Source organism: Triticum aestivum, chromosome 6A (genome assembly GCF_018294505.1).
Source record: "Triticum aestivum cultivar Chinese Spring chromosome 6A, IWGSC CS RefSeq v2.1, whole genome shotgun sequence".
Lineage (NCBI taxonomy): Eukaryota > Viridiplantae > Streptophyta > Magnoliopsida > Poales > Poaceae > Triticum > Triticum aestivum.
This window is the reverse complement of record NC_057809.1, coordinates 267,807,196-267,951,374: the sequence shown is the minus strand read 5'-3', so window position 1 is coordinate 267,951,374 and position 144,179 is coordinate 267,807,196.

The following is a 144,179-nucleotide window of genomic DNA, read 5'->3' as shown; positions in this document are numbered from 1 at the left end:
AGTTCATAGACAAGTAAATGGAAACTACTAAAAATCTCAAGATAAGTGTGAGTGCCGAGGATGGCTCTTCCGTAGGAAGACGGAGGTGGATCCTCGGTAGTGTATTGAGTGGAGAGTAGTGGACTCGTGTACGCAAAACCATTTCAAGTTGGAGTCTCGTAGGTTAGCCTAGCCAAGAGTCAAAGCTGGCTTGCTGCAATAACCCCACCAACCCTTCTTGATAATATGCATGTATGTAGGTTCTGATGTAAGTCTTGCTGAGTACCTTTGTTCTCATGTTGCTATAATTTACATTTTACAGAAGAGGCTGCAACCCCTTCTGATGGGTTCTACGTAGACGTTGACATCAACGAGTAGGCTAAAGGCCCAGGTGGTGATCCTGAGCTTGTGAAGGACCACGTAGTATAGCTAGGCTTTCCAAGCCTCTTTTATTTTACTAGTTGTCTGTACTCAGACAAGTTACTTCCGCTGCTGGTTTGTATGACTGTATGACTTGAATGCTGGGTCGTGTGACCCGTACCTTTGTGTATGTTATGTATGGCTCTCTGAGCCTTAAATAAAGTACTTGTGTCATAGAGTCATGTTGTGATGCCTTGTTGTATTTGCACATATCGAGCATATTGTGTGTATGATTGAAATGCTTGGCATGTGTGGGATCTGACTATCTAGTTGTTTATCTTTAGTAGCCTCTCTTACCGGGAAATGTCTCCTAGTGTTACCGCTGAGCCATGGTAGCTTGCTACTGCTCTGGAACACTTAGGCTGGCCGGCATGTGTCCTTCTTCGTTCCGGTGTCTGTCCCTTCGGGGAAATGTCACGCATTGAGTACCGGAGTCCTGTTGGCCCGCTACAGCCCGGTTTACCGGAGTCCTGCTAGCCCAGTGCTACAGCCCGGACCCACTTGCTGATGACCGACACGTTCGAAGCTGGGTCATGGATGCCTGTCCCTGTAAGTCTGTGCCACTTTGGGTTTACGACTAGTCATGTCAGCCCGGGCTCCTTATCATATGGATGCTAGCGACACTATCATATACGTGAGCCAAAAGGCGCAAACGGTCCCGGGCAAAGGTAAGGCGACACCCGTGGGGATACCATGCGTGAGGCCGCAAAGTGATATGAGGTGTTACCGGCTAGATCGATGTGACATCGAGTCGGGGTCCTGACAGCGTTGGCATCAGAGCCGGACTGCCTGTAGGTTCTCCAAGCCAAACTGGTCGATGTTGAGTCTAGAAATTCTTTAGTTATATGTAGGGGAATTGTTTGTGGGATGGAACGTAAGGCTCCTTTTACTTCTTTATCTTATGACATTCTGATCTGAGTCAGTCTATTCTTCCACCGGGGGTTAAGGAATTAGGATCTATTCTCTCTATCAGGATCACGTGTTACTAATCAGTAGTACCTTATAGGTTTGATAAATACAAGCCTAGTTCAATTCTACTACCACATTATGTTGCTAGGATGGACTCAGAACTTGATATGATGATGTTGAGTGTGTATGAAATCCTTTGTCAAATGTCTCAAAATCCTTCTTGAGCATTTACAGCTGTTATGCTGCCGAAATTTTGCTAGAAATTCTAATGCCTTTGCATTATGATTGTGCTTTCAGATGGCCACTCGCGACCTCAATCAAGTGGTTCGCCTGACTCGATGCCTAGATGTACCCGGTCATACCGCCATGTTGGTCAGGGTAATGACTGAGGCTGGATACCGTTGGTATCCTGAGTACACGGTTGAAGAGCAATTCCGAGACTTTAATCAAAGCCAGTATCTCTGCACTGTCAGGATATTTCCATCTTATCCTGGATCCACCGAGCCCCTTCACTGCTCTTATGGACTCGGGGTTACTATTGAGATGGCTGTGCAGGACGCCGCCTACTCTATGATGACCATCATGCGAGTCAGGTCTGGTCTATTTCGGGACTCTGATTTCCGGTATATGCCAGGATCACTTCCGGGAGCACAAGGGTATCTCCAGGCTATCTATGCTGACCCCACCCAGGAGGATTCACGGACCCGCACTACTGCTGAGATGCTCGAGGATAAGGACCGTGAAAATCGGGCCTTGAGGTTAGAGCTCTTCAATACCCGTGCTGACCATTGGGCCACATTGACTCGGTTTGCACCGGCGGTGCAAGCTAGATATTCGGATATGCGCGATCTCTATCCTGTGAGATCTGCTCTGCCAGACGTGATGGGTTGGCGTGATGTAGGAGGCATCACCCCACCTCGCGGTCCCCGCAGGCCACCGTCTGTTGGTCCAAGACCTCATCCTAGTCCCTATGGTCCACAAGCTCCGCGAGATCGTCTGTTTCCGGATGATCATGTTGAGCTTCCAGGCTATGGAGGTGATTTCTACGAGGACTACTACGGATCGGTCTGAGTTAGTGGTAGTATCACTAGTTCGCACTATCTGTGTCGTCTATCGTCCCGCGTGACTCGTGGGATATGACCTAGTTGTACTCTTTCCGGAGGTGTAGAAAAATAATGTATAGGAGCTTGGAATGCCTCCGATGAGATGTAATCCTCTTTTCACCGTAATAGTACTTTGTTTGGTCTTGTACTAAACCCTGTATGGTGTGTATGACGATGGAATAAAGAAGCAGTTTCTGTATCTACCATGTCATACGGATGATCATCTTGCATTCCGAGTTATTCCTTACATTCTGTATCCTATGTCGGAATTTTATCATCCTGACTAAATCATTGTCTTGTTCACCTAGGATGGTCAACACGCGCACTAACCCTGCTCTTCAAGAGCAGGCCGAAGGCAGTGAAGTCAGGAATGCAAATCTGCCTCATCCTCCTTCCCTAGCCGAGGTTATGATGGAAGCCGAAAGAAACAAGCGGGAGACCAACCGTTTGTTGGAGCGTATTGAACAGAACACAGCACACCATCAGAGGACTAACGTGGTGTCACTCAGTGATTTTATCAAATTACATCCACCCACGTTCCACCACTCCGTTGAGCCTCTCGACGCTGATGACTGGCTTCGCAGTATTTCTCACAAACTGCGTTCCGCGTTAGTAGCTGAGGCTGACAAGGTCACCTTTGCGGCATATCATCTTGAAGGCCCCGCCAGTCTATGGTGGGAGAATTATGGAGCTATGCGCCCAGCGGGCCATGTCACTACTTGGGCTGAATTCAGCGAGGCTTTCCGTGAACATCACATTCCGGAGGGTCTCATGGACCGTAAACGTGAGGAATTTTGCAGTTTCACTCAGGGCCGACTCTCTGTGGATGCTTACAGCAGGGAGTTTGGTAACCTCGCACGTTATGCAACTGAGGAAGTTTCTACTGATGCTAAGAAGCAAGCGAGGTTCCGTAAGGGACTTAGTCCTGAGCTTCGCCGCGACCTCCGTCTGCATGAGTGCACATCTTTTCAGAAACTTGTTAACAAGGCCATCAGTGCTGAAACTGGTCAGACTGATTATGACGCAACACGCAAGCATGGCCGTGACATGGGTTCCTCATCCGGTGCTGGTCCTCAGAAGCGCCGCGTGTGGGTGCCCAACACCGCCCTGCCACCCAGGTTCACACCGAGGCCATCTTTCCAGGCGCCTCGCCCTGTTCAACAGTCTGCACCAGCCAAGCCCTATGGGGGTCCAACCAACAATGCTCCTCCACGTACCAGTTCCGTGACTTGCTTCAAGTGTGGGGAATCTGGTCACTATATGCGTGAGTGTCCCCAGACCAACCCCAACCAGTCTGCTAAAGCTGTTGGTCGTGGCAAGCCGACAGGGAAAGTGTTCCACGCCAAGCTGGCCACCGCTACACGTGGCCATGTCAACTGTATCTCTGCCGAGGAAGCTCAAGAGGATCCCAATGTTGTTCTTGGTACGCTTCTTGTTAATTGCCACCCGGCATCTGTTCTTTTCGATACAGGAGCCTCTCATTCCTTTATATCCGAAAATTATGCTCGTTTGCATAACATCGCATTCTGTGACATGCCAACCTCTATGGTAATTCAAACTCCGGGATCCAAATGGCAAACTTCTAGAGTAAGCCATGGAAATGAAATCCAAGTCGACAGACTTGTTTTCCTCGCATCTTTGATAGCCCTTAAATCTTCAGATATTAATATCATTCTGGGTATGGACTGGATGTCAGTTCATCATGCCCAAATTGATTGCTTCTCTAGGACTGTTCAACTTACCCATCCTTCGGGGAAGATAGTCAATGTCTTGACCCGATTAGCCAAGCGACAATTATATTCTCTTAACGCCAGCCCTTTGCCAGACCTTGAGGACGTTCCGGTAGTCCGTGACTTTCCGGATGTCTTCCCAGAGGAATTGCCAGGTGTTCCACCTAACAGGGATGTTGAGTTCGTAATAGACCTCATTCCAGGAACCGTTCCGATTGCTAGAAGACCCTATAAGATGGCACCACTAGAACTAGCTGACCTTAAGAAACAACTCGATGAGTCCTTGAAAAAGGGTTTCATCCGACCTAGCTCATCTCCGTGGGCTTGCCCCGTCCTATTCGTCAAGAAGAAGGATGGTACGGACCGGATGGTTGTAGATTATCGACCTGTCAATTTGGTCACAATCAAGAACAAATATCCGCTCCCCAGGATCAACGATCTGTATGATCAGCTCGCTGGATCCTCAGTCTTCTCCAAGATGGATTTGAGGTTGGGCTACCATCAAATCAAAATCAGAAACGGGGACATTCCTAAAACGGCCTTTGTTACTCGTTATGGCCAATACGAGTACACCGTCATGTCCTTCGGCTTAACCAACGCTCCAGCCACCTTTTCTCGGTTAATGAACTCAATCTTCATGGAGTATTTGGATAAATTTGTCGTAGTTTATCTCGATGATATACTCATCTACTCCAAGAACGAGGAAGAACATGCCGAACATTTAAGGCTAGTGTTGAAGAAACTTCGAGAGCACCGCCTTTATGCCAAGTTTTCCAAATGTGAATTTTGGTTGTCAGAAGTGACCTATCTGGGTCATGTAATATCTGGTAAAGGTATTGATGTTAACCCCGAGCGAGTTCAAGCCGTCCTTAATTGGACTCCACCTGAATCGGTCAAGCAAGTTCGGAGTTTTCTGGGCTTAGCGAGCTATTGTCGTCGCTTTGTCGAAAACTTCTCCAAAGTTGCTAAACCTCTAACCGAACTCCTCAAGAAAGATAAAAAGTTCGAATGGACTCCACAATGTGAGCATAGCTTTCAGGAACTGAAAAGACGCCTGACTTCTGCTCCCGTTCTGGTACCGCCAGACTTCTCTAAGGACTTTGTTATCTACTGCGATGCCTCGCGACAAGGACTGGGTTGCATTCTCATGCAAGATCGACACGTAATTGCTTACGCTTCACGGCAATTGCACCCACATGAGGAGAATTATCCTACTCATGATCTAGAGCTTGCAGCCGTAGTCTATGCACTTAAAACCTGGCGACATTACCTCCTCGGTAACCGTTGCGAAATATTCACTGATCACCAAAGTCTGAAGTACATTTTCACCCAACCGGATTTGAATCTCAGGCAAAGACGTTGGGTTGAGTTGATCACAGATTTCGACTTAGGAATAACTTACACCCCAGGGAAAGCCAACGTCATGGCTGATGCACTAAGTCGTAAATCTTATTGTAACAACCTGATGTTACAACAAAGTCAACCGCTTCTCCATGAGGAATTTCGGAAGCTTAACCTTCACATTGTTCCTCAAGGATTTCTTTCTACCTTGGTAGCGAAACCTACTCTTACGGATCAAATCATCGCTGCCCAAAAGCGAGATAAAGGAATATCTAAAATCAAGGAGAACATTGCTAGCGGAGGTGCTAGTTGTTTCTCCACAAATAATCATGGTGTTGTGTACTTTGAGAACCGTCTAGTGGTTCCCAAGAACCAGCATCTACGGCAGTTGATCCTTAAGGAGGCTCATGAATCTCCTCTCACCATTCATCCCGGTAGTACTAAGATGTATCAGGACCTATGCCAGAGGTTCTGGTGGACTAGGATGAAGAGAGAAATTGCTCAGTATATTGCTAACTGCGACGTCTGTCATCGTGTAAAAGCAGAGCATCAACGTCCTGCTGGCACCCTTCAGCCCCTAGCTATTACTGAATGGAAATGGGATAAAATTGGTATGGATTTCATTACCGGTTTTCCCAGGACCAAGAGAGGGAATAATGCTATCTTTGTCGTTGTCGATCGTCTTTCCAAAGTAGCCCATTTCCTACCTGTTCGTGAGAGTATAACTGCTAGTCAATTGGCAGATTTATACATCTCCCGGATAGTGTCTCTCCATGGTGTTCCTTTGGAAATTAACTCGGATCGAGGAAGTCTTTTCACCTCTCGATTTTGGGAAAGTTTCCAAAACGCTATGGGAACCCGCCTTTCCTTTAGCACCGCTTTTCACCCTCAATCGAGTGGTCAAGTAGAACGCGTCAACCAGATTCTAGAAGACATGCTTCGAGCCTCTGTCATCTCATTCGGAATGGATTGGGAGAAATGCCTTCCATTTGCCGAATTTGCTTACAACAACAGCTATCAATCTAGCTTGGGTAAAGCCCCTTTTGAAGTTCTCTATGGACGACGGTGTCGAACACCCATTAACTGGTCAGAGACCGGGGAAAGACAATTCTTTGGCCCGGATATGATTCATGAAGCAGAAGAGCAAGTTCGCATCGTTCGTGAAAAGTTGAAAACAGCCCAATCTCGTCAAAAGAGTCAATATGACCGAAAACATAAGGCTATGACTTTCGAGGTTGACGAGAAGGCTTACCTTCGGGTTACCCCTCTGAAGGGAACCCATCGTTTCGGTATCAAAGGCAAATTGGCTCCTCGTTACATTGGACCTTTTCGCATTCTCGCCAAACGAGGAGAAGTTGCCTACCAGTTGGAACTACCTCCGCACCTCTCCAGAGTCCACGATGTCTTCCACGTTTCTCAACTCAGGCGTTGCTTCTCGGATCCTATCCGTGGAGTGGACTACGAAACGCTTGATCTCCAAGATAATCTTACATATCGAGAGTACCCCATTCGTATCCTCGATCAGGCCGAGCGTACCACTCGACGTCATAATATCAAGTTTCTCAAAGTTCAATGGTCGCACCATTCTGAGGATGAAGCAACTTGGGAAAGGGAGGATCGTCTTCGACTCGAGTATCCCGCCTTCTTCCCGGAGGAACCCAAATCTCGGGACGAGATTCTTTTGAGTGGGGGTGAGTTGTCACATCCTAGCTAGTCATGCATTAGAGTGTTGCATCATGTTTATTCTTTCACCAGAAACCTGAAATGGGGATGACAGAACCCCCAGTCCCCTCTGAATCCAATTAGGGTTTACTAAAAACTTTTTCAATGAACCTGAAATGCCCTTCTAAAATGCCCATCATTTTTGTCTTGGTTCAGAACCTCTGCCAAAAGTGATGCACATTTTCCTAGGCCAGCTTAGGGTTTTTGATTTAAATCATAAATATTTGAATTTGGGCATTTAAAATTATATAAAATATTTAAATGCTCAAATATCTCCAAAACTAAAATGTTTCCTGTTGGAAATAATCCAACTATGGACCAGGAGTAGTTTGGTGATTTTAGGAGAAGCCTAAGTATTTTATTTAATTCAACAAAGTTGCAGAAGTATTAAAAAAACAGAAAACAGAAAAAAAATGGAAAAGCTTACCTGGCGCCCAGCACCCGGCCCACCTGCCGGCCCAGCCCAGCACCGCGCCAGCGAGCTGCTTGCCGGCCAGGCAGGCAGGCAGGTGCTCGACGGCGAGCACCGCATGGGTGCCACGCACCTGCTCGCCGCCTCGCCGCCTCCCTCGCCCGGCTAACGCCGTGAATCGGCCTCTCTCTCTCTCCCGAACCTCCCAGACAACCCTCACCTCTCCAGCTCCTCTCCCTCGCTCTCCCACGCCATGGCCGATGCCATCGCCGCCACCCCCTCGCCGTAGCCACGCCCTCCGTCAACCCCACGCCGTGCCGCCGTGTCCAGGAGCTCCGTCGCCGTCCACTTCATCGAGCTAGCCGAGCCCCGTGTGCTCGTGCGGCCCGAGACCACCGCACCGACCTCGCCTGAGCTCGCCGTCGCCGGAGATCCCCTTCAACGCCGTCGTCGCTCCGGTCCATCTCCGGCCACACCAAGGGCTTCGTCGCACTCACTGTGAGCTTAGCCATCTTCCCCTCCCTTCCGTTCTTGCTCCCGAGCCGTGTAGCGACCTCCCGGAGCTCAACCGCACCCACCGCCGTGGAGCTCGTCGCCGACGTGCTCCCGGTCATCCTCCGGCCACTCCACGGTGTCCGTCATGCTCACCGTGTCACTTAGCACCTAGCTAGCCACTCCCCGAGCCTCACCGACCCCTCTAGCGTCAAGTTCGTCTTCGGCCGAACCCCGGTGGCTGCCAAGGTCGTCGCCGGCGCCAACTCCGGCCACCCCGACCCCAACGGACTCCACCAGGAGCTGCGGTTCGTCCTCAGCTCCACTCCGGTGGTCTCCGTGACCCATTTGGTGGCCGAAACGGCCAAAACCACTCCCGCCGCCGCGTCGGGCTCGCCGGCGGCTAAACGCCGGCGCCGCTGGCATTGACTTTGACCACGGGTGGGCCCTGGTTGACTCCCCTGAGTCAATGACAGGTGGGGCCCAGCCCTGTTAATTAAACAGGTTTAGTTTTAACTAAACTTTAATTAATTTAATCACCCTGACATGCGGCACCCACTGTCAGGATTGACCCGGACGTGTTCCGTTGACCTGCTGACGTCACACTGACGTCAGGCTGACGCAATAATTGATTTTCTGGAATTAATCTAATATAGGAAATTCCAGAATATAATTTAAACTTCAAAAATTCATAACTTTTATTCTGTAACTCCAAATCAGACAAATTATATATGAAAAATGATCAGAAAAATCCAATCTATCCATCTGTACTATTTCCATGCATGACTAAACAAGTTAACTTGATGTTTAATGCAGAACAAGGAAAATCACTTTAAAAGGCCATGTTTGAGTTTGAAATTTGAATCTTTGATTCAAATTGGTTCAAACCCTTCTGATCTTAGTTGCATTAGCCCAACACACTCATATTGCTATGTTTCATGCATGCATCATACTGTTGCACATTGTTTGGTGATGGTTGTGTATCGGTGTCCTTTGTGACAGGTTCTGCCTCCGAGGAGTATCGTGATTACCCTAACGAAGAACCGTATCAGTGCATCGAACCATCAGGCAAGCAACCAACCATTTGATCATATCGATACAATCCCATGTTCTCGCTCCTGCTCTCTTTTACTGCATTAAGACAACGCGTTTCAAACTGCTGTGTGCTATGGTAGTTGAACCCATTTCCTCTGCATGACCTGTCATTGCCACAGTAACTAGATGAAACCCACTAGCATGTGTAGGAGTTGATTGAGCCATATGTATGTGTTGTTCCTACCTTGCTATGCCTGCTATGCTTAGAGTCGTGTCAGGTCTGGTTCATCTGGGTGATGGATAGAGTGAAATGATTATGTCGGTAATGAGAGTGGTGTGGTGAACACGATTTGGTAAAGGTATCGATGAGAGGCCATGTAGGAGTACATGGTGGGTTGTTTCATTGAAGCCGACCTTAAGCACTGAGATCTGTATGTGTGATTTAAGATACAGCTACTACCATGCATTGGGCCCTGAAATAAAGTACTTGTGTCATAGAGTCATGTTGTGATGCCTTGTTGTATTTGCACATATCGAGCATATTGTGTGTATGATTGAAATGCTTGGTATGTGTGGGATCTGACTATCTAGTTGTTTATCTTTAGTAGCCTCTCTTACCGGGAAATGTCTCCTAGTGTTACCGCTGAGCCATGGTAGCTTGCTACTGCTCTGGAACACTTAGGCTGGCCGGCATGTGTCCTTCTTCGTTCCGGTGTCTGTCCCTTCGGGGAAATGCCATGCATTGAGTACCGGAGTCCTGTTGGCCCGCTACAGCCCGATTTACCGGAGTCCTGCTAGCCCAGTGCTACAGCCCGGACCCACTTGCTGATGACCGACACGTTCGAAGCTGGGTCATGGATGCATGTCCCTGTAAGTCTGTGCCACTTTGGGTTTACGACTAGTCATGTCAGCCCGGGCTCCTTATCATATGGATGCTAGCGACACTATCATATACGTGAGCCAAAAGGCGCAAACGGTCCCGGGCAAAGGTAAGGCGACACCCGTGGGGATACCGTGCGTGAGGCCGCAAAGTGATATGAGGTGTTACCGGCTAGATCGATGTGACATCGAGTCGGGGTCCTGACATTCATGCCCGGTGTTTTGAGGAAGGTGACCTTGTTCTTAGGCACGTTCAGTCCGCCAAGGGTCCACACAAGCTATCACCGAAGTGGGAAGGCCGTTACCGGGTGGTACGAGTCACCAGACCTAGCGCAGTCTGTCTGGAGACTGGGGATGGCACATAGTTGCAAAACTATGGAATATTGAGCATCTCCGTAAGTACTACCCATAATGTGCGAGGCTGCCGGGCACTGCCCAGCAGCCACCCTTTTGTACAGGCCTTACCTCAGTTGCATGTAACCCCTTGTGCAAAGCTGGGGCGATGACCCCGTGCAAGATAAAATAAAGAAGCGCTGTGGGGGGGGGCTGATCGAGATCGCATGCATGCACGAGCACACCTAGATCACCGCATAAGCATTTCATCAGCATTTTCATATGCATATAGATAGGATTACATCCTGCATTCATTCTCATCTACATGGAGTTGCAGGTTCTTGACGTGAACTTGACTCCGCCAAGAGACGAGAAAATTGCACGACACAGTGATCCCCGGCAAGCCAAATAGATAAGTTTACCTCTTGTCCATTAGTATTCTATAAGTTATAACTTGTGCATAGAGAAACCTCGCCGCTCTGTTGGAACTAGGATGCTCCCATCCTTGGCTCGGACGCTGCTTTGGCCTGGATGGTCGCAATGGCCCTTGGTGCAAAGGGAGTGGGCAGGGGGCTGGTGCCTTAGTCTGTTCCCTGGCAGACATGGTTCTCCGGCAGACGAAAAGGGTGCTGGCAGGATATCCTGCCAGGGAAAACTCGTTTAATTACAGTGAAGAGCCACTCCACCTCTGCATGGACATATACATGCATGGGTTCCCGACAAGGTTTATCTCTTTCATTGACATGCAGATACAAGTACAAGCATTAAATAACACAGAGATGGAATCGAAGGATTACATTATTTGAATTAAAATTTGGCAAATGCCAGCTGATTTAAGATTGAAAAAGGATAAAAACACAATAACCCCTTGTTTACTTCCTATGCTCCTCTTCCTAGGATACTAAAGCAAGAGGTAGAGGAGAATAAACGGAGCATTTGGGAGAGGGCAGCGATGAAGGGACCGGCGGAGCGGTCATCCACCGTGGTCCACAGGTGGCATGCCCCCAGGAGCTGTGCAAGATGACAAGCAAGGCCCGTAGCCCCTCCCCAAACAAAAAGTAGAAAGGGAAAAAGGGGAAGGGACAAAGACAGTAGCGGCACCACCCACAACAGGCATGCAATGCTACCATTGCCTCGGCAGGCCGGAAGGAGTGCCCCTCATCGACGACAGCTCCAAGATCTCCGAGAGGGGAAGTGCTAGGATTACCAATGATCTCCAACCCTCCTCCCGGACGAGCATCGAAGATGCCAAAAGATTCGCCACAGCAAGGACCAGGCACACTCCCCAAGCGTCAGCACCGGCATGAGGAGACGCATGCCCTGAGCCAGGGACCGGGGGCTGGCCCCAGGCTTCCTTCTCAAGCATGACCATGGAGATGGATGACTTCACCCTCGTCCTAATAGAGGCGAAGGTGTCCCGATGTTTCGATGAGATAGATATCATTTTCTGTGGGAGTCGACTTTGACGATCCAACTATGATCGTGCGAAGACGTCGCGCCTTAGCAATCGCTAAACCAACTTCCAAGGGTTATTGACCACGCCGGAGCACGATCAACCTGGCCACGAGGTTCTATTTCCTGCGAGCAAACGAAGAACAAGCAAGAAACTGAGATTGCAATCTGGATATCGCGAATAATAGAGGAAAGCTTTATTAATGAAGGTGGGGTTCTATGACGTCTTGGTCTGGTCGTTGGACACAAACGAAGTACGCGAAGTTGCAGCTATGGTGAACTTTTAATCTAAACAAAACCCAAAGTCTAAACGATGCCCTAAGGTCTGTATATATGGAGGAAGAGGGGGAATTTCGTGGCCCTTGGAGGAGGGGTCCAAAACCAACCCTAACTCTTGTTTCCCCACACATACAGACTCTAAAAACAACCTATACTTAAGTATTTCGAAAATACATGGGCCTGACCTAATAATAAGGTGACGCAGCAACTAGAATAGCCTCTGGACGAAATTTAGGAAGTGGCATCTTGTATATTTAGTCCAAGCCTTCATGCACTCCTTATTGTGGCTTCAAAGTCCTGAAATCATCACTTGTAACTTAGTTCTTGATCCCCTTGCGCATGCCATCATCTCCATGCTTGGTGTTGCTCCAGTGTTCATCCCTCTTATCCATGCCAGGCCCTTCATTTGTAAGCAAAACAAATGTATCCAATTTAGGCAACATCATATTCTCATGAACATTAGAATCATTACCAAGAATCAAAAGTACCTGATAATTCAATTGGCGTGCGAGAGCTCTAGTAATTGGTCCAGTATGTATAGCACTAGGGGCTGTGGGTGTAACAATGGTATTGATGTCCTCATCATCCTCCCCTTCTTGAAATGAAGTCGTCCTCGACGAAACTCATCTACCTCACCCAAATAAGGCTTCAAATCTGCAATGTTAAAAGTGGGACTAACCCCAAAATATGCAGGCAGCTCAAGTTTATATGCATTATCAATTATTTTCTCTAACACCTAAAAAGGACCAGCAGCACATGGCATTAGCTTTGATTTGCGCAAAATTAGGAAATCTATCCTTACGCAAATGTAACCAAACAAGATCTCCAGGTGCAAACACAACATGTTTTCTACCCTTATCTCCAGCAAGTTTATATTTAGCATTCATACACTCAATGTTTTCCTTAGTTAACTCATGCATTTTTAAAATCAATTCAGCACGTTCTTTAGTTTCAAAATTAACCTTCTCCGAAGATGGAAAAGGCAACAAATCAATAGGTGCACGAGGTAGGAAACCATACACAATTTCAAAAGGACACATGCAATGAACAATTATAAGCAAATTCAATATGAGGCAAGCATTCGTCCCACATTTTCTTATTATGCTTCAAAACATCCCTAAGCATAGTAGACAATGTTCTATTGACTACTTCAGTTTGTCCATTAGTTTGAGGGTGACAAGTAGTACTAAAAAGCAGTTTAGTGCCCAACTTAGTGATGAGGACATCAATACCATTGTTACACCCACAGCCTGATGCGAAGCATGCTACGGACATCACCATGTCAAAAGTCCAGTTGGCAAGTGACACGTGCGACATCTACTTCACACACATAAAGGTGAATCATCTCCTTTACACGTGCTCACTTGACCCTCTCGAGGATGGTATACTACTTGCCACTCCTTCCGTGTGCATGCATAGGTATTGTCGGAACATCACGGATGTTGAGGAGGAGTGCGAGCGCAAGTATACATTTACACCATCCGCAAGAGAAGCATGGAAGAGAAGACGGAAGAAAGGAGAAGAAGAAGATGGAGCAGCTGCTGGAGTCAGGCCGGACGTCCGTACCTCCGTCCGGACCATCCGGGCTCAGCCGGATCATCCGGGTCCCCCTCCGGATCATTCGGATAACTCGCAACAGAAGACACTCGAAGGCCTCATGTGAAGCCGGATCATCCGGGCCCCCTCTCGGATCATCCGGACGATGGCCGGATCATCCGAAACCCCATTCGGATCATCCGGGCCTTGCATGCGTGCAACGTTTCAGGCTCAGGCCCATGTACCCTTTCCGCCCCCTCACTTACCCCTTCGTGGCTTAGACTATAAATAAACCTCCTCCATCTCTTTCTAGGGTTAGCGTTGGTTTAGCTCATTTGAGAGATAGAGCTACACTCATCCATATCGGATATCCTCTATGCGAGAGACCGCGGCCTCTTCGGAGAAGATCCATTTGGATTCAAGCCCCCTTTTCTAAGGGAAGATCCCCCTGTGGATTCAAGACCTCCTCACGGAGAAGATCGGCTACCCTTGTATTGTCCTCAGTTGTCCGTGGATCGTGTATCTTCTCATATGTATTCGAGGATCTTGCACGTGGGTGACTTATTCTTGTTGGTTGAGTGATTCTCTCATGTTTCCTCTTGTGTTTAACCTCGTTTTCCCCTCATGTTCTTCGTGTTCTTGGACGGGATCCGCTCCTTTCATGAAAGATTGGGCCATTAGAGTTCTACCCTACATCACAGCCCCCGTTGCTATACATACTGGACCAATTACTAGAGCTCGCGCACGCCAATTGAATTATCAGGTACTTTCGTATCTTGGTAACGATTCTAATGTTCATGAGAATATGATGCTACCTAAATTGGATACATTTGTTTTGCTTACAAATGAAGGGCCTAGTTTGGACAAGAAAGATGAAACTTGGAGACGGTTCAAGCATGGAGATGATGGCATGCGCAAGGGGATCAAGAACGGAGTTACAAGTGATGATTTCAGGACTTTGAATCCACCATAAGGAGTGCATGAAGCCTTGGACGAAATATACAAGATGCAACTTCATGAATTTCGTCCAGAGGCTATTCTAGGTGTTGCGTCACCTTATTATCGGGCCAGGCCCATGTATTTTTGAAATACTTAAGTATAGGCTGTTTCTAGAGTCCGTATGTGTGGGGAAACAAGAGTTAGGGTTTGTTTCGGACCCCTCCTCCAAGGCCCACGAAATTCCCCCCTCTTCCTCCATATATACAGCCCTTAGGGCGTCGTTTAGACTTTGGGTTTTGTTTAGATTAAAGTTCGCCATAGCTGCAACTTCGCGTACTTCGTTTGTGTTCAACGACCAGACAAAGGCGTCACAGAACCCCACCTTGATCAATAAAGCTTTCATCTTATATTCGCAATATCCAGATTGAAATCTTAGTTTCTTGCTTGTTCTTTGTTTGCCTGCAGGAAATAGACCTTTGTGGTCAGGTTGATCGTGCTCCGGTGTGGTCAATAACCTCTCGGAGTTGGTTTAGCGATTGCTAAGGCGCGATGTCCTCGCACGTTCGTAGTCGGATCGTCAAAGTCGACTTCCTCCAAAACGATAGCCACCATCTCATCGAAAGACGAGACACCTTTGCCTCTATCAAGTGGTATCTGATTTCCAGGTTGCTTGGTGAGATTTTACATTTTTCCGAAGTTTAGATCGAGTCTATTCTTCATACCTATAGTCCACGAAAAAGCCAAAAAAAATCAGGGTTAGTTCATCCTATCTGAGCCTTTGCATAATCTTTTCTGTATTTGCTTTGTTGAATTTGAGGTTGCATCGTTGTGACAAGTTGCTGTTCTTAGAGTCTAGTCTTTTAGAGTTTCGAGTTCTGGTCATAAGTTGTCACGCCGCCGCCGCACCATCATCATCGCCCCTGCCATCTACAACCACCGCTTATCCGCCACCGATTCTTCTCCATATACCATCACCAATCCGTATCCATATACCACGACCAATCCATATCCATATATCACCACCAATATGTATCCATATACAACCGCCGCTTCCATATCCTACCACCAATCCGAGTTCCTTTCATATTAGGTTTGTTTTCGAGATCCATCTAATATCCGTTTCATGTTTCCTTGCCTGAGTAGGTTTCGAAAAAAAGAGTCTGGAGACCCCCGGGCAGTTATTAGGCCAAAATTTTCATAGGCAAAAATATTTTTCGCTATCCTATTTTTAGGCTTTTCTGAGTCTTTTGAGCCACGTGCCATCATAGTGATTTTTTGTCGCACTTTTTCGTCGTCGCTGCTCTGATTTCTGAAAAAAGTCAAAACAAATTTCGTGCCCATCCTATCAGTTTGACGAGGGAAGAGTTTTGAGACACTCGCCATTATAGTGATTTTTCGCAAAAAAAGCGGATCGCAAAAAAAAGAGGAGCGCAAAAAAAAAACAGAGCGAAAAAAAGTTCCAGAGTGTGCTTTTCTCTTGTTTACGTGCAGCGTCGTGATTTTGTTAGTGTTCTAGGCTCGCGTCTCTAGCACGGTCTAGCTTAGGACTAGCACAATACCGTCGTTGAGCATTTATTCAACTTTGCATATCTGAATTGATTATTGCTGACCCTTTTTGCTACCATATTATAAGCCTTCCCAGCTCCACATACATCTACGTCGTGTGTTTGACTCTCCCTGGTAATCTCTCGATCCAAGCTTTAAGAGTTTTGACTACAACGGTTGTTGATCACCACCTACTGCTTGGTAAGAATTGGTAAGAATTTGAGATTCGCTTGACGGATTTGTGACTGTCCACCACACCATCACCACCACTTCCTTGTAGTCTGTAGGATCATATTCTTGAGTGTTTCTATTGCTGATAACCATGGCAGGATCACAAGCCGATGAGACTGACTGGGAGAATATGACAAACAAAGAGTTACATGATAAGTTTCAGCAAATGATGAGTGGACAGGTGGAAGATGTGCTAAATAGATTTGAAGAGGCCATGGAGAAGGTAGATGGCATTGAGAAGGCGTTCGAAACAAAGATCGATAGCAAGTTTAATGAATTGCTCACGCGTCTTCCACCGCCCGCTACACCTGTCGCACCTCTACAACAATAACAACAACATCGTCTTCCAAATCAAGTGGGACGAGCACAGCGCGTTCCCATTGAGCCTGGTCAAACTTCTGGTGCTGTTGTACCAACTATTGATGCTTCTATAGCTCCTGCTGCTACAGCAGAGGTGGAGGACCATTACGGGGATGAGGCTGATCAAAATTAGAAGTACGTGCAACCACCAGCACCACCACTAGGTCGTCCTCATGCATATCATCGCAACGGTAGGGCTGCACCACCACCTGAGGTACGAGATCATGACCATCTTCCTAAACTGAAATTGAATATTACACCATTTGAGGGTAGATATGTTCCTGATATATATCTTACGGATCCAACGGACGTCCGGAGGAGACCGGATGACCGGACGCTCATGAGACATCGGACGACCGGTCCCCAACGGATGTCCGATACCTGGCTGTGTCCAGTCTCGGGCCCGAGGCCCATGTACCCCTACTTTCGCCCCATTTGCATTTAGACTATATATAGACCCCCTATTCCTTCTAGCTAGGGTTAGCGTTGGTTTAGCTCATTTCAGAGATCGAGCTACACTCATCCACATCGGATCTACTCTTCGAGAGAGAACACGGCCTCTTCGGAGAAGATTCCTTTGGATTCAAGACCTCCTTGCGGAGAAGACATCAAGACCCCCTCTTGGGCGGCCCCGTCAAGACCTCATCACAGAGAATATCATGCTACTTGTATCGTCCTTAGTTGATTGTCGATCGTGTGAACCCTTATGTATCCAAGGATCTAGCACATGTGTGACTTGTTCTTGTTAGTTTGAGTGATCCTCTCGTTTTTCCCCTTGTGTTCTTCGTGTTCTTCGCGGGATCCGCTCCTTTCGTGAAAGATCAGCCCCTAGGGTTCCTACCCTACATCATATTGGTATCAGAGCCACATTGATCATGATTTCGGAGCCTCCCCGTTGTGTTTCTAGCCTTGTTTTTGTTGTTTTTCGTCCTATTTCGAAAATTCCCCACAAAAATAGCCTAATTTTTTTTGTGATTTGTTGGTGTGTTGAGATTTTGTTGGTTTGGATCCGTGGATTTGCTTTGTGTTGAGTCAATCTAGCTTTTCTCTCTTGTCTCCACCCTTTCCATGCATGAAATCGCCCGCAATCGACGAATTTCACATCACTGACCTCGCCCACGTGCAGTTCTTCCCGTTCCCGAACAATGCCCAGGCATCGGACGTCCGATTGCCACCGGACGTCCGGAGTTCCCTGACGAAACTGATTTTTTTCATCTTAGTCACCACCACCCCACATTTTTGCATACGCACTCCTACCACCAATACACCATCCCCACTTCCGCATACCACCACCATTGCTTACCCATTTTTCTCTCCAACACCTTTGCTACTTCGATCTTTGAGAATTTGAGTTGCGGTACCATATCCTTTTGTGTTTCGGCTATCGAGGTATGGTTCGACATCGACATCACCGCCGCTCATCTTCGCCACGTACGCGTCATAAACAACGACCACCTTGACTACATATTTGTATATTGGTCAACCATTTTGATACCATATCGGAAGCAAGACCGGTAACCTCATCTTGGTATTGGACATATCACTCTTGCCATTACATTGATAGACATCATAGCCTTACTCCTTTGCGTTGCTTACCCATCGAGACTAGCCATTGAGTATTGTCGGCAACGAGACTTGTGCACATTAGTGATCATACTTCCCATAGCATACATACATCATTGTTGCATATATTGGTATCATCTCTTGTGTCACAAAGTTTTCATCACATACACACTTGCTATCTTGGTTCGTCAAGCATTGCATGAGAAATGAGCTCAAACATCAAAGAGCCAACCAAGCTTTTAAGCAAAGAGGAAAGATAAGCAAAGAGATTTTAAGCAAGAACCATAGCATCATACAATATTAAGATTGTCATACTAGATCATCTTGGATCATATCATAGAAACAACTTGCATAGAGCATACTTGGGATAGAAGTCATTGCATTTTTGCTAAGTAGGTTGTGCACAAGTTCTTGTATCCGCCTATTGTGCAAAAGTTTTAGCAAATGATGAGTGGACATGTGGAAGATGTGCTAAATAGATTTGAAGAGGCCATGGGGAAGATAGATGGCATTGAGAAGGCATTCGAAACAAAGCTCGATAGCAAGTTTAATGAATTGCTCGTGCGTCTTCAATCGCTCGCTGCACCTATCGCACCTCTACAACAATAACAACAACATCGTCTTCCAAATCAAGTGGGACGAGCACATCGCGTTCCCATTGATCCTAGTCAAACTTCTGGTGCTGCTGTACCTACTATTGATGCTTCTATAGCTCCTGCTGCTATAGGAGAGGTTGAGGACCATTACGGGGATGAGGTTGATCAAAATCAGAACTACGTGCAACCACCAGCACCACCACTAGGTCGTCCTCATGCATATCATCGCAACGGTAGGGCTGCACCACCACCTGAGGTACAAGATCATGACCATCTCCCTAAACTGAAATTGAATATTACACCATTTGAGGGTAGATATGTTCCTGATATATATCTTACTTGGGAGTTATAAACTGAACAACGATTTACATGTTTACAATATCCCGAGGAGAGACGTGTTCCTGCTGCTGTTTGTGCATTCACTAGTTTTGCACGTGTTTGGTGGTCTGAGCATTGTAGATTATATCCTATTCCAGCTACTTGGGCTGCTTTGAAAACTGCTATGCGTACTCGTTGGGTTCCACCATATTATCAACGTGAATTACTTCAAAAATTGCAGCGTTTAAGACAAGGAAAAAAATTATGTAGAAGAATATTATCAGGAATTACAAACTGGCATGATTAGATGTGGTATTGTTGAGGAGAATGAAGCTATGCTTTCATGTTTTATGGGTGGATTAAATAGAGAGATTCAGACCATTCTAGAGTATAAGGAGTACACTAATATCAATCGCTTATTCCATCTTGCTTGTAAAGCTGAACGTGAAGTGCAGGATCGACAGACATTAGCGCGAACTAACTTTTGTGCAAGTCGATCTTCATCATGGACACCACGTGCATCCTCTACTTCCACTACACCAGCACCTCCATCAGGTGCCACCTCCAGCCGTGATACAAGAAAGCAGGCACAACCACCACTATCTTCCAAGAGCACACCTCCCGAGCTTGCGCAGAGTTCTTCTTCTTCCATGGCATCAACAGGGCACACAAGTGATATTATTTGTCGTCGTTGTAAGGGAAGAGGACATTTTGCGAGAGAATGCAAATCTCAGCATGTGACGATTGCTACTGAGGATAGTGGGTGAGGGAGTCCTGGATTAGGGGGTCTCCGGACAGCTGGATTATATCCTTTGGCCAGACTGTTGGACTATGAAGATACAAGATTGAAGACTTCGTCTCGTGTCCGGATGGGACTCTACTTGGCGTGGAAGGCAAGCTAGGTAGTACGGATATGGATATATCCTCCTTTGTAACCGACCTTGTGTAACCCTAACCCTCTCCGGTGTCTATATAAACCGGAGGGTTTTAGTCCGTAGGACAGAACAATAACATACAATCATACCATAGGCTAGCTTCTAGGGTTTAGCCTCTCTGATCTCATGGTAGATCTACCCTTGTACTACCCATATCATCAATATTAATCAAGCAGGACGTAGGGTTTACCTCCATCAAGAGGGCCCGAACCTGGGTAAAACATCGTGTTCCCTGCCTCCTGTTACCATCCGCCTTAAATGCACAGTTCGGGACCCCCTACCCAAGATCCGCCAGTTTTGACACCGACATTGGTGCTTTCATTGAGAGTTCCTCTGTGTCGTTGCCGTTAGGCTTGATGGCTCCTACTATCATCGATAGCGATGCAGTCCAAGGTGAGACTTTCCTCCCCGGACAGATCTTTGCACTGCGGGCCAATTCGCTTGGCCATCTGGAGCAAATTGAAAGCTACGCCCCTGGCAACCAGGTCAGATTTGGAAGCTTAAACTACACGGCTGATGTCCGTGGAGACTTGATCTTCGACAGATTCGAGCCTCTGCCTTGTGCGTCACGCATCCACGATTAGTACGATTTAGCTCTACCATCGGACAGTGTTCAGGAGATCGCACCGGCAGCCGCTCCGACCCTCAATTCGGAGCCAGTTGCGCCGTCCATGGACGGGTGGATGGACCCCGCCACGGAGGCCTTACCCTTAGTAGCGATCGAGCCGAACATCGACCTTACCTTGCACGAGAGCCGTATTGTTAAACTGACGTATCTTTCTCCGGCCACGGACTCTGAACCGCCTGCGCCCGTTCCTATCGAATCCGATTGGGCGTCGATCATGGAGTTTACCTCCGCAGATATCTTTCAGCACTCGTCCTTCGGCGACATACTGAACTCATTAAGGTCTCTCTCCCTGTCAGGAGGATCCTGGCCAAACTATGTCCGGCAAGACTAGGATGCGGACGACGAAGAAATTCACGGCCCAGCCACCACCCACTTAGTAGCCACTGTCGATGACTTAACCGACATGCTCGACTTCGACTCCGAAGACATCAACGGTATGGACGACGATGCGAGAGACGAAGAGGAACCACTGCCCACAGGGCACTGGACAACCACCTCATCATACGATATATACATGGTGGATACACCCAAAGAAGGCAATGGCGACTAGACAACAGAGGATGACCCCTCCAAGAAGCAACCCAAACGCCGACGTCAGCGACGCTGCTCTAAGTCCCGCTAAAGCAAAAGTGGTGATACCGGCACAGGAGATAATAACACTCCGGATAGTGCCGAAGACAACAATAACCCCCTCGAGCAAGAGTTAGAGCAGGAGGATGGAAGAGCCAACCCTCCTGAGAGAGCGGCAGATGGAGAAGCGGAGGATGATAATTACATGCCCCCTCCGAAGACGAGGCAAGCCTTGGTGATGATGAATTCGCCGTGCCAGAGGATCCCGTCGAACAAGAGCGCTTCAAGCGTCGGCTTATGGCCACAACAAATAGCCTTAAGAAAAAGCAGCAGCAGCTTCAAGCTGATCAAGATCTGCTAGCTGACAGATGGACTGAAGTCCTCGCGGCCGAGGAATATAAACTCGAGCGCCCCTCCATGAGTTACCCAAAATGCAGGTTGCTACCTCGACTGGAGGAAGAAGCGTATGATGCGGCTGATCAGCAACCTCGTGGCCGTGATAGAGAGGCATTCCAGCTAAAAGCTCAGCCGGCACCCCGACGCCATTCAAATAAAAAAGCATGGGAAACATACCAGACCTGCAAGACATATTGGAGGACAAAGCAAAACATGCAAGATCGATCTATGGATCACGAGGGCACGCCACTATGCGAGACGATAAACGTCACACCGGATATAGTAAAAGTAAATCCGACCAGGCCGAACACAGCGGGCAAGACCCATTCGAGCTGCGTCGCGATATAGCCCAATACAGAGGCGCCGCACACCCCTTATGCTTCACAGACGAAGTAATGGATCATCAAATCCCAGAAGGTTTCAAACCTATAAATATTGAATCATATGACGTCACAACAGATCCTGCGGTATGGATCGAGGATTACCTCCTCCACATCCACATGGCCCGCGGTGATGACTTACATGCCATCAAATACCTCTCACTAAAGCTCAAAGGACCAGCGCGGCATTGGCTTAACAGCCTGCCAGCAGAGTCCATTAGCTGTTGGGAAGATCTGGAAGCCGCATTCCTCGGCAACTTTCAAGGCACTTATGTGCGACCACCAGATGCCGATGACTTGAGCCACATAATTCAGCAGCCAGAAGAATCGGCCAGGCAATTCTGGACTCGGTTCCTAACAAAGAAAAATCAAATCGTCGACTATCTGGATGCAGAGGCCTTAGCAGCTTGCAAACACAACATTCGCGACGAGTGGCTAGCCCGGTACCTTGGTCAGGAAAAGCCGAAATCTATGGCAGCCCTCACGACACTCATGACCCGCTTTTGTGCGGGAAAAGACAGTTGGCTGGCTCGCAGTAATAATATGTCAAAGAACCATGGTACTTCGGATACCAAGGACGGCAATAGCAGGTCACGTCGCAACAAACATAAGCGCCGCATTAACAGCGATAATATTGAAGATACGTCAGTCAATGCCGGATTCAAAGGCTCTAAACCCGGTCAGCGGAAAAATCCATTCAAAAGAAGCACTCCGGGCCCGTCCAGTTTGGACCGTATACTCGATCGCTCGTGTCAAATACACGGCACCCCCGACAAGCCAGCCAACCACACCAACAGGGATTGTTGGGTGTTCAAGCAGGCCAGCAAGTTAATTGCCGAAGACAAAGATAAGGGGCCACATAGCGATGACGAGGAAGAGCCCCAGCAGCCGAACACTGGAGGATAGAAGAGGTTCTCCCCACAAGTGTGGACGGTGAACATGATATACGCAACCCACAGCCCCAAGAGGGAGCGGAAGCATGCTCTCAGGGACGTATATGCGTTGGAGCCAGTCGCCCCAAAGTTCAACCCATGGTCCTCCTGTCTGATCACCTTCGATCGCAGGGACCACCCCACTAGTATCTGTCATGGCGGATTCGCCACGCTGGTCCTAGACCCAATCATTGACGGATTTCACCTCACTTGAGTCCTTATAGATGGCGGCAGCAGCCTGAACCTGCTTTATCAGGACACAGTGCGCAAAATGGGTATAGACCCCTCAAGGATCAAACCCACAAAAACGACCTTTAAAGGCGTCATTCCAGGTGTAGAGGCCCATTGCACAGGCTCAATTACACTGGAAGTGGTCTTCGGATCCTCGGATAACTTCCGAAGCAAAGAATTAATCTTCGATATAGTCCCGTTCCGTAGTGGTTATCATGCACTGCTCGGGCGAACCGCATTTGTGAGATTTAATGCGGTACCACATTATGCATACCTCAAGCTCAAGATGTCAGGACCTCGTGGGGTTATTACAGTTAATGGAAACAAAGAGCGCTCTCTCCGAACGGAGGAGCACACTACGGCCCTCGCAGCAGAAGCGAAAAGCAGCCTCTCAAGGCAATCCACCAGTTTGGCGTCTCAAGACCCGGACACCTTCAAGCACGCTCGGAGTAATCAGCAACTAGACCGCCTGGCACGATCTGAGCTCGCGTAGCAATGCGCCCCCCACCCCAGTCCCAGCCAAGCGGCAAAATCCGTGCCACGCGTACATAATTACGCATTACAAATAACATGGGCACAGGTGGGGAGGGGGGCACAACTATGGCATGCTCCAAGAGGCGGCCTAAACCGCACTAGGGGCTTCCCGCTTTGTTATTTTTCTCTTTCAGGACTTTAATCTCTGGAAACCTTGTCCGGCAGCATGATTGCCGAACACATGATGTAGCAACCAAGAGAGGCAGAAAGCTACGTCACACCACGGAAATCCCAGGTGGATTACGATAATGAGTGAAATATTTGCTTTAATACTATTCCTCAGCTTGCCCTTGGAAGGGACATAGTCCTACTTTTTGCTTATCGCACTCTCTGTATCATTATGCTTTAACTCACCTCTTTGAATAAACAACGCATAACATTACGACTATTATTGCATTCATGTTTTATATATGTGTGTTCGTTAATGAGACCTTGCAACCATACACTTTGGTACGGCCAACACACTAGGGGCTTAAGTACCCCACAATATGGTGTGAGAAGTCCGAACACTTTCACAAGTGCGGCACCCCGAACTTATAGCATTATATGCATCAGCTCCAAATCATGTCTTTGGTCAAATGTTGGGTTTGCCTGGCTCCTATGTTTTGGTACCTTATGTTCCGCTCTATCGGCTAAGGTAGTGCTAGGAGAACTACTACGATTATGCCCCAGTTCTGCTGGGCTAAACACCTCAGTAGAGAAAGCTAAAATTGACTGTCATGATAAGGCGAGAGACTGGTCGCTGTTCGGCGAGGTTTCAAGTCCAAAAAGACTTATGCCACTTAGAGCGAGGAGCCGGTCCTAACCGGCTTAAAGGTGTGTATCACGCCCCGAATTCGGCCTTCCGAATACCAAGGGCTTCGCCGATATTTAAAATTATAGAATTCTATGGCTAAGTGAGAGTGATAAAGCATTATTAGTCCGGTTGCCTTGTTCGCTAGGCTGAGCACCTCCCTCGAAGGACCCAAACATGGGAACAAGAGTGCTCAGGTTTATCCCGAACACCCCAGCACTCGCGGCATGAGGGCAGAAGCCGAGGACTAGCGATCTCTCAGATTTGATAAACAGCCAAACAGAAGGTAATATTTTAAATTCAAACAAGCATTGCATAGCGCATATGAAACAAGTTTTCATCATACAGGATCACACGAGCAAGTTTACTCAAATATTACATCCTTTGAAAATTAGTCCGCTACAAGACGGGCACCCTTCAGGACACCCTCATAATAAATTTTGGGGGTGCGATGCTCCTTGCCCTGCGGTGCTCCCTCCTTGATCAGCTTCACGGCGTCTAGCTTGGCCCATTGCACCTTCACGCGGGCGAAAGCCCGGTGTGCACCTTCGAAGCAGACATACCGCTTGACGACCTCCAGCCGTGGGCAGGCATCCACAAGCCGCCTCACCAGGCCAAAGTAGTTGTTCGGAAGGGCGTCGCCAGGCCACAACCGGACTATAAAGCCCTTCATGGCCTATTCGGCCGCCTTGTGCAGCTCGACCAGCTGCTTTAGCTGGTCGCTCATAGGCACCGGGTGTTCGGTCCTAGTATATTGGGCCCAGAACAACTTCTCCGTTGAGCTTCCCTCCTCGGCCTGGTAAAAAGTTGCGGCATCCAACATGCTGCGGGGCAAATCTGTGAATGCTCCTGGAGAGCTCCAGATTCTGGTAAGTAACAGGTAATTTACTTTCACATGCTTGATTTGCATATAGAATGCCTTACCCGCCACTATCTTCCTCATCGCATCAATCTCCTGGAGGGCCTTCTGTGCTTCGGCCTTGGCACTCTTTGCACTTTCACGGGCGGCGGCAAGCTCGGACTCTCGCGTCTTCGAGTCACGCTCCAACGCCTCATGCTTCGACATGAGAGCTTCGAGCTCTTGCTGCACCTCGCCCACCCGTTCTTCTTGCCTTTCCCACTCGGTCCACTCCATGGCCGCTTTGTCTTCGGCCTCGGTTAGCGCTTGCTTCAGGATCACCTCCTCGGTCGTGGCCCCTGGCAAATATACGATGATCCTGTCATTTTGCAATCGCGTCTTCTTTTATATATACATAGACCGGGTATTACTTACCATTGTTCTCCTCGAGCCGCCTCTTGGAAAGGCCGAGCTCTTTCTTGGAAACCTCGAGGTCCTGCTTCAGTGTGGCGACCTCCACAGTTAGTGTGGCTGAGGCCAGCAGCGAAGCCTGCATACGCATATAGACATAATTATGTTAGACTCCTGCGGTATTATTTGATCCTCTATTCGGCTTTTCTTTTTGAACACCGAACAAAGCATCAGGGGCTACTATCTATGCAGTAATATTTTTCCTATATTTCGAACACGTACCTCAAAGCCTATTAGAAGGCTGGCACATGCTTCAGTCAATCCGCTCTTGGCGGACTGAACCTTCTGGACCACAGCACTCATAATAGTACGGTGCTCCTCGTCGATGGAAGCGCTGCGAAGCGCTCCCAGCAGATTGTCCGGCGCCTCTGGATGGACAGAGGTCACCGGCACAGGCGTCTTGCCCCTCTTGGAAGGAAGCCGCCTGCTCGAGTCCGGAACCACTGGAGGTTCCGACGCGGTGTTCGGCTGAGGGCCGAACTCGGAGCCCTCAGGGGCCTTGTTCCCTCTGCTCCTAGAGTCTGTAAGGTCGCGTTGAGGCGCCTCCGGGACTGTCTCCCCTCGACTCGGTGCCTCTTGAGACAATACCTCGGCGTCGTCCGCAGGGCAAGGGGAGGTGGCGGTCGGAAGTGGATCGCTATCCATATCCGATGAGCCCAGGGAGCCGTTCGACGATACATCGATACTGGCTCGTGGTGGCCTGCATAATCATATTCGGCGTTAGGGGAAGCAGTGCGACAAAGGAATGCTATGAGTTACTCTGGTATCCTAATACTTACGGCTTCGCCAGGGGCTTGGCCCTGAGCAGCCACTCGTCTCCGCCTTCGGCGGCGGTGGTGGAACTGTCCAGAAGGAGAGTCCTTCCCTTCTTGGACCCTTCGGCCTCCCCAGTTGGGGCGGCCTTCCTTTTCTTGTCTCCCCCAACTGGAGGGGGAGCACCTTCTTCTTCCTCCTCGTCTTCGGCGGAGGATTGTGTCGCAGAGTTATCGGACGATGAGTCCGATGACACCTGGTGTCGGGAACTCTTTTGGGTTCCCTTGGCCTTCTTGGTCTTCTCCGGCACCTTGTAAGGGGCCGGAGTTAGCATCTTTGTCAGGAGAGCGTCCGCTGGGCCTTCGGGCAAAGGAGCCGGACAGTCGATCTGTCTGGCCGTCTCCTGCCAGTCCTATCAAAGGTACGGGAGTTTAGATCCCGCATAGAGTCAAACTATGAAAAACAAGTATCCTATGACAGGTAAAACAGCTTACCGCGCTGGCTTGGCGCTTTGCGTAGAATCCGCGATCCTCGGTAGTGGGAGGGGGAACCTCGGCACCCTTGAATAGCACCTTCCAGGCATCCTCGTGAGTTTTGTTGAAGAGCCTGTTCAGAGTTTGGTGTTGGGCCGGCTCGAACTCCCACAAGTTGAAAGCCCGTTGTTGGCACGGGAGGATCCGGCGGATGAGCATGACCTGGACTACGTTGACGAGTTTGAGCTTCTTGTTCACCATGTTTTCATTACATGTTTCGAGTCCGGTCAGCTCTCCCGAAGTACCCCAGGACAGGCCCTTCTCTTTCCAGGAGGTGAGCCGCGTGGGGATGCCAGATCAGAACTTGGGGGTCGCTGCCCATTTAGGGTCACGCGTCTTGGTGATGTAGAACCACCCCGATTGCCACCCGTTTACGTTCTCCACAAAGGATCCCTCGAGCCATGTGACGTTGGGCATCTTGCCCACCATGGTGCCTCCGCACTCCGCCTGGCGGCCGCTCACTACCTTCGGCTTGACATTGAAGGTCTTCAGCCATAAGTCGAAGTGGGGCTTGATGCGGAGGAAGGCCTCGCACATGACGATAAACACCGAGATGTTGAGGATGAAGTTTGATGCCAGATCGTGGAAATCCAGGCCGTAGTAGAACATGAGCCCCCGGACGAATGGGTGGAGAGGGAATCCCAGTCCAGGGAGGAAATGGGTAATTAAGGAACACTACCCTCTCATGGGGCCTGGGGGTGGGGATGAGCTGCCCCTCATCTGGGAGCCGGTGCGCGATGTCGTCGGGCAGGTATCCAGCTCTCCTCAGCTTCTTGATGTGTCCCGCCGTGACGGAGGAGACCATCGACCTGCCTCCCGCTCCGGACATGGTTGGAGAAGGTCGAGGTGGGAAATGCGGACTTGGGCGCTGGAGCTCGAGTGTGCAAAAATGGATGAGCAAGGGAGGAAGAAGGCGTGGATGAAAAGGTGAATCCTTATCCCTTTATATGGGCGGACTAAACTATGTGTCCCCACTAGCCTGGTAAAACTCGCTTATCCCCCAAGCGATGTAATCGATGGCGCGGTTGGGTTACCCATGCCCGTATTGATGAGAATCCCGTGATAAGGGGACACGATCTCTGCTTTGACAAGACGTGTCAAAAAACTGCCTCGCATTATGTGCGGGACTAGTTAAAGGAAACGGTTCGAATAATCACTGGGCCATGACATAATGTCGTGCTGCCAAAACAAGTCAGCAAATTAGATTTGTGGAAATATTATTCTCTCTACGGTGGTATGTGGAACTTATTTTGCAGGGTCGGACACTATCCTTGTATTCAAATTCTTCCATGGTGTATTCAGAGGAGGAACCCGCCTTGTAATGCCGAAGACAATACTGCGCACCGGACTCATCGTCATTGAAGCCTGGTTCAGGGGCTACTGAGGGAGTCCTAGATTAGGGGGTCTCCGGACAGTCGGATTATATCCTTTGGCCGGACTGTTGGACTATGAAGATACAAGATTGAAGACTTTGTCTCATGTCCGGATGGGACTCTAGTTGGCGTGGAAGGCAAGCTAGGCAGTACAGATATGGATATATCCTCCTTTGTAACCGACCTTGTGTAACCCTAACCCTCTCCGGTGTCTATATAAACTAGAGTGTTTTAGTCCGTAGGACAGAACAATAACATACAATCATACCATAGGCTAGCTTCTAGGGTTTAGCCTCTCTGATCTCGTGGTAGATCTACTCTTGTACTACCCATATCATCAATATTAATCAAGCAGGACGTAGGGTGTACCTCCATCAAGAGGGCCCGAACCTGGGTAAAACATCGTGTTCCCTGCCTCCTATTACCATCCGCCTTAGACGCACAGTTCGGGACCCCCTACCCGAGATCCGTCAGTTTTGATACCGACAGTGGGTATGAGTCCGCTAGTGACTATGATGAGGAGACTTTGGCTCTTATTACACGTGAAGAACATGGTGGAGATGATTCTGATCATGAGACGTAATACATGGCTCCTGAAGATGCTGACAGGTATGAATGTTTAGTTGCTCAATGTGTTTTGAGTGTGCAGGTCACACAAGCTGAGCAAAATCAGAGGCATAATTTGCTCCATACAAAGGGAGTTGTGAAGGAATGTTCTGTTCATGTCATCATAGATGGAGGGAGCTGCAACAACTTGGCTAGCATGGAGATGGCGGAGAAGCTATCTCTCACCACAAGACCACATCCACATCCTTACTACATCCAATGGTTCAACAACAGCGGCAAGGTTAAGGTAACACGTACTGTTCGTGTGCATTTTAGTATCTCTACATATGTTAGCCCTTGTGTTCTTCCTATCATTTTAGTGCCTCCACACAAACTGCTCGACAAAGGTTATATACGTGAATCCCTTAGACCTTGTGTTGTTCCTATCATTTTAGTGCCGAAAAAGGATGGTACGTCGCGTATGTGCGTTGATCGTAGAGGCATTAATAATATTACTATTCGTTATCATCATCCTACTCCTAGGCTAGATGCTATGCTTGATGAATTGAGTGGCTCTACAATATTCTCCAAAGCTGATTTGCATAGTGGATACCATCAAATTCGTATGAAATTGGGAGATGAATGGAAAACAACATTTAAAACTAAGTTGGGATTATATGATTGGTTAGTCATGCCTTTTGGGTAGACTAATGCACCTAGTACTTTCATGAGGTTAATGAATGAAGTTTTATGTGCTTTCATTGGACGATTTGTCGTAGTTTACTTTGATGACATATTGATTTATAGTAAATCTTTGGAGGAACATTTGGAACATTTACGTGTTGTTTTTATTGCTCTACGTGATGCACGTTTGTTTGGTAACCTTGGAAAGTGCACCTTTTGCACCGACCGAGTATCTTTTCTTGGCTATGTTGTCAGTCCACAGGGAATTGAAGTTGATAAAGCCAAGATTGAAGCTATTGAGAGTTGGCCGCAGCCCAAAACGTCACACAAGTGAGGAGTTTCCTTGACCTCGCTGGTTTCTATAGGCGTTTTGTGAGAGATTTCAGCACCATTGCTGCACCTCTCAACGAGCTTACAAAGAAGGATGTGCCTTTTGTTTGGGGTACCGCACAGGAAGAAGCCTTCACAGTATTGAAAGATAAGTTGACAGATGCTCCTTTACTCCAACTTCCTGATCTTAATAAGACTTTTGAGCTTGAATGTGATGCTAGTGGAATTAGATTAGGAGGTGTGTTGTTACAAGATGGCAAACCTGTTGCATACTTTTCTGAAAAATTGAGTGGGCCTAGGCTGAACTATTCAACTTATGATAAAGAATTATGTGCTCTTGTTCAGTCCTTAGAAACATGGCAACATTATTTATGGCCCAAGGAATTTGTTATACATTCTAATCATGAATCTTTCAAACACATTAAAAGTCAAGAAAAACCGAACCGTAGACATGCTAGATGGGTTGAATTCATTGAGACTTTCCCTTATGTCATTAAACACAAGAAGCGTAAAGAAAATGTTATTGCTGATGCATTGTCTCGTCGTTATACTATGCTTTCACAACTTGACTTTAAAATATTTGGTTTGGAGACCATCAAAGATCAATATGTGCATGATGCTGAATTTAAAGATGTATTGCAAAATTGTAAGGAAGGGAGAACTTGGAACAGGTTCTTTCTTAACGCTGGATTTTTGTTTCGTGCTAACAAGCTATGCATTCCAACTAGCTCCGTTCGTCTTTTGTTGTTGCAGGAGGCGCATGGAGGAGGATTAATGGGACACTTTGCCATCAAGAAGACGGAGGATATACTTGCTACACATTTCTTTTGGCCAAAGATGAGATGGGATGTTGAGCGTTTTGTTGCTGGCTGCACTACATGTCAAAAAGTTAAGTCACGACTCAATCCTCATGGCTTATATATGTCTTTGCCTGTACCTAGTGTTCCTTGAGAGGATATATCTATGCACTTTGTTTTAGGTTTACCTCGAACAAAGAAGGGGAGGGATAGCATATTTGTTGTCGTGGATAGGTTCTCGAAAATGGCACACTTTATACCATGTCATAAAAGCGATAATGCTGTTAATGTTGCTGATTTGTTCTTTCGTGAAATTATTCGCTTGCATGGTGTGCCAAATAGTATTGTTTCAGATCATGATACTAAATTTCCTAGCCACTTTTGGAGATGTTTTTGGGCTAAGTTGGGGAGTAAACTGCTTTTTAGTACTACTTGTCACCCCCAAACTGATGGACAAACTGAAGTAGTCAATAGAACATTGTCTACTATGCTTGGGGCTGTTTTGAAGAATAATAAGAAAATGTGGGAAGAATGCTTGCCTCATATTGAATTTTCTTATAATCGTTCATTTTATTCTACTACTAAGATGTGCCCTTTTGAAATTGTGTATGGTTTCCTACCTCGTGCACCTATTTATTTGTTGCCTCTTCCATCTTCGGACAAGGTTAATTTTGATGCTAAAGAACATGCTGAATTGATTTTAAAAATGCATTAGTTAACTAAGGAAAACATTGAGCGTATGAATGCTAAATATAAACTTGCTAGAGATAAGGGTAGAAAACTTGTTGTGTTTGCACCTGAAGATCTTGTTTGGTTAAATTTGCATAAGGATAGATTTCCTAATTTGCGCAAATCAAAGCTAATGCCACGTGTTGATGGTCCTTTTAAGGTGTTAGAGAAAATAAATGATAATGCATATAAACTTCAGCTACGTGCAGATTTTGGGGTTAGTCCCACTTTTAACATTGCAGATTTGAAGCCTTATTTGGGTGAGGAGGATGAGCTTTCGTCGAGGACGACTTCATTTCATGAAGGGGAGGATGATGAGGACATCAATACCATTGGTACACCCACAACCCCCGTTGCTATACATACTGGACCAATTTCTAGAGCGCGCGCATGCCAATTGAATTATTAGGTACTTTAGTTTCTTAGTAATGATTCTAATGTTCATGAGAATATGATGCTGCCTAAATTGGATACATTTGTTTTGCTTACAAATGAAGGGCCTAGTTTGGACAAGAAAGATGAACCTTGGAGCAAGTTCAAGCATGGAGATGATCCCGTGCGCAAGGGGATCTAGAACGGAGTTACAAGTGATGATTTCGGGACTTTGAAGCCACCATAAGGAGTGCATGAAGCCTTGGACGAAATATACAAGATGCCACTTCATGAATTTCCTCCAGAGGCTATTCTAGGTGTTGCGTCACCTTATTATTGGGCCAGGCCCATGTATTTTCGAAATACTTAAGTATAGGTTGTTTTTAGAGTCCGTATGTGTGGGGAAACAAGAGTTAGGGTTGGTTTCAGACCCCTCCTCCAAGGGCCACGAAATTTCCCCTCTCTCCTCCATATATACAGCCCTTAGGGCATCGTTTAGACTTTGGGTTTTGTTTAGACTAAAAGTTCGCCATAGCTGCAACTTTGCGTACTTCGTTTGTGTCGAACGACCAGACCAAGACGTCACAGAACCCCTCCTTGATCAATAAAGCTTTCATCTTATATTCGCAATATCCAGATTGCAATCTCAGTTTCTTGCTTATTCTTCGTTTGCTCGCAGGAAACAAACCCTTGTGGTCAGGTTGATCGTGCTCCGGTGTGGTCAATAACCCTCGGAAGTTGGTTTAGTGATTGCTAAGGCGTGACGTCTCGCACGTTCGTAGTCGGATCGTCAAGGTCGACTCCCACAGAAAACGATAGCTACCTTCTCGTCGAAACATCGGGACACCTTTGCCTCTATCATGTTGATTGTGATGTGGTAGCTATGCAAGCATGTTCCTTATTACTTGGTAGACCATGGCAATTTGATAAAAATTCTGTACACCATGGTAGAAACAATCAGTATACTCTTGTTCATAAGGATAAAAATATTACTTTGCTTCCGATGACTCCTGATTCCATTTTTAAAGATGATATTAATAGAGCTAATAAAGCAAAACGGAAGAAAAATAAGAGTGAAAATCAGATTGTGGCAAAAGAATTTGAGAAACAAATGAAGCCTAATAATAAAACATCTAGTGTTGTTTCTGAAATTAAATTGAAAAGTGCATGTTTACTTGCCACCAAATCTGATATTGATGAACTAGATTTTAGCAAATCTGTTTGCTATCCTTTTGTGTGCAAAGAGGCATTATTTTCATTCAAGGACGTGCCTTCCTCTTTGCCTCCTGCTATCACTAACATTTTGCAGGAGTTTGCTGACGTCTTTCCACAAGACGTGCCACCGAGATTACCACCTATTCCAGGGATTGAGCATCAAATTGACTTAATTCCCAGCGCATCATTACCCAACCGTGCACCATGCCATACCAATCCAGAGGAGATGAAGGAGAATATGTGTCAAGTACAAGAACTGCTCGACAAAGGTTATATACGTGAATCCCTTAGTCCTTGTGTTGTTCCTATCATTTTAGTGCCGAAAAAGGATGGTACATCGCGTATGTGCGTTGATTGTAGAGGCATTAATAATATTACTATTTGTTATCGTCATCCTATTCCTAGGCTAGATGATATACTTGATGAATTGAGTGGCTCTACAATATTCTCCAAAGTTGATTTGCGTAGTGGATACCATAAAATTCGTATGAAATTGGGAGATGAATGGAAAACAACATTTAAAACTATGTTTGGATTATATGATTGGTTAGTCATGCCTTTTGGGTTACCTAATGCACCTAGTACTTTCATGAGATTAATGAACGAAGTTTTATGTGCTTTCATTGGACGATTTGTGGTAGTTTACTTTGATGACATATTGATTTATAGCAAATCTTTGGAGGAACATCTGGAACATTTACGTGCTGTTTTTGTTGCTCTGCGTGATGCACGTTTGTTTGGTAACCTTGGAAAGTGCACCTTTTGCATCGACCGAGTATCTTTTCTGGGATATGTTGTCAGTCCATAGGGAATTGAAGTTGATAAAGCCAAGATTGAAGCTATTGAGAGTTGGCCGCAGCCCAAAACGGTCACACAAGTGAGGAGTTTCCTTGGCCTCGCTGGTTTCTATAGGCGTTTTGTGAGAGATTTCAGCACCATTGCTGCACCTCTCAACGAGCTTACTAAGAAGGATGTGCCTTTTGTTTGGTGTACCGCACAGGAAGAAGCCTTCACAGTATTGAAAGATAAGTTGACAGATGCTCCTTTACTCCAACTTCCTGATTTTAATAAGACTTTTGAGCTTGAATGTGATGCTAGTGGAATTGGATTAGGAGGTGTGTTATTACAAGATGGCAAACCTGTTGCATACTTTCTTGAAAAATTGAGTGGGCCTAGTCTGAACTATTCTACTTATGATAAAGAATTATATGCTCTTGTTCGGACCTTCGAAACATGGCAACATTATTTATGGCCCAAGGAATTTGTTATACATTCTGATCATGAATCTTTCAAACACATTAAATGTCAAGCAAAACTGAACCGTAGACATGCTAGATGGTTTGAATTCACTGAGACTTTCCCTTATGTCATTAAACACAAGAAGGGTAAAGGAAATGTTATTGCTAATGCATTATCTCGTCGTTATACTATGCTTTCACAACTTGACTTTAAAATATTTGGTTTGGAGACCATCAAAGATCAATATGTGCATGATGCTGAATTTAAAGATGTATTGCAAAATTGTAAGGAAGGGAGAACTTGGAACAGGTTCTTTCTTAACGATGGATTTTTGTTTCGTGCTAACAAGCTATGCATTCCAACTAGCTCCGTTCATCTTTTGTTGTTGCAGGAGGCGCATGGAGGAGGATTAATGGGACACTTTGCCATCAAGAAGACAGAGGATATACTTGCTACACATTTCTTTTGGCCAAAGATGAGATGGGATGTTGAGCGTTTTGTTGCTCACTGCACTACATGTCAAAAAGCTAAGTCACGACTCAATCCTCATGGCTTATATATGCCTTTGCCTGTACCTAGTGTTCCTTGGGAGGATATATCTATGCACTTTGTTTTAGGTTTACCTCGAACAAAGAAGGGGAGGGATATCATATTTGTTGTCGTGGATAGGTTCTCGAAAATGGCACACTTTATACCATGTCATAAAAGCAATAATGGTGTTAATGTTGCTGATTTGTTCTTTCGTGAAATTATTCGCTTGCATGGTGTGCCAAATAGTATTGTTTCAGATCGTGATACTAAATTTCGTAGCCACTTTTGGAGATGTTTATGGGCTAAGTTGGGGACTAAACTGCTTTTTAGTACTACTTGTCACCCCCAAACCGATGGACAAACTGAAGTAGTCAATAGAACATTGTATACTATGCTTGGGGCTGTTTTGAAGAATAATAAGAAAATGTGGGAAGAATGCTTGCCTCATATTGAATTTGCTTATAATCGTTCATTGTATTCTACTACTAAGATGTGCCCTTTTGAAATTGTGTATGGTTTCCTACCTCGTGCACCTATTGATTTGTTGCCTCTTCCATCTTTGGACAAGGTTAATTTTGATGCTAAAGAACATGGTGAATTGATTTTAAAAATGCATGAGTTAACTAAGGAAAACATTGAGCATATGAATTCTAAATATAAACTTGCTGGAGATAAGGGTAGAAAACTTGTTGTGTTTGCACCTGGAGATCTTGTTTGGTTACATTTGCGTAAGGATAGATTTCCTAATTTGTGCAAATAAAAGCTAATGCCACGTGCTGATGGTCCTTTTAAGGTGTTAGAGAAAATAAATGATAATGCATATAAACTTCAGCTACGTGCAGATTTTGGGGTTAGTCCCACTTTTAACATTGCAGATTTGAAGCCTTATTTGGGTGAGGAGGATGAGCTTTCGTCGAGGATGACTTCATTTCATGAAGGGGAGGATGATGAGGACATCAATACCATTGGTACACCCACAGCCCCCGTTGCTATACATACTGGAGCAATTTCTAGAGCTCGCGCATGCCAATTGAATTATTAGGTACTTTAGTTTCTTAGTAACGATTCTAATGTTCATGAGAATATGATGTTGCCTAAATTGCATACATTTGTTTTGCTTACAAATGAAGGGCCTAGTTTGGACAAGAAAGATGAACCTTGGAGCAAGTTCAAGCATGGAGATGATGCCATGCGCAAGGGGATCTAGAACGGAGTTACAAGTGATGATTTCGGGACTTTGAAGCCACCATAAGGAGTGCATGAAGCCTTGGACGAAATATACAAGATGCCACTTCATGAATTTCGTCCAGAGGCTATTCTAGGTGCCGCGTCACCTTATTATTGGGCCAGGCCCATGTATTTTCGAAATACTGAAGTATAGGCTGTTTTTAGAGTCCGTATGTGTGGGGAAACAAGAGTTAGGGTTGGTTTTGGACCCCTCCTCCAAGGGCCACGAAATCCCCCCCCTCTTCCTCCATATATACAGCCCTTAGGGCGTCGTTTAGACTTTGGGTTTTGTTTAGATTAAAGTTCGCCATAGCTGCAACTACGCGTACTTCATTTCTGTTCAACGACCAGACAAAGGCGTCACAAAACCCCACCTTGATCAATAAAGCTTTCATCTTATATGCGTAATATCCAGATTGCAATCTTAGCTTCTTGCTTGTTCTTCTTTTGCCTGCAGGAAATAGAACTTCGTGGTCAGGTTGATCGTGCTTCGGCGTGGTCAATAACCTCTCGGAGTTCATTTAGCGATTGCTAAGGCGCAACGTCCTCGCACGTTCGTAGTCGGATCGTCAAAGTCGACTTCCTCCAAAACGATAGCCACCATCTCATCGAAAGATGGGACACCTTTGCCTCTATCACTTAGCCCATAAACATCTCCAAAAGTGGCTAAGAAATTTAGTATCTCGATCTGAAACAATAGTATTTGGCACACCAGGCAAGCGAATAATTTCACGAAAGAACAAATCAGCAACATTAACAACATCATCGCTTTTATGACATGGTATAAAGTGTGCCATTTTCGAGAACCTATCCACGACAACAAATATGCTATCCCTCCCCTTCTTTGTTCGAGATAAACCTAAAACAAAGTCCATAGATATATCTTCCCAAGGAACACTAGGTACCGGCAAAGGCATATATAAACCATGAGGATTGAGTCGTGACTTAGCTTTTTGACATGTAGTGCAGCGAGCAACAAAACACTCAACATCCTGTCTCATCTTTGGCCAAAAGAAATGTGTAGCAAGTATATCCTTCATCTTCTTGACGCCAAAGTGTCCCATTAATCCTCCTCCATGTACCTCCTACAACAACAAAAGACGAAAGGAGCTAGCTGGAATGCATAGCTTGTTAGCACGAAACACAAATCCATCGTTAAGAACGAACTTGTTCCATGTTCTCCCTTCCTTACAATTATACAATACATCTTTAAATTCAGCATCACGCACATATTGATCTTTAATGGTCTCCAAACCAAAAAATTTAAAGTCAACTTGTGAAAGCATAGTATAACGACGAGACAATGCATCCGCAATAATATTTTCTTTACCCTTCTTGTGTTTAATGACATAAGGGAAAGTCTCAATGAATTCAACCCATTTAGCATGTCTACGGTTTAGTTTTGCTTGACCTTTAATGTGTTTCAAAGATTCATGGTCAAAATATATAACAAATTCCTTGGGCCATAAATATTGTTGCCATGTTTCTAAGGTCCAAACAAGAGCATATAATTCTTTATCATAAGTAGAATAGTTCAGACTAGGACCACTCAATTTTTCAGAAAAGTATGCAACATGTTTGCCATCTTGTAATAACACACCTCCTAATCCAATTCCACTAGCATCACATTCAAGCTCAAAAGTCTTATTAAAATCAGGAAGTTGGAGTAAAGGAGCATCTGTCAACTTATCTTTCAATACCGTGAAGGCTTCTTCCTGTGCGGTACCCCAAACAAAAGGCACATCTTTCTTTGTTAGCTCGTTGAGAGGTGCAGCAATGGTGCTGAAATCTCTCACAAATTGCCTATAGAAACCAGCGAGGCCAAGGAAACTCCTCACTTGTGTGACAATTTTGGGCTGCGGCCAACTCTCAATAGCTTCAATCTTGGCTTTATCAACTTCAATTCCCTGTGGAGTAACAACATAACCAAGAAAAGATACTCGGTCTGATGTAGGGTGGAACCCTAATCGGCCGATCTTTCACAAAAGGAGCGGATCCCGCGAAGAACACGAGGAACACGAGAAGGAAAAGTGGGAGAACACAAGGGAAACACAAGAGAAACACTAAACCAACAAGAATGATCACACAAGTGCTAGATCCTCGAATACATAAGATATCACACGGTACACAATCAACTAGGGATGATACAAAGGTAGCCTATCTTCTCCGTGAGGAGGTCTTGAGTTCTTCCCTAAAAGGGGTCTTGAATCCGCTTGGGGGATCTTCTCCAGGGGAGGCTCGAATCTCCGAGGAGAACGTAACCAAGTGGATGAGCAAAGCTCTCACACGAAATATGAACTAATCCTTTGCTAACCCTAGAAAGGATGAGGGGAAGGTCTATTTATAGTCTAAGCCACGAAGGGGTAAGTGAGAAAGAGATACAAGGCCAAAGGCCCGGCTGCGCACAGGCAGGGTCGGACATCCGGTTGGCGTCAGACATCTGGTCGCTCGTGGGGGTCCGGTCATCCAGAGGGCATCGGGCGCCCGTCGTTTTGCTTCGGGATGGGTTGCACCAGATTTCCGGTGAGCGTCGGACGTCCGATGTTCGTCGGTCGTCCGGCGGCTGTAGAGGGTCGGACGTCCGGCAGCTTCTGGTTGTCCGGTTGTTGTAGACTTTGCAACTCCTTCTTCTGTCTTCTCTTCCTGGCTTCCCTCGCAGATGGTGTAGTTGTACACTTGCGCTCTCACTCCTCCTCGTCGTCTGTACCATTCCGACAATACCTATGCATGCACACGAGTGGAGTGTCACGTAGTATACCATCCTCGAAGGGTCAAGTGAGCATGTGTAAAGGAGGTGATTCACCTTTGTGTATGTGAAGTAGATGTCACACGTGTCACTTGCCGAATGGACTCTTGACATGGTGATGTCCGTAGGATGCTCCACATCATCTCCCCTCCCTTGGGAAAGATCCGACCTCGGATCGAAATCCAAATCACCATGGGAAAGAGATGGCGTCGTCGTGTAGGAGTGGTCGATCACCAAATTCTCATCATCTTGAAGCTCGAAATGGGCACTCTCCAATGTCGCACCATCTTGGGATTCCTTCAAAAGGACCAAAGACAACAAACACTTGGAAAAAAAAATGTGGTTAGCATTAGTGCAAAACCAAGCATTCAAGAGGTGATTCACCAAACAAGTGTCATCATCGTGCAAAGCATATGGTGTGACAAAGGATTGTGACATGGCATGTAAGCATATCAATCGAGCACAAGCAAAGAAATCATGGGGACTGGCATGTGAATGTGATGTAGTGATGCAAATATGTGTGACAAGAGAAGAAGCATATACCTCAAGTTCATAGCAAACATGGGCAAAACACTCAATGAAAGGTCTATGATAGGCATAGGAATGATTCACAACACCAAAAGAAATGAAGTGTCTAAACACATGTGTCAAGTGCAAGACAATCCAAGCATAACGTGCATAGGGTGTAGTGAAGATAGTGTGGCACTCAACACAATAGAAAGAGCAATTGTTCATCATGTGTGAGGCAATCAAGGGAAGCATGTAGAAATCAATGGGACATGGCATATGTGAAGTGATGACATTATTGCAACCAAACATATGAGAGGAGCAAGTAATCCAAGAATTGGATGCAACACACAAGGCATATATATCATGATGCATGTAATGGTGAAAATGACAAGTCAAAGCAAGATCTCTAACAAGTGTGCAATCAAGTGGTCCAAGCCTCATGGTTTGGGGGTTCTCAAAAGAGAAGGATATCACCTTGAAAGCATGTCCTTGTGCGTCCTTCACAATGTCGAAGTACAAGAAAGTGCGATCTAGAATCGTCGTGGTAGGAGGTGGTTCGCTCTCAAGAGCTCAAATGGTCAACTCACATGACGTGGAAGTTGACACGAGGTCCAAGTTAAACACATCATCCATCATGATGGTTCTCTTCTTTTGCACATAACCATTAGAAGTACAAGTTCATGAATAATATGATGCAACAATGGCTATATTCATGACACTAGGTATATGCTGCAAAGAGGCAAGACAAGCATGCTTCACAAGAAGAATGTCAAAATCTCCAAATATATGCGAGAATGCTATGGGGGCAAACTCATTATCAAGACTAAAGGCATAATTGCACTCAATACATGGCAAATCATCTAGCATGAGATAGGCAACATATGGAGATATATGATGGCAAGCAATGACAATCATGTGCAAAGTATGTAGATGGTTGTCATCAACCGCATGAAGCAAGCAAGTTTGAGTCATCGGTGATGCAACAAGGCAAGAAAACATAGTAATCAAGTCGTGTAAGCTACTAGTGCGAAGATGCAACATACTAGAGTAAATCATGGAAATCATTCATGAGAGAAAATAATAGGCATAGGCAATGCACATGACATATCGCAAGCGCGAACACAAAGCAAGATGAAAGTATCATCATAGGAATGGGGCACGGAGAAAACATGGCAATAACAAGCAATGTCTCCACCAAGCTTGCAAATACACATACAAGTATGAGAATCAATCATCATGTGTAATGCAAAGCGTGGGTCACGAATGCATGACAAAAGCATAGTAATGTGCATATCATGCAAAGTGAACATGGCAAGATGGGCATAGAATATGTAATGGTCAATAACCCATAGCCAAGTGAGGGTCATGTAGAAGAAATGCGCTAAGTCTTTGCGCGAAGAGAGCGGTGAGAAATACAATCCATGCGATCCCAAGTCATCATTGCTCTCTAGAGCTCGTTTTGTCAACTCGTGGGATTGCGAGGTTGACAAGTATTCATGGGTACCTACACAAAAGAGACACAAACCAAAGAAATTGTGCGTGTGCTAAATGTACACATGATCCATCATGATGTGTATTTGCACATGGAAGTTAGCACAAGATAAGCATCACTCACAGAAATTTGATGCATTGTATAAGAACATGTCATCCATCATGAAAGAATAGTTATTGTGTATAACACGATGGGGATGCAAATTGAGCGTACAAGTATAAGGATCATGCAATGGATGGGAGTGATCACAATCTCCTAAAATGTATGAGGAAACTATGGGGGTCTCCTCATGTGCAATATTTGAAACATCATACGGAGAAAATGGACAACATCCAAAACAATGCATATCCGAAGCTAGGTGGTTGTGGCATGTCATATGAGATAAATGATGCAAAGGTAGCATGTTAATATCATCACAAGAGAAACAAATGCCAATAACCATAGGCTTGTCATCTATGCCATATATGCAAATTGGGTTTATTTTAATAGCATATGGATAGTCACTATGAAGAGATTGCAAATATGACATACAATTGATCTCATGCATAGCATATGACAAGTCGAGCGGATTGGCAAACATGATGTGACCGAGAGAACTATCACAAGAAATCCTATGGAACATGGCATCACAACTAATAGACTCCACATGGCAATCATCATACTCATCATAAATGGGTAAATCATCGCATGGGTAAGTCACACTAGCATGAAGCATGTAAATAGGTTGATCAACATCATGCAAGCAATCAATGTCAAGAATGTACACTAGTGGGACTAGAGCATCACCTTCACCTATGTTACCTTTGTCATTCCACTCATGTGGTGTAGGTGAGGTGGGAAAGACCAAATGGTAGTCATCTTCATCTTGGTGGAACCATGTGGGGGTGCATCATATTCCACCATGGCCATCGTCTTGTCCAAAGGGAGGACGTAGTCGTCGTGAATCGGCGCGTCATCATATATGGGACCTAGAACCAAATGAGAAGACACAATAGAGGTAGATGTCAAGTTGTTAGAAATGCAAATGGACTCACATGCCCTATCAACTATCACACTCTCTCTATGTGGTGGTTCACTCACTCCCTCAAGGTAGGTGCACTCAATCTCACGTATGGTCGAGTCAGTCATCTCACTCAAGTGGTTGGGGTTGTGGCTCTCGTTACATGGGAATTGGGGTAACACATCATATATGGGGCTAGTGGTGAAGTCACTCTCACTCTCAATGTGGTGGAAAAAGTCAATCAAGTCATTATATGTCATCATGGTCGAAGGGAAAATCCCATGCTGAACCATCTCATCGTCGTTGTCATGGATGAAAGCGGAAGATGGCACATCATCACTCTCGCCTCCTAAGATGGAACCATCATCCTTGATCGCCACCTTGTCACTCGCCTCCAAAGCTTGGTCCCTCAGGTTCTCCGTAGTCGTACTCGTCGCCGTACCGTCTTAAAAAAGAGTCATGGAGGACACGGCATCATCAATGCCACAAAGAGGGATGGTGGTGAAGTCGAACTTGGGAGCATCGTCTTGGAGCTCCTCGGGCTTAGACATCGTGGTGGTACTAGCCTCATGCTCGTTCTCATGGAGCCTGGTCGTCGCGAAGTGAGCTTAGGGTGGAGAAGCTTTGGCCTTCATGAGTTCTTGTGCCGCCTTGAGAGCACCAATGTAGTTGTCATCGAGGGACTTGTAGTTCTCGATGAAGATCGTCTTGGAGATGTCATTGTGCAATCCCATCATGAAGTGGAACTTCATCGAAATGGGGTCGTCCACGCCGGCTCGTCGCAGGGCAATCTTCATATCCTTGAAGTACTCGTCGATGGAGTTGGATCCTTGGATGGTGTTCTCCAATTGGCGTTGAAGTTGTTCCGTGTAGGTTGGAGGCACGAACTCTCACCGCAAAGCTCTCTTTGTCTTGCGCTAACTCATGTCGTAGGTCTCTGAAGGTGCGTGAAGCCACCACGTGGACGTGTAGTCATGGAAGTTCCTTGTGGCGCACTTCACTTGATCTTCGGGAGGAACTTGATGTTGCTTGAGGTAGTCGTCCATCAAACGCTCCCACTCGAGATACTCCTCAGGTTCTTGAGTCCCATAGAAAGGAATCAAGTGGTCGATGTCGAGGTCGTAGTAGCTCGTGGAAGTCACGGACTTGACCTTGGGGAGCTTCTCTTGAGGTTCTTGTGGGCTAAGATGCCGTATATCCTAAGGCGAAGATGCCTTGAAGTAAATGGCGAAGATGCCAATGAGGATGGTGAAGTCGTGGAGCGGTTGTTGGTGTTGAGCTCTTGACCTTCATGTTCATGGTGGTGATGGTGTCGATGCCGATGTGACCTTTCCGGAGATGGTAGCTCGAAGGCATGTGCTCTTGAGCGTCTTCTCAAATATGAGGAAGACCGCTTGTAGGACTTGACGAGGGCTTTGATCTCCTCCATTTGAGCTTGCATCTTGGCGTCGTTGGAGTTGTTCGTGGCATCGAACTCGTCGTTGTTGTTGTATACCGAAGATGAAATGCCTTGCCTATCCATCACTCTAAGAGAAAAATGTGTGGTAGAAAGAGAAGAACGAATACCAAATGTACCTTGACCGAAGTTGAAAGTGGATCAATGATCACTCCAATGTGGACAAGGAAATAGCACAATTGGTACCAAATCTTGTCGGTTTCTCACACCTACACAAGTAAGGCTTATGGTGGAGCTCGATGAGGATAGTGGCACAAATATTTAATGCAAAATGTTAGCAGAGTCAATAATGTTGAAAGAGATTCACAAATTCTCAAGTGTAACAAGTAGACCAATAGCAATATAGGTGGCACACGGAAACGCACAGACGGATAGATAAATGGGGTCATGCAACCAAGGAATGAGCACAAAATGTGGAATCCACGGAAAACACTTGTGTTGCACACTGAAGAGAGACGCTAGCATGATTGCTCAAAAGGCGGATATGACACTTGTGCACAACCTATATGAGACAAAAATGCAACGACTTCTATCCCAAGTATGCTATGTATATGATATTCCGGTGGTATGATCCAAGATGATCGGATATGACAATCTTATGAAATGTGGTATGATGCTATAGCACTTGCTTACAAGCTCTTTGTTCACTCTTTTGCTTAAAAGCTTTATTCCTTTTTTTGTATATGGCCACATTGCGAAATGCACAAACCAAGATAGTAATTGTGTATATGCGGAAACAAACTTGAGGCACAAGAGATGATATGATGATACCAATATGATATGGTATGTATGGAATGGAAGGTGTAGCTCGATGATCACTAATGTGCACAAGTAACGTTGCCGGCAATACTCAAATGGCTCGTCTCGATAGGCAAGTGACGCAAAATGGGCTAGGGGTTATCAATGCAATGGCAAGGGAATATACAATGGAGGGATACCACGATACCAAGATGATATGGAGGTTACCGTCTTTGTCGATGATGAGTGGCGGTGATCTTGATGGAGATACCAAGATGATGTAGACTCGTCCCTAAGTAGCTGAAACACCTTAGGACATGGAAAAACTGCAAACTCAAAATCTCAAATGTCAAATGGTTGTAGTGGGAATGCGGTGGTGGTTGCGGAAACTCATTGGGATTGCGGAAATGCAATGATGGGTTGTGGAGTATGCAATGCGGAAATGGAGGGTAAGTTGGTGGACTATACACGGTGTCGGAGTTGGAAGCACGGTCCCTAAGTAGCCAAAACACCTTAGGAGACACAACTCACAACACAAACAAGGTTAAGTTGGGGTGGCGGAAGTATATGGTGGGTAAGCCTATGTGGAAGTTATGGTGGTGGTGGTTGATGAAGAAGCAACTGTCCCTAAGTAGCCTAGACACCTTAGAAGACTCAAATCACTCCTCAAGCAACCACTAATGCGATGGGGAACAAAATTGGTTAGGTTGCGGAAGTCGTTGGTAGAGTAGCGGATGATGTGGTGGAAGCCCTAGGCAAAGATGCCAAAATTCACAAAATTTGATGGAGTCAAAAGATGTTGGTGGTATTTTTATGGGAAGGGGGATGTTAAGAGCTTCAAAACGAGCTAAAGAACGCGAAAATCGGACTCCGGATGAATTAGATATGGACAAAACAAAATTCAGCCGAATGTGATATCTACAGGTTACGGGCGTCCGAAGATGGTCGGGCGACCGGTGGCCGGACGTCCGGGCGGGCTCGGAAATCCGTAAATTTGGCTCGGGTTAGGGGTTCCGGTTGTCCGGAAAAGGTCGGACGTCCGGTTGGTCGAGGGGCTCCGGACGTCCGGTCGGTCCAGGGAATTTCGGGACGCGATTTTGGGCGGAATTTGGGGATTTTTGGGGTAGAAAATGAGGAGATTTCGTGGATGAAAGATGGGGAAACTTGGGGAGATGCTAGATCCACTTGAAACCAAGCAAATCTATGGATCAATTCCAACAAAACTTCGTCAAACCAACAAATCACAAAAAATATTGGGGCAATTTTTGGTGGGGATTTCGAAATTGGGGAAGAATCCAATAAAATTAGGTTAGGAAACGAAGAGGGAAGGCTCCGAAATCATGATTAACGTGGCTCATGATACCAAGAGGATGTAGGGTGGAACCTTAATCGGCCGATATTTCACGAAAGGAGCGGATCCCGCAAAGAACACGAGGAACACGAGAGGGAAAAGTGGAAGAACACAAGGGGAAACACAAGAGAAACACTAAACCAACAAGAATGATCACACAAGTGCTAGATCCTCGAATACATAAGAGATCACACAGTACACAATCAACTAGGGATGATACAAAGGTAGCCAGTCTTCTCCGGTAGGAGGTCTTGAGTTCTTCCCTAAAAGGGGTCTTGAATCCGCTTGGGGGATCTTCTCCGGGGGAGGCTCGAATCTCCGAGGAGAAGATAACCAAGTGGATGAGCAAAGCTCTCACACGAAATATGAGATAATCCTTTGCTAACCCTAGAAAGGATGAGGGGAAGGTCTATTTATAGTCTAAGACACGAAGGGGTAAGTGGGTGTGAGATACAAGGCCAAAGGCCCGGCTACGCACAGGCAGGGTTGGACGTTCGGTTGGCGTCGGATGTCCGGGCGCTCGCGGGGGTCCGGTAGTCCGGAAGGCGTCGGACGTCCGTCATTTTGCTTCGGGATGGGTGGCACCGGATTTCCGGTGAGCGTCGGACGTCCAGTGCCTGGGACTTGTTGGACGTCCGGTGTTCGTTGGTCGTCCGGTGGCTATAGAGGGTCGGACGCCCGGCGGCTTCCGGTCGTCCGGTCGCTGTAGACTTTGTAGCTCCTTCTTCTGTCTTCTCTTCCAGGCTTCCCTCGCGGATGGTGTAGTTGTACACTTGCGCTCGCACTCCTCCTTGTCGTCCGTACCATTCCGACAATACCTATGCATGCACATGAGTGGAGTGTCACGTAGTATACCATCCTCGAAGGGGTCAAGTGAGGACGTGTAAAGGAGATGATTCACCTTTGTGTATGTGAAGTAGATGTCGCACGTGTCACTTGCCGAATGGACTCTTCACATGGTGATGTCCGTAGGATGCTCCGCATCATGGTCGATGCAAAAGGTGCACTTTCCAAGGTTACTAAACAAACATGCATCACGTAGAGCAATAAAAATAGCATGTAAATGTTCCAAATGTTCCTCCAAAGATTTGCTATAAATCAATATGTGATCAAAGTAAACTACCATAAATCGTCCAATGAAAACACGTAAAACATCATTCATTAATCTCATGAAAGTACTAGGTGCATTAGTTAACCCAAAAGGCATGACTAACCACTGATATAATCAAAACTTAGTTTTCAATGTTGTTTTCCATTCATCTCCCAATTTCATACGAATTTGATGGTATCCACTACGCAAATCAACTTTGGAGAATATTGTAGAGCCACTCAATTCATCAAGCATATCATCTAGCCTAGGAATAGGATGACGATAACAAATAGTAATATTATTAATGCTTCTACAATCAATGCACATACGCGACGTACCATCCTTTCTCGGCACTAAAATGATAGGAACAACACAAGGACTAAGGGATTCGCGTATATAACCTTTGTCGAGCAGTTCTTGTACTTGACGCATAATCTCCTTCATCTCCTCTGGATTGGTATGGTATGGTGCACGGTTGGGTAATGATGCACCGGGAATTAAGTCAATTTGATGCTCAATCCCTCGAATAGGTGGTAATCCCGGTGGCACGTCTTGTAGAAAGACGTCAGCGAACTCCTGCAAAATGTTAGTGACAGCATGAGGCAAAGAGGAAGGAACATCCTTGGATGAAAATAATGCCTCTTTGCACACAAAAGCATAACAAACAGATTTGGTAACATCTAGATCATCAATATTAGATTTGGTGGCAGGTAAACATGCACTTTTCAATTTAATTTCGGAAGCAACACTAGATGGTTTATTATTAGGCTTCATTTGTTCCTCAAATTCTTTTGCCACAATCTGATTTTCACTCTTATTTTTCTCCTGTTTTGCTTTATTAGCTCGATTAATATCATCTTTCAAAATGGAATCAGGAGTCATAGGAATCAAAGTAATATTTTTATCCTCATGAACAAGAGTATACTGATTGTTTCTACCATGGTGTACAGAATTTTTATCAAATTGCCATGGTCTACCAAATAATAAGGAACATGCTTGCATAGGTACCACATCACAATCAACATATTCAGCATATGTAGAGATACTAAAATGCACACGAACAGTACGTGTTACCTTAACCTTGCCGCTGTTGTTGAACCATTGGGTGTAGTAAGGATGTGGATGTGGTCTTGTGGTGAGAGATAGCTTATCCACCATCTCCATGCTAGCCAAGTTATTGCAGCTCCCTCCATCTATGATGACCCGAACAGAACGTTCCTTCACAAGATCAACGATGCCATATCTTTCATACCAAGACCGGCATCAATGGAAGGTCCGTCAAGGTCATCATCGATGGAGGGAGTTGTCATAACCTCGCAAGTGAAGAACTTTGCTCCAAGCTACAATTTCCCAAGATGAAGCATCCACATCCCTACAAAGTTCAATGGCTTAGCGACTCCGACACTATCCAAGTCGAGCATCAAGTACAAGTCTCCTTCATAATTGGCGCCTACGAAGACACTTTGGAGTGTGAAATCGTGCCAATGGCCGTTTGCCACCTTCTTATTGGACGCCCATGGCAATTTGATATAGGTGTCATCCACAACAGCCGAACGAACCACTACATCTTCAAGATGAACGGAAAGAAGTACGTACTTCGCCCCATGTCTCCAAATTAAGTGATCGCCGACAAGCAAGCCACCCATCATGGAGAGAATAGTAAGAGAGTGAGCCACCAAAAAGAGAGTGAGCGCCACAAGCCCAAATTGAGTGCCTCCACAATGAGCAAAAAGAAAAACTTAATCCTATTTGCCACCAAAAGTGAGAAAAGAGGAGTGTGTGAGAACCCATCTAGTGTACTACACTATGTCCTTTTGTGCAAGGACAATGCACCAAATGCTAACACCTCTCATGCTCTACCTTTTGCGTGGTCTTCTCTTTTGCAAGAATTTCAAGATGTCTTCCCCGACGAGCTACCTCTGGGACTACCTCCACTATGAGGCATCGAGCACCGCATCGACCTCATCCCCGGAGCACATCTTCCGAAAAAAGCTCCCTACCGTGTCAACCCCGAAGAAACCAAAGAAATACAAAGGCAAGTAAAGCATCTCATAGACTATGGACATGTGCGTGAAAGTTTGAGCCCTTGTGCCATCCCGGTCATTCTTGTGACAAAACGAGACGGTACCTTTCGCATGTGCTCCGATTGTAGACCTATCAATGCTATCACCGTTCACTATAGGTATCCCATTCCACGCCTTGATGATATGCTTGATGAACTTAGTGGTGCCACTATATTTTCCAAAATTGATCTTAAAAGTGGTTACTATCAAATCCGCATACAAGAGGGTGATGAATGGAAAACCGCTTTCAATACCAAGTTTGGGTTGTATGAGTGGTTAGTGATGCCTATGGGTCTATCGGAAGCACCGTGTACTTTTATGCGTCTTATGAATCATTTCTTCCGCCCTTACATTAGTGTGTTTGTTGTGGTCTACTTCCATGCTATCTTGTTTATAGCAAATCTCTCAAAGATCATGTCACCCATGCTTGAACCGTTTTGCATACTCTTCGAAAAGAGCGTCTCTATGCTAACATGGAAAAGTGCCTTTTTGGCATTGATAAGCTCGTTTTCTTGGGTTTTGTTCATGTAGATGAGTCCAAGATCAATGCTATTAATACTTGGCCCCAACCAACCAACTTGCAACAAGTGCGAAGTTTTCTTGGCCTTGCGGGTTTCTATCGTCACTTTGTGAAAGATTTTAGCACCATTGCTTCGCCTTTGCATGCTTTGAGCAAAAAAATGCGCCTTTTGTTTGGGGACCATCCCAAGATACCACTTTCAATGAGCTTAAGAATTTTCTTACTCATGCTCCTGTGCTTGCGTTACTCAAATTTGACAAGCCCTTTGATATTGATTGCGATGCTAGTGATAATGGCACAGGAGGTGTGTTAACACAAGAGAAGCGCCCCATAGCTTACTTTAGTGCGAAACTTTCCGGAGTGCAACTCAATTACCCCATCTATGACAAAGACCTATATACTTTACTCCGCGTTTGGCATGAATGGGAACACTATCTTTGCCCTCATGGATTCATCATTCATACCGATCATGAAACACTCAAGTACCTTAAGGGCCGAACCAAGTTGAACAAGCGTCATGCTAAATGGAGTGAATTTATTGAGTCTTTTCCTTATGTCATCAAGTACATTAAAGGTGAGGAAAATATTGTGGTGGATGCCCTTTCCCGCATATGCATGCTTGTTACTCAACTTTAATTGGATGTCATTGGCTTTGAGCACATAAAAGACTTGTATGAGCATGATCCTACTTTTGCTACTCCTTATGCTCAATGCTTGACGCATACCTCTTGGGAACGCTATTACATCAAAGATTGATATCTTATGAGAGCTAGCAAGCTTTGCATCCCCGAGTCTTCTCTTCGTTTGTTGCTTTTGCTAAAATCTCATGGCGGACGACTAATGGGACATTTTGGGCGCGACAAGACTTTCGCTACGCTCTCCAAGAACTACTATTGGCTCAAGATGTTTCGGGACGTCAACCGCTTCACCAACCGATGCTCTACATGTCGCAAAGCTAAGTCAAAAGCTCAATCCCATGGCCTTTACATGCCTCTACCAATTCCATATCAGTCATGAGAAGATATTAGCATGGATTTTGTACATGGATTTCCTAGGACTAGAAATGGAAAGGATTCGGTATTTATCGTTGTGGACCGATTTTCTAAGATGGCACATTTCATTCCTTGCAACAAGATAGACAATGCTTCACATGTTGCTAATCTCTTTTGTAGGGAAATATTGTGTCTACATGGAGTACCAAAGACGCTCGTCTCGGACCGCAACGTCAAGTTCCGAAGCTACTTTTGGAAGACCCTATGTGACAAGCTCGGAATCAAGCTACTCTTCTCCACGGCATATCATCTGCAAACCGACGGCCAAAGGGAGGTGACCAACCGCACACTCTCCGCTCTACTTCGAGTACTCATCAAGAAGAACATCAAGGAGTGGGAGGAGTGTCTACCTATCGCCGAGTTTTCCTACAATGGAGCAAAACACTCAACAACCGGCAAGTCCCCCTTCGAGGTTGTCTACGGATTCAACCCATTATCCCCATTGGAAATTCTTCCTCTACCACTCCAAGAGCGCATCAATTTGGACGCAAGTGCATGTGTGAATCATCTCAAGAAGGTGCATGAAGATATAATGCATACCATCGAGCGCCAAGTAAAACAACTTGCGACCAAGCTCAACATCAACAAGCACCCTATTGTATTCAACATTGGAGATCTTGTGTGGCTACACCTTCGCAAGGACCGCTTTCCCCAAGAACGCAAGTCCAAACTTTGACCACGAGTGGATGGACCCTTTAAGGTGCTTGTAGGCTACAACAACAACGCATACAAGAACGACATTCCACGCGAACAGTACTCCGTGAGCGACATCTTCAACGTCAAAGATCTCTCTCCCTACCTTGGTGGTGAAGAATTTGATCCGAGGACGGATCTTCCCCAAGGGAGGGGAGATGATGCGGAGCATCCCAAGGTCATCCTCATGGACCTACCATCGTCTCACCAAGTGCCTAACAGACCCATGACACGAGCACGTGTAAGAGCTCTCGAAACCGAGGTGACATCTCTCCTCCCACAATTCCACGTTGATGCACATGAGACATGGCTACTACCTCAAACGGAGACATTGTGCATACTTAGGTATCAAGGAGTCATCCATGGAGATGCTAAGGAGCAAGGAGAATCCGAGGAGGAAGATGGATGTGAAGACGGAGAAAAAGAAGGGCTTAGTCGGCCGAAGCCCGGACGATCTGGACCACCGTCCGGACGATCCGGACCACGGCCCAGACGATCTAGCTAACCCACTAGAGAGCACCCGAAGCGTCACCCTGAAGCCGGATCATCCGGACCCAGTCCCGGATCATCCGGACATACCCAGACGTCCGAACCAGGACCCGGACACCCGGACCTCCCGCAGCCCCCTCGACACAGCCGGACAATCCGGACGCCGACTCGGATCATCTGGACCCCCGAAGCCTAGATCATCCGGACCAACATCCAGATCATCCGGACAGTGCATGCATGCATGATGTTGGGCCGAGGCCCATGTACCCCTCCCCCCCTTTGCCTATATAAACGACTCCCCCACTACTTTTCTAGGGTTAGCATTGGTTTAGCTCATTTTAGAGATAGAGCTTTGCTCATCCACATCGGATCTACTCCGCGAGAAAGACCGTGGACCCTCTTCGGAGAAGATCCCTTTGGATTCAAGACCTCCTTGCGGACAAGAACATCAAGACCTCCTCACGGAGAAGACCGGCTACCCTTGTATCGTCCCTAGTTGACCGTGGATCGTGTGATCTCTTATGTACTTGAGGATCTAGCATATGTGTGACCATATCTTGTTGGTTTAGTGATTCTCTCGTGTTTTCCCTTGTTTTTCCCCTCGTTTTCCCCCCGTGTTCTTCGTGTTCATCACGGGATCTGCTCCTCTCATGAAAGATTGGCCGATTAGGGTTCTACCCTACATCAATACCCAGTTGGCCTTGAAGGGCCTTGCGAGAGCCCTGTCTTCGTGGCCCCTGCCTGTCGTGAGCGCGTTGCCCGCACCAGGAGCGGGCGCAGGGGAGGTTACTGTCGAGCGATGGCGGCGCTGCTGTTGAGGAACCGGCACCAGTCGGGACACCTGAGGTGCCATCCCCTAGGACCCTGGAGAGCCGTCCTGAGGAAGCGGCCTGGGGGACGAAGCAGTCCGATGCTCCTGAGGCCGGAGCCCCCGAGGCCCCGGTGAACTGCCACGAGGCAAGTACCGAGGTCTCCGCGCGGTCCAGCACCCCTAAGGTCGCCTCCTCGGGAGTCACACCATCCTCGCCCAGCCTTGGTGACTGCGCCCAGGGCTTCGGCCGGCTCCGACCGAACTTCGCGGTGCTCCGCAAGAGGAAGGGGTCTCCAAGCTGCAGTGGTGACGCCATCTGGCCATTGAAGCAGAGGAAGTATGTTGCTATTGACGAGTGAGTACCTTATCTTCGTAAATTCTCGAACGCCGTTTCTCCTCCTGACCATAGTTCTTCATGACCCCTTCCGCCAGGGCGATGGAGTCTCTCGAGAAGCAACCTTCGCCTGTTTCGGGCTCTCTGCTGACCCTGGGTGCCTCCAGTCGACCCACCATGCGTAGCGCAAGGCCTGCTGGGAAGACGGACACGCCTGCCTGGCGTCTTGTCCCTGCGCTCCTATCGTCCTTCCTATGCAGTTCGGCCTGGGGTGCGGGGAGTGTGCCGAGGGCCCCATCAATGGTCCTCGCCCGCGGCTGCACGGCCTCAGCTCTGGCCTTACCTCCAAGCGATGAGGCCCCGCCCTACCGGGCCTCCGCCGAGGTCCGAAGAGTGACTGGAAAGGTGCCGGCCCCCTGTCGAGAGCGGGCGAGCCGCTTCGAGCTTCTCCAACACATCCTGGCGCGGATGGCGGACCCTGCCATGCATTCGAGCTTGCGCGCGAGCGCGGAGCAGTACGCCACGATCTCTTCCGTGAGGCGATGGGCACACTAAGCCGGCTCAGGGAAGAGCTTGTGGATGTTAATGCCCACCTCGATACTGAAGGCCTTCGGCTGGCGGACGAATGGCATCAGCTGAAGGTGGCCATCAACTTCGGGCGTCTCTAGCGCGAGCGCGCCAACACAAAGGCCGAGGCATCCCTTGCCACCTCGTGTGAGGTCTGCACCCGAGCCTTGGAGCAGGCCAGGGAGGCTGACCACCGCCGTGCGGCAGTTGAGGAATGCGAAGGGGAGCTTCGGGCTCTAAACGCCTCCTTGGAGCAGCAAGTCGAGGTGTGCAGGGCTACTTTGGCATCGATGAAGGGGGTGCCCTTCGAAGAAGGGGAGATCTTGAGGCGCGAGGAGGCACTGATGCTGGAGGCCACAGAGCGATGCCTCGAGCTTGAACGGCTAGAGACAAGGGAGCGCCAGGTTGCCCAAGCATAGGATGCTGCCAGTGCACGCGTAAGTCGGGATCCAGGAGGAAATTGATCATAGGGTGGCGGAGGCTCGGGCGGATCTTGCCAGCAGATACGACCTCAAGCTGAAGCTTGTGGAAGCTGAAGCTGAGGGCGGAACCACCGCCCTCTGGTCAAGGTTGGATGAAGCAGAACTATGTGAGAAGGCCGCTGCGGGTTGCTCATGCTGAGTCCCTCGCGTAGCAAAGCAGGGAGGAAGCGCTCCACTGGCAGACATTACTGCGCGAGCATGCTCCCATGCTCTGGGCCCTCAGGGTGAGGGCCAACCAGGCGTTGGGTGCCATCTGTGATGAACGTGCCCCTCACCCCCACGTAGAGGACTATGTCGGCCATCTTCGTTTCTTCACCGACATTGTGACGCGCCTGGAGGACCGGGCCAAGATGGCTCACGAGCTTGTGGACGGAAAGAGCCGAGGCCTCCTTGGACGCGCGTTCTCCAGCGTCTTCAGCCATCATCAGAATGCCGACCCCAACTTCAACTTCGACGACGCCATCGCCCAGTGCCCGGAGCTATCTAGGACAACCTGGCGCGCTGGGTGGATGATAACGTGGACGCTCTGGTCAGAGCTTTCACTTCTGACGACGACGTAGTGGTGGTCATGGTAGATCAAGGCGACGTGGTCGATGATGGTGAAAACGACGCTGGCGACGACGCCAGTAGCATGTCTGGGAGCGATTCAGAAGATGCTGCGAGCGACATGTCTGATTGAGCCTGCGCTCCTTGTTCTGAACCTTCGCGCAAAAGCTTGGGCATGGCCCCCAAAGATTTAACTATTTTTTGGGGAGGGGGAGCCCCTCATGTAATCAGACTATTGTTTTATTGCCTGAGCCAGACTTAAGGCATGCTTTTTTGAGTTCTCAAGTTCCTCCGTGAGCTTGCTGCAGTAACTTACCTCAGTCTAGGAGGGCCTCAGACTGGCCTTGTAGTTGTCGATGTGTAGTTCTCCCGAGGGGAGTCCTCCGCAGGCTCACGAGGTTTGGGGCTTCTGAGGAGCCCGCTGGTCCGCCCGAGAGGGCCTTGCAAGAGATGAGCGTCAGATCACGGTTAGATGTGCGCGAATACCATGCCCGCCCCCCACTCGTGAGGCGCTCGTAAACGAGGGGCAGTAGGCGATGGCCTCGAAACAAGGAACAGAGCCAGAAAACTCAAGAAATCAACATGAACGAGAAAAGATGCCCCCCATGCTTTGACAATGAAAATACGACTGCAAGTTCAAATCCATAAGGTGGCAAATCAAGCTACAGAAAAGGGGTTGAAAGCAAATGGCCGCGTCCGGCACCTAGCTAGTCTTCTTGTCTTCTCACCAGCATGGAGCCTAGTGCTTTCATTGGCCGTGAGCATAGTCATTGGGGGACAGTGTCGATAGCCAGCGCTAAGCATGGTGCTTCCACTAGGACGTGGGAGGGAGCCCCCGAGGCCGGAGAGCGGCTCTCTGGAGACTCCGGTGCATGTACAACCACACTCATTATTACGTGAGAGTGTCACGGGCGGAGACCTTCACACGTACGAGCCTTGCTTCATATCGTCAGATGAGGGCCCCACCTTGCGCCATCCTCGACCACCGTTGGGGCATCCGGAAACCAGGATGACGCCAAGGGGCAAAGGGGACGCTAGTGGCATCCTCGGCGACCACGGGCCCTCTGCCGGTGGAGTGCTCGCCGGCGCCTCTCCGGCAGAGGACCTACCTCCAGGCGACGCCTTGCCCCGCGTGACATGATGGAGGGCCTTGCTCTGGACACCTTCCGTGCAGCCCCCAGTGCGTCGCACCTGACTGCAGTGGGGCTGCCATGCTAGGGTTGCCCTCTACCACTGCGGCCTAGTCCACCTGCGACCCATGGTTAGCATAAGCCTGCTCCTGAGATATCAGTGGTACCCCACGGTGGTTGTCGTTGGCGGGGTCGGCGAGGCTCCTGGGTGGCTCATGGAAGGCCTCGGCTTCTAGCATCTCTTCTTGCCAGCCCGACTCGAGGAATGTGCAGGGGTCGTCCTCTGGCGTGTACTCGTGATCCACCATGCGGGGCACATAGGCTTCCTGAGCCACCTCTCCGGAACCTCCGCCGAGGCGCCCTGTGCCCCACGCCGCCGAGCCCGGTGCGCCTCCCTGGTGGCTGTAGGGTGGCGCTCGATTGGGACCGTGAGGAGCAACGCCCGCACCTACGAAGCTTAAATAAGAAGCAGCAACAGCTCCATGCCGAACATGATACCCTCAATGTCGGATGGATCCAAGTCCTAGTTGCCGAAGAATACGGCCTCGAGCGCCCAACAAAGAGTTATCCGAAGTGTCGGCTACTACCACAATTAGACGACAAGGCCCTTGAGCCAATACCGTCGAGATATGACCGCACTGATGAACCAGATCGACCACCACGTGGGCGAGATAAACCGGCTACTTACGCCAAACACCAGCCCTACCACCTCGCTATCGAGACAAAGAGGTAGCAGCTCTGGGCTATACCAACGACTTACGCCAGGACCTGGACAATAGAGCCGGCCAGGCCAGATAAATCTATGGATCAAGGGGGCGTGCCCCAATGCAAGATGACGACCATCAAGCCTGGCACGATAGGCATAACCTCACCCGGGCCGAGAACCAAATACGGATGTCATCCAAACTCCGTCACGACGTTGCCCAATACAAAGGCGCCGCACACCCCTTATGCTTTACCGATGAGGTAATGCAGCACCAGTTCCCAGAAGGGTTTAAACCCATAAACATTGAAGCATATGACGGAATGACCAATCCCGCGGTATGGATTGAAGACTTTCTTCTCCATATTCACATGGCTCGCGGCAACGATCTCCACGCCATCAAATACCTTCCCTTAAAGCTGAAAGGACCATCACAACACTGGTTAAACAACCTCCCAGAGAAGTCCATTGGTAGCTGGGAAGATCTGGGGAATGCCTTTAGAGACAACTTCCAAGGCACCTATGTCTGACCTCCGGACGCCGATGACCTTAGTCTTATAGTCCAGCAACCCGGAGAGTCAGTCCCAAACTCTGGACTAGGTTCTTAATTAAAAATAACCAAATCGTCGACTGTCCGGACGCCGAAGCCCTCATGGCCTTCAAACATAGCGTCCGTGACGAATGGCTAGCCCGACACCTCATCCAAGAAAAGCCGAGGTCCATGGCATACCTTACCGCACTTATGACCCGCTTCTGCACGGCAGTAGACAACTGGTTAGCTCGTAGAAGCAACTGTACTAGCGACCCCGGCACCTCCGAAGCCAGAGATGGCAACGGCAGCCCACGACGCAACAAACACAACCGTTGAAGCAACAATGACGATACTGAAGACACGACGGTTAACGCTGGATTCAGTGGCGCTAAATCCGGTCAGCGGAAGAGGCCATTCAAAGGAAATAAATATGGTCCATCCAATTTGGACAAAATACTCGATCGGCCTTGCCAGATTCATGGCACCCCTGATAAGCCTGCCAACCACTCCAACAGAATTTTTGGGTATTTAAACAGGCCGGTAAGTTAAACACCGAACATAAGGTGAAAGGACCGCCAAGCAAGGATGATGAAGAGCCCTGCCCACCTAACACAGGGGGGCAAATAGTGAACATGATCTACCTCACGCATATCTCCAAGAGTGTGCGCAAACACGCGCTAAGGGACGTCTACGCCATAGAGCCTGTCGCCCCTAAATTCAACCCGTGGTCGGCTTGTCCGATCACCTTCGAACGCAGGGACCACCCGACCAGTATCCGTCATGGGGGTTCGATAGCTCTGGTCCTCGATCCAATCATTGGCGGATACCATCTCACTCAGGTCCTTATGGACGGTGGAAGCAGTCTTAACTTGATCTATCAAGACACCGTCTGTAAAATGGGCATTGACCCATCATGAATCAAGCCTACTAGCACCACTTTAAAGGAGTCATACCTGGCATAGAAGCCCGCTGCACGGGCTTAAAGTAGTCTTCGGTTCGCCTGATAACTTCCGAGTCAAAGACTTGATATTTGACATCGTCCCCTTCCGCAGTGGTTATCATGCACTGCTCGGACGAACCGCCTCCACCCGCTTCAATGCGGTCCCGCATTATGCGTACTTAAAGCTCAAAATGCCCGGACCCCGTGGCGTACAGTCAATGGAAACACGAAGCGCTCCCTCCGTACAAAGGAGCACACTGCGGCCCTCGCGGCTGAAGTGAAGAGCGGCCTCCCTAGGCCGAACACCTCATCGTCCATCAAGACCCCGAACACTGTTAAACGTGTCCGGTCTACCCTGCATGATGACAACTCGGTGACTCTAGAGCTAGACTACCAGTTTTGCCTCTGTCGATCTCCACACACATCCGCAACATATGTACCGCGCGTGCATAATTACGCACTCAAAATACTATTGTCAATGATGGATGCACAATATGGATAGGTCTATAGTGCAGCTCAATCCTATGTGACCTTGACCTTTTTCCTTTGATCTTTTCTTTTCCCATACCGCAGGTGCATTAAAATCTAGCTACTCCACGGCTGGGCAAGGACTCTTTCCGGGACCGTTTTCGCATAAACAACCATGGACCGCTCCTCTTAAGGAATCTTTTTCACAATGGCGAAAGCGGTGCAGATGCGCGGTAGGGCATCAATGAGATCTTCAAGACCATTTTTCCTTTTTTAAAGGCCCTATATACAACATTCCCTTGTGTACAAGCTTCAGCATGTAAAATAGCCTTGGCATTATCTGTAATAGCACGTCTTGATGTATCAAACAGATTATAATGAAAACAGTTCTTTAACCAACCCTCGTTCGGTCTTGGTTCATTTCACAATCTGCATTCCTCTTTTTGTGCTAAGATTGCCACATATACATCCTGGTACAGCTTCCATACCAGGGGCTCTATTTGGCCACACATATTTTCAAAAAAAAAAGAAGTCCGAACACTTTTAGAGTATACTTCGGCGTCCCGAATATTGCATTATATGCATCAGCTCCGAATCTTATCTTTAGTCAATAATAATTGGGTTGCCCGGCTCCTGTGATTACTACCTTACGTTCCGCTCGTTCGGCTAGGGTAGTGAAGGGAGAACTACTGCAATTGTGTTTCTGGTTCATCTGATCAAACAGCTCAGTAGGGAAAGCCAAAAACTGATTGTCATGATACAGCGAGAGCTGGTCAGCGATTTAGCGACTTTTTAAAAATATTTTCCGATTTTTTTTCCAAAGGACTGGCCCTCGCTCAGTCCCACGTCCCAGACACACCAGTTCGAATAGCCGCATACGGACCAGGGGCTAGTACTTATCCCCATTGTCAAACTCCTATGGCTAAGTGAAAGTGCTAAAGCCACATAGTCTGATTGCCTAGTTCGTTGCGCACACACCTCCTTTACAGACCAAGAAGTTGGGTCAAGTGTGGTTGTGTGCTATTCCGAACACCCCCGTAGCATCTACATGGGGGCTGAAGCCGACGACTGGCAAACTCTCAAAAATAAAAATGGTGGCACAGGAGGAAAATAATTTTAGATAGAGGCATAAATATATTACAAAGCCTTGGTTCATGAGACAACATCTGGGCAACCCAGATACCTTCATTCAAACATGACATCCTTCGAGCATTGACCCTCTATTAAACAGGCACCCTCTAGGACTTCATCAAAATACCGCTCCGGCTTGCAGTGGTCCTTGCCTTTGGGTGGGCCCTCGATCGCCACGACGGCAGCCTTCATCTTCGCCCAGTGCATCTTAACACGGGCAAAGGCCATCCGTGCACCCTTTATGCATGTCGAGCACTTCATAGCTTCAACTCGGGGCAGGGCATCGCTGAGCCGCTTGACCAGGTCGAAGTAGCTGCTAGGAATGGGTTTGCCTGGCCACATCCGGACTATGAGGTCCTTCATGGCCAACCGGGACATCCTATGCAGCTCCGCCAACTGTATCATCTGGTTGTTCAATAGAGCTAGACGCTCCGGCACTAGGTACTGTGACCAGAAGAGCTTCTCCATCCTGTTCCCATCTTGGGCCCGGAAATAATGTGTGGCGTCGGCAGCGCTCCTCAGAAGATCCGCAAAGGTGTCTGCCGAACTCCATAGTCGAGTGAGCAAGGCATATTTCTGACTGCCAAATTTACTCTACAAAAGAAAGGGCTTACAAGTCGCTATCTATTCGGCTTGGATCTCCTCGCGAGCCACCTGGGACTCGGTTCGCGCATCCTTGGCCTCCTGGAGAGCCTTGGTGAGCTCTCCCGCTTGGGCCTTATTCTCCTCCTCCAAGGCCTCGCACTTGCCGGCGGCATCCTTGAGCTCTTGCTCCACTTCGGTCACCCGCTCTTCATACTGGTGGTGGGTGACTTGCTTGGCCTTTAAATCCGCAGCCACTTTGTTAGCAGACGCTTTGTTCACCCGTGCCTGCTCCTTGGCTTGGGTGAGGGCGCTTTTCAAGGTCTCGACCTCGGCCGCACTACCTGCAATAATGATCAGGGCAAAACACGAGCTTAGACTCTGCATCGACATATTACTTAAGGTGTGTTAATAATTCCCCAAACATACCTTGCGCCTCATTGAACCGCTTGTTAATGCAGACGATATCATGATCGTCTAGCTGCAGCTTCTGCTTGAGTTTGGAAACCTCAGCGGCCTGGGCGGTCGCCACTAACAAGGAAACTTGTCTACCAATAGATCAGTACGTTACCTCCTGCGATTATTATTTGATCCTCTGTTTGTTTTTTCCGAAATCGAACAGAGTTTTAGGGGCTACTATCTATACACAGGCATATTTTTCATATGAAAAGTAACTAAGAACATTACATCGCATACCTCGAAGCCTGTTAGCAGGCTAGAGAAGGCTTCCCTCAGCCCGCGGCGGACTGAACCTTCTCAACCACCACACCCATCAGGGTGTGGTGCTCCTCCATGAAGGAAGCACGTCGCAATGCCTCCATCAAAGTGTTCGGCGCCTTCGGATTAATGGAGGTTGCCGCTAGAGTTGGCACTCCCACCTCCTTTGAAGGGGGTTGCTCACTCAATTTCGGAGCCACATGGGTCTCTGGAATGGTGTTCGGCTGGGGGCCGGACTGATCAGGGCCCCCGTCGTCAGTCTCCATGGGGGTTGTGCCCCCCAGGTTCTCGGCAGCCGAGGTATTACCCTCTGGCACCGTCTTGGCGGCCTCCCGCACCTCTCCGTGGCCTGGAGAGGTCCTTTGGGATAGCACCCCAGTGTCATTCGCGGCAGCTGGCGAAGAGGTTTGTGGAGGTGTCTCGCTCTCCACCATCTTTGGCGCCAGAGAATTCCCCGAAGATGATGATAGTTGGGGGAGATCATCGGCCGGACTGAAACACACAATATCATATTTTATCCTACAATCATAAAAGACCGGATATGTATAAAGCATCCCTGAATACTTACGATTCAGCCAAGGCCTTCACCCTGGGGCGCCGCTCAGGAATGGCTTCGACATCCAAATTTGAGCCGTCCAAGAGGGATATTTTCCCTCTCTTGGACGCCTCCGCCTCCGGGTCTATGGAGGCCGCCCTTTTCTTCTTCCTCCACTTCAGGGGAGAATCGCTTTCTGCCTCCTCCTCCTCTTCGTCTTCATCTCCCTTGTGGGAGGAAGGAGCTTCGGTCTCTCCGAACACAGCGTCCGAAGTACCTTTACGGCAGAGGCCACCTTTGGCCTCCTTGCTCTTCTTCTTGGACTTCTTCTCCGGTGCCTGATACGGCGTTGGGACCAGCATCCTCGTTAGGAGAGGAATGGCTGGGTCTTTGGGTAGCGGAGCCGGACACTTGATCCGCTCCGCCTTCTTTGTCTAGCCCTGATTGAAGGATGGAAGGCTCAGTATACCCTTTGATTTATGAACTGATGTTATGTTCAGAAACTGCAAGCTTACCGGGGTGGCCGGATGCACGCTGCCAAGGCCGATGTCATTGGCCGTCTCTGGCCACATCTTATGGGCCTTGAAGGGCAGCTTCTAGATCTCTTCATGCGTTGCGGAAGAATCGCTGCAGGGATCGCGTCCCTTCCGGATTGAACTCCCACATTTGGAGAGGTCGGCACTGGCAGGGGAGGATCCGGCGGAAAAGCATCACCAGAATCACGTCGGTGAGGCTGGTGTTCTTCTCTATCATATTTTTGATGCGCTTTTGCAGCATCATCACTTCATGGGATGACGCCCAGTCCAGACCCTTGTTGGTCCACGACGCGAGCCGCATTAGAAGTCCGGATCTAAACTCAGGAGTGGCTGCCCATGTGGCGCCGCAGGGTTTGGTGATGTAGAACCACTCCTACTTCCATATCTTGACAGTCTCCACGAAGGCCCCATTGGGCCAGGTGACGTTGGGGAACTTGCTCACCATGGTGCCGCCGCAGTTCGCGTGTTGCCCGTCGACCACCTTCGGCTTCACGTTTAAGACCTTGAGCCATAGGCCGAAGTGGGGGGGGGGGATGCGGAGGAGCGCCTCGCACATGACGATAAATGCCGAGATTTGGAGGAAGGAATTTGGGGCTAGGTCATGAAAATCCAGTACGTAATTGAACATGAGGCTGCGAACAAAAGGTTGGAGAGGAAATCGTAGTCCATGGAAGAAGTGGGGGATAAATACCACTCTCTCGCCGGGCTCCGGAGTGGCGATGATTTGCTTTTTTGGCTGGGAGGCTGTGCACGACATTCGCAGCCAGGTACCCCACTTCCCAAAGTTCCTTGACATCCTTCTCCGTAACGGAGCAGGTCATCCACTTGCCCTGAGAGCCGGATCCCGACATGGCTGGAGAAGTTGGAGGCGGTGGGAATGATCGAAACTTGGGTACAGGAGCTCAAGGATGGGAAAGCAGGGGAAGGAGGAAGGTGTGGGGTAAAAAGATGGATCCTTATCCGCTTATATAGGCAGTGAATATCAAGCGTCCCCCACGAGCCTTAAAACTCGCCTCTTCCCAAGGGTTCGTGCGAATGGCACGGCTGGATTACCCAAACCTGTATTGACGAGAATCCCGCAATAAGGGGACACGATCTCTGCTTTGACAATACGCGTCAATAGAGGCTGCGCCTCGAAACGCGAAGTGGGAGGCCAAAAAATAGTTTGAAATATAAAGAGGTCAGCCGTAATGTTTCACCAAACAGTTGTCGGTAGACAGGCCTTATTTTGATTAAAGTGTTGTTCCTTTGTGGTTGAGGGTTGTGACTGCTATACAGAGCCGGATATAGTTCTCTACTGCAGAAGACTACTTTGAAGTATTCGGAGGAGGAACCCGCCTTGCAATCCCGAAGACAATCAATGTACGGAACACATCATCATCGGAAGACTGTGATGCGGAGCATCCCACTTTCATCCCCATGTACAGTTCGACTATTCTCCAAGCCCCAAGGATACATAAGATGAGACCTTGACTATACACCACTAGACACAAGGTGAACTCGCTCCTCTTCGAACCAACACTTTCCGTATGTGAGACATGGCTACTACCTCAAATATATGTGCTATGCATGACGAGGAACAAAGAGGAAGACCATGGAAAAGACGGCGAGGACACCAAGTACAAGGAACTGCCACAGAAGCTCCCGCGAGCGGACGTCCGGCCTTCACCGGAGGACCAGCCAGCGAGCGGACCTCGAGCCTCCACCGGACGATCGGCGTGTGAAGCACAGCCAACGCCAGCTACAACACCTACCAGCGAGCTGACGTCCGGCCCCTACCGGACGACCGGTAATATTAACGGAAGTCTGAAGAGACCAGACGTCCGATGCCTCTTCACAGAACGTCTTCGGCGGACATCCGGTGACTAGTGGACGGCCGGTCCCTCCTAAGCCACCGGATGACTAGTACCTGCCTGTGCGGAGCCGGGCCTTTGGCCTTGTATCCTTCTCCCACTTACCCCTTCGTGGCTCTAGACTATATATACTTCTCCACCCCCACCATTTGAGGGTTAGCGTTGTGTTAGCTCATATGTGAGATAGAGCTTCGCTCATTCATCCGGATCTACTCCATTGCGAGGGACCGTAACCTCTTCGGAGAAGATTCACCTTGGATTCAAAACCCCTTCATGGGAAGACCCCCTCAAGACCTCCTCATGGAGAAGAATCGGTTACCTTTGTATCGTCCTTTGTTGATCGTGGATCTTGTATCTCCTTTTGTGTTTCAAGGATCTAGCACATGTGTGATTGTTTTTTGTTGATTGGAGTGATTCCTCTCTTTCCCCTCGTGTTTCCCCCCTCGTGATCTTCGTAGGATCCGCTCCAATCGTGAAAGATCGGCCCCTAGGGTTTCCACCCTACATCATATTGGTATCATGAGCCACGTTGATCACGATTTCGGAGCCTCCCCTTGTTGTTTTCTAGCCTAATTTTGTTGTGTTCTTTCCCAATTTCGAAAATCCCCACCAAAAATAGCCCCAATTTTTTTTGTGATTTGTTGGTGTGATGAAGTTTTGTTGGATTTGATCCATGTATTTGCTTAGTTTCAAGTGGGTCTAGCATTTCCCCAAGTTTCCCCATCTTTCATCCACGAAATCTCATCAATTTTGACCATAAAATCCCCATTTTTCGCTCAAAATTGCGTCCCGGAACTCGCATCTCGCGTTGACCCAGATCCACCGGACGACCGTCACTTTACCGGACGTCCGGAGCCCCAGGAAGCACCGGACGTCCGACCTTATCGGACGACCGGAACCTCTAACCCAAGCTGATATTAGCGGATTTCCAACCCGATCGGATGTCCGACGACCGGACATCCGTCCATTTCCAGACGTCCGCTACGTGTAGATATCAACTTTGGCTGATTTTTGTTTCGGCCATAACTAATTCATCCGAACTCCGATTTTGACGTTCTTTAGCTCGTTTTGAAGCTCTTGACATCCCCCTTCCCACAAAAATACTTCCAACACCGTTTGACTCCATCAAAGTTTTGGAACTTTGGCATCTTTGCCTAGGGCTTCCACCATATCTTCCGCATAACCACCACCGACTTCGGCAACCTAAACCCATTGTGATACATATAGCATTAGTGGTTGCTTGAGTAGTGATTCGAGACTCCTAAGGTGTTTCGGCTACTTACAGACAGTTGCTTCTTCATTAACCACCACCACCCCTACCGCATAGGCTTACCCACCATACACTTTTGCCATCCCAACTTAACCCAATTTTGTTTGAGTTGTGAGTTGTGTCTCCTAAGGTGTTTCGGCTACTTAGGGACGGTGACCTTGAACTCCGACTCACATAACCCCATAACCACCACTTCCGCATTGCCTACTCGCATAACCCATCATTGCATTTCCGCAATCCCATTGAGCTTCCACAACACCACCACTGCATTCCCTACCACCATTTGACATTTGTCATTTGAGACTTTGAGTTTGCAATTTTTCCGTTTCCTACGGTGTTTCGGATACTTAGGGACGAGTCTCCATCATCTTGGTATCTACATCAAGAACACCACCACTCATCATCGCCACGAGGTCATCGACCACTTCACCATCATCTGTCCGTGGCTTACAAACGAGAAACCCTCGACGGTAACCTCCATATCATCTTGGTATCGTGGTATCCCTCAATTGTATATTCCCTTGCCATTGCATTAATAACCCCTAGCCTATTTTGCGTCACTTTCCTATCGAGACTAGCCATTTGAGTATTGCTAGCAACGTTATTTGTGCACATTAGTGATCATTGATCTACACCATTCATTGCATACATACCACATCATATTGTTATCATATCATCTTGTGTGCCACAAGTTTGTTCCCGCATATACACAATTGCTATCTTGGTTTGTCCATTGTGCAAAAGTGGCCATACACAAAAAAAGAATAAGCCCTTTAACAAAAGAGAAAGAGCAAAGAAGCTTCTAAGCAAGAGCCATAGCATCATACCACATTGCATATAAGATTGTCATATCCGATCATCGTGGATCATAGCACCGGAACATACATACATAGCATACTTGGGATAGAAAGTTCATACATTTTGCATCTTATAGGTTGTGCACAAGTGTCGTATCTGCCTATTGAGCAATCGTGCTAGTGTCTCTCTTGAGTTGTGCAACACGAGCGTTTTCTGTGGATTCCACATTTTGTGCTCATTCCTTGGTTGCACGACCCCATTTATCTATTCGTGCGTGTGTTTCCGTGTGCCACCCATATTTCTATTGGTCTACTTATTATATTTGTGAATTTGTGAATCTTTTTCAACATTATTGACCCTTGCTAACATTTTTGCATCAAATTTTTGTGCCACTATCCTCACCGAGCTCCACCATAAGCGTTATTTGTGTAGGTGTGAGAAACCGACAAGAATTGGTACCAAGTGTGCTATTTCCTTGTACATCATTGAGTGATCATTGATCCATCTTCAACATCGGTCAAGGTACATTTGGTATAGTTATTCTCCTTTCTCCACTCTTATTTGCTCGACTATTGTGATGGATAGGCAAGGCATTTCATCTCCGGTCTTCGACAACAACGACGGCGTGAACAAATACATCACCAAAGCGTCAATCTTCGATCTACAACGACAAATGCAAGGTGCACAATCAAGATTGCGAGAGCGCATTGAGATCCTCCATTGACATTCGCCACTCTGAAGAAAGGAAAAGGGACAACATCGACAACAAGCTTTCCGTAGAAAAGGAGGAGCAAGATGCAAGGATGGAGGAGATTTGGACCTTGTTGAGCAACCGTTCTTCCCCTTCATCATCCTCAAGGCGACGACATTCAAGTCACAAGTCTTCGGAGCCCAAAAAAGATGCAAGCGCAAGTCGTCCACGTCCACATCTCCATGGCGACCACCATCACGTTCATGATCCACAATGTCATGAACATCAAGTCACCTCCAAGCATCACGTGCATGATGACGATGAACACCATCGAGCTCAAGCACGACAACGACACCATCATCATGAAGATGCCCGCCAAGCGCAAATGCACAAGTCCCAACATGCCCTACTTCACGCCAAGGCCAACCTTCATGAGCATTAGAGAAGACCGCGAGACGAGCACAACCAAGACGGAGCTACGGCTACAACAACCACTTCGGCATGTTCGCCAAGTGCTATCAAGGCATCTTCGCCTTCGGACGTATGGCATCTTCGCCTACTTCCCATGAGTTCGCCTACATCGACATCTTCACCAATGAGGTGACCACCTATAAGCGAGGGTGACACTTCCATCTTCGGAAGCCCCTCAAGGAAGATGGCCGAGCATGGGAATTTCCCTTCGGTCAGGGAGATGAGCTACGAGGTGCCACATAATATGGGCCTCCAACAACAAGACAGTGATAAGAAAGTCGAGCAAGGGCAATCCCCTTCGACCATGACGACGAGCATGAACCTCTTCAACTACATGAAGACGGCGCCCCAAAAGGACTCATTCTCCGAGTCAAGCTACGAGACTGCACATGAGACCATACCTTTGGTCTTAGAGGAGAGTGATGATGTGCCATCTTCGGCCTTCATCCACGGCTACGACTACAACATGATTGAGCATGGAGACATTTGCACCTACATCTCTCCAACACCCACATATGACGAGATGCTCAATTGCCATGTGAGGAGAGCCGCCACCCCACGAGTGACATGAGTGACTCCACCATATATGACATTGAGTGCATTTCCTATGAGAGGATGAGTGTGACCACCACTAGCACCACACTTGAGAGCATGCCACAAATCCCATGTGAGGTTGAGAGCCATTTGAGTGGCTCCACTAACCATACGAGTGAGAGCATCTTTGAGGGAGTGAGTGAGCCACAACAATTAGTGAGTGAGGTAGTTGACATGGCATGTGAGGCCACAATGATTTCTAATGACTTACCCGCTACTCAAAGTGTATTTTATTCTTTGGTGCTAGGTCTCCTACATGACGATATGCCTTCCCTCAACGAGTCCATACCTCCAATGGAGACGACGATGGCCATGGTGGACGATGATGCACCCCCCACATGGGTCCATCAAGATGAAGATGACCACGACTCGGTTTTCGACACTTCACCTACAACACATGAGCGATGCTCCAAAGGTAACATAGGTGATGGTGCTTCTCTTATCCCACTAGTGGACTATCTCACCAACGATTGTTGCATGATGTTGATCCACTTATTCCCATGCTTCATGCTAGTGCGAATTCTTCATGTCATGACTTACCAATTTATGATGAATATGATGATGAGCATGTTCATTTGCCTTGTTGTGATGCTATGCTCCATAGGATATCATGTGAAAATTCTATTGGTCACATCATGTTTGACAATCCTTTAAACTTGTCATATGCTATGAGTGAGATCTCCCATATTGCATCATTTCAATCTCAACATAGTGGCTATGCATGCCCCATTAAAATAAACCACATTTGCACTTATGGCATAGATGACGAGATGATGGTCATTGTCTTTTGTTTTTCATGTGATGATATTGACATGCTTCCTTTACAGGATTGGCGCAATTCATCTAATACCATGCCACGATCACAAGGTTCCAAATATGCACTATTTTGGATGTTGTCAATATTCTCCGTGTGATGTTTCCACTAATGATCATGAGGAGACCCTCATAGTTTCCTCATACATATTAGGAGATTTTGATGCATTCCATACTTTGCATGGTTCTCTTAATTGCTTGCACCATATGCATTTCACGCATAACAATGCTCTAGATATTTCCCATGATGCATTACATAATTTGAGTCTCCATTATGCTATACATAACAACAAACCTATCAGGATGGATGACATGTTTCTATATCACGCATCTCATTTATTTGAGCATTGGATATTTTGTGCTAACCAAGAGAAACACGTGCGCATCATGATGGATGATGTGTACATATACCATGCAGACACAATTTTCCCTTTTCTTTTCTTTTGTGTAGGTACTCATGAACAACCGTCAACCTCGCAATCCCATGAGTTGACGAAATGATCTCTTGAGAGCAACGATGATTTGGGATCACGTGGATTATCATTCCCACCATTCCCTTCGCGCAAGGACTACGCACATATCTTTTACTTGGCTCTCACACGAGTTTGGGCTATATATCATTTGTTACTTTATGTCCATTGTATCTTGTTCACATTGCATGTTATTCCTGTTTACTTGATTTTGCCATGCAATTGTGACCCTTGCTTGCATCTACAAATGATTCACTATTATGCTACTCCTATGTGTATTTGCATGCTTGGTGGAGATCCTTGTTGCTATTGCCATGTTTATCATGTGCCTCATGCTATTGTTGCTTGTTGTGTTGGGAGAGTCATGATGTCCCATTACTATTCACATATGGCCTCTCGCCAATACATCGATGATATTTTGCTCATATCTTGCCTTCATGCTTGTGATATGTCTTGTGCATTTTACATACCCACTATTTGCACACATGACATGATTGCCATGATTCCCTCTAGCACGTTGCATCTTTGCACTACTAGCTTGCACCACTCGATCGCTATGATTGCTTGCTTTGTCACATCACCCGTGTTCCATTCTTACTTGCTTTCTTGGGTTGATGACATATATGTTCATGCCTCTCACTTGATTTGTCTTGATCATTGTCTCTTGTCTCCATTAGTGCCATCTCTCATATACCCTTGCATTGAGTGCCAACTTGCTATGCTTATTGATCGTGGAGACTTGTACATATTACTTCTGATGCATGCTTGTTTGATTGGGCCTATTGTATTTGGTTGTTCTCGCATCATATGTCTCCATAATATGAAATTCTCCCTTGTCCTTTATTATGATGAGCATGCTGGATACACTTGTTGGGTATCTTACCACACGAATGATATGTTTTGCACTTCCACTAACCTCATTTGTTTTTCCGAGTGTCTGTCTTGTTCTTTCGTTTTGAAGGATTGACAAGGTGGTACCATAACGAGACATATTGGTTATGTGAAGGCATACAAGATGCGCAACTCCAACATCCTTGAGACATTTCTAAAGGTGAACTCCTTCCATTTGAGCCATCCTCAAATATGCATATTGGACGGGTCACTCTTTCATTATTGTCTCCTTCTTGTTGTCTACATGATACATCTCGCGAACGGAGGAGCGACATTGGAGATTGGCTCTATGGACCTTGAAAATGAGGAGCGCTCAGACTTATTGGATGCACCTTCGAACATCCACTCATGCCACGACATCGAGCTTTGGTACACCAACACCTCCATATTTATTGATTGTGCTCACACATGTCATGCTCGATGGACATATCATACACATGACAAATTTGCATCTTATGCATGGATTGACTCACATTATGATTGCCTTGTTGCATCTTGTATTCCCATGTCATCCATGATATATGAGCTTGTGCATTTCCTTAGCTAATTTGTTGTGATCTTCCTTGATGGCATATTCTTACATCATGATCATATTGCCCACCATCAATTGCATGATCACATAGTCACATTGAGCACCAATTACCATGTTCATACTTTTGATAAACCGTCCCATTATGACATCATTTCGCATAATGGTTGCATCGATCACATTCACAATACATTTGTGTGCACAATGAATGCTTTTGCTCCCATGAATGCTTTACATCTCATTCCACATCATCTTTCTAAGCTTCATGTGCTTTGTCCCGAACAATCTTGCCTCACGGACTCATTCTTACATGATGGACACTTTGTGTGCGCAAACCATTGTATTTCCGAGTGTCGTTTGTGTTTGCTCTTTTTGCATGTATATTCCTCTAGCGACACCTTGGAGTACTTGGATTGCTCCAGGACTTCCACTTCGTCCAACCACAAGTCCGTCCAGGACAACTGTTTCCATGGTGATGAGGATCACGATCCAAGGTCGGATCTTTCCCAAGGGGGGGGGGGGGATGATGCGGAGCATCCCACATTCATCCCCATGTACACTCTGACTACTCTCCAAGCCCCAAGGATACATAAGATGAGACGTCGACTATACACCATTGGACACAAGGTGAAATCGCTCCTCTTCGAACCATCACTTTCCATATGTGATACATGGCTACTACATCAAATACATGTGCTATGCATGACCAGGAACAAAGAGGAAGACCATGGACAAGACAGCGAGGACACCAAGTACAACGAACTACCAAAGAAGCTCCAGCAAGCGGACGTCTGGCCTCCACCGGACGACCGGCGCCTGAAGCACAGCCAATGCCAGCTACAAAACCTCCCAGCGAGCGGACGGCCGACCCCCACCGGACGACCGGTAATATTAACGGAAGTCCGAATAGATCGGACGTCCGGTGCCTCTTCACAGAACGTCTTCAGTGGACGTCCGGTGACTAGTGGACGACTGGTCCCTCCTAAGCCACCGGATGACCAGTACCTTCTTGTGCACAGCCGGGCCTTTGGCTCTAGACTATATATACTTCTCCACCCCCACCATTTGAGGGTTAGCGTTGTGTTAGCTCATATGTGAGATAGAGCTTCGCTCATTCATCCGGATAGGACTCTCCTTTGCGTGGATGGCAAGTTTGGCGTCCGGATGTATGATTTCCTTTCTTTGTAAATCGACTCTGTACAACCCTAGGCCCCTCCGATGTCTATATAAACCGGAGCGTTTAGTCCGTAGAGGCTATCAGAACTCATATAGGCTAGACAGCTAGGGTTTGGCCATTACGATCTCGAGGTAGATCGACTCTTGTAACCCCTATACTCATCAAAGTCAATCAAACAAGAAGTAGGGTATTGTCGGTGTCCTGGGAACGGGGGTACCCATACTTGCCTGCCTGTGGCTCAGGGTAGGTACGACCCATCTTCATTAACAAACACTGAAGACCCTTGCGAGGGGCCAAGCCTCGCGAGGGGGGGCGACACGAGACCTCCTCAGGGGCAGCCTCACTGGGCTGGCTCCCGAGGAGTGGAGAGATCAAGGCGGGGGGCACATCGTGAGTTTTCCGTGACATGAGCCATGACGACCAAGGCCAGGCGGGCGGCAGGCAAGCGCCAGCGCGCAGAGTACTGGTTGCCTCTTTGGTGCTAAAGAGGGAGGAACAGGCGAGGAGTCCTGAGGCATCAGGCAAAGGTTTCCATAGTGGTGCAACGAGACCACGACCAGCAGGATGGCCGGACGGAGGTCATCACAGAGCCCACGACGGCGTCACCACCACAGCCTTTGGCAGGCGAAGACCACCTTTTGTCAGGATAACTTGTACCAGTTGTTCTCCTTCCGATTGACTGTTCTTCGCGCCTAAACATTTGGGAAGAGGACCGGAGCCTCTATAAATAGGGCTAGCCACCACCGTAGTCAGGGATAAGCTCATCTGGAGACGGAGCATTGATGCGGAGCATCCTACGGTCATCCCCATGGACCTACCATCGTCTCACGAAGTGCCAAGAGGACCTATGACTCGAGCTAGAGCTAGAACTCTCGAGACCGAGGTGACTTCTCTCCTTAGTGATATTACATATGATTCTCTCGAGGCATGGCTACTACCTAGATCCGAGATGTTGTGCATGATTAGGTACCAAGAGGACCCTCCCGAAGATGCACGTGAAGACGGACAAGCCCCCAAGTTAATGGATGAAGAGAACCGACGAAAGGAGTCAAGAACAACTCCCAGGCCCCGGACATCCGACCATGACCCCGGACATCTGTCCCCTGCAGGTGTCACCTGCAGCAACGTACTAGCGGCCAATTGTATAGGGCCCGGACATCAGGCGACCAGCCCAGACATCCGGCCCCGACCCAGAAATCCGGCCTCCCGCCCGGATATCCGAACACCACCGATCCAGAAGGCAGCAAGGCCAACCTCTCCATCCCGGACATTCGGCCACTCCAGCCCGGACATCCGGCACTCCACGAACGCCCGGACATCCGGCCCGTAGCCCGGACGCCCGACCTCCCCTGTCTGCGCACAGTGTAAGGGCCCGAGGCCCGTGTACCCCTTCACCCACCTAGACTATGTATACTCTTCTCCTACCTACGTTTTAGGGTTAGCAAAGTAGTAGCTCATTTAGAGATAGAGCTTTGCTCATCCACGTCGGATCTACTCCTTGAGAGAGACCGCGGCCCCTCTTCGGAGAAGATCCCTTTGAATTCAAGACCTCCTTGTGGAGAAGACCCCCATCAAGACCTCCTCACGGAGAAGACTGGTTACCATTTGTATCGTCCTTTGTTGATCATGCATCTAGTATCTCCTCTCGTGGTTCGAGGATCTAGAACATGTGTGACTTAATCTTGTTGGTTTGAGTGTTTCTCTTTGTTCCCCTTTGTGATTTCCCCTCGTGTTCTTAGTGTTCATCGTGGGATCCGCTCCTTTCATGAAAGATCAGCCACCTAGGGTTCCACCCTACATCATCTTGGTATCAGAGCCAAGTTGATCACGATTCCGGAGCCTCCCCGTTGTGTTTTCTAGCTTGTTTTGTTGATCTTGTCCCTAATTCAAAAATTCCCCACAAAAATAGCCCCCCAATTTGTTTTTGTGATTTTGTTTGTGTGATGAAGTTTTGTTGGATTTGATCCACAAATTTCATGTGTTGTAGGTAGATCTAGCTTTCCATCCACTTTTTCCCAATTTACACCCACAAATTTCTCTGAATTTTGCCTGGATTTCACCTCTCCACACAAAGTTCATCGATTTCGTCCACGGATCCACAACCCAGACATCCGCCCCGACAGCGTGGACATCCGGCCACCCAGACATCCGGCCATCAAGCCTGGACATCCAGCCCATGGCAGCATCACTTCCTTTCCACCGCCTGTTTTCCGTCCATATTTCGCCAACTTTTGTTCCGGTGCCCACATACACTTCTGCATAGCACCACCATATACCACATACACCACCATCGGTTTCCACTACCAACTCTGGCAATTTTGTCACGTTTTGATTTGAGAATTTGAGTTGCGGTTCCGTGTCCTATTGTGTTTCGGCTATTGAGGTACGGTTCGACATCGACATCACCGCCGCTCATCTTCGCCACGGACGCGTCATCAACAATGACCACTTCACCATTTTTGACACCATTAACCGTTTCATGCTTACAAACAACCAACGAACGGTAACCTCATCTTGGTATAGTGATACATCATTCTTGCAATTACATTGATAGCCATCATCGCCTTACTCCATTGCGTCGCTTACCCATCGAGACTAGCCTTTGAGCATTGCCGGCAATGTGGCTTGTGCACATTAGTGATCATACTTCCCATAGCATACATATATCATTGGTGCATATCTTGGTATCATCTTTGTGTCACAAGGTTGTCATCGCATACACAATTGCTATCTTGGTTTGTCAAGCATTGCATGAGAAAAGAGCTTAGACAACAAAGAACCAAACAAGCTTGTAAGCAAAAGGGAAAGATAAGCAAAGAGCTTTTAAGCAAGAACCATAGCATCATGCAACATTAAGATTGTCATACTAGATCATCTTGGATTATATCATGGAAACACCGTACATAGAGCATAATTGGGATAGAAGTTGTTGCATTTTTACTTAGTAGGTTGTGAACAAGTCTTCGTATCCACCTATTGTGCAATCATGCTAGCGTCTCTCTAGTGCTGTGCAACAAGAGCATTTTCATAGATTCCACATTTTGGCTCATCCTTGGTTTCACGACCCCACTTATCTCTTTGTGTGTGTGTGTGTGTTTCCATGTACCTTATTTTGCTTGGTCTACTTGTTGCATTGCAAAGTTGCGAATCTTTTTAAACATTATTGAAGCTCACTAACAATTGCATCAAATTTTGTGCCACCATCCTAACCAAGCTCCACCATAAGCTTTTACTTGTGTAGGTGTGAGAAACCGACAAGAATTCATACCAATTGTGTTATTTCCTTGTTCCTCATTGGAGTGATCTTTGATCCATCTTCAACATCGGTCAAGGTACATTTCATATAAGTTTTTCTCCTTCTCCCACTAACATATTTATCTCGGAATGATGGACAATGACACAAACTCCTATGTAACAAAGAGCCACCTCTTTGGTACACAACGTGCTTTGCATCAAGAGCAACAAGCAATGAGTGAACGCATCGACAACCTCGCCATCGACTTGCAACTTTCCGAGGAATGCACAAGAGACTACTTCGACCATAAGCTCGACGACCACAAGCAAGAGAACGATGCAAGAATGGATGAGATTCGTGCTTTTTTGCTCAACCGCTCTTCTTCCACTTCGTCCTCATCAAGACGGAGCCGCTCAAGTCGACACTCCGACTACACCATTTCCGGATCAAGTACACCGACATCAAACACTCTTCGTCATGCCGTGCGCCAACATCGTCAAGCCAACCGCAACCCTCTACACGACAAAAACTCTCAAGAAAAACGACATCGTCAAAACCAAGCTACCTTTGTGCAAGCACGAGAATGGCAACGACAATGCCAACACGAAGAGGAAGAGCGAGCGCGTCTACACCAAGAAGCACAAGATGCTGAGGCACAATGTCAAGAGAAGCAATTGCGAGATGATCAAGAACTTGAGGCGCAACAAGCCCTCCGAGAATCAAGTCGAGTTGTAGCCAACCGAGGCCGACAAGCTCGTGAACATGAAGAAGCACTTCGCAAAGAAGTTCACGAATGCATATATCAAGCTCGCGTGCAACGTCAAGCTCGACAAGTTCCTCCACAAACTCGCCAAGAACATCAAGTTCAACAAGAGCAAGAAGACAATGGAAATCCTCCACGGCAAGGGCAAGTCGTGAGAGACGATCCTCCTCGTCAAGGACGTCATCATCCCGGACCCGAACACAATGAAGAGCAACGCTATGGCAAGCTAAAGTCCACCATGCCTAAGTTCAATGTAAGCAATGATCCCGAAGAGTATCTTTCATGGGCATTGAAGGTCGACAAAATCTCTCTCTTACTATGAAGAAGAGAAGAAGATCGCGATGGCATCCCTTGAGTTCCAAGACTATGTCCTCATTTGGTGGGAACAAGTCATTGAGCGTCGAGAGGCCAAAGGTGAACCACCCATCATTACTTGGGCGCAAATGAAGGATGTCATGAGAGCACGCTTCATGCCTACCTACTACAACCGCGGCCTCTTCAAGAAACTCCAACTACTCAAGCAAGGAACCAAGAGCATTGAAGAGTACTACAAGGAAATGGAGATTGCAATGATACGAGCCAATGTCACGAAAGATGATGAGCAAACTATGGCACATTTGTTGAATGGACTCAATCATCCCACCAAGAAGATCAATGACTTCCAACCATACTTGAACCTCATCGAGCTAGTGCATCAAGCTACCAAAGCGGAACATCAAGTGCAAGATGACTTCAAGTATGCAAAGTTCTCATCCAAGTCCTATGGTTTCTCCAACACCCAAGCTTCAACGACTCCAACACCTTCTACATCAACCAAGCCTTCTACAAGCAACAATGACAAGTCGAGTTACAAGAAATCTTCGACAACCTCAAGTCATCGTCCTACAACGAGCAACTTCAAACCGAGAGCTTCATCATCATCTACCCCAATCGATGAGACCATCAAGACAAGTTCCTTCAAATGCTTCACATGCGGTGGCCGAGGCCAGAAGTCCTTTGAGTGTACCAACAAGCGGACAATGATCCTCAACGACGATGGTACATATGACTCCATGAGTGAAGGAGAAACAAAAGCACTTGAGCAAGTCTCCATGCACCGGCAAGTGAACGATGAAGAGGAACAAGTCTTTTGTGATGAAGATTCAAGTCCCGCTCTTGTTGTCTCCAAGGTCTTGACACTTCAACATCACCAAGAAGAAGACCAAAGATGCCACATATTCCATACCAAGGCCGGCATCAATGGAAGGCCTGTCAAGGTCATCATCGATGGAGGGAGTTGTCATAACCTAGCAAGTGAAGAACTTTGCTCCAAGCTCCAATTGCCTAAGACGAAGCACCCACATCCTACAAAGTTTAATGGCTAAGCGAATCCGGCACTATTCAAGTCGAGCATAGAGTGCAAGTCTCCTTCAAAATCAGAGCTTATGAAGACACTTTGGAGTGTGATGTCATTCCAATGACCGTCTGCTACCTTCTTCTTGGTCGACCATGGCAATTTGATAGAGGTGTCATCCACAATGGCCGAATGAACCACTACATCTTCAATATGAAAGGAAAGGAGTACGTACTTCGCCCTATGTCTCCAAGCCAAGTGATCGCCGACAAGCAAGCCAACCATCATGGACAGAATAGTGAGAGAGCGAACAAACAAAAAGAGAGTGAGCGCCACAAGCCCAAATTGAGTGCCTCCACGATGAGAGACAAGAAGAACTTAGTTCTATTTGCCACCAAAAGTGAGATGAGAGGAGTGTGTGAGAACACATCTAGTGTCCTACACTATGTACTTTTGTGCAAGGACAAGGCAACAAAAGCTAACACCTCTCACACTCTACCTTTAGTGTTGTTTTCTCTTTTGCAGGAATTCCAAGATGTTTTCCCCGACGAGCTACCTCTGGGACTACCTCCACTACGAGGCATCGAGCACCGCATTGACCTCATCCCTGGAGCACCACTTCCGAACAAAGCTCCCTACCGCGTCAACCCTGAAGAAACCAAAGAAATACAAAGGCAAGTAAAGCATCTCATACACCATGGACAAGTGCGCGAAAGTTTGAGTCCTTGTGCCGTTTCGGTCATTCTTGTTCCAAAATGAGATGGTAGTTTTCACATGTGTTCCGATTGTAGACCTATCAATGCTATTACCGTTCGCTATAGGTATCCCATTCCACGCCTTGATGATATGTTTGATGAACTTAGTGGTGCCACTATCTTTTAAAAAATTGATCTTAAAAGTGGTTACTATCAAATCCTCATACAAGAGGGTGATGAATGGAAAACTGCTTTCAAAACAATGTTTGGTTTGTATGATTGATTAGTCATGCCTATGGGGTTATCAGAAGCACCCGTACTTTTATGCGTCTTATGAATCATGTCTTTCGCCATTACATTGGTGAGTTTTTTGGTCTACGTCGATGATATCCTTGTTTATAGCAAATCTCTTCAAGGTCATGTCACCCATGTTCGAACCGTTTTGCAAACTCTTCGAAAAGAGCATCTCTATACTAACATGGAAAAGTGCCTTTTTGGCCTTGATAAGCTCGTTTTCTTGGGTTTTGTAGTTCCCTCTAAGGGTGTTCATGTTGATGACTCTAAGATCAATGCTATTAAAACTTGGCCACAACCAACCAACTTGCATCAAATGCGTAGCTTCCTTGGTTTAGCCGGTTTCTACCGTAGATTTGTCAAGGACTTTAGCACCATTGCTTCACTTCTGCATGCTTTGAGCAAGAAAAATGTGCCTTTTGTTTGGGGACCATCCCAAGACACCGCTTTCAATGAGCTTAAGAATTTGCTTACTCATGCTCCCGTACTTGCATTACCCAACTTTGCTAAACCCTTTGAAATTCATTGTGATGCTAGTTGTAATGGAATAGGAGGTGTGTTAACGCAAGAGAAGCGCCCCATAGCTTACTTTAGTGATAAACTTTCCAGAGCGCAACTCAATTACCCCATCTATGACAAAGAGTTATGTGCTTTAGTGCGAGTTTTGTATGAATGGGAACATTATCTTCGCCCTCATGAATTTATCATTCATACCGATCATGAAATGCTTAAATACATTAAGGGTCAAACTAAATTGACCAAGCGTCATGCTAAATGGAGTAAATTCATTGAGTCTTGTCCTTATGTCATCAAGTACATCAAAGGTAAGTAAAATGTTATGGCAGACGCTCTTTCCCGCATATGCATGCTTCTTACTCAACTTCAATTGGATGTCATTGGCTTTGAGCACATAAAATACTTGTATGCGCATGATCCCACTTTTGCTACTCCTTATGCCAAATGTTTGACACATACATCTTGGGAACACTATTACATCACAGATGGATATCTTATGAGAGCTAACAAGCTTTGCATCCCAGAGTCTTCTCTTCGTTTGTTGCTTTTGCAGGAATCTCATGGAGGAGGACTAATGGGACATTTTGGACGCGACAAGACTTTTGCTATGCTCTCCAAGAACTATTATTGGCCCAAGATGTTTCGCGAAGTCAACCGCTTCACCAACCGATGCTCTACATGTCGCAAAGCTAAGTCTAAAGCTCAATCCCATGGACTTTATATGCCTCTCCCAATTCCATATCAACCACGGGAAGAAATTAGCATGGATTTTGTACTTGGATTGCCTAGAACTAGAAATGGAAAGGATTCGGCATTCGTTGTTGTGGATCGATTCTCTAAGATGGCACATTTCGTTCCTTGCAACAAGATAGACGATGCTTCACATGCTGCCAATATCTTTTGTAGGGAAATCTTACGACTACATGGAGTGCCAAAGACGAATGTCTCAGACCACGACGTCAAGTTCTTGAGTTACTTTTGGAAGACCCTATGCGCCAACCTCGGAATCAAGCTACTCTTCTCCATGGCTTACCATCCTCAAACCGACAGCCAAACGGAGGTGACCAACCGCACACTCTCCGCTATACTTCGATTGCTAATCAATAAGAACATCAAGGAGTGGGAGGAGTGTCTACCTATCACCGAGTTCGCCTACAATCGCACAAGACACTCAACTACCGACAAGTACCCCTTCGAGGTCGTCTACGGATAAAACACATTGTCCCTTTTGGACATCCTCCCTCTACCACTACAAGAGCGCATCAATATGGACGCAAGTGCACATGTGAACCATCTCAAGAAGGTGCATGAAGATACAAGGCACACCATCGAGCGCCAAGTACAATGACTTGCGACGAAGCGCAACATCAACAAGCACCCCATGATGTTCAACATTGGGGATCTTGTGTGGCTACACCTTCGCAAGGACCGCTTCCCCCACGAACGCATGTCCAAACTTCAACCACGAGCGGATGGACCTTTCAAGGTGCTTGAACGCTACAACAACAACGCCTACAAGATCGACATTCCACGCGACAAGTACTCCATGAGCGACATCTTCAATGTCAATGATCTCTTTACCTACCATGGTGATGAAGATTTCGATCCGAGGTCGGATCTTCCCCGAGGGAGGGGAGATGATGCGGAGCACCCTACGGTCATCCCCATGGACCTACCATCGTCTCATGAAGTGCCAAGAGTACCTATGACTCGAGCTAGAGCTAGAGCTCTCGAGACCGAGGTGACTTCTCTCCTTAGTGATATTACATATGATCCTTTCGAGAGATGGAAACTACCTAAATCCGAGATGTTGTGCATGATCAGGTACCAAGAGGACCCTCCCGAAGATGCACGTGAAGACGAACAAGCCCCCAAGTTCATGGATGAAGAGAACCGACGGAAGGAGTCAAGAACACTCCCAGGCCCCAAAAATCCGGCATGACCCTGGACATCCGGCCTGAAGGAAATATGCCCTAGAGGAAAAAATAATATTATTATTTATTTCCTTATTTCATGATAAATGTTTATTATTCATGCTAGAATTGTATTAACCGGAAACATAATACATGTGTGAATGCATAGACAAACAGAGTGTCACTAGTATGCCTCTACTTGACTAGCTCGTTGATTAAAGATGGTTATGTTTCCTTACCATAGACATGAGTTGTCATTTGATAAACGGGATCACATCATTAGGAGAATGATGTGTTTGAATTGACCCATTCTGTTAGCTTAGCACTTGATAATTTTAGTTTACTATTATTGCTTTCTTCATGACTTATACATGTTACTATGACTACGAGATTATGCAACTCCCGATTACCGGAGGAACACTTTGTGTGCTACCAAACATCATAACATAACTGGTGATTATAAAGGTTCTCTACAGGTGTCTCTAATGGTACTTGTTGAGTTGGCATAGATCGAGATTTGGATTTGTCACTCCGATTGTCGGAGAGGTATCTCTGGGCCCTCTCGGTAGTGCACATCACTATAAGCCTTGCAAGCAATGCAACTAATGTGTTAGTTGCGGGATGATGCATTACATAAATGAGTAAAGGGACATGCCGGTAACGACATTGAACTAGGTATTGAGATACCGACGATCGAATCTCGGGCAAGTAACATACTGATGACAAAGGGGACAACGTATGTTGTTATGCGGATTGACCGATAAAGATCTAAATAGAATATGTAGGAGCCAATATGAACATCCAGGTTCCGCTGTTGGTTATTGACCGGAGACGTGTCTCGGTCATGTCTACATAGTTCTCGAACATGTAGGGTCCGCACGCTTCACGTTCGCTGACGATCGGTATTATGAGTTTATGTGATTTGATGTACCGAAGGTAGTTCAGAGTCCCGGATGAGATCGGGGACATGACGAGGAGTCTCGAAATGGTCGAGACGTAAAGATGGATATATTGGACGACTATATTCGGACATCGGAAAGGTTCCGAGTGATTCGGGTATTTTTCGTAGTACCGAGGAGTTACGGGAATACGAGGAAAAAGTATTGGGCCTCATGGGACAAGTGGTGGAAGAGAGGAGGCAGGGCGCACGACCCCCCTAGCCCAAACCGAATTGGACTAGGGGGCCGGGCCCCCTTTCCTCCTTTCCACCCTCTCCTTCCTTCTCCCCTCCCCCCTTCCTTTCCTCCTCCTAGTAGGAGTAGGAAAGGGGAGTTCTACTCCTACTAGGAGGAGGAGGACTCCTCCTGGTGCGCCCTACAGGGGCTGGCCGGCCACCCCCTTGCTCCTTTATATGGGCAGGGGGCACTCTAGAACACAAAAGTTGATCATTGATCCCTTAGCCGTGTGCGTTGCCCCCTCCACCATAATCCACCTCGACCATATCGTAAAGGTGCTTTGGCGAAGTCCTGCATCGGTAGCAACATAATCACCGCCATCACGCCGTTGTGCTGACAGAACTCTTCTATGAAGCTCTACTGGATCGGAGTTCGTGGGACGTCATTGTACTAAACATGTGCTGAACTTGAAGGTGCCGTGCGCTCGATACTTGGATCGGTCGGATCGTGAAGACATTCGACTACATCAATCGCGTTCTCATAATGCTTCCGCTTATGGTCTACGAGGGTATGTGGACGATACTCTTCCCTCTCGTTGCTATGCATCACCATGATCTTGCGTGTGCGTAGGATTTTTTTTGAAATTACTACGTTCCCCAACAGTGGCATCCGAGCCAGGTTTATGCGTAGATGTTATATGCACGAGTAGAACAAAAGTGAGTTGTGGGCGATACAAGTCATACTACTTACCAGCATGTCATACTTTGGTTCGGCGGTATTGTTGGATGAAGCGGCCCGAACCGACATTACGCGTACGCGTACGCTTACGCGAGACTGGTTCTACCGACGTGCTTCGCACACAGGTGGCTGGCGGGTGTCAGTTTCTCCAACTTTAGTTGAACCGAGTGTGACTACGCCCGGTCCTTGTTGAAGGTTAAAACAACACTAACTTGACGAAATATCGTTGTGGTTTTGATGCGTACGTAAAAATAGTTCTTGCTCAGCCCGTAGCAGCCACGTAAAACTTGCAACAACAAAGTAGAGGACGTCTAACCTGTTTTTGCAAGGCATGTTGTGATGTGATATGGTCAAGACATGATGCTAAATTTTATTGTATGAGATGATCATGTTTTGTAACACAGTTATCGGCAACTGGCAGGAGCCATATGGTTGTCGATTTATTGTATGGAATTCAATCACCATGTAATTGCTTTACTTTATCACAAAGCGGTAGCGATAGTCGTGGAGGCAATATTTGGCGTGATGACAACAATGTTGCGATGGAGATCAAGGTGTCAAGCTGGTGACGATGGTGATCATGATGGTGCTTTGGAGATGGAGATCAAAGGCACAAGATGATGATGGCCATATCATATCACTTATATTGATTGCATGTGATGTTTATCCTTTATGCATCTTATTCGGCTTGCTTGACAGTAGCATTATAAGATGATCTCTCACTAAAATTCAAGGTACAAGTGTTCTCCCTGAGTATGCACCGTTGCCAAAGTTCGTCGTGCCGAGACACCACGTGATGATCGGGTGTGATAAGTGAAGGAAATATGCCCTAGAGGCAATAATAAAGTTATTATTTATTTCCTTATATCATGGTAAATGTTTATTATTCATTCTAGAATTGTATTAACTGGAAACATAATATATATGTGAATACATAGACAAACAGAGTGTCACTAGTATGCCTCTACTTGACTAGCTCGTTGATCAAAGATGGTTATGTTTCCTAACCATAGACATGAGTTGTCATTTGATTAACGGGATCACGTCATTAGGAGAATGATGTGATTGACTTGACCCATTCCGTTAGCATAGCACATGATCGTTTAGTTTGTTGCTGTTACTTTCTTCACGACTTATACATGTTCCTATGACTATGAGATTATGCAACTCCCATTTATCGGAGGAACACTTTGTGTGCTACCAAACGTCACAACATAACTGGGTGATTATAAAGGTGCTCTATAGGTGTCTCCGAAAGTACTTGTTGGGTTGGCGTATTTCGAGATTAGGATTTGTCACTCCGACTGTCAGAGAGGTATCTCTAGGCCCTCTCGGTAATGCACATTACTTAAGCCTTGCAAGCATTGCAACCAATGAGTTAGCGGGATGATGTATTACTGAATGAGTAAAAAGACTTGCCGGTAATGAGATTAAACTAGGTATTGAGATACCGACGATCAAATCTCGGGCAAGTAACATACCGATGACAAAGGGAACAACGTATGTTGTTATGTGGTCTGACCGATAAAGATCTTCGTAGAATATGTGGGAGCCAATATGAGCATCCAGGTTCCGCTATTGGTTATTGACCGGAGATGTGTCTCGGTCATGTCTACATTGTTCTCGAACCCGTAGGGTCTGCACGCTTAAGGTTTCGATGACAGTTATATTATGAGTTTATCAGTTTTGATGTACCGAAGGAGTTCAGAGTCCCGGATGAGACCGGGGACATGACGAGGAGTCTTGAAATGGTCGAGACATAAAGATCGATATATTGGATGACTATATTCGGACATCGGAAAGGTTTCGAGTGATTCGGGTATTTTTCATAGTACCGAAGAATTAGGGGAATTCGCCGGGGAGTATATGGGCCTTATTGGGCCATACGGGAGTAGAAGACAGAGGCCAAAAGGAAGGAGGCGCCCCCCCCCCCTCTGGTCTGAATTGGACATGGGGTGCAGCCCACTTTTCCTTGTTCCTCTCCCCCTCTTTCCTTCTCTCCTACTCCAACAAGGGAAGGAGGAGTCCTACTCCCGGTGGGAGTAGGACTCCCCCCTTAGAGCACCCTCCTCCTAGGCCGGCCGCCTCCCCCCTTGCTCCTTTATATACGGGGGCAGGGGGCACCCCATAGACACAACAATTGATCATTGATCTCTTAGCCGGGTGCGGTGCCCCACTGCACCATAATCTTTAATAATATTGTAGCGGTGCTTAGGCGAAGCCCTGCGACGGTAGAACATAAAGATCGTCACCATGTCGTCGTGCTGACGGAACTCTTCCCCGACATTCTGCTGGATCGGAGTCCGGGGATCGTCATCGAGCTGAACGTGTGCTAGAACTCTGAGGTGCCGTAGTTTCGGTGCTTGATCGGTCGGGCCGTGAAGACGTACGACTACATCAACCGCGTTGTGCTAACGCTTCCGCTTTCAGTCTACGAGGGTAGGTAGACAACACTCTCCCCTCTCGTTGCTATGTATCACCATGATCTTGCGTGTGCGTAGGATTTTTTTTGAAATTACTACGTTCCCCAATAGTTGTATCAGAGCCAGGTTTTATGCGTTGATGTTATATGCACGAGTAGAACACAAGTGAGTTGTGGGCGATATAAGTCATACTGCTTACCAGCATGTCATATATTGGTTCGGCGGTATTGTTGGATGAAGCGGCCCGGACCGACATTACACGTACGCATACGCGAGACTGGTTCTACCGACATGCTTTACACACAGGTTGCTGGCGGGTGTCAGTTTCTCCAACTTTAGTTGAACCAAGTGGGGCTACGCCCGGTCCTTGCGAAGGTTAAAACAACATCAACTTGACAAACTATCATTGTGGTTTTGATGTGTAGGTAAGAACAGTTCTTGCTAAGCCCGTAGCAGCCACGTAAAACTTGCAGCAACAAAGTAGAGGACGTCTAACTTGTTTTTGCAGGGCATGTTGTGATGTGGTATGGTCAAGACATGATGCTAAATTTTATTGTATGAGATGATCATGTTTTGTAACCAAGTTATCGGCAATTGGCTGGAGCCATATGGTTGTCGCTTTATTGTATGCAATGCAATCGCCATGTAATGCTTTACTTTATCTGTAAGCGGTAGCGATAGTCGTGGAAGCATAAGATTAGCAAGACGACAACGATGCTACGATGGAGATCAAGGTGTCGCGCCGGTGATGATGGTGATCATGAAGGTGCTTCGGAGATGGAGATCACAAGCACAAGATGATGATGGCCATATCATATCACTTATATTGATTGCATGTGATGTTTATCTTTTATGCATCTTATCTTGCTTTGATTGATGGTAGCATTATAAGATGATCTCTCACTAAATTTCAAGATAAAAGTGTTCTCCCTGAGTATGGACCGTTGCCAAAGTTCGTCGTGCCCAGACACCACGTGATGATCGGGTGTGATAAGCTCTACGTCCATCTACAACGGGTGCAAGCCAGTTTTTGCACACGCAAAATACTCAGGTTAAACTTGACGAGCCTAGCATATGCAGATATGGCCTCGGAACACTGAGACCGAAAGGTCGAGCGTGAATCATATAGTAGATATGACCAACATAGTGATGTTCACCATTGAAAGCTATTCCATTTGACATGATGATCGGTTATGGTTTAGTTGATTCGGATCTCGTGATCACTTAGATGATTAGAGGGATATCTATCTAAGTGGGAGTTCTTAAGTAATATGATTAATTGAACTTAAATTTATCATGAACTTAGTCCTGGAAGTATTAGCATATCTATGTTGTAGATCAATAGCTCGCGTTTAGCTCCCCTGTTTTATTTTTGATATGTTCCTAGAGAAAACTAAGTTGAAAGATGTTAGTAGCAATGATGCGGATTGGATCCGTGATATGAGGTTTATCCTCATTGTTGCACAGAAGAATTATGTCCTTGATGCACTGCTAGGTGACAGACCTATTGCAGGAGCAGATGCAGACGTCATGAACGTTTGGCTAGCTCAAGATGATGACTACTTGATAGTTTAGTGCACTATGCTTAACAGCTTAGAATCGGGACTTCAAAGATGTTTTGAACGTCATGGATCATATGGATGTTCTAGGATTTGAAGTTAATATTTCAAGCAAATACCCGAGTTGAGAGATATGAAGTCTCCAACAAGTTCTATAGCTAAAAGATGGAGGAGAATAGCTCAAGCAGTAAGCATGTGTTCAGATTGTTTGGGTACTACAATCGCTTGAATCAAGTGGGAGTTAATCTTCCAGATAAAATAGTGATTGACAGAATTCTCTAGTCACCATCACCAAATTAGTAGAACTTCGTGATGAACTATAGTATGCAAGGGACGATGAAAATGATTCCCGAGCTTTTCATGATGATGAAATCGATGAAGGTAGAAATCAAGAAAGAGCATCAAGTGTTGATGAGACCACTAGTTTCAAGAAAAGGGCAAAGGGAAAGAAAGGGAACTTTAAGAAGAACGGCAAGCAAGTTGTTGGTCAAGTGAAGAAGCCCAAGTCTAGTCCTAAGCATGATACTAAGTGCTTCTACTGCAAAGGGACTGGTCACTGGAAGCGGAACTGCCCCAAGTATTTGGCAGATAAGAAGGATGGCAAAGTGAACAAAGGTATATTTGATATACAGATTATTGATGTGTATTTTACTAGTGTTTGTAGCAACCCCTCGGTATTTGATACTGGTTCAGTTGCTAAGAGTAGTAACTCGAAATGGGAGTTGCAGAATGAACAGAGACTAGTTAAGGGTGAAGTGACGATGTGTGTTGGAAGTGGTTCCAAGATTGATATGATCATCATCGCACACTCCCTATACTTTCGGGATTAGTGTTGAACCTAAATAAGTGTTATTTGGTGTTTGCGTTGAGCATGAATATGATTTGATCATGTTTATTGCAATACGGTTATTCATTTAAGTAAGAGAATAAATTGTTGTTCTGTTTACATGAATAAAACCTTCTATGGTCATACACCCAATGAAAATGGTTGGTTGGATCCCGATCATGGTGATACACATTCTCATATTATTGAAGCCAAAAGACGCAAAGTTAATAAGGATAGTGCAACTTATTTTTGGCACTGCCGTTTAGGTCATATTGGTGTAAAGCGCATGACGAAAATCCATGCTGATGGGCTTTTGGAATCACTTGATTATGAATCAGTTGATGCTTGCGAACCATTCCTCATGGGAAAGATGACTAAGACTTCGTTCTCCGGAACAATGGAGCGAGCAACATACTTGTTGGAAATCATACATACTGATGTATGCAGTCCGATGAATATTGAGGCTCGCGGCAGGTATCATTATTTTTAGATCTTCACAGATGATTTGAGCATATATGAGTATATCTACTTGATGAAACACAAGTCTGAAACATTTGAAATTTCAAAGAATTTCAGAGTGAAGTGGAGAATCATCGTAACAAAAATAAAAGTTTCTACGATATGATCGCAGAAGTAAAATATTTGAGTTACGAGTTTGGCCTTCAGTTAAAACAATGTGAAATAGTTTCACTACTCACGCCACCTGGAACACCACAGTGTAATGGTGTGTCCGAATGTCATAACCGTACTTTATTGGATATAGTGCAATCAATGATGTTTCTTACCGATTTACCACTACAATTGTGGGGTTGTGCATTAGAGACAACTGCATTCACGTTAAAAAGGGCACCATCTAAATCCGTTGAGATGACACCGTATGAACTTTGGTTTGGCAAGAAACCTAAGCTGTCGTTTCTTAAAGTTTGGGGTTGCGATGCTTATGTGAAAAGTTTCATCCTGATCAACTCAAACCCAAATCGGAAAAGTGCGTCTTCATAGGATACCCAAAAGTTACTGTTGGGTACACCTTCTAGCACAGATCCGAAGGCAAGATATTCGTTGCTAAGAATGGATCCTTTCTAGAGAAGGAGTTTCTCTCGAAAGAAGTGAGTGGGAGGAAAGTAGAACTTGATGAGGTAACTGTACCTGCTCCCTTATTGGAAACTAGTTCATCACAGAAATCTGTTCCTGTGACTCCTACACCAATTAGTGAGGAAGCTAATGATGATGATCATGTAACTTTAGATCAAATTACTACCGAACCTCGTAGGTCAACCAGAATGAAATTCGCACCAGAGTGGTACGGTAATTCAGTTCCGGAGGTCATGTTACTTGACCATGACGAACCTACGAACTATGAGGAAGCGATGATGAGGCCAGATTCCGCAAAATGGCTTGAGGCCATGAAATCTGAGATGGGATCCATGTATGAGAACAAAGTGTGGACTTTGGTTGACTTGCCTGGTGATCGGCAAGCCATAGAAAATAAATGGATCTTCAAGAGGAAGACAGACGCTGATAGTAGTGTTACTATCTACAAAGCTAGACTTGTCGGAAAAAGGTTTTTGAGAAAGTTCAAGGTGTTGACTACGATGAGATTTTCTCACTCATAGCGATGCTTAAGTCTGTCCGAATCATGTTAGCAAATTGCCACATTTTATGAAATCTGGCAAATGGATGTCAAAACTACATTCCTTAATGGATTTCTTAAAGAAGAGTTGTATATGATGCAACCAAAAGGTTTTGTAAATCCTAAAGGTGCTAACAAAATATGCAAGCTCCAGCGATCCATCTATGGATTGGTGCAAGCATCTCGGAGTTGGAATATACGCTTTGATAAGTTGATCAAAACATATAGTTTTATACAGACTTGCGGTGAAGCCTGTATTTACAAGAGAGTGAGTGGGAGCACTACAACATTTTTGATAAGTATATGTGAATGACATATTGTTGATCGGAGATAATGTAGAATTATTCTACAAAGCATAAAAGAATGTTTGAAAGGAGTTTTTCAAAGAAAGACCTCAGTGAAGCTGCTTACATATTGAGCATCAAGATCTATAGAGATAGATCAAGATGCTTGATAAGTTTTTCAATGAGTACATACCTTGACAAGATTTTGAAGTAGTTCAAAATGGAATAGTGAAAGAAGGAGTTCTTGCCTGTGTTACAAGGTGTGAAGTTGAGTAAGACTCAAAACCCGACCATGGCAGAAGATAGAGAGAGAATGAAAGTCATTCCCTATGCCTTAGCCATAGGTTCTATAAAGTATGCCATGTTGTGTACCAGACCTACTGTATACCCTGCCCTGAGTTTGGCAAGGGAGTACAATAGTGATCTTGGAGTAGATCACTGGACATTGGTCATAATTATCCTTAGTGGAATAAGGATATGTTTCTCGATTATGCAGGTGACAAAAGGTTCGTCATAAAGGGTTACGTCGATACGAGTTTTGACACTGATCCAGATGACTCTAAGTCTCAATCTGGATACATATTGAAAGTGGGAGAAATTAGCTAGAGTAGCTCCATGCAGAGCATTGTTGACAAAGAAATTTGCAAAATACGTACGGATCTGAATGTGGCAGACTCGTTGACTAAACTTCTCTCACAAGCAAATAATGATCACACCTTAGTACTCTTTGGGTGTTAATCACATAGCGATGTGAACTAGATTATTGACTCTAGTAAACCCTTTGGGTGTTGGTCACATGTTGATGTGAACTATGGGTGTTAATCACATGGTGATGTGAACTATTGGTATTAAATCACATGGCGATGTGAACTAGATTATTGACTCTAGTGCAAGTGGGAGACTGAAGGAAATATGCCCTAGAAGCAATAATAAAGTTATTATTTATTTCCTTATATCATGATAAATGTTTATTATTCATGCTAGAATTGTATTAACCGGAAACATAATACATGTGTGAATAGATAGACAAACATAGTGTCACTAGTATGCATCTACTTGACTAGCTCGTTCATCAAAGATGGTTATGTTTCCTAACCATAGACATGAGTTGTCATTTGATTAACGGGATCACATCATTAGGAGAATGATGTGATTGACTTGACCCATTCCGTTAGCATAGCACTTGATGATTTAGTTTGTTGCTATTGCTTTCTTCATGACTTATACATGTTCCTATGACTATGAGATTATGCAACTCCCATTTACCGGAGGAACACTTTGTGTGCTACCAAATGTCACAACGTAACTGGGTGATTATAAAGGTGCTCTACAGGTGTCTCCGAAAGTACTTGTTGGGTTGGCGTATTTTGAGATTAGGATTTATCACTTCGACTGTCGGAGAGGTATCTCTGGGCCCTCTCAGTAATGCACATCACTTAATCCTTGCAAGCATTGCAACTAATGAGTTAGTTGCGGGATGATGTATTACAAAATGAGTAAAGAGACTTGCCGGTAATGAGATTGAACTAGGTATTGAGATACGGACGATCAAATCTCGGGCAAGTAACATACCGATGACAAAGGGAACAACGTATGTTGTTATGCGGTCTGACCGATAAAGATCTTCGTAGAATATTTGGGAGACAATATGAGCATCCAGGTTCCGCTATTGGTTATTGACCGGAGATGTGTCTCTGTCATGTCTACATTGTTCTTGAACCCATAGGGTCCGCACGCTTAAGGTTTCGATGACAGTTATATTATGAGTTTATGAGTTTTGATGTACCGAAGGAGTTTGGAGTCCCAAATGAGATCGGGGACATGACGAGGAGTCTCAAAATTGTCGAGACGTAAAGATCGATATATTGGGCTACTATATTCGGACATCGGAAAGGTTCCGAGTGATTCGGGTATTTTTCGGAGTACTGGAGAGTTACGGGAATTCGTCGGGGAGTATATCGGCCTTATTCGGCCATACGGGAATAGAGGAGAGAGGCCAAAAGGAAGGAGGCGCGCGCCCCCCCTCTGGTCCGAATTGGACAAGGGGTGCAGCCCACTTTTCCTTGTTCCTCTCCCCCTCTTTCCTTCTCTCCTACTCCAACAAGGGAAGGAGGAGTCCTACTCCTGGTGGGAGTAGGACTACCCCCTTGGCGCGCCCTCCTCCTAGGCCGGCCGCCTCCCCCCTTGCTCCTTTATATATGGGGGCAGGGGGCACCCCATAGACACAACAATTGATCATTGATCTCTTAGCCGTGTGCGGTGCCCCCCTCCACCATAATCCTCGATAATATTGTAGCGGTGCTTAGGCGAAGCCCTGCGACGGTAGAACATCAAGATCGTCACCACGCCGTCATGCTGATGGAACTCTTCCCCGACATTCTGCTGGATCAGAGTCCGGGGATCGTCATCGAGCTAAACGTGTGCTAGAACTCGGAGGTGTCGTAGTTTCGGTGCTTGATCGGTCGGGCCGTGAAGACGTACGACTACATCAACCGCGTTGTGCTAACGCTTCCGCTTTCAGTCTACGAGGGTACATAGACAACACTCCCCCCTCTCGTTGCTATGCATCACCATGATCTTGTGTGTGCGTAGGAATTTTTTTGAAATTACTATGTTCCCAACAATAAGCTCTACGTTCACATACAACGGGTGCAAGCTAGTTTTGCACACGCAGAAATACACGGGTTAAACTTGACGAGCCTAGAATATGCAGATATGGCCTCGGAACACTAAGACCAAAAGGTCGAGCATGAATCATATAGTAGATATGATCAACATAGTGATGTTCACCATTGAAAACTACTCCATTTCACGTGATGATCGGTCATGGTTTAGTTGATATGGATCACGTGATCAGTTAGATGATTAGAGGGATGTCTATCTAAGTGGGAGTTCTTAAATATGATTAATTGAACTTTAATTTATCATGAACTTATTACCTGGTAGTATTTTGCTTGTCTATGTTGTTATAGATAGATGGCCTGTGTTGTTGTTTCGTTAAATTTTAATGTGTTCCTTGAGAAAGCAAAGTTGAAAGATGATGGTAGAAATTACATGGACTGCACAGAATAATTACGTCCTGGAAGCACCGCTAGGTGCCAAACCTGCTACAGGAGCAACGCCAGATGTTATGAACGTCTGGCAGAGCAAAGCTGATGACTACTCGATAGTTCAGTGTGCCATGCTTTACGGCTTAGAACCGGGACTTCAACGACGTTTTGAATGTCATGAAGCATATGAGATGTTCCAGGAGTTGAAGTTAATATTTCAAGCAAATGCCCGGATTGAGAGATATGAAGTCTCCAATAAGTTCTATAGCTGCAAGATGGATGAGAATAGTTCTGTCAGTGAACATATACTCAGAATGTCTGGGTACCATAACCACTTGACTCAACTAGGAGTTAATCTTCCTATTGATAGTGTCATTGACAAAGTTCTTCAATCACTGCCACCAGGCTACAAGAGTTTCGTGATGAACTATAATATGCAAGGGATGGATAAGACGATTCCCGATCTCTTCGCAATGCTAAAAGTTGCGGAGGTAGAAATCAAGAAGGAGCATCAAGTGTTGATGGTTAACAAGACCACCAATTTCAAGAAAAAGGGTGCAGCGAAGAAGAAAGGAAACTTCAAGAAGAACGGCAAAAAAGTTGCTGCTCAAGAGAAGAAACCCAAGTCTGGACCTAAGCCTGAGACTGAGTGCTTCTACTGCAAAGGGACTAGTCACTGGAAGTGGAACTGCCACAAGTATTTGGCGGATAAGAAGGATGGCAAGGTGAACAAAGGTATATGTGATATACATGTTATTGATGTGTACCTTACTAAAGCTCGCAGTAACACGTGGGTATTTGATACTGGTTCTGTTGCTAATATTTGCAACTCGAAATAGGGACTACAGATTAAGCGAAGATTGGCTAAGGACGAGGTGACGATACGCGTGGGAAATGGTTCCAAAGTCGATGTGATCGCCGTCGGCACGCTACCTCTACATCTACCTTCGGGATTAGTTTTAGACCTGAATAATTTTTATTTGGTGCGAGCGTTGAGCATGAACATTATACCTGGATCTTGTTTGATGCGAGAAGGTTATTCATTTAAATCAGAGAATAATGATTGTTCTATTTATATGAGTAATATCTTTTATGGTCATGCACCCTTGAAGAGTGGTCTATTTTTAAAGAATCTGATAGTAGTGATACACATATTCATAATGTTGAAGCCAAAAGATGCAGAGTTGATAATGATAGTGCAACTTATCTGTGCCACTACCATTTAGGTCATATTGGTGTAAAGCGCATGAAGACACTCCATTCCGATGGACTTTTGGAATCACTTGATTATGAATCACTTGGTACTTGCGAACCATGCCTCATGGCCAAGATGACTAAAAACACCGTTCTCCGGAACTATGGAGCGAGCAACAGATTTGTTAGAAATCATACATACTCATGTATGTGGTCCAATGAATATTGAGGCTCGTGGCGGGTATCGTTATTTTCTCACCTTCACAGATGATTTGAGCAGATATGGGTATATCTACTTAATGAAACATAAGTCTGAAACATTTGAAAAGTTCAAAGAATTTCAGAGTGAAGTGGAAAATCATCCTAACAAGAAAATAAAGTTTCTACGATCTGATTGTGGAGGAGAATATTTGAGTTACGAGTTTGGTCTTCATTTAAAACAATGCGGAATAATTTCACAACTCACGCCACCCAGAACAATACAGCGTAATGGTGTGTCCGAACATCGTGATCGTACTTTACTAGATATGGTGCGATCTATGATGTCTCTTACTGATTTATCGCTATTGTTTTGGGGTTATTCTTTAGAGATAGCTACATTCACGTTAAATAGGGCACCATCTAAATCCGTTGAGACGACGCCTTATGAACTAAAGTTGTCGTTTCTTAAAGTTTCGGGCTGCGATGCTTATGTGAAAAAGCTTCAACCTGATAAGCTCGAACCCAAATCGGAGAAATGTGTCTTCATAGGATACCCAAAGGAGACTGTTGGGTACACCTTCTATCATAGATCCGAAGGCAAGACATTTGTTGCTAAGAGTGGATCCTTTGTAGGGAGGGAGTTTCTCTCGAAAGAAGTGAGTGGGAGGAAAGTAGAACTTGATGAGGTAACTGTACCTGCGCCCTTATTGGAAACTAGTACATCACAGAAACCGATTCCCATGACACCTACACCAATTAGTGAGGAAGCCAATGATGATGATCATGAAACTTCAGATCAAGTTACTACCGAACCTCGTAGGTCAACTAGAGTAAGATCCGCACCAGAGTGGTACGGTAATCCTGTTCTGGAGGTCATGTTACTTGACCATGAAGAACCTATGAACTATGAGGAAGCGATGATGAGCCCAGATTCCGCAAAATGGCTTGAGGCCGTGAAATCTGAGATGGGATCCATGTATGAGAACAAAGTGTGGACTTCGGTTGACTTGCCCGATGATCGGCAAGCCATCGAGAATAAATGGATCTTCAAGAAGAAGACTGACGCTGACGGTAACATTACTGTCTACAAAGCTTGACTTGTTGTGAAAGATTTTTGACAAGTTCAAGGAGTTGACTACGATGAGACCTTCTCACCCGTAGCGATGCTTAAGTCCGCCCGAATCATGTTAGAAATTGCCGCATTTTATGATTATGAAATTTGGCAAATGGATGTAAAGACTGCATTCCTAAATGGATTTCTATAAGAAGAGTTGTATATGATGCAACCTGAAGGTTTTATCGATCCAAAGGGTGCTAACAAAGGGTGCAAGCTCCAGCGATCCATTTATGGACTGGTGCAAGCCTCTCGGAGTTGGAATAAACGTTTTGATAATGTCATCAAAACATATGGTTTTATACAGACTTTTGGAGAAGCCTGTATTTTCAAGAAAGTGAGTGGGTGCTCTGTAGTATTTCTAATATTATATGTGGATGACATATTGTTGATTGGAAATGATATAGAATTTCCGGATAGCATCAAAGGATACTTGAATAAGAGTTTTTCAATGAAAGACCTTGGTGAAACTGCTTATATATTAGGCATCAAGATCTATAGAGATAGATCAAGACGCTTAATTGGACTTTCACAAAGCACATACCTTGATAACGTTTTGAAGAAGTTCAAAATGGATCAAGCTAAGAAAGGGTTCTTGCGTGTGTTACAAGGTGTGAAGTTGAGTAAGACTCAATGCCCGACCACTGCAGAAGATAGAGAGAAAATGATAAGTGTTCCCTATGCTTCAGCCATAGGATCTACCATGTATGCAATGCTGTGTACCATACATGATGTGTGCCTTGCTATTAGTTTAGCAGGGAGGTACCAAAGTAATCCTGGAGTGGATCACTGGACAGCGGTCAAGAACATCCTGAAATACCTGAAAAGGACTAAGGATATGTTTCTCATTTATGGAGGTGACAAAGAGCTCGTTGTAAATGATTACGTCGATGCAAGCTTTGACACTGATCCGGACGATTCTAGATCGCAAACCGGATACGTGTTTATATTAAACGGTGGAGCTGTTAGTTGGAGCAGTTCTAAACAAAGCGTCGTGGCAGGATCTACGTGTGAAGCGGAGTACATAGCTGCTTCGGAAGCAACAAATGAAGGAGTCTGGATGAAGGAGTTCATATCCGATGTAGGTGTCATACCTAGTGCATCGGGTCCAATGAAAATCTTTTGGGACAATACTGGTGCAATTTCCTTGGCAAAGGAATCCAGATTTCACAAGAGAAGCAAACACATCAAGAGACGCTTCAATTCCATCCGCGATCAAGTCCAGGTGGGAGACATAGATATTTGCAAGATACATATGGATCTGAATGTTGCAGACCCATTGACTAAGCCTCTCTCACGAGCAAAACATTATCAGCACCAAGGCTCCATTGGTGTTAGAATCATTATTGTGTATTCTAGATTATTGACTCTAGTGCAAGTGGGAGACTGAAGGAAATATGCTCTAGAGGCAATAATAAAGTTATTATTTATTTCCTTATTTCTTGATAAATGTTTATTATTCATGCTAGAATTGTATTAACCAGAAACATAATACATGTGTGAATACATAAACAATCAGAGTGTCACTAGTATGCCTCCACTTGACTAGCTCGTTGATCAAAGATGGTTATGTTTCCTAACAATGGACATGAGTTGTCATTTGATAAATGGGATCACATCATTAGGAGAATGATGTGATTGACTTGACCCATTCTGTTAGCTTAGCACTTGATCATTTTAGTTTACCACTATTGCTTTCTTCATGACTTATACATGTTCCTATGACTTTGAGATTATGCAACTCCCGATTATTGGAGGAACACTTTGTGTGCTACCAAGCGTCACAAGGTAACTGGGTGATTATAAAGGTGCTCTACATTTGTCTCCAATGGTACTTGTTGAGTTGGCATAGATCGAGATTAGGATTTGTCACTCCGATTGTCGAAGAGGTATCTCTGGGCCCTCTCTGTAATGCACATCACTATAAGCCTTGCAAGCAATGCAACTAATGAGTTAGCTGCGGGATGATGCATTATAGGAACGAGTAAAGAGACTTACCAGTAACGAGATTGAACTAGGTATTGAGATACCGACGATCGAATCTCGGGCAAGAAACATACCGATGACAAAGGGAACAACATATGTTGTTATGCGGTTTGATCGATAAAGATCTTCGTAGATTATGTAGGAGCCAATATGAACATCCATGTTCCACTGTTGGTTATTAACCGGAGACGTGTCTCGGTCATGTGTACATAGTTCTCGAACCCGTAGGGTCTGCACGCTTAACGTTCGGTGACGATCGGTATTATGAGTTTATGTGATTTGATGTACCGAAGGTAGTTCGGAGTCCCGGATCAGATCGGGGACATGAAGAGGTTTCTCCAAATGGTCGAACATAAAGATCGATATATTGGACGACTATATTCGGACATCAAAAAGGTTCCGAGTGATTCTGGTATTTTTCGGAGTACCAGGGAGTTATGGGAATACGGGGAAGAAGTATTGGGCCTCATGGGCCGAGTGGTGGAAGAGAGGATGCAGGGCGCGCGCCCCCCTAGCCCAAACCGAATTGGGCTAGGGGGCCGGGCCCCCTTTCCTCGTTTCCTGCCTCTCCTTCCTTCTCCCTTTCCCCTTCCTTTCCTCCTCCTAGTAGGAGTAGGAAAGGGGAGTCCTACTCCTAGTAGGAGGAGGACTCATCCTCCTTGCGCGCCCTACAGGGGCCGGCCGGCCACCCCCCTTGCTCCTTTATATATGGGAGCAGGAGGCACCCTAGAACACAAAAGTTGATCATTGATCCCTTAGCCGTGTGCGGTGCCCCCCTCCACCATAATCCACCTTGATCATATGGTAGCGGTGCTTAGGCGAAGCCCTGCGTCGGTAGCAACATCATCACCATCATCACGCCGTCGTGCTGACAGAACTCTCCCATTAATCTTTGCTGGATCAGAGTTCGTGGGACGTCATCGAGCTGAACGTGTGCTGAACTCGGAGGTGCCTGCGTTCAGTACTTGGATCTGTCAGACCGTGAAGCCGTTCGACTACATCAACCGCGTTCTCATAACGCTTCCGCTTATGGTCTACGAGGGTACGTGGACAATACTCTTCCCTCTCATTGCTATGCATCACCATGATCTTGTGTGTGCGTAGGAATTTTTTTGAAATTATTACGTTCCCCAACACGGCCCCTGGAGGTGTCACCTGCAGCAACGGACCAGCGGCCAAGTCTACAGGGCCCGGACATCCGGCCCCAACCCGGAAATCCGGCCTCCCGCCTTGATATCCGGACACCATCGGTCCAAAAGGCAGCAAGGCCAGCCTTTCCTGCCCGGACATCTGGCCACTCTAGCCCAGACATCTGGCCACTCCAGCCCAGACATCTGGCACTCCACGAACGCCCGGACATCTGGCCCATAGCCAGGACGTCTGGCCTCCCCTGTCTGTGCATAGTGTAAGGGCCCGAGGCCCATGTACCCCTTCGTCCACCTAGACTATATATACTCTTCTCCTACCTACGTTTTATGGTTAGCAAAGTAGTAGCTCATTTATAGATAGAGCTTTGGTCATCCACATCGGATCTACTCCTTGAGAGAGACCGTGGCCCCTCTTCGGAGAAGATCCCTTTGGATTCAAGACCTCCTTGCGGAGAAGACCCCCTTCAAGTCCTCCTCACGGTGAAGACCGGTTACCATTTGTATCATCCTTTGTTGATCATGGATCTTGTATCTCCTCTCGTGTTTCGAGGATCTAGCACATGTGTGACTTAATCTTGTTGGTTTGAGTGTTTCTCTTTGTGCCCCTTTGTGATTTCCCCTCGTGTTCTTCGTGTTCATCGTGGGATCTGCTCCTTTCGTGAAAGATCGGCCACATAGAGTTCCACCCTATATCAAGCATTCAGACCATCCTCAGCACACAAGCTCATCAAGCTCAAGAACACCTCTTCTCAGGAGGCTGTTCTTCCCTTGTACTTGTTCATGTCCAGCCTACAAGGCAATCAACAACACCACACTGGAGTAGGGTATTACACCGCAATGGTGGCCCGAACCAGCATAAGGTCTCTTGTTCCTCGGGTTCGGTGAGCTAGGCTTTGAGTTCGTGGTGAGTGTGTGAGCTAGGGGGAGAGAGATCTTCATGTGCACCCCAGAGTTTGAACCTCAAGGGTTTTGCCAGAACCCATAATCCGACATTTGGCGCGCCAGGTATGGGTGCGCTGAAGCCTCTCTTCCGTCAGCTGATCCGCCAACACCCCGCGGTCTCGATGTCCGGTGACCCGAGGACCAATGCCGACCACTGGGCTGCTTGGCCCGTAAGGGTAGCACCGTCCGCCCAAGGAGACCTCAACTCCGTGCTCCAGGCGGCCCGCACACCACCGAACGCCGCGGGACGCGGGCGGCGCAGACCGGTGCCTTCCACACCGCGACAAGCGCAGGCCGCCGCAAGATCCTCGAGCTACGCAGCAAAAATGGTGCCACACACCCGACGGGAACAAGAGAACATGCGAGCCGCGCTTGTGGTGGTGCGGGAGTTGTTGCGGTGCCGGCTGATGGAGAGCAGCCGCGACGCGTTGCTGGAACGCGTCGCCGAGCTGCTGGATCCTGCAGCCAGGGGTACGCCGCCTTTCTTCTCCCTACTTACATCTCAAGTCGTGGCCAGGTCGCACGATGGGCGTCGTTGCACCCGCGTGCTCCTAGGTGCACCAGGAGGGCTTGCCAGTGTCAGCACGACCAGCGGTGTCGAACATCCGGCTGCGCCCTTGCCTCCCCCGAGCGGCGTAGGTGCGGGCATTGCTCCTCACGGTCCCAATCAAGCGCCATCCTACATCCACCAGAGAGGCGCACCGGGCTCGGCGGCGTGGGGCACATGGCGCCTTGGTGGAGGTTCCGGAGAGGCAGCTCAGGAAGCGTATGTGCCCCGCATGGTGGATCAGGAGTACACGCCAGAGGACGACCCCTACATGTTGCTCAAGCCAAACTGGGAAGAAGATATGCTGGAAGCCGAGGCCTTCCATGAGCCACCCAGGAGCCTCACCGACCTCGCCAACGACAACCACCGAAGGGTACCACTAATATCTCAGGAGCAGGCTTACGGTAACCATGGGTCATAGGTGGACTAGGCCGCAGCGATGGACGGCGATGCCAGCGTAGCAACCACACTCCAGTCAGGGACAGCGCACTGGGGGCCGCACGGAAGGGGTCCGGAGCAAGGCCCTCCCACATGTCGCACGGGGCAAGGCGTCGCCTGGAGGTAGGTCCTCTGGCGGGGAGGCACCAGCGAGCCCTGTCCCCGGTAGAGGGCACGTGGTCGCCGAGGTTGCCGCTAGCGTCCCCTTCGCCCCTTGGCATCGTCCTGATTTCCAGACGTCCCAACGGTAGTCGAGGGTGGCGCAAGGCAGGCCCATCGTATGGTGATATGAAGCAAGGCTCGCACCTGTGAAGATATCCGCCCGTGACACTCTCATGTAATAATGAGTGGGGCTGTACACGCCCCAGAGTCTTCAGAGAGCCATTCTCGGGCCTCAGGGGCTACTGCCCACATCCTAGTGGAAGCACCATGCTCAACGCTGGCCGTCGACTCTCTACCCCAATGACTATGCTCACGGCCATGGAAAGCACAATGCTCCACACGGGTGAGAAGACAAGAAGACTAGCTAGGTGCCGGATGTGGCCATTTGCTTTCAATCCATTTTTCTGTAGCTCGATTTAATGCCTTTTGGATTTGAACTCGCAGTCGTATTTTCATTGGCAAGCATGGGGTGCATCTTTTCTCGTTCATGTTGATTTCTTGAGTTCTCTGGCTCCGTGCCTTGTTTCGATGCTAGCGCCTATTGCACCTCCATTACGAGAGCCTCATGAGCGGGGGCTGGGGGCTTCCAGGAGCCACGCGCTATCGCCTGCATCTTGGGCGGAGCCCAGGCCCCAGCTTCCCAGCGCATCTTCAAGCATTTTGCTCGTGAGGTGAACGTGGCCCTTCCCAGGCTCGAGGCCACGTGCCCGCTCAGGTGGTCCGAGTGCGCCATCACCTTCAGCTCGGTGAACCAGCTCAAGTGCGCGGCGACCGCCGGCATCTTTCTGATGCTCTGTTCACCATACGAGCATACGCCTTTGGACCTAAGGTGAACTTGCTCCTTTCCGAATATTCCCTTTCCGCATGTAAGATATGGATGCTACTTCAAGCGCGAACCTTGTGCATACTCAGGTACACCCGAGGAGACCATGGAGAACCCAAGGACCAAGGCCAAGCATGCGCGGAAGCGACGAAAGAAGAAGAAGGAGACAGCTCCAGGACCCGGACATCCGGCCCCAAGCCCGGACATCCGGCCGCTGGAGACGACCCCTACAACAACAGCCTCCCAGCCGCCAAGTGCTACAGGCCCTGGACATCCCGCGTCTACCCCGGACATCCGACGCCTCGCCAAGTCCCGGACATCCGGCCTCGGCCCCAGAAATCCAGACACCGCCGAACCCGAGAGCAACAATACCGACCCCGCCAGCCCGGACATCCGGCCCCTCCAACCCGGACATCCGGCCCTCCGCGAACGCCCGGTCATCCGGCCTTCCCTGCCTGCGTGCAGTGCATCTGGGCCGAGGCCCATGTACCCCTTCGCCCCTTAGACTATATATACTCCCCTCAACCTACGTTTTAGGGCAACATTGTGATAGCTCATTTGAGATATAGAGCTTCGCTTATCCATATCGGATCTACTCCATGAGAGAGACTGCGGCCCCTCTTCGGAGAAGATCCACCTTGGATTCAAGACCCCCTCTTGGGAGGCCACCTCAAGACCTCCTCACGGAGAAGAACCGGTTACCTTATGTATCGTCCTTTGTTGGATTCGGATCTTGTATCTCTTTGTGTTTCGAGGATCTAGCACATGTGTGATCATTCTTGTTGGTTTTAGTGTTTATCTCTTGTTTCCCCTCGTGATTCCCCTCGTTTACCTCCTCGTGTTCTTTGTGTTCATCGCGGGATCCGCTCCTTTCGTGACATATCGGTCATCTAGGGTTCCACCCTACATCATCTTGGTATCATGAGCCACGTTGATCACGATTTCGGAGCCTCCCCGTTGTGTTTTCTAGCCTAATTTTGTTGTGTTCTTCCCTAAATTCGAAAATCCCCACCAAAAATGGCCCCAATTTTTTTGTGATTTGTTGGTTTGAAGACGTTTTATTGATTCTGATCCATGGATTTGCTTGGTTTTGAGTGGATCTAGCATATCCCCAATTTCCCCCACTTTCCGTCCACGAAATCCATCAAATTTTGCCCTTGGAATCATCAATTTCCGCCCCAAACGAGATCTAGAATCGTCGGGCCGGACATCCGGGCCCCAAGCCGGACATCCGGCTCATGGAGCACAAATTCCGCACGATTCTGGACATCAGCCCCCGGATATCCGTCCCCCAAGCCAGGATGTCCGGCCCCTGTACATTTCAGCTTTCCTGTTTCACCGTTTTGTCTATAACTAATTCATCCAGAGTCCGATTTTCGCGTTCTTTAGCTCGTTGAAAAGCTCTTCACACCCCCCTTCCCACAAAAATACTACCATCACCATTTGACTCCATCAAATTTTTGGAACTTTGGCATCTTTGCCTAGGGCTTCCACCACAACCTCCGCATAACCACCACCGACTTCCGCAACCTAACCCTTTTTGTTCCTTATAGCATTTGAGGTTGTTTGAGTTGTGATTCGAGTCTCCTTAAGTTTTTAGGCTACTTATGGACGATTGCTTCTTCATCAACCACCACCACCATAATTCCCACATAGGTTTGCCCACCATACACTTCCACCACCCCAACTTAACCCAATTTTGTTTGTGTTGTGACTTGTGTCTCCTAAGGTGTTCCAGCTACTTAGGGACCGCGCTTCCAACTCCGACACCGTGTATGGTCCACCACCTTACCCTTCATTTCCGCATTGCATACTCCACAACCCATCATTGCCATTCCGTAATTCTATTGAGCTTCCACAAAACCACCACCACATCCCAATACCACCATTTGAAATTTGAGATTTTGAGTTCACGGTTTTTCCGTTTCCTAAGGTGTTTTGGCTACTTAGGGATGAGTCACCATCATCTTTGTATCTCCATCAAGATCACCGCCACTCATCATCGCCTCGAGTTCGTCATCAACATTCACCACTTCACCATCATCCGTCCGTGGCTTACAAATGACAAACCCTTGACGCTAACCTCCATATCATCTCGGTATCATGGTATCCCTCCATTGTTTATTCCCTTACCATTACATTGTTAACACCTAGTCCATTTTGCGTTATTTGCCTATCGAGACTAGCCATTTGAGTATTACTGGCAACGTTACTTGTGCACATTAGTGATCTACACCTCCCATTGCATACATACCATATCATATTGGTATCATAGCATCCCTTGTGTCACAAGATTGTTCTCGTATATACCCAATTGCTATCTTGGTTTGTGCATTTCGCATTGTGGCCATATACAAAAAAAAGAATAAGCTTTTAAGCAAAGAGAAAGAGTGAACAAAGAGCTTGTAAGCAAGTGCCATAGCATCATACCACATTGCATAAGATTGTCATGTCCGATCATCTTGGATCATACCACCACAATATCATATACATAGCATACTTGGGATATAACTCGTTGCTTTTTTCTCTCCTATAGGTTGTGCACAAGTGCCGTATCTGCCTATTGAGAAATCGTGCTAGCGTCTCTCTAGAGTTGTGAAACAAGATCATTTTCCGTGGATTCCACATTTTGAGCTCATTCCTTAGTTGCACGACCCCATTTATCTATCCGTGTGTGTGTTTCCATGTGCCACATATTGCTATTGGTCTACTTGTTTCACCTGCGAATTTGTGAATCTCTTTCAACATTCTTGACTCTTGCTAACATTTTGCATCAAATTTTTGTGCCACTATCCTCACCGAGCTCCACCATAAGTCTTATTTGTGTAGGTGTGAGAAACCGACAAGAATTGGTACCAATTGTGCTATTTCCATGTTACATCATTGAGTGATCATTGATCCATCTTCAACATCGTTCAAGGTACATTTGGTATAGTCTTCTCCTTTCTCCACTCATATTTGCTTGAGTATTGCGATGGATAGGTAAGGCATTTCATCTCCGGTCTTCCACAACAACGACGGCGTGAACAACTACATCACCAAAGCGTCAATCTTCGATCTACAACGACAAATGCAAGGTGCACAATAAAGATTGCGAGAGCGCATTGAGAACCTCTGCATCGACATTCGCCACTCCGAAGCAAGGAAAAGGGACTACGTCAATAGCAAGCTTTCCGCACAAAAGGAGGAGCAAGATACAAGGATGGAGGAGATTCGGACCTTGTTGATCAACCATTCTTCCCCTTCATCATCCTCAAGGCGGCGACATTCAAGTCACAGGTCTTCGGAGTGCAAAAATGATGCAAGCACAAGTGGTCCACGTCCATATCTCCATGGCGACCACCATCACATTCGTGATCCACATCGTCATGAAGGGCAAGTCACCTCCAAGCATCATGTGCATGATGACGACGAACGCCATCGAGCTCAAGTACGAAAATGAAACCATCAACATGAAGATGCTCGAGATGTGCCTACCTACAAGTCCCAACAAGCTCTACATCAAGCTATGCCCAAACTTCATGAGCACAAGAGAAGACCGCAAGACAAGCACCACCAAGAGGACACTACGGCTACTACCACCACCACTTTGGCATCTTCACCTTCGGACGTACGACATCTTCGCCTACTTCTCGTGAGTTTGCCTACATCGACATCCTCACCAATGAGGCAATCACCTACGAGCGAGGGCGACACTTCCGTCTTCAGAAGCCCCTCAAGAAAGATGGCCGAGAATGGGAAATTCCCTTCGGTCATGGAGATGATCTACAAGGTGCCACATCATATGGGCCTCCAAAAACAAGACGGCAACAAGAAGGTCGAGAAATGGCCATCCCCTTTGACCACGGCAACGAGCATGAACCTCTTCAATTAACATGAAGACGACGCCCATATTGGACACATACTCTGAGTCAAGCTACAAGACCGCACATAAGACCTTACCTTTTGTCTTAAAGGAGAGTGATGATGTGCCATCTTCGGCCTTCATTCACGGCTACGATCACGACATGATTGAGCATGGAGATATTTGCACCTACATCTCTCCGACACCCACATATGAAGCGATGCCCCAATTGCCATGTGAGGAGAGCCACCACCCCATGAGTGAGATGAGTGACTCCACCATATGTGACATTGAGTGCATTTCCTATGAGAGGATGAGTGTGACCACCACTAGCCCCACACTTGAGAGCATGCCACACATCCTATGTGAGGTTGAGAGCCATTTGAGTGATTCCACCAACAATATGAGTGAGAGCATCATACATGGAGTGAGTGAGCCACAACACTTAGTGAGCGAGGTAGTTGACATGGCACATGAGGCCACTATGATTTCTAACGACTTAACCTCTACTCCGAGTGTGTTTTATTCTTTGGTGCTAGGTCTCCTACATGACGACATGCCTATCCTCGACGAGTCCATACCTCCAATGGAGACGATGATGGCCATGGTGGAAGAAGATGCACCCCCACATAGTTCCATCAAGATGAAGATGACCACGACTTGGTCTTAGACACCTCACCTACAACACATGAGCGATGCTCCAAAGGTAGAATAGGTGATGGTGCTTCTCTTGTCCCACTAGTGGACTATCTCACCAATGATTGCTTGCATGATATTGATCCACCTATTCCCATGCTTCATGCTAGTGTGACTTCTTCATGTCATGACTTACCTATTTATGATAAATATGATGATGAGCATGTTGAGTTGCCTAGTTGTGATGCTATGCTCCATAGGATATCATGTGAAAATTCTATTGGTCACATCATGTTTGACAATCCATTGAACTTGTCATATGCTATGAGTGGGATCTCACATATTGCATCATTTCAATATCAACATAGTGACTATGCATGCCCCATTACAATAAATCCCATTTACAAGCAGATGCAAAGCAACTTAATTGTCTTAAAGCCCTCCAACTACAATAAATCCAGTATGATTCAAATAAATGTGCCAGAAGAGAAGATGGATATTTTGGTAAATACTTTTCATTGCAAGAAGGAATCTTTTCCAATTCAATATTTGGGAACACCTTTAGGACTTCATAAGCCTACTGTTAAGCAATGTTTTCCTCTTGTCACAAGACTGCAAAAGAAACTTATGGGTTTGTCCTGATTTATGACAATGGCTGGAAGATTGTTGTTGGTGAAATCTGTCCTCAATTCTTTGTTGATCTATCTCATGGGATGCCTTGATCTGGAGGACCACAGACCTGCCATGGTGGCATGGAGCACTGTGTGTAGACCCAAAAATCAAGGAGGAGTGGGTGTCATGGATATCTTCATCCAGAATAAGGCTCTGCTGCTTAAGAATCTGCACAAGTTCTATAACAAACACAATACCCCCTGGGTAAACCTGATTTGGGAATCATATTACAACAATGATACACTGCCTGGTAATAACTGGATTGGATCTTTTTGGTGGAAGGCAAACCTTAAGCTTATTTATAACTATAAGTCTTTGGCCATATGCAACATAGGTGATGGCAAGAGTGCCTTCTTTTGGACTGATCTGTGGCACTCTACTTGTTTGTAAGACATGTTCCCTCATTTATTCTCTTTTGTGAAGAACAAGAATGCTACTGTCCACACCATTCTCCAAGTAGAATATTTAGAGGATCTATTCCACCTTCCCCTGACTGTGCAAGCTTTCCAGGAATTTGAGGCTATGGAAGATATTTGTATTGATCTAAGGGCATCTGATACACTAGATTGCACTGATACTTGGAGCTACATTTGGGGAAATGAACACTTCTCAGTGGCTAAGGCCTATAAAGTCATGATGGGAGTAAAAATTGTGCCCCAGCAGTTCAACTGGATCTGGAATTCCTCTTGTCAACCAAAACATAAGGTGTTTTTTTGGAGATTGCTGCATGACAGGCTCAATACCAGAAACCTTTTGAGAAGGAAAACTTTCCATTTGCCCAATTAAAATTTTGCTGTCAATAATTGTCCACAGGAAGAAACTCTTCACCATCTTTTCTGGACCTGCCCTTTTGCAGCTCAATGTTGGGACCTGATTTGCCCTTCAAGACAGCCAAATGCTTCAATTCTGGAAGCTTTTCTTGACCTCAAGCAGAAGTTACATGTACCTTTTTTCATGGAGATAATCATCCTTGCTTCCTGGGCTATCTGGATCTCAAGGAACAACTTGATCTTCCAAGCAGTACAACCTAGCATTCAGAGGTGGAAAGCTATTTTCCTGGAAGAGCTAAATCTCCTAAGATTTAGAATTAAGAAGAGTTATGCTGGAGTTTATTGTTCCTGGCTTGACAATCTTGTATTGTAATCCCAGACCATAGCTTTTCTTTTTTTTCTTTTTTTCTTCTTTGCCCTTTGGCTTATCTCAAGCCTTTTGTATAGTGATACCTTTGTTTTCTCTGTTTTTTAATTAATAAAAATTGCAGTGGGGTTTTGCCCTACTGTGTTTTTTCAAAAAAAAAAATCCCATTTGCACTTATGGCATAGATGACGAGATGATGGTCATTGGCTTTTGTTTCTCTTGCGATGATATTGCTATGCTTCCTTTGCAAAATTTGCACAATTCATCTCATATGCCATGCCATGAAAATTATTGTGTATCACATGATTGCATCCCTTGTGTGCACCATATGCATACCATTACTCACAATGCTCTAGATATTGCAAGTGATGCATTGAATCCTTTGAGTCTCCATTATGCCATACATAAGAACAAACCTATCATGATGGATGACATGTTTCTATATCATGCATCTCATTTATTTGAGCATTGGATATTTTGTGCTAACCAACACAAGCACGTGCATAACATGATGGATGATGTGTACATATACCATGCACACACAATTTTCCGTTTGTCTTTGTTTTGTGTAGGTACTCACGTATACTCGTCAACCTCTCAATCCCAAGAGTTGACGAAACGAGCTCTTGAGAGCAATGATGACTTGGGATCCCATGGACTGTCCTTCCATTCCCTTTGCGCAAGGTCTACACGCATCTCTTCTACTTGGCTCTCACACGGCTATGGGCTATTTACCACTAGCTACATTATGCCCATTCTATCGTGCTCACTTTGCATGTTATGCCTATTTCTATGTCTTTGCCATGCAATTGTGACCCTTGCTTGCATCTACCCATGATTCACCATTATGCTACTCCTATGCGTATTTGCATGCTTGGTGGAGATCCTTGTTGTTATTGCCATGTTTATCATGTGCCTCATGCTATTGATGCTTGTTGTCTTGGGTGAGTCATGATGTCCCATTGCTATTTACATATGGTATCTCGCCAATACATTGATGATATTTTGCTCATATCTTGCCTTCATGCTTGTGATATGTCTTGTGCATTATTCATGACCACCATTTGCACACATGGCATGCTTAACATGATTCCCTCTAGTATGTTGCGTCTTTGCACTACTGGCTTGCGCCACTTTATCACTATGATTTCTTGCTTTTGTCGCATCACCCATGTTCCACTCTTATTTGCTTTCTTGGGTTGATAAGATATATGTTAATGCCTCTCACATGATATATCTTGTTCATTATCGCTTGCCTCCAACTGTTGCATCTATGCTTATTGCTCTGGAGCCTTGGACATATTACTTGTGATGCATGCTTGTTTGATTGAGCCTACTGTATTTGGTTGTTCTCACATCATATGCCTCCATACTATGACATGCTCCCTTGTCCTTTCTTATGATGAGCATGATGCATACACTTGTTGGGTATCTTACCACACGAATGATAGGTTTTGCACTACCGCTAACCTCATTTGTTTTTCTGAGTTTTTGTCATGTTCTTTCATTTTGAAGGATTCACAAGGTGGTACCATCACGAGACAACTTGGTCATGTGAAGGCGTACACGATGCGCGACACCAACATTTTTGACATTCTCATAAAGGTGAACCCCTTCCCTTCGAGCCATCCTCACATATGCATATTGGAAGGGTCATTCTTTCATTGTTGTTTCCTTCTTGTTGTCTACATGGTACATCTCGCGAACAGAGGAGCGACATTGAAGATTGGCTCTATGGACCTTCACATTGAGGAGCGCTCGGACTTATTGGAAGCACCTACGAACCTCCACTCATGCCACGACATCGAGCATTAGTACACCAACAACTCCTTATCTGTTGATTGCGCTCACACATGTCATGCTCGATGGACATATCATACACATGACAAATTTGCATCTTATGCATGGATTGACTCATACTATGATTGCCTTGTTGCATATTGTCTTTCTATGACATCCATGATATATGAGCATGTGCATTTCCTTAGCAAATTTTGTTGTGATATACCTTGATGGCATATTCATACATCATGATCTTATTGCCTACCATCAATTGCATGATCACATTACATTGAGCATCCATTACCATATTCATGTATTGATAAACCATCTCACTATGACATCATTTTGCACCATGGTTGCATTGATCACATTCACAACACATTTGTGTGCATAATGAATGTTTTTGCTCCCATGAATGCTTTGCATACCATTCCATATCTTTTGGATAAGCTTCATGCACCTTGTCATGCTCAATCTTGTCGCACGGACTCATTCTTACATGATAAACACTTTGTGTGCGCTAACCATTGTATTTCCGAGTGTCATTTGTGTTTGCTCTTTTTGCATGTGTACCACTCCGGAGACATGATAGAGGCGAAGGTGTCCTGATGTTTCGATGATATGGTGGCTATCGTTTTCTGTGGGAGTCGACCTTGACGATCCGACTACGAATGTGCGAGACGTCACGCCTTAGCAATCGCTAAACCAACTTCCGAGGGGTTATTGACCACGCCAGAGCACGATCGACCTGACCACGAGGGTCTGTTTCCTGCGAGCAAATGAAGAACAAGCAAGAAACTGAGATTGCAATCTGGATATTGAGAATATAAGATGAAAGCTTTATTGATCAAGGTGGGGTTCTGTGACGGCTTTGTCTGGTCATTGAACACAAATGAAGTATGTGAAGTTGCAGCTATGGCGAATTTTAATCTAAACAAAACCCAAAGTCTAAACGATGCCCTAAGGGCTGTATATATGGAGGAGAGAGGGGGAATTTCGTGGGCCTTGGTGGAGGGGTCCGAAACCAGCCCTAACTCTTGTTTCCCCACACATACAGACTCTAAAAACAGACTATACTTAAGTACTTCGAAAATACATGGGCCTGGCCCGATAATAAGGTGACGCAACACCTAGAATAGCCTCTGGACGAAATTTATGAAGTGGCATCTTGTATATTTTGTCCAAGGCTTCATGCACTCATTATGGTGGCTTCAAAGTCCTAGAATCATCACTTGTAACTCCGTTCTTGTTCTCCTTGCGCATGCCATTATCTCCATGCTTGAACTTGCTCCAAGGTTCATCTTTCTTGTCCAATCTAGGCCCTTTATTTGTAAGCAAAACAAATGTATCCAATTTAGGCAGCATCATATTCTCATGAACATTAGAATCGTTACCAAGAAACGGAAGTACCTGATAATTCAATTGGCGTGCGCGAGCTCTAGTAATTGGTCCAGTATGTATAACAAGAGGGGTTGTGGGAGCAACAATGGTATTGATGTCCTCATCAAGACACCTTGGAGTACTTGGATTGTGCCATGTCTTCCACTTCGTCCAACTACAAGTCCGTCCACGACAACTGTTTCCATGTTGATGAGGTTTTGGATCCGATGTCAGATATTTCCCAAGGGAGGGTAGATGATGCGGAGCATCCTTTGATCATCCCCATGTACACTCAAGCATACGCCTTTGGACCTAAGGTGAACTCGCTCCTTTCCGAATCATCCCTTTTCGCATGTAAGACATGGATGCTACTTCAAGCGAGGACCTTGTGCATACTCAGGTACACCCGAGGAGACCATGGAGAAACCAAGGACCAAGGCCAAGCGTGCATGGAAGCGATGACGGAAGACAAAGGAGACCTCCAGGACCTGGACATCCGGCCGCTGGAGACGACCCCTACAGCAACAGCCTCCGAGCCGACAAGTGCTACAGGGCCCGGACATCCGGCGTCTAACCTGGACATCCGGCATCGGCCCCGGAAATCCGGACATCGCCAAACCCGAGAGCGACAAGACCAACCCCGCTAGCCCGGACATCCGGCCCTCCGCGAATGCCCGAACATCTGGCCCGTCGCCTGGACGTCTGGCCTTCCCTGCCTGCATGCAGTGCCTCTGGGCCGAGGCCCATGTACCCCTTCACCCCTTGGACTATATATACTCCCCCTCCACCTACGTTTTAGGGCAGCATTGTGATAGCTCATTTAAGAGATAGAGCATCACTCATCCATATCAGATCTACTCCACGAGAGAGACCGTGGTCCCCCTTCGGAGAAGATCCACCTTGGATTCAAGACCCCCTTTTGGGCGCCCCCCTCAAGACCTCCTCACGGAGAAGAACCAGTTACCCTATGTATCATCCTTTGTTGGATTCGGATCTTGTATCGCTTTGTGTTTCGAGGATCTAGCACATGTGTGATCATTCTTGTTGATTTAAGAGTTTATCTTGGGTTTCCCCTCGTGATTCCCCTTGTTTCCCCCCTCGTGTTCTTCGTGTTCATCGCGGGATCCGTTCCTTTCATGAAAGATCAGCCATCTAGGGTTCCACCCTACATCATGCGGTGTGCTCCCTTGAGCGCGCATTCCAAGCCGCTGCGATCGATGACCCCGACAATGAAGGCACCTCGTACACTCCTTAGGCCATCCCCAAGAAGAAGAAGCAGCTACTCCTCCCAGGGCATCAGGAGAGCGACGTCCCCAGCGGGACCACCTCAGGATCCATGCCCATAGCTTGGGCGCCTCCCTCCCTCGCATAGGAAGGTGCGCCCGGCGCCCTCCTCGGGCAAGGCTTGGGAGCTCTCTTCTGGAGGGCCTTAGACCTAGCCAACATCATGAGGGAGGCGCTCGGGCACCATGTGCAGGCGTGCTTCGTCGCACATTTCCCTTTGGAGGGCACTGGGCGAGGAGCGCCCGGTGCTCAGGAGTTCATCGTCAAGGCGACCCAGGAGCTTCTTGAGGCAAGGGCCATATGTGGCGACCGCCACCCACCAAACGACGTAGCTCCCCATCCTGGCGAGGACGACGGGCTACACATCTGCGTCGACATTCCAGGGCTCAATAGGGCCACATCTCAAGAGCGCTTCTGGCCTTCGTGTGTTGGTCAGTGCGAGGGTCCACCTCACATCTATGTTCGCATGCCGTTTTGCTTGCCGAGCATGGCTGTCACCTTCTAGCGTCACCTGCGAAACATTTGGGCAGCTCAGAAGGCCATGCATCACCGTGTCCTGGCAGAGATGGCAATGCTCCTCAAGGAACCACCCAAGCCCCCGGAGCCTCCTGAGGTTCAGGGCCCTGGCGGCTCGTGAGGAACGACTCCTTCAGCACGCACCTTCAGCTACTCCAACACCGCTCCAGCTACTGTATCAGGTGACTTTTTCCAATTCATTCAGTTAGGGGAGCCCCTCGGGCAGCATCATCCAGAAGTCGCACGGGCCTGTCCCCGTGACATGTATCCTTTTGCATCTCTAGCTTAGTTTGATGGGTGCGCCCCTTGGGCTGCATCATCCCGCTGCCACTTGGGTCCATCCCAGTGGCATGTATCATTCTTGCATCTGTCTAAGCTAACCTGCCCCTTTTCCTTAAGTCATTTCATGATCATCACCTGCTTGTGTATTATCCATCACGGCCACCCGCGCTGCCCATCGGCCCCCTGCTCATCCCGCAATGAGGGCTACTCATGCTGGCACGGCGCCTGTGCTCGCGTCCGGTCCTGCAACGCTGATAAATCTGAGCGGTCGAGCTCTGTCTTGCAGCACGCCCCGTGCACGTCACCTCACCAGGCCCTTAGTGCCTTCATCTTCTTGCGGGACGACCAGTGCCAGACCGGCAAGCGCGGTTGCAACCTGTATTCCTCCCTCGCGCTAACCTACAGGAACCTCCGGAGACTGATGGCGGGCGGCACCGTGGACTCCTTCTTTTTTCACACAATTCGCTTGCATGTTAAAGGGGGGCACCTGAGCATCGCAACTCAGGAACTCTTGCTGGCTCTCCAGTCCTCACCCATGGCCTTGACCATGGCATCGCGACCTAGCATACCAGCGGAGGCTGAGCTCGCTCGAGGCCCGAGACCCGAGGATGCAGCGCACATAGAAGGACGTGAAAGGAGAGGGAAGCTCGCGCGAGCTTGACCCAGCTGAAGCACGAAGCTGGCGCGGCACAAGGAATCGACTTTGGACCGCTAAGATAAGTCTCGCACTCGGATCAGCCAAGCATTGCGACATAGGATTCCCATCTCTTGCAGCCTTGCTATGGCAATGACGCCTTCCTTTCCTACGTTCAGTTATTTGCTTGCATGCTAAAGGGGACCTATTGAGCATCGTGCCTCAGGAGCTCTTACTGGACCTCAGGCCGCTCACCTCCTGGCCTTGACCACGGCATTGCAACCTAGCATACCAGCGACGGGTGCAGCCTGCCTGGGGACCGGGACCTGTTGGCATAGAGCACCAAGCTACCGCGAGGTTGTAAGGGGGGACTGAGCCGAAGCAAGACACGCAGTCATAGATCTTCATAATAAGGAAAATATTAACAAAAGACATTACATATCCTTTACACGCCCCCATGGGGTTCATCTCGACTCCTCACAGGGAACAAAAGAAGAAGGTTTCTAGGAGCCCTATCTACAGGCGTCACCGCCGACGCCATCATCAACAGTGGAATACGGGACGCAGACGCCAACCCCATCTAGATCAATGGCGGCGACGGGTGGACGCCATTGCTGCGGTCCGGGAATGGCGCGAGCTCGGGGGCACATAGATGTCGTTGCTCGTCTCCAGAGTCTCGTCGGGCTCGGGAGAGTCACTCGACCCCCAGGAGCCGCCGTTGCTGCTGGAGGAGCTGTCGGGAGGTTCAAGGGCGGACTGAGTGCCTGGCACTGCACCGTCCTGGCGGCCCCCTCCAGGGCAACATTCCAGGCGATTGCCCTCCTCGTCGAAGATCTTTAAGAACAACATGGAGGCGCCGTCTTACTCGGAATGGATGGCGAGCGTCCCCTCCGCGCGGCAGACGTGAGCGACCTCGCCCCTTCCACGGGTCATGAAGACTTTGCCTAAGGGAGATGACCTCAACCCCCGCCCTCGTCGCCGGGGTGTCGGACCCAGCATGCTGCAGCCATAACTCTAGTGGCCCCCTCGGTGGCATCTCTTCGGTGAAGAACAGCGAGAACCGGATCCATGTGCGCGGTGGCATCGCCGCCCACACCGCGAGTTCACGCGAGGAGCCCTCGGCGTGGGTTCGCGGGGCGGCAGCGTGCGCCACCGCTGCACGGCCACTATGACCGTGGCACGAGGGGCGTCGATCCCTGCCACCTCCTCCGGAGCCCTCTGCCTGGGCATACAATGGCAGCGGATAACCGAGAGGAGGCCGTTCATGCCAAGGCCTCGTCACCTCCAGCCTCTTCTTCGGTATGAGAGGCCCAAGTTCTTCGCGGGGAGCTTTTCCCTTCTCGGTGGCGGAGAACCTCCGTATCGGCACCATGGATGACGCAGCGAAGCAATAAAGCAAGGAGGAAGAAGAAGAAGTAGGAGGAGCGGAGGAACAAATGGGTAACGGGGGCTCCGCCCCTTCCCATTTATAGCCAAGGGGAGGCCAACCGCAGGCCTCCACGATCTACGGTAATGATGACCTTTTCTGCATGCAATAGGGACTCGTCAAGTCGCGCGGTTGCCGAGGCAGCATGGGGAAGCGGAGACGCCCACGACCGGTCAATCACCACGTGTCAATCAAGGTCGCAGGCTATTGGGGCCCGCGGCGCTCCGCGCTTGACCCTTGGCTTCACCGTGAAGCCAAGCACGAGCGCGCCTTGGGCTCGGGGGCTACTGTCGGCATCCTGGGAATGGGGGTACCCAGACATGCCTGCCTGCGGCCCGGGGCGTGGCTCCACCAGCGGCCTGGTACCATCGTTCTTCATCAACAAACACTCAAGACCCTCGTGAGGGGCCAAGCCTTACGAGGCGGATGACACGAGACCTCCTCACGAGCAGCCTTATTGGGCGGGCTCGTGAGGAGCAGAGAGATCAAGGTGGGGGCACCTCGTGAGGCTTCCGTGACGTGAGCCATCACAACCAAGGCCAGGCGGGCGCCAGCGCACGCAGAGTACTGGTTGCCTCTTTGGTGCTAAAGAGGCAGGAGCAGGCGAGGAGTCCCGAGGCATCATGCAAAGGTTTCCATATTGGTGCAACGAGACCAAGACCAGCAGGACGGAGGTCATCACGAAGCCCACAATGGCGTCACCACCAGAGCCTTTGGCAGGCTAAGACCACCTTTCGTCAGTATAACTTGTACTAGTTGTTACCCTTCAAATTGGTCGTTCTTCCCGCCTAAACATTTGGGAAGAGGACCAGGGACTCTATAAATAGGGCTCGCCACCACCGTAGTTAGGGATCGGCTCAGAGCATGCACACCATCCTCAACACACAAGCTCATCGAGCTCAAGAACACCTCTCCTCAGGAGGTTGTTCTCCCCTTGTAATTGTTGATCCCTAGCCTATAAGGCAATCCACCACACCACACTGGAGTAGGTTATTACACCGCAATGGTGGCCCGAACCAGTATAAACTCTTGTGTGTCTCATTCCTCGGGTTCGGTGAGCTAGGCTTTGAGATTGTGGCAAGAGTGTGCGCTAGGGGGAGAGAGATCTTCGTGCGCACCCCAGAGTTCGAACCTCAAGGGTTTTGCCAGAACCCGTAATCCGACAGGTATTATCTCCATTAAGAGGGCCCGAACCTGGGTAAACATCGTGTCCTCTTTGTCTCTTGTTACCTTCGATCCTCAGACACACAGTTCGGGACCCCCTACCCGAGATCGGCCGGTTTTGACATTGACAGCAACCCTCAGCCCTTTCAACAACACATGCAGTACATGGGTAGCACTATGCGCATGCGTCGTGCTAGCTCACGCTTCCTTCTCTACTACGTTTTCTAAACATGCTATCGTTTCCCGCCACTCCTCTCATCGATTTCTCGCCTCTTCTCCCATCGTTTTCCCGCTACCAGTGTCAGTGCTCATTGAAGGCTAGCGGTGATACAACGTCCATGCAAATATCGCACACAGTTTCTAAAAGCACAAATGTGTGTGATAGGAGGGAGTAGGTCCCATAGGGTGACCAGCGTGAAACGCCTTAATGGCAAGGAGGCAATTCCTATCAGCAAGGGGCGGCTTCCCATCCGCTAGCCTAGTAGAATAAAACACAGAAGTTAAGCATGCTCGGGCAGGAGTAGTCCAAGGATGGGTGACCTAGTGGGAAGTGGCATATCTCAAGCTTCATTTGTAGACTATAAATATCTCTGTAGTGACCTATCATGGCAATTATATAAACCTTGGGATCCTTGTTTTGCTAATTTGTAGACTATGTTTTTATTGGTTATTTTTTGCTCTAGAAAATTAAAGAATGATTGACTTGACCTGTCATGGCGATTACATAAACCTTTTTCAGGTCGCATGTGGGGTATAGGGGGCAGGGTGTTCTTATCGAGCATGTCTCCCTTGTGCGGCTTACAGACGTTGCACATATCTGTGGGCTCCCTGAGGTATATATATTATCTTTTACCGACAATGAGGGGGCCCACACAATCTATCCCTTTGACCCAACAATGAGAAGGGTTTGACCATGATGGTTTCCTATTGATACGAGTATGGTACACGTGAATTGCACGCATGAGATTTGGTAACCAAATTATGAATAAATACCACACTATAGGATGTAAGCTTTGAGTCATATATGCATGATGTAGATGTTCGTTTAATTCTTATAGTTCATCTCAATCAAAATCAATTAGTTTTATATAAAAAATATGTTTGAAAATTCATGGAATTGTGCATTGTAAAGCATAAAGTAAAAACAAATATTGACAATTCATTTAGAAAAAAATGTTTGGGCAATTAAGATATGGAAGATTCTAGAACCAAGGAGAAGTGATTGCGTTTTGTGGTTTGGGCATTATGCTTAAGTTCAACCATGGAGTCTTCTAGATTGTACATGTGGCAGAATCTAGTTGAATGTAGATGATATGCAACGGCCAGTAGTGCTCGAATTTTCCATCTCTGTACCGTCGGATTGGCTTTATCCAACGACCAACTTTCAAAGTTTTTTTTGAGAGACCAACTTTCAAAGTTATTCACACACTATATAGGGGTATAGATGTGTGCCATGCTAGACCAAATAAAGTTTGAGCGCATGTGCGGGACGACCCCCCCCCCCCCCCCCCCGCCGCCGCCACCTCAAAGTTGGGAAAACTGAAATCGTACGTATTAAACCAGGCTTGGAGTCGGGTACGGTGTTCGATTTGTAATGTAGTTGGTGGCCCATCAAAGTTGTGCATTCGATATTTAAACACATCACACACCACCGTACCATACATATTTTCGGGCCGCCGCATGTAGTGTATAGGGCATCTTTTGATCGACCACGTCTCCCTTGTGCGGTTTTTTGTGATGACACGCATATCTATGGGCTCCCCGAGTGTATACATATCATCCCTTTAACCGATAACGAGAGGTATGTGTTGGCCATGAATGGATTCCTCCTAGTTCGTGTTAGGGCCGATCATCGTCACATGTCGCTCAACCAAAGTTTGAGCTCATGCATTGTCAGGATTCCCTCCCACATGCTCGGATTGCTGGGTTCGACCTACATCGTACCCAGTGTATCTCATCCTTAACTACCTTGCCTTCAGGGTTGTTGTCTGTATCAAGAGGTAGCCACCACATCTAAGTTGTACATTATTATATATTGAAAACACACATCACCCCTTCCCAATGTACATCATTTTGGGTCGCATGCAAGAGGTGCTGGTTTTTTGGTCCCTCTCATGTGATTTTTATGATGTTTCAATCTATTGGCCCAAGCGGTTTATCGAGAACAACAGTTGTCGTTTGACCAAACGATAGATTCATTGGTCCGTCTTATGGCAGGTCATGGCGGCGTGCATGTATGACCAAAGTATCATTACGTGCATCCGCCCACTGACACGAAGTAGGAGGTGGTGGGCCAACCATCCTAGCTAGCTACGACATTATGTCATTATAGATATATCCAAGGGTGCTTTCGGGTTTGCGAGGCAGGTGCCACCAAAGTTATGCATTGTGTATTTGAAGTTTTAAACATCACACCCAATATTCCCACATATATTTGGTCACTTCCCGGTAGTTCTTGACTTCTGGCCCCTCTCATCGATCTTCAACGACGCGCCCAACCATGGGCCCGCGCAGTCAAAGTTGTGCATTGGAATTTTGAACATCACAGACCACCCTTTTCTGATGTAGGGTAGAGATCCTAATCGCCCGATCTTTCATGAAAGGAGCGGATCCCGCGGAAATCACGAATAACACGGGGAAGAACGGAGAGAGAACACAATAAGACACACGAGAGGAATCACTAAACCGACACGAATAAGTCACACATGGGCTAGATCCTCGAGTACATAAGGAAAGATACACGATCCACGGACAACTAGGGACGATACAAGGGTGGCCGGTCTTCTCCGTGAGGAGGTCTGGAGTTCTTCCCTAAAAGGGGTCTTGAATCCGCTTGGGGGATCTTCTCCGGTGGAGGCTCGAATCTCCGTAGAGAAGACTACCAAGTGGATGAGCAAAGCTCTCTCACAAACATGAGCTAAACATTTGCTAACCCTGAAAATGGGGAGTAGAAGGTCTATTTATGGCCCAAGGGGCGAATGGGTAAGTGAGGGGATGAAACGGGTACACGGGCCTCGGCCCAAGTCATGCACGCAGGCGGTTGCCGGATGATCCGGGAGTTGGTCCAGATGATCTGGGCTTCAGGGGTCCGGATGATCCAAGTCGACATCCGGATAATCCGGCGGTGTTGGAGCAGCTGCTGGAGGGCCGGATGTCCGGGACCTGGTCTGGACGTCCGGGTGTGGCCGGATGATCCGGGCCTGGGTCCGGATGACCCAGCTCGGAGATGACGCCTCGGGTGTCGCTCGGCACATTACCTGGATCTTCCGTTCTGGGTTCCGGATCATCCGGGCTGAGGCCGGATCGTCCGGACGGCGGTCCCGATCGTCCGGGCTTCTGCTGACTTAGCCCTTTTTCTTCTCCGTCTTCACGTCCAACTTCCTCTATGGATTCTCCTCGCTCCTTGGCGTCTCCATGGTTAACTCCTTGATACCTGAGTATGCACAATGTCTCCGTTTGAGGTAGTAGCCATGTCTCATGGTCATCAAAGTGGAATTGTGAGAGGAGAGATGTCACCTCGGTCTCGAGAGCTCTTGCACGTGATCGAGTCATGGGTCCACTAGGCACTTGATGAGACGATGGTAGGTCCATGGGGATGACCTTGGGATGATCCGCATCATCTCCCCTCCCTTGGGAAAGATCCGACCTCGAATTGAAATCCTCATCACCATGGTACGGGGAGAGATCTTTGACGTTGAAGATGTCGCTCACAGAGTACTTGTCACGTGGGATGTCGATCTTGTATGCGTTGTTGTTGTAGCGTGCAAGCACCTTGAATGGTCCATCGGCTCGTGGTAGAAGCTTGGACTTGCGTTCATTGGGGAAGCGTTCCTTTCGAAGGTGTAGCCACACAAGATCTCCAATGTTGAATATCATGTGTTGCTTGTTGACGTTGAGCTTGGTCGCGAGTTGTTGTACATGGAGCTCAATGGTGTGCCTTGTATCTTCATGCATCTTCTTGAGGTGGGTGACTTGGGCACTCACGTCCATGTTTGTGCGCTCGTGTAGTGGTAGAGGTAGAATGTCCAATGGGGACAACGGGTTGAAGCCGTAGACAACCTCGAAGGGCCACTTGCCGGTAGTCGAATGTCTTGCGCGGTTGTAGGCGTACTCGGCGATGGGCATGCACTCTTCCCACTCCTTGATGTTCTTCTTGATTAGCACGCAAATAAGGGTGGAGAGCGTGCGGTTTGTCACCTCCATTTGGCCGTCAGTTTGTGGATGATAGGCCATGCGGAATAGTAGCTTGATTCCGAGCTTGGCGCATAAGGTCTTCCAAAAGTAACTCAAGAACTTCACATCACGGTCCAAGACGATAGTCTTTGGCACACCATGTAGACGCAATATTTCCCTACAAAATAGATTAGCAACATGTGAAGCATCGTCTATCTTGTTACAAGGAATAAAATGTGCCATTTTTGAGAAACGGTCCACAACGACAAATATGGAATCTTTCCCATTTCGAGTCCTAGGCAAACCAAGTACAAAGTCCATGCTAATGTCTTCCCATGGTTGGTATGGAATTGGTAGAGGCATATAGAGTCCATGAGATTGAGCTTTGGACTTAGCTTTGCGACATGTAGAACATCGGTTGGTGAAACAATTGATGTCCCGAAACATCTTGGGCCAAAAGTAGTTCTTCGAGAGCGTGGTGAACGTCTTGTCGCGTCCGAAATGTCCCATTAAGCCTCCTCCATGTGATTCCTGCAAAAGCAACAAACGAAGGGATGACTCAGGGATGCAAAGTTTGTTAGCTCCCATAAGATATCCATCTTTGATGTAATAGCATTCCCAAGATGTATTCAACAAACACTTGGCATAAGGAGTAGCAAAAGTTGCATCATGCTCATACAAGTCTTTGATATGCTCGAAGCCAATGACATCTAACTCAAGTTGCATGACAAGCATGGATATGCGGGAAAGAGCATCCGCTACATTGTTTTCTTTACCCTTGATGTACTTGATGACATAAGGAAAAGACTCAATAAATTCACTCCATTTAGCATGACGCTTGTTCAACTTGGTTTGACCCTTAAGATACTTGAGGGTCTCATGATTGGTATGAATGATAAACTCATGGGGACGAAGGTAATGTTCCCATTCATGCAAAACGCAGACTAAAGGGTATAGCTCTTTGTCATATATTGGGTAATTAAGTTGCGCTCCGGAAAGTTTCTCACTAAAGTAAGCTATGGGGCTCTCCTCTTGCGTTAACAGACCTCCTATGCCATTACCACTAGCATCACAATGAATCTCAAAAGGTTTGTTAAAGTTAGGTAAGGCAAGCACGGGAGCATGAGTAAGCAAGTTCTTAAGCTCATTGAAAGCGGTATCTTGGGATGGTCCCCAAACAAAAGGTGCATTCTTCTTGCTCAAAGCATGCAAAGGCAAAGCAATGGTGCTAAAATCCTTCACAAAGCGACGATAGAAACCTGCAAGGCCAATGAATCTACGCACTTGATGCAAGGTTGTTGGTTGCGGCCAAGTGTTAATAGCATTGATCTTGGACTCATCAACATGAACACCCTTAGAAGAAACAACAAAACCCAAGAAAATGAGCTTATCAACACCAAAAAGGCATTTCTCCATATTAGCATAGAGGCACTCTTTTCTAAGAGTTTGCAAAATGGTGCGGACATGGGTGACATGCTCTTTGATAGATTTGCTAAACACAAAAATGTCATCGAAGTAAACCACGACAAATATACCAATGTAAGGGTGAAAGACATGATTCATAAGGCGCATAAAAGTGCCCGGTGCTTCCGGGAGACCCATAGGCATGACTAACCACTCATACAAACCAAACTTGGTTTTGAATGCGGTTTTCCATTCATCACCTTCTTGTATGCAGATTTGATAGTAACCACTCTTAAGGTCAATTTTGGAAAATATAGTGGCACCACTAAGTTCATCTAGCATATCATCTAGGCGTGGAATGGGATATCTATAGCGAACGGTGATAGCATTGATAGGTCTACAATCGAAGCACATGCGAAAGCTACCGTCACGTTTTCGCACAAGAATGACCGGTACGACACAAGGGCTCAAACTTTCACGCACATGTCCATGGTCTATGAGATGCTTTACTTGCCTTTGTATTTATTTGGTTTCTTCGGGGTTGACACGATAGGGATCTTTGCTCGGAAGCGGTGCTCCGAGGAGGAGGTCGATGCGGTGCTTAATGCCTCGGAGTGGAGGTAGTCCCGGAGGTAGCTCATCGGGGAAAACATCTTGGAATTCCTGCAATGAAGAAGATAACACCAAGGGTAGATTGTGAGAGGTGTTAGTTTGTGGTGCCTTGTCCTTGCACAATAGGACATAGTGTAGGACACTCGATGGGTTCTCACACACTTCCCTCATCTCATGTTTGGTGGAAAAGACAACTAAGTTCTTCTTTTCACTCATCGTGGAGGTGTTCGATTTGGGCTTGTGGTGCTCACTCTCTTTGTGGTGGCTCACTCTCTCACTATTCTCTCCACGATGGGTGGTTTGCTTGTCGGCAAGCACTTGGCTTGGAGACATAGGTCGTAGCACAAACTCATTTCCTTTCATCTTGAAGATATAGTGGTTTGTACGCCCATTGTGGATGACTCCTCTATTGAATTTCCATGTCCATCCAAGGAGATGACAAACAGTCATTGGAACGATGTCGCACTCCAAGGTGTCTTCGTAGGCGCCGATTTTGAAGGAGACTTGTACTCGGTGCTCGACTTGGATGGTGTCGGAGTCACTAAGCCATTGCACTTTGTATGGATGTGGATGCTTCGTCTTGGGCAATTGGAGCTTGGAGCAAAGTTCTTCACTTGCGACATTATGACAACTTCCTCCATCGATGATGACCTTGACGGATCGTCCATTGATGCCGGCCTTGGTGTGGAATATGTTGCATCTTTGGTCTTCTTCTTGGTGATGTTGGAGGGTCAAGACTCTAGAGACAACAAGTGCGGGACTTGAGTCTTCATCGCAAAAGACTTGTTCTTCTTCATTGTTCACTTGGCGGTGCATGGTAACTTGCTCAAGGGCTTCCATTTCGCCTTCACTCATGGAGTCATAAGTGCCATCGTCGTTGAAGACCATGGTTCGCTTGTTGGTGCACTCATAGGACTTGTGGCCTCAGCCTCCGCAAGTGAAACACTTGAAGGAACTCGTCTTGACGGTCTCATCGGTTGGGGTTGATGATGATGAAGCTCTCGGCTTGAAGTTGCACATAGTAGGATGGCTTGTAGTTGATGAAGCTTTCTTGGAAGTCGACTTGTCAATGTTGATTGAAGAAGGCTTTGTAGTCGGTGTTGGAGTCGTTGAAGCTTGGTTGTTGGTGAAGCTATAGGACTTGGATGAGAACTTGGCATACTTGAAATCATCTTGCACTTGGCGTTCCGCTTTGGTAGCTTGGTGCACTAGCTCGATGAGATTTGAGTATGGTTGGAAGTCGGCGATCTTCTTGATTGGATGATTGAGTCCATTCAAGAAGCGTGCCATTGTTTGCTCATCATCTTCCGTGACAATGGCTCTTATCATTGCAATCTCCATCTCCTTGTAGTATTGTTCAACGCTCTTGGTTCCTTGCTTGAGTTGTTGGAGTTTCTTGAAGAGGTCGCGGTTGTAGTAGGTAGGTACTAATCGTGCTCTCATGACATCCTTAATTTGTGCCCAAGTAGTGATGGGTGGTTCACCTCTTGCCGTGCGGCGCTAAATGACTTATTCCCACCAAATGAGCACATAGTCTTGGAACTCAAGGGATGCCATTGCGATCTTCTTCTCTTCTTCATAATTGTGCAAACGGAAGATCTTGTCAACTTTCAATGCCCATGAAAGGTACTCTTCGGGATCGTTGCTTCCGTTGAACTTGGGCATGGTGAACTTGAGCTTGCCGTAGCGTTGCTCTTCATTGTGTTGGGGTCGGGGATGATGACGCCCATGTTGTAGATGATTGTTCAACTCGTGGTGCTCTTGGCGCGGACGGTTGTCAACCTTGTGTTGCTCTTGTCGTGGAGGATTTCCATTGTCTTCATGCTCTTGATGAACTTGATGGTCTTGGCGAGCTTGTGGAGGAGCTTCTCGAGCTCGAGGAGGAACTTGACGGTGCACACGAGTTTGATAAATCCTCTGGCGGACTTCTTTGCGAAGTGCTTCGGCATGGTCACGAGCTTGTCGGCCTCGGTCGGCTATGGCTCGACTTGAATCACGTAGAGCTCGTTGTGCCTCAAGTGCTTGAGCGTCACGGAGTTGTTGTTCTTGACGTTGTGCCTCAGCATCTTGTGCATTTTGGTGTAGACGCGCGCGTTCTTCCTCTTCATGTTGGCATTGTCGTTGCCGTTCTCGTGTTAGTGCAAAGGCTTCTTGGGTTTGACGTCGTCGCTGCTCTTGCGAGTCGGTGTCGCATAGAGGATTGAGGCTTGCTTGATGCTCGTTGCGCGCGGCACGTCGAAGAGTGTTCGATGACGGTGTACTTGAGCCGGAGAGGGTAAAGTCGGAGTGGCGACTTGAACGGCTCCTTCTTGAAGTGGAAGAAGAGCGGTTGAGCAACAAAGCGCGAATCTCGTCCATCCTTGCGCCATTCTCTTGCTTGTGATCATCGAGCTTGTGGTTGAAGTAGTCCCTTGTACGTTGCTCGGAGAGTCGCAAGTCGGTGGCGAGGTTGTCAATGCGATCACTCATTGCTTGTTGTTCTTGATGCAAAGCACATTGTGCACCAAAGAGGTGGCTTTTGGTGACGAAGGAGTTCATGTCGTCGTCTTGCTCCGTGAAGAGTGGGTTGGTAGAAGTACTTGGCCTATCCATCATTCCAAGACAAATGTGAGTGGTAGAAATATAAGAACGAATACCAAAGGTACCTTGACCGAAGTTGAAAGTGGATCGATGATCACTCCAATGTAGGACAAGGGAATAGCCCAATTGGTACGAATTCTTGTCGGTTTCTCACACCTACACAAGTAAAAGCTTATGGTGGAGCTTGGTTAGGATGGTAGCAAAAAATTTGATGTGAATGTAAGCAAGATTCAATAATGTTGGATAAGATTCACGACATGTAAATGCAACAAGTAGACCAATAGCAAGATGTGGTACACAGAAACACAACACACGGAAAGATAAATGGGGTCGTGCAACCAAGGGTGAGCCAAAATGTGGAATCCACGAAAATGCTCTTGCTGCACAACACTAGAGAGACGCTAGCACGATTGCACAATAGGCGGATACGAACTTGTGCACAACCTACTAAGCAAAAATGCAATGACTTCTATCCCAAGTATGATGTTCCGGAGATATGATCCAAGGTGATCGAGTATGACAATCTTAATGTTGTATGATGCTATGGTTCTTGCTTATAAGCACTTTGCTTACCTTTTCTCTTTGCTTAAAAGCTTGTTTGGCTCTTTGATGTCTGAGCTCTTTTCTCATGTGATGCTTCACGGACCAAGATAGCAATTGTGTATGCGATGACAACTTTGTGACACAAGAGATGATTCCAAGACATGCAACACGATGATAGTATGTATGCTATGGGATGTAAGATCACTAATGTGCACAAGTCACGTTGCCGGCAATACTCAAATGCTAGTCTCGATGGGTAAGCTACGCAAAAGTAAGGCAATGGGGCTATCAATCAAAATGGAAAAAGAGTATGATGATATCACACTACCAAGATGATACCAATGGGAAATGGATACCACAAGTGTGTAGTCGTTCATAGTAGTCCTTGGAGAAAATGAGCGGTGGTGATGTTGATGTCGAACCGTCCCTAGGTAGCCGAAACATGAAAGGAAACGGTGAGCCACAACTCAAATTCTCAAAACCAAGTGCGACAAAAAGCGTCGGAGTAGGGAGCGGTTAAGTGGTGGTGAGGGATGGGGTAATGGAAAGGTTTGCAGAGGGGTTTGCGGAAGTTAGGTGGTGGTGGTCGAAGTTGGTATGCGGAGGCGTAGGCGGCGGTGGTCAAAAACTGCAGGAGATGCGGTTTGGTCAGAGGAAGCCAGATGATCCGGGCTAGGAGCCGGATGATCCGGGCGGATCCGGATGATCCGGGCGACCAGCCGGATGATCCGGGCGGGTCAACTCGCTCGGGGATGGCTCAGGATGAACTTGAAAATGGCCACAAATTCGGGTATTTCACGGATTTTGGAGGGATTTCGAGGTGGAGATGGTGGGGGAAGGCTAGATCCACTTGCAACATAACAAACTCACGGATCAAAAGCAACAAAACAACATCAAAACTCACAAATCACAAGAAAAATTTTTGGGGCTATTTTTGTGGGTATTTTCAGATTAGGACCAAAACAACAAATTCAAGCTAGAAAGCGAAGAGGGGAGGCTCCGAAATCATGATCAACTAGGCTCTTCATACCAAGATGATGTAGGGTAGAGACCCTAATTGCCCGATCTTTCACGAAAGGAGAGGATCCAGCGGAAATCACGAAGAACACAGGGAAGAACGGAGAGAGAACACAATAAGACAAACGAGAGGGATCACTAAACTGTCACGAATAAGTTATACATGGGCTAGATCCTCGAGTACATAAGGAAAGATACACGATCCACGGACAACTAGGGACGATACAAGGGTAGCCGGTCTTCTCCGTGAGGAGGTCTTGAGTTCTTCCCTAAAAGGGGTCTTGAATCCGCTTGGGGGATCTTCTCTGGTGGAGGCTCGAATCTTCGTAGAGAAGACTACCAAGTGGATGAGCAAAGCTCTCTCACAAACATGAGCTAAACATTTGCTAACCCTAAAAATGGGGAGTAGAAGGTCTATTTATGGCCCAAGGGGCGAATGGGTAAGTGAGGGGACGAAAAGGGTACACGGGCCTCGGCCCAAGCCACGCACGCAGGCGGTGGCCGGATGATCCAGACTTTGGGGGTCCGGATGATCCGGGTGGACGTCCGGATGATCCGGCTATGTTGTAGCAGCTGCGGGAGGGCCGGATGTCCGGGACCTGGTCCGGACATCCGGGTGTGGCCGGATGATCTTGGCCTGGGTCCGGATGACCCTGCTCCGAGATGACGCCTCGGGTGTCGCTGGGCACTTTACCCGGATCGTCCGGGCCGGGGTCCGGATCATCTGGGCTGAGGCCGGATCGTCCGGACGGTGGTCCGGATCGTCTGGGCTTCTGCTGACTTAGCCCTTTTTGTTCTCCGTCTTCACGTCCATCTTCCTCTTCGGATTCTCCTCGCTCCTTGGCGTCTCCATGGCTAACTCCATGATACCTGAGTATGCACAATGTCTCCGTTTGAGGTAGTAGCCATGTCTCATGGTCATCGAAGTGGAATTGTGAGAGGAGAGATGTCACCTCGGTCTCGAGAGCTATTGCACGTGATCGAGTCATGGGTCCACTAGGCACTTGATGATACGATGGTAGGTCCATGGGGATGACCTTGGGATGCTCCGCATCATTTTCACTCATATATATTTGGGCCACATGCTGGTGTGGCTGTCTTCAGACCCTCTCTAATGTTTTTTTGCTGCAAAGACTTTGATGATGCTCAACGGACACGGGTATAATGTCTTAACCGTGTGCGATGCAAGTGCACTGTGAATCACGACGACTTCGCTAGTCCGAGCAAAGGTGGAGGTACTGGCTCAACCATGTGCGATGCAAGTGCGCTGTAAAATCACCACGACTGCGTAAGCACGAGAAAAGGGTGGAGGTACTGGCTTAACCGTGTGCGATGCAAGTGCGCTGTAAAATCACCACCTGCGCAAGCTAAAGGCCGATAACTTTATTTAGAAATTAGGACGAACCATGTGCGATAGACCAGCTAGCTAGAACTATAAAAACAAACTACCCGCCTTGAGTGTTGCAAAAATTGGCGGTTCCGCCACTTTTCCTTATTATCATACATGCATATTCTTATTGGACCATGCGCGATCTTGGGCACTCCCGCCCGGCATCAATTCCTTTATCCAAATTTTAGTAGCCATTGTACTTCAACCATCGCCCACACTCCTCCAACACCGATTTTATAGTAAAATTGCAGTAGCCGAGGCATTTGAACCATCGCCCTCCCTTGTCCACCACCATCTCCACCCACCATTACTAAAAATTTTAGTAGCCGCGGCTGTCGGTGTCAAACCGGCCGATCTCGGGTAGGGGGTCCCAAACTGTGCGTTTGAGGATCGAAGGTAACAGGAGACAAAGGGGACACAATGTTTACCCAAGTCCGGGCCCTTTTAACGGAGGTAATACCCTTCTTCCCGCTTGATGAGTATAGGGGTTACAAGAGTTGATCTACCTCGAGATTGTAATGGCTAAACCCTAGATGTCTAGCCTATGTAAATTCTGATGGCCTCTACGGACTAACCCCTTTGGTTTATATAGGCACTAGAGGGGCCTAGGGTTGTACAGGGTCAGTTTACAGACAAAGGAAAGTACACACCAGGACGCTAATTGTGCCATTCACGCAAAGGAGAGTCCCATCCGGACACGGGGGAAGGCCTTCTACCTTGTATCTTCACGGCGCCTCAGTCTAGCCCATATCACATAGCCCGGACACCCGAGGACCCCATAATCCAGGACTCCCTTAGTAGCCCCTGAACCAATCTTTCGATGATGATGTGTTCGGCGCGCAGATTGTCTTTGACATTGCAAGGCGGGTTCCTCCTCCGAATACTTCAAAGCAGTCTTCTGAATAAGAGATCTGTATCTGGTTCTGTATAACAACCACAACCCTCAACCACAAAGGCAAGATACTTAATCAAAATATAGTCTGTCTACTGACAACTCTTTTGGCGAAATGTTACGTCTGGCCTCTTTATCATTTCGAACCGTATTCTGGCCTCCCACTTCGCGTTTCGAGGCACGGCCTCTATCGACACGCCTTGTCAAAGCTGAGATCGTGCCCCCTTATTGATGAATTCTCTTCATTACGGTTTTGGGTAATAAAATCGTGCCATTCGCATGACCCCATGGGAACGGGTATATTTTAAGGCTTGAGGGGGGCCTTTGATTTTCACTCCATATATAAGCGGATAAAGACCCCTTCTTTTTGTCTCACGCCTTCATCATCCCTCTGCCTTCCCAGCCTCGAGCTCCAGCACCCCAACCTCGACCTTTCCCACAGCCCAACCTCTCCATCCATGGCCAGATCCGGTCGCAGGGCAAGTGAATGACCTCCTCCGTCATGGAGAAGGACATCAAGGAACTCCAGGAAGTGGGGTACCTGGCTGCAAGTGTCACGCAAGGGCTCCCTGCCAAAAAGTAGATCATCCCTACTCCGAAGCCCAGCGAAAGAGTGGTGTTTATTCTCCACTTCCTCTACCGACTAGGGTTTCCTCTCCATCTTTTTGTCCGCGGTCTCATGTTCTATTACGGGCTAGAATTCCATGATCTAGCCCCAAATTCCTTCCTCCACATCTCGGCGTTTATCGTCATGTGCGAGACGCTCCTCCGCATCCCCCCACTTCGGCCTATGGTTTAAGGTCTTCAACGTGAAGTCGAAGGTGGTCGATGGGCAACACGCGGACTGCGGCGGTGCCATGGTGAGAAAGCTCCACAATGTCACCTGGCCCAAAGGGGCCTTCGTGGAGATTGTCAGGATATGGCAATAGGAGTGGTTCTACATCACCGAACCCCGCGCCGCCACATGGGCAGCCACTCCTGAGTTTAAATCCGGACCCCCAATGCGGCTTGCATCATGGATCAACAAGGGTCAGGATTGGGCGTCATCCGACGAAGTGATGGTGTTGCAAAAGTGCATCAAAAATATGATAGAGAAGAACACCAGTCTCACCGATGTGATTCAGGTGATGCTTTTTTGCCGGATCCTCCCTTGCCAGCACTAGTCTCTCCACATGTGGGAGTTCAATCTAGAAGGGCCGCAAACCCTACAGCGATTCTTTGGCACAACGCACGAAGAGATCTGGAAGCTGCTCTTCAAGGCCCAGAAGATGTGGCCAGAGACGGCCGACGACATCGGCCTCGACAGCGCTCATCCGGCCACCCAGGTAAGCATTTTAGTTTCCGAACATAACTTCAGTTTGTAAATCAAAAGGTATGGTGAGCCTTCCATCCTTCAATCAGGGCTGAACAAAGAAGGCAGAGCGGATCAAGTGTCCGGCTCCGCAACTTGAAGACCCAACCATTCCTCTGCTAATGAGGATGCTGGTCCCGGTGCCGGAGAAGAAGGCCAAGAAGAAGGGCAAGGAGGCCAAAGGTGTCCTCTGCCGTAAAGGTAATTCAGACGCTGCGTCCAAAGAGATCGAAGCTCCCTCCTCCCACCAGGGAGATGAAGACGAAGAGGAGGAGGAGGCAGAGAGCGATTCTCCCCTTAAGGGGAGGAAGAAGAAGAGGGTGGCCTCCGTTGACCCAGAGGCGGAGGCGTCCAAGATGGGACGGCTCAGATTTGGATACTGGAGTCATACCCAAGCGGCACCCTAGTGTGAAGCCCAGACCGCATCATAAGTATCCGAGATGCTTTACATACATACGGTCTTTTATGATTGTAGAATAACATGTTATATCATGCGTTTCAGTCCGGCCCATGACCTCCCCCAACTATCATCATCTTCGGGGAACTCTTTGCCACTGGAGATGGTGGAGAGCGAGACGCCTCCACAAGCCTCTCCGCCACTCGTTGCAGATGGCACCGAGGTGTTACTCCAAAGGACCTATCCGGGCCACGGAGAGGTGCGGGAGGCCGCCAAGACGGTGCCAGAGGGTAATGCCTTGGCTGCCGAGAACATGGGGGCCACAATCCCCATGGAGACTAACGATGGGGGCCCTGACTAGTCCGGTCCCCACCCGAACACAATTCCGGAGACTCAAGTGGCTATGGAATTGAGCGAGCAACCCCGTTCAATTGAGGGGGGAGCGCCAACTCTGGCGGCGACTCCACTAATCTGGAGGTGCCGAACACTTTGATGGAGGCACTGCGACGCGCTTCCGTCATGGTGGAACACCGCACCCTGATGGGTGTAGTGGTTGAGAAGGTTCAGTCCGCTAAGAGCGGGTTGAACGAAGCCTTTACCAGCCTGCTAACAGGCTTCGAGCTGTGAGATGTAATTTTCTTAGCCACTTTTCATATAAAAGACATGCATGTGTATAGATAGTAGCCCCTGAGACTCTATTCGGTTTGAAAACAGCCGAACATAGGATCAAATAATAATCGCAGGAGGTAATGTACTGGTCACTACAAAAAAAGACAGATCCGTGACATTTTGGGCTGAACGAAAAAAATTTCTTTCATGCTTGTGACACTTCTATGACGATAATTTTGACAAAACCTTGTATCATCATAGATGTGGTGGGCTCCAACTTCTATGACAAAAAATCATGACAGAAAATGGGCTTTTCGTCCTGGGCGGTCCGGAGAAGCAGCTGCATGACATGCTTTGGGCCGTCCATGATGGAGAAAACCATGGTAGAAGCGAGGGCGGGGAAAATATCGGGGGAGTGCCCGGTTACGGTGGGTGGTCGGGGGCCGAGCAATGTGCGGTTGTCTCGTACATACACGCATGTGTGCGAGGTGTTGCGCTCTAACTGAACCCGAGCGAGGTGTTGGGCTCTAACTGACCCCGAGCGATTGCACTAGGTATGTTACTGAAACCCGACCAATCGATCCCTTGCTGTTAATTGAACCCGAGTGATTTCTTTGCTACTACTGCTAACTGAAGCCGATCGAACACTGTTACCTCCTTCCCTTGATGAAGAGTGAGCGTTGTTGAGGGGGTTTGGATGAACAGTTCCTGGCGGGGGTTGGTTGAACATGACCCCGTGGTAGTAGAGGCCGTTGCCGCTGGATCAACAGTACCCCGATCGATCGAGCTGGTGGATGAACAGGACCCCGTGGAGGGCTAGTTGAACAGTAGCCGGTGGAGGGCTGTGTAATGCCCTCGATGCGGCTATATCTCCCACGTGTCGAAGCATGACTTAGAGGCATAACCGCATTGAAAGCAATGTCGCAAGTGAGGTAATCTTCACACAACCCATGTAATACATAAGGGACAGAGATACATAGATGACTTACAATCGCCACTTCACACAATTACATGAATAAAGCATTACATCAACCAGATACAATCAAGGTCCAACTACAGAACCAAAATAAAAGAAGACTACCCCAAAAGCTACACAGATCCCCGATCGACCCCAACTGGGCTCCACTACTGATCAACTAGAAACGAAAATGACATAACGAAAACGATCTTCAATGGGCTTCTCCTTGAGTTCGGTTGCGCCATTTGCACGGTTCAACGGCACCTGCAAGCTGGTTTTGGAAGTATCTGTGAGTCACGGGGACTCAACAATCTCACACCCTCGCGATCAAGACTATTTATGCGTATAGGAAGGGTAAAAGGTATGAGGTGGAGCTGCAGCAAGCGACTAGCGTATATGGTGGCTAACATACGCAAATGCGAGCGAGAAGAGAAGGCAAAAGCACGGTCGAACATCTATGATCAAGAAGTGATCCTAGAACAACCTACGTCAAGCATAACTCCAACACCGTGTTCACTTCCCGGACTCTGCCGAGAAGAGACCATCACGGTTACACATGCGGTTGGTGCATTTTAATTAAGGTAAACTTTAGGTTTTGTACAACTGGACATTAACAAATTCCCATCTGCCCATAACCGCGGGCACGGCTTGCAAAAGTTCAAAACCCTGCAGGGGTGTCCCAACTTAGCCCATCATAAGCTCTCACGGTCAACGAACAATATTCCTTCTAGCGGGAAGACCCGATCAGGTTCGGAATCCCAGTTACAAGACATCCTCGACAATGGTAAAACAAGTCCAGCAATACCACCCGATGCACCTACATCCCGATAGGAGCTGCACATATCTCATTCTTAGGGCACACCGGATAAGCTAAGCGCACGGGAGCCAACGTAACCCAAGTTGCCAAGGGACGGCCCCGCACGGTGCTCTGGGTTGGACCAACACTTAGACAAGCACTGGCCCGGGGGTTTAAAATAAAGATGACCCTCGGGATGTGCGACTCCCAAGGGAAAAAGGCTAGGTGGCGAATGGTAAAACCAAGGTTGGGCCTTGCTAGAGGAGTTTTATTCAAAGCGAACTGTCAAGGGGTTCCCATTATAACCCAACCGCGTAAGGAACGCAAAATCCAGGAACATAACACCGATATGACGGAAACTAGGGCGGCAAGAGTGGAACAAAACACCAGGCATACGGCCGAGCCTTCCACCCTTTACCAAGTATATAGTTGCATTAATTAAATAAGAGATATTGTGATATCCCAACAAATAAACATGATCTAACAAGGAACAACATCTCCATGTTCCAACAAGGAACAAACTTCAATCTTCACCTGCAACTAACAACGCTATAAGAGGGGCTGAGCAAAGCGGTAACATAGCCAAACAACGGTTTGCTAAGACAAGGTGGGTTAGAGGCTTGGCTTAACAATATTGGAGGCATGATAATCAAGTGGTAGGTATCGCAGCATAGGCATAGCAAAAGAGCGAGCAACTAGCAAGCAAAGATAGAACTGATTTCGAGGGTATGGTCATCTTGCCTGAAATCCATGAAGAAGACAAACGGACGTAGTCGAACGGGTCCTCACAAACGCGACGTTACCGGAACCAACCCGAAGAAGCAACACCGGAAAGAAGCACACAACATAGTAAACAACCAACACATGAACATGGTATGATATGCGGGATGCGGTATGCGATGCATATGCATGATTGCAAAGGAATGATTGAACCTGGCCTCAACATGTAAATCCAAGAGTGACATTGGAAAGGTGAGGTGATTTCGGTTGAAATCGATATAAAGATCACCGGAATCGGATGCACGGTTTGGAAATGGCAAGCAAAACAAATATGGGATCGGTCTGCGATAAACAGCAAGTAGCCATCTAAATGCATCAAGATAAATATCCTACAGCACTCAAACATGGCAACAAGATACATGGCAGGGATCCACTCAAGAAGCTTGACAAAATAAGAACACTAAGCTATGGCTAATTCACTCATTAACAGGTTCTAACAAGCATGGCAAAAGTGCAAATGATAACAGGTTTCAGACATAGTGAAATTAACACAAGTCTAGAATTTATCATCAGGAAGCACACTTTAGAGCATGAAAACTACATGCTACAGGAACATAACATGACAAAGTAAGGCATGGCATGAAGCTACTCAAAGCACTTAACAAAAGTCCCTTAGTGAGCTTGAGACAAAAGGGATCCGAGAATACAATTGCAAGCATGTGAACATAGCAAAAACATAAACAGAGCTCAGACTTAGTGAAAAACTGGAGCATGCAAATCAGTTAACGAGTAGGCATGTTTACGAGCACGATGCACTCACTATAGAGCATGACATGAAAAACTAAGCATACACCCATCAATAAGACTTGGCATAGAAGCTACACATGGCAAGAAATACAACATAGCATGTACGGATCAATAGCAACAACCTCGACAAAATCCCTAAACAAGTTAACAATCTGCCAGGAACATTTTATAGCAAAAGTAGAGCTCGATTGACTCAAGCTAGGATGCTCCATAAATGCAAACAAAGACATGGATGGATAGAGCACCACAATTTTAACAAAACATCCCTACTGATCATCCTCAAAAGAGGCATGAATCACTAGGAAACAACATGAACATATGGCATAACGACAAAAATAGAACAAGGACTTAGTGAAATTCTAAGTCCCTGAAATCAGCATTACCTATTACGCTACTTTGCATGCTTGTGCTAGTCACCCCAAATGTCACAAAAATACATGGCATACACCCCTTTCACCCCTGTAAAGATGGCATGGCATATAACAAAACACATGTAGAGCTCAGGATCATATCATGCACACATTAAACATGGCAAAAATGACAAAATGCCATTTGCTGAAACAGACCGGACAAATTCCTCACATAGCCCTCTTCCAACAGCATTTAGGGCATCATGATGAGCTCAAATGAAAATGATGCAATGAGATGAAATGATGTACTCGTCGAGACGAACATTTTGGTATGCTACACACGCGAATCGGGGCAACGGGTGATGAGTTATGACATGATGAAAAAAAGGCATATGAATCTGAAAATTTTCAGGACTTGGACGAATTTTGGCGAGCGTCAAATAGTAAAATGACGCACAGGCGGGATATAGCGGCGTAGCTCACCATGGGCTTGGCCCGAAAGTACGGAGAGGCAGGCCGAGCCGGGCGATCTGGGCCGGTGCTGCTGGTCCTCCGCGAGGCCGGTCAACGTAGCCAATCGGGGAGGAGGTCGGCCCGATCCATGGCAGCGGCGGCACTGGGAGACTCTGGTGACGGGGATGGCTGGAGCCGCGGTGGGTGGCGCCGAATATGGAAGAAGGCGGCGGCGGGCTCCTCCTCTGGCTCGGATCGAGGCCGGAGCACTCCGGGACGGCGGCGGGGAGGCGTTCGGGCGACGGGGCGCGCTCCGGCGAGCGAAGGCGGCTGCCGGCGATGGCGGTGGCGGCGCCGGGCGGCGGTCGGCAGCGGGAATTGGCGGCAGGCGCGCGGAGGAGCGAGCGCTTGGGCGGCGGTAGTTCGGGCCCGGGCGGGCCGGCTCTGGGCGCCGCGGGCCCGCGCGGTGGAGAGAGGCGGCGGTGACAAGTGGCGGCGCCTGAGTGGAGGATAGGGGCGGCGGAGCTGATGTGGCGCCTTTTGATTGGACGGAGTGAGGTGGCGGCGGGGTGGACGCGTCCGCCGGCGGGTGGACATGTCCGGCGGCGCGGAGAGAGGTGAGATCTAGGGTTTCGTCCGTGAATTTGGAAGGGTTGCACATATATATAGGTAGAGGGAGCTAGGAGAGTCCAAATGAGGTGCGGTTTTCGGCCACGCGATCGTGATCGAACGACCGAGATGATCGAGGGGGTTTAAGTGGGTTTTGGGCCACTTTGGAGGGGTGTTGGGATGCAACACACATGATGCCTTTTCGGTCCCTCGGTTAACCGTTGGAGTATCAAACGAAGTCCAAATGGCACGAAACTTGACCGGCAGTCTACCGGTAGTAAACCAAGGCCGCATGACAAGTCTCGGTCCAATCCGAAAACATTTAACACCCGCACACGAAAAGAGGTAGAAAGGGACACCGGAGGACATAGGAGCGCCGGACTGCAAAACGGACAACAGGGAAAATGCTCGGATGCATGAGAAGAACATGTATGCAAATGAAATGCACATGATGACATGATATGCAAAGCATGACACGCAAGCAAAGACAACGCAACCACAATGAATAACTGGACGACACCTGGCACATCGGTCTCGGGGCGTCACAACACTCCACCACTACAAGAGGATCTCGTCCCGAGATCTAGAATGGCACCGGAGGGAAAACGGAAGATAAAGAGAAGAGGTAAAACTAAGTTGCTCCTTCGACAAACGAGTGAAACAAAAGAACCTTGAAAAGATTAAGCCATCTCGAGAAAAGAATACAACGGAGATAAACAAAGTTGAAGACACTCCGTTATGAAAGAGGAAAAGAAAGAGCCGATTCGGGTAGCACTTCGGTTGAAAAGAGATGAAAGACTTGATAAGGCGAAAAGAACTTGAGCAAAAAGGTCACAACACTCCGGTTAAATGGATAAGCACGAAAAGAACATGATCTTCACAATTTGAGATGATGATTGAAAAGAGCAACATCACAAGGCCTCCGGAATGAAAGAATAGAATATAGATATTTGAAATAAAAGAATGGAGAAGAAAATGCCAGCTTCTGTCACAAAAGGGTTTGAGAAGGCATCCTTAGGAGAAGGGTCGAACGGAGTTGTTGGAACACCAACAACGAAAAAGAATAAGCTTAATATGGTCTTATGGAATACATCTCAAATTATGAGGTGAAATTCTGCCACTGACAAAAAATAATAGATTGGATTAATATCAACAAGGAGACGAGAAACTTATCTCCCCGGGAGGATAAATGAAGAAATTGGATCATTTATAAGCACCATAATTTTCAACAATCCTTAGGGAAAGTTTTAGGTGAAATATAAAACAAGATAATTCCAATTAAGAGATTGATGGATTTAAAATACCTCATTCTTAACAACGTGTGAATCATGAAACATGAACTCAAATTATCAAGAATGACATAATACCACCTCCAATGATACAAAAGAAGGAATTGCACTCCGGATAGCAAGATGAAGAAAACTTGAGCTTCTTAGCAAAGAATGTCGATGAACACTTCGAGAAGGAATTAAATCCTTGATGAATCCATCATGTAGAACCTTCATGAAGAACTCCGGTAATAAAAGAATGATCCAAAATAATTGAATGATGAAAAGAATAAGATTGAAGCCTTGCAATGATTTAGATAGAGATCTCCGTGTTAATATAATTGAAAGAGGTTGGAACTCCGGGAAAAAGAGAAGATGAAACAAATGAAACTGAGAATTTGAAGGGCCTCCGGAATAAAGAATTAATCATTAGGATGAAACAAGAATAATAATTACATTATGCTTGTCCTTCATCAATTAAATTGATGATAAACAATGGATTTAGCACACTACTTATTCTTGTAGAAAGAATTAAGATAGATATAGCATAACTTGAGAACGTCTTAAACAAGTTACCGGTATGATTGGGAAGAACGAATGAATATATACGATAACGAATGACGAGAACTCTTGCACGAACCACCGTTAGGATTGACAACGAATAACTAGATGTTATAGCAAGGAAGAAAAAACCTGAATAGCCACCGTAAGAATTGGAAATGAATGAAGTAAAGGGGTGAATCACCGGTAAGAATTAGCAAATGAATGGAGATGTTTGAGAGAATTTAGATCCATGAGAACGAAGAGATTACGAGCTGATTAGAGAGCATAGTTGAATGACGCACCGGTAAGATTTTGAGTATGAGAGCTGAAAGCTGGAATGGATAAACCTGAATTTATGGACTCCGGATAATCAAACTGAGAAGACTCTTGAATTGCTCCAGATGGGTGAAAAGAATTCTCACAATCGAAAACAGTTATGAGAGGAAGGCAACAAGCTAGAATGACGAATCTTCGAGAGAACGGATAATATATGGAGGAAAAATTCTTCTTCGGCCTTCAAAATCTGAGAATGACGACGAGCGAACACCACCATGAATTATTGAGACACTCCGGTATGAGAATTATAAAGGTTGAACCAACGATGAAAAGAATTTGAAAGATCTTGGAGAAGACATTTGACTAATGATAATTCATTCTTATGTCAAACTTCGAAATGAATTTGAGAATAACTCCGGTAAAAAAATTAGAAGAGTCAGGTAAGATCCTGGAAAAAGACCTGTGGGTTAGGGCCCACTCAAAAGAAAACACCATTGAATGATTTTAAAGAGAGGTTGCACCGGTTGAATTAAATTACTTGAATGAGATAACAACCTCGAAGGATCTTGAATGAATGCAGAGTGGAAACACGAATCTTCGAGATATCTTGAGCACTCCAGAACAAATGAATAGCGAGAGGTGAATGATAAAGAGGTGCACCGGTAAGAAAAGGTATTTGAAACGAGGAAAAAGGGTATGATCCACAAAGCTTCACTTGGTTCCACCGGAGAAGAAAAAGAATGAATAATGGTGAACTAGAAGCTCCATTAAAATCTTCATGAGCATCACCGGGTAAGTACATTGATGGAAAAGAATGGAGAGACTTCACAAGAATAAAAGGATACTTGATAAAGAAATCTTAGTCCTTGAAGAAAAATGGTGGGTGGGCGGGAAAACAAAGGCAACTTGGAGATGGATGAAACAAACAACATTGAGAAAAAACTTGAGTTGATCTTGCAGATGTTGACGTGATCGGATCCACTTGAAGAGAGACACACCGGTTGAACAAGATTGACATGACAATCTCGATTATCATGAAGGATTGGCATCCACAAAGAAGTATGAGAACACCATTTGGGGAAGGTATGGAATCAACACTTGACATTGAAGCAACTCGAATACCACAACTGAAAACAAAAACAAAGGATTGGCTTGCAAAATAAGCCACAACAAACATATGATAGAGATTTCGTCTGAAGTTTTCATGGTGGGGCCTACACGGGCTCAATCGTACAACACCATCATGTACAAGGCAGTGCACATGACATACGAAGCGTCGCCGAGTCAGCATAGCCAAGGACTCTTAAAGACACAACGAGACCACTGTAAAACCAACCGTTAATAGGCGGACCACTAGACGTTGAACCCCAAATTCATATCATACATCTGACGGAAAGATATCCTAAGAGCTACTTGAATTCCCACTTATAAACTCCTGGAATTTTCCGGTTATGCAATCAGGTGTTGGGGATACAGGGGAAGCATATTATCTCACCCAAAACTAACAAATCCTACATCCAGTTGTATCCATCCTTCAACACATAACCAAGAAACCCTCTGAAATCGTTTACCTCAACCTTCGAAAAGCATCCGTTATACGAGTTATGGCAATACTCCCGAACTCCCGCCCCAGTACTGGTGGCGTCGAGGTTATCTCACCAACAACTGCATAAAAGAGATTTTCGATGTCGGCGAAACTAAACTCAGGTATTCCAGAACTGCAACGATAAAATAGTGACCACAACACCACGGAGCTCAACTCCCCAGGACTCTGCCACAACCCCTAAATGTCAGGAGGCACCAAGAACAATGTTCTCGTCACAAAACCATCGGAAAGATTCCAAGATACCCGCGTGATCCTAATTTTTTTAGTGAAATTTCAGAAGAGAAGAGTCAAAACTCTACGTCAGGATGCCTCACCAGAGCGATGAAGGGACTGAGGAGTAAAAAGAATTACTAACTCTCCGATATATATAATTCCTAAATGACTCAAAACATTTTTCTAGACTCAATAACGCCAGCGATTCGATCAAGCAGGGGGCTCCTAAGGTCGGGGACGGCTCTGATACCAACTTGTAACACCCTCGATGTGGCTATATCTCCCACGTGTCGAAGCATGACTTAGAGGCATAACCGCATTGAAAGCAATGTCGCAAGTGAGGTAATCTTCGCACAACCCATGTAATACATAAGGGACAGAGATACATAGATGGCTTACAATCGCCACTTCACACAATTAAATGAATAAAGCATTACATCAACCAGATACAATCAAGGTCGGACTACGAAACCAAAATAAAAGAAGACTACCCCAAAAGCTACACAGATCCCAGATCAACCCCAACTGGGCTCCACTACTGATCAACCGGAAACGGAAACGACATAACGAACACGATGTTCAATGAGCTCCTCCTTGAGTTCGGTTGCGTCATCTGCACGGTTCAATGGCACCTGCAAGCTGGTTTTGGAAGTATCTGTGAGTCACAGGGACTCAGCAATCTCACACCCTCGCGATCAAGACTATTTAAGCTTATAGGAAGGGTAAAAGGTATGAGGTGGAGCTGCAGCAAGCGACTAGCATATATGGTGGCTAACATATGCAAATGAGAGCGAGAAGAGAAGGAAAAAATCACGGTCGAACATCTATGATCAAGAAGTGATCCTAGAACAACCTACGTCAAGCATAACTCCAACACCATGTTCACTTCTCGGACTCCGCCAAGAAGCGACCATCACGATTACACACGCGGTTGGTGCATTTTAATTAAGGTAAACTTCAGGTTCTCTAGAACCGAACATCAACAAATTCCCATCTGCCCATAACCGCGGGCACGGATTTCAAAAGTTCAAAACCCTGCAGGGGTGTCCCAACTTAGCCCATCACAATCTCTCACGGTCAACGAAGGATATTCCTTCTAGCGGGAAGACCCGATCAGGCTCGGAATCCCGGTTACAAGACATCCTCGACAATGGTAAAACAAGTCCAGCAAGATCACCCGATGCGCCGACATCCCAATAGGAGCTGCACATATCTTGTTCTCAGGGCACACCGGATAAGCTAAGCGTACGTGAGCCAATGTAACCCAAGTTGCCAAGGGATTGCCCGCGTGGTGCTCTGGGTTGGACCAACACTTAGACAGGCACTGGCCCGGGGGTTTAAAATAAAGATGACCCTCGGGATGTGCGACTCCCAAGGGAAAAATGCTAGGTGGTGAATGGTAAAACCAAGGTTGGGCCTTGCTGGAGGAGTTTTATTCAAAGCAAACTGTCAAGGGGTTCCCATTATAACCCAACCGCGTAAGGAACGCAATATCCGGGAACATAACACCGATATGACAGAAACTAAGGCGGCAAGAGTGGAACAAAACACCAGGCATACGACCGAGACTTGCACCCTTTACCAAGTATAGAGATGCATTAATTAAATAAGAGATATTGTGATATCCCAACAAATAAACATGTTCCAAGAAGGAAAAACATCTCCATGTTCCAACAAGGAACAAACTTCAATCTTCACCTGCAACTAACAACGCTATAAGAGGGGATGAGCAAAGCGGTAACATATCCAAACAACGGTTTGCTAGGACAAGGTGGGTTAGAGGCTTGGCTTAACAATATGGGAGGCATGATAAGAAAGTGGTAGGTATCGCAACATAGGCATAGCAAAAGAGCGAGCAACTAGCAAGCAAAGATAGAAGTGATTTCGAGGGTATGGTTATGTTGCCTGAAATCTCGCAAGGAAGAAGAACGAGTCCATGAAGAAGACAAATAGACATAGTCTAACGGGTCCTCACAAACGCGACTTTACCGGAACCAACCCGAAGAAGCAACACCGGAAAGAAGCACACAACATAATAAACAACCAACACATGAACATTGTATGATATGCGGGATGCGGTATGCGATGCATATGCATGATTGCAAAGGAATGATTGAACCTGGCCTCAACTTGGAAATCCAAGAGTGCCACTGGAAAGGTGAGGTGATTTCGATTGAAATCGATATAAAGATCACCGGAATCGGATGCACGGTTTGGAAATGGCAAGCAAAACAAATATGGCACCGGTCTGCGATAAACAGCAAGTAGCCATCTAAATGCATCAAGATAAATATGCTACAGCACTCAAACATGGCAACAAGATACATGGCAAGGATCCACTCAATAAGCTTGACAAAAGAAGAACACTGAGCTATGGATAATTCACTCATTAACAGGTTCAAACAAGCATGGCAAAAGTGCAAATGATAACAGGTTTCGGACTTGGTGAAATTAACACAAGTCTGGAATTTATCATCAGGAAGCACACTTTAAAGCATTAAAACTACATGCTACAGGAACATAACATGGTAAAGCAAGGCATGGAATGAAGCTAATCAAAGCACTTAACAAAAGTTCCTTAGTGACCTTGAGCCAAAAGGGATCAGAGAATGCAATTGCAAGCATGTGAACATAGCAAAAACATAAACAGATCTCAGACTTAGTGAAAAACTGGAGCATGCAAAACGAGTAGGCATGTTTACGAGCTCGATGCACTCACTATAGAGCATGACATGAAAAACTAAGCATACACCCATCAATAAGACTTGGCATAGAAGCTAGACATGGCAAGAAATACAACATAGCATGCACGGATCAATAGCAACAACCTCGCAAAATCGCTAAACAAGTTAACAATCTGCCAGGAACATTTTATAGCAAAAGTAGAGCTCCATTGACTCAAGCTAAGTTGCTCCATAAATGCAAACATAGACATGGATGGATAGAGCACCACAATGTTAACAAAACATCCTTACTCATCATCCTCAAAAGAGGCACGGATCACAAGGAAACAACATGAACATATGGCATAACGACAAAAATAGAACAAGGACTTGGTGAAATTCTAAGTCCCTGAAATCAGCATTACCGATTACGCTACTTTGCATGCCTGTGCTAGTCACCACAAATGTCACAAAAATACATGGCATACACCCCTTTAAAGATAGCATGGCATATAACAAAACAGATGTAGAGCTCAGGATCATATCATGCACACATTAAACATGGCAAAAATGACAAAATGCCATTTGCTGAAACATATCGGACAAATTCCTCACATAGCCCTCTTCGAACAGCATTTCGGCCATCAAGATGAGCTCAAATGAAAATGATGCAATGATATGAAATGATGTACTCGTCGAGATGAACATTTTGATATGCTACATGCGCGAAACGGAGCAATGGGTGATGCGTTATGACATGATGAAAAGAGGCATATGAATCTAAAAATTTTCAGGACTTGGACGAATTTTAGCGAGCGTCAAATAGTAAAACGACGCACAGGCGGGATATAGCGCGTAGCTCACCATGGGCTTGGCCCAAAGGACGGAGAGGCAGGCCGAGCCACGCGATCTGGGCTGGTGCTACTGGGCCTCCGCGAGGCTGGTCAACGGAGCCGATCGGGGAGGAGGTCGGCTGGATCGGGCTCCTCCCGATCCATGGTGGTGGCGCTGGGAGACTCCGGCGACGGGGATGGCTGGAGCCCCCGTGGCGGGCGGGCAACCGGATATGGAAGCAGGCGGCGGCGGGCTTCCTCCTCGGGCTCGGATCGAGGCCGGCGCACTCCGGGACAGCGCAGGGAGCGTTTGGGCGACGGGCGCGCTCCGACGACGAAGCGGCTGCGGCGATGGCGGTGGCAGCGCGCGGGCGAGCGGGTCGCGAGGTGGCGGGATCGGCGGCAGGCGCGCGGAGGAGCCGAGCGCTCGGTGGGCGCGGCGCCGGGCGCCCGCCGCGCGTGGAGAGAGGTGGCGGTGACAAGGGCGCCTGAGGGAGAGAGCGGCGGCGAGCTGACGTGGCACCTTTATATGGACGGAGTGAGGTGGCGGTGGCTGGACGCGTCCGCCGGCGGGCGGAGATGTCCGGCGGCGCGGAGAGAGGTGAGATCTAGGGTTTGGTCCGCGAATTTGGAAGGGTTGCACATATATATAGGTAGAGGGAGCTAGGAGAGTCCAAATGAGGTGCAGTTTCCGGCCACGCAATCGTGATCGAACTGCCGAGATGATCGAGGGGGTTTAAGTGGGTTTTGGGCCACTTTGGAGGAGTGTTGGGCTGCAACACACATGAGGCCTTTTCGGTCCCTCGGTTAACCGTTGGAGTATCAAACGAAGTCCAAATGGCACGAAACTTGACCGGCGGTCTACCGGTAGTAAACCAAGGCTGCATGACAAGTCTCGGTCCAATCCGAAAACGTTTAACACCCGCACACGAAAAGAGGTAGAAAGGGACACCGGAGGACATAGGAGCGCCGGATTGCAAAATGGACAACAGGGAAAATGCTCGGATGCATGAGACAAACATGTATGCAAATGAAATGCACATGATGACATGATATGCAAAGCATGACACACAAGCAAAGACAACGCAACAACAACGAATAACTGGACGACACCTGGCACATCGGTCTCGGGGCGTCACAGGCTGGTTAAACTGTAGCCGGTGGAGGGCTGGATGAATAGTAGCCCGTGGAGGGGTGTTTGAACAGGACCCCGGTGGAGAGGGCTGGCTGAGCAGTAGCCGGTGGAGGAGCAGTGGAGGCTGGATGAACAGGAGCCCATGGATGAACAGTCGTAGGTGGAGGCTGGAGGAGGTCGACGGTGGACGAACAAGAGCCCGTGCAGGTAGTCGATGGTGGATGAACACTAGCCCGTGGAGGCAGTCGACGGTGGAGATGAACAATATCCCATGGAGTCCTGTTTTGCGGTACGCACAACCCTCCCGATGAACAAGACCCTCGTTTCGACCGTAACGCTCCAACACAAGTTCGTTTCCTCCGTTTTGCGGTACGCCACACCCCTCCCAATCAACATGACCCTGTTTCGAACATATGAGGTCCGTTTCCTCCGTTTTGTGGTACGCCAGACCTCTCCCGATGAATGGGATCCCGTTTCGACTGTTGCCGGTCGAACACAAGGTCGTTTCCTCCGTTCTCCGGTATGCTAGGCCTCGTCCCATCGCCTGTTCTGTCCAAGCCAGTTCGCTTTCGATGAACACGACGTAATCCGACCCAGTCGTTTGCCTCTCGATGAACAGGACGCTATTTCTCCGTTCCGACCTAGCCGGTTCGCTGCCCGATGAACATGACGCCGTTGCTTCCGTCCGTTGCCTCTCCATGTACACAAGCCCTGGTCGTCCATATATATATATGCGCGAGTAGGCATTCGAGACCCTGCCCGTATGTACGTACGTGGCCGTATTTACTTTCTTGCAACCTGGCCACTGTACGTACGTGTACATGCTACATGTGCACCTCTACTACGACACGTGCGCGCCTCTACTATGCCACGGTTCATCACTGCAGCTTGTAGACAGACCGATTGTATGTACGTACACGTTCGTGATGAGAATGACAACACTATGTACGCTTGGACCAGGTGGGTCCCGACTGTTAGGCACTTCCTTGCGTGCAAAGATGTAGCTGGTGGGTCCCAACAGTTAGGGGGCGAATCATTTTTTTGCCCGTAATATGGACCCACTTCCTTGCGTGCGAAGATGTAGCTGGTGGGTCCCAGCAGTCAGGGGGAGAAAATATTATTTTTCAGGGTAAAAAGGATGCAGTTGCATGCATGCGTCCATGGGCGTGGTGTGTCCCCACTGTCAGCCTCTCATGTATAGTCATCTTTCGATGACTCTTGGTTGTTGACCACGTTGACCACACCATGCCGAGCGCACCAAGGACGGTGGACGACGGTGAGGCCCCAGACTAGAACGACCAGGAGATGGGGAA